The sequence below is a fragment of the Pithys albifrons genome, chromosome 4 (assembly GCF_047495875.1).
Source record: "Pithys albifrons albifrons isolate INPA30051 chromosome 4, PitAlb_v1, whole genome shotgun sequence".
Classification (NCBI taxonomy): Eukaryota; Metazoa; Chordata; class Aves; order Passeriformes; family Thamnophilidae; genus Pithys; species Pithys albifrons.
In genome coordinates, this window is record NC_092461.1 from 52668033 (window position 1) to 52812211 (window position 144179).

General features: G+C 40.2%; 3 protein-coding genes across 9 annotated transcripts; 1 reads left to right on the forward strand and 2 right to left on the reverse strand.

Moving 5' to 3' along the window:
* Positions 1-15469: 15469 nt before the first annotated feature.
* Positions 15470-47387, reverse strand: TMEM67 (transmembrane protein 67). 2 transcript variants are annotated; one of them, XM_071554177.1, is made up of 28 exons: positions 47185-47387; positions 44352-44440; positions 42875-42968; positions 41338-41437; positions 40825-40894; positions 40655-40729; positions 39495-39557; positions 38477-38631; positions 38251-38359; positions 36601-36687; positions 34567-34632; positions 31555-31711; positions 31048-31171; positions 29729-29834; positions 27794-27850; positions 27603-27701; positions 27015-27113; positions 26578-26664; positions 25780-25879; positions 25545-25684; positions 23888-24028; positions 23367-23447; positions 22098-22214; positions 20807-20923; positions 20620-20724; positions 20270-20372; positions 19115-19257; positions 15470-18695 (listed from the first exon to the last, which is right to left on the reverse strand). In XM_071554177.1, the coding sequence occupies exons 1-28, from the start codon at positions 47378-47380 to the stop codon at positions 18615-18617; spliced, it is 2961 nt and encodes a 986-aa protein (XP_071410278.1). In that variant the 5' UTR covers positions 47381-47387; the 3' UTR covers positions 15470-18614. The 2 variants fall into 2 exon arrangements, with proteins under 2 accessions (XP_071410278.1, XP_071410279.1); XM_071554178.1 differs by lacking the exon at positions 23367-23447.
* A 1963-nt stretch (positions 47388-49350) lies between these two features.
* RBM12B (RNA binding motif protein 12B) lies at positions 49351-55759 on the forward strand. 3 transcript variants are annotated; one of them, XM_071554180.1, is made up of 3 exons: positions 49351-49467; positions 52325-52370; positions 53069-55759. In XM_071554180.1, the coding sequence occupies exon 3, from the start codon at positions 53097-53099 to the stop codon at positions 55194-55196; it is 2100 nt and encodes a 699-aa protein (XP_071410281.1). In that variant the 5' UTR covers positions 49351-49467; positions 52325-52370; positions 53069-53096; the 3' UTR covers positions 55197-55759. The 3 variants fall into 3 exon arrangements, with proteins under 3 accessions (XP_071410281.1, XP_071410280.1, XP_071410282.1); XM_071554179.1 differs by having other exon boundaries at positions 49351-49463; XM_071554181.1 differs by lacking the exon at positions 49351-49467 and adding an exon at positions 49658-50723.
* Positions 55189-80084, reverse strand: CIBAR1 (CBY1 interacting BAR domain containing 1). 4 transcript variants are annotated; one of them, XM_071554184.1, is made up of 9 exons: positions 80000-80084; positions 77766-78000; positions 75934-76002; positions 70686-70787; positions 66988-67092; positions 65626-65739; positions 64127-64246; positions 59496-59594; positions 55191-55937 (listed from the first exon to the last, which is right to left on the reverse strand). In XM_071554184.1, exons 1-9 carry the CDS (start codon positions 80029-80031, stop codon positions 55926-55928), a joined length of 888 nt encoding a protein of 295 aa, XP_071410285.1. In that variant the 5' UTR covers positions 80032-80084; the 3' UTR covers positions 55191-55925. The 4 variants fall into 4 exon arrangements, with proteins under 4 accessions (XP_071410286.1, XP_071410285.1, XP_071410287.1 ...); XM_071554186.1 differs by lacking the exons at positions 55191-55937; positions 80000-80084 and adding exons at positions 58386-58922; positions 78333-78425; XM_071554183.1 differs by lacking the exon at positions 55191-55937 and adding an exon at positions 58399-58922.
* Positions 80085-144179: the final 64095 nt, after the last annotated feature.

A 144179-nucleotide genomic window follows, 5' to 3' on the forward strand; every position in this document is an offset into this window, starting at 1 on the left:
GACCTGCATTTATTTTGACAAAAACCCAAAGGTCCCAGTGTGACTGGAGCTGGCAGGTCTTAATGCTGACTTGTGTGTGGTTTAGACAAGGTCTCAGGGTGGTGGCTGGTAAGCAAGAATCATCAAGGACTTCATGTAATATCTACTGAAAAGCAAATGCCTTCTCCTCTAGCACAGCAACAACAAGGTATCTGTCTTCCTGTCAGAACAACTTGTCTCCATGAGCTGCTTGTTAACACATCAAAAATGACACATGAATAATTGGCAATGATTCAAGAGTTTTGTCAGGCTTCTGATTCATTCCAAAGCAGACTGGGATCTGGGTCATACTGCCCTGCAGGTGAGAACTTGGCACACCTGGTTCTGCCCTGTGCTCACCACTGAGAGCAATGCTTGCTCCAGGCATCCACTGCTCGTGGGTCTGGGCAGGGAACTGGGCAGAAGCTCAGAGATATAACTGGTAATCCCTCCTCGCCAAGCTCCTGTTTTCTGCTACCTGTTTTTCTCACCTGCAGCCCAGCCCCCTCCTTGTGCCAGCTGTCATCCTCCACAGACCCTTTGCCAGGACAACTCCCAAACTGGAAATAGATAACCATTCATTTTTCTCTGAGTTGGATACTGCTGGTTCAGTGAGTTGAATCTGCTCAGAGAGGAGGCAGAGGGCTGCTGGGCTGGGCTGAGGGACTCCTGGGGAGCAACCCAGGCAGGTCTGCCTCTCCTCTTGGCTCTGCTCTATCATCAAGCTGTGTCTTTTGAGTTTAAAGATGTGTGTTTCCATAGGATTTGTTAAACAATCAGCATCTGTTCCTTAACACAGTAGTGTATTATGGAATTACAGGAGTATGCCACCTGTGTACCTTACAGAAGGGATTTCCTGGCCATTTGGGATGAACCACCATAAACTGACATGAACAGGCCTTTGTTTTGAATGAGATGTTTGATGCAATACTGGTAGAGTTTTAAGTAAAACTAGCGTTCACCATGCTTTAATATAAAATTCAAGCTCTCTGTGCTTATATGCACAGCATATCTGCATAGTGGACATAGTGAAATAGGCATTTCATACCCATAATGAAATAAATCTTCCATTTGCTTGCAGCCTCTGACTGTGATGCCATATGCTTGGCTGAGCATTGCTCCTGATGGATCATTGTGCAAGGATGCCTTACGCTGGGGGCTGAGCTGCTTGGTGAGTCACTGCAGTAGAATGCACGGTGGAAAAGCTCATTTCCCCAGTTACTCAGAGGTAAAATATTCCTGGATCCGTGCCTGGTTTGTGCTAGGAATATTAAGGATGTTTTTGTTTTTCTGATAAAGTTCCGTTAAGAGAGACAGCGATCATGGCTGCAATTAGCTCTGAATTCTAGCAGACTACACCTGAGTTTTCCTTTCCAAATCAGTTCATGTGGCTTTGTCTAAAACATAGCTTAAAATAGTATGGTTGGCTTCTGTATCGAACACACAGAACTGCATTTACTCTTTCATCTTTGCTTTCATCCCCAAGAGCAAACTGGCAGTGAGCTCTCATCTGAAACATGGACTGTAGCAAATATGTAATTTTTCAAGCCTTGATGCAGCAATTAGAAGACAAAAAATCATATAATTTTTTTTAAAGCTCTGGTAAAGCTACCCAAGTTCTTAAAAATAATGAGTGGAATTAAATCCACATTTTTAATCAAAGCCAAAGCAGTGGAAGGAGTGTCCCAAATTTCCTGTGATGAAAAACTGATGAGGCTGAGTGAAGTAGTGCTGGGAGTGGAGGTCAGTCGGTAAAGTGGAGCATGTTCTGCACTCGGGTGTCTGTGAACAGTGCTGATCAGCTCTCATGACATCTGGATGTGAGTGACTGAGTACAGAACTTGCTCTGGCAGCAGCAAACACAGCAAAAGCAGACAACCAAAGAGAAAGTGTTGAAGGACTGAGCAGTTTTGTGTCTCGGAGTTCAATAAACCTATGCCCATAAGGGTTGCAAAAGCACAGGCCTTTCCCCAAATCAGAGCATTTGTCTCTGCATTTCTTGAATCCAAATCTCTTCTAAACTTCTTACTTTTCCCATCTGTTCTGTTTCTGAGGGTGTGGCCACCTGCTTACAGAGGGCAGCAATGTCATCTGAGCTACCTAAGGTTCTAATGTTTTTTTTAACCACAGAAGGCACCATGCTGAGCATGGTGAGGATTTCTGCATGTTTCTGCTGGAGACACAATGCTGTAACCTTGTTGGCAGGTGGTCTTAATGCACTAAAGCAACAAGGTGGTCTGGTAATCAAGTAATTGTAAGGAAAATAGTGTGATACATCAAGCCATGATTTATTTGACATCAGAAGTCATCTTATAACCCCTGCTGTAGGCACCAAGACTCAGTGGTGACAACGGGAAACCTTTTCTCCCCCCATCACCTTTTCTCATGTTTTTTTCTTTGTTGTTCCCTATATCAGTCATTCCTTTTACTTTCTGCAGGCAAAAGAAAGGTGATGTATTTAATGCCTTTGGAGCTATGGGACACCTCCTCTGTTCTCAGCCTTGGGCCTGGCACCCTTTGAGCTGGAGCTCCTTTGCTCACACCAGCACCATGTGATGCTGAACCAGAGCTCTGGAGGAATGTGTGAATATCTGTTTTGCCAGCGAACAAGCATCAGCACAAAATACACAGACACCAACTTTAAAGAATAAGTGTATAAATTTACTATAGTGCAAAGAAGCAAAGAATTACAAAAGAAGCAAATAATTATGAAAGGATAAGCTTAGCAATGCACCTAATCATTACTACAAAGAGTGTCCATAGTGAGTAAGAAACATAAATCACCTGTTATCCTGTTAATACATTCCCATCATCCAGACCTGCACATCAGCTGGGGAGCCCTGATCCCAGCAAAGGGTCAGAGAACCACTCCCAGGAGCTGGGAAATCCTATGCAGTGTGTCCAGGTGAGGTCTCTGTCTCTGCTGTGAAAGGGTGCAGCTTTTATATTGTTAATCAAACAAGCTTACCTAAAGTAAGAAATGTCGGTTTTTGAGCTCCCCAGGTTCCAGCGCAAGAATCAAAGACGTAACCTCCATAGGAGTATGATCAGTGTTCTGATTTATTGTTTACATTACACACACACATATCGAATATTCTCTCAGTCTACGAATAGTACAGGAATATCATTGGTCTATGGCTAGGGCGTGCTACCAGCTGGATTGGTGCTTTTCTCAAAACTATGCCTTTCTGTATCAATGTGTTTACCTGCTTCCCCTGGCAGCTGCCGCATTCTTTCTATTGTTTACTGCTCTTCTTGAAGCAGGCTCAAGGATACAGAGGCCCCATTTCCCTCTCCATGGCCTGGGCTGTGCACAAAAACTTCTAAGTTCAAATTTCTTCCAACACTTACCTCACTTATTTAGTGTGGAAAATATCTGGCTTTCTTCTCTCCTTGATTTTCACCCAAAGCCTGGCCAGAGCTCAGAGGAAAATCAGGGAGTCAATTTGGACCAACTTATGTTGAAAGATAGATACATTCATATCTAATAAGGCTATCTGTCTTCTTCCATGGCCTTGACTAGTCTCTAAATACAGAGATATAGATACATTCATAACAAATACAAATCTTTACTAATTAAGCAGAATTTTGGCTAAATATAACATTAGGTTGGAAGGTTCATCTAGAGTCACTTCTGGCTCAGGGCCTCAGCACTTCAATAACTGATATGGTTATTAATGAGGAATTCAAGCTGGTGTTTGCAACTAAGCAGATGCTTACCCACAGGTAATCAACAAGCAACAGCAATGGAAGCACTTCAGGTTATAAGGGAGGTTGTAAGTGTGTGCCTAGGTGGTCCCGTGGTGTAAAGGAGAGCACTCTGGACTCCAAATCCCAAGGTCATGAGTTCGAGTCTCAGTGGGAACCATCTCCTGGCAGTTCAATGTCTCCCATCCCATCAGATCTCAGATGCTCAGCAGGGTCAGCCCTGGTTAGTACCGGGTGCTATAGATAGTCCCAAGGACTTCTGTGTCACTGTCCAAACTTGCTCGGCCATCGTGGCAGATGGACCTTAGGACTTAAATGGGTGGGGCCAGTTCTGTGCATGCTGTGCCTCACCTAAAAAATCCACTGCACAGGCTCGAAAGGATCACCCACATGGGGAGAGCCCTTCCCAAATCTTTGTTTGCGAAGTCTGGCCATACATACATACAAGTGTGTGCCTTTTCCCTTTGGGGTCTGGAAAGTGTGTGTATCAGAGCCAGGCACCTGCAGGTCTGTAAAATGTCCCTGAATGTCACCTTTGGCATGAGCTCTGGAGACCGTGTTTCTCTGAGCAGTGAGTGCTCAGTGTTGGTAAGGCATCCAAACGGCTAGGCATGGGTAAGGCAATGAGGTCTGTGGGCTGGTTACCTCACACGAAAAGCTCTTGGACGGTGCAGAGTAACCATTGCTCCCTCTAACAGCATTAAATGACCCACTCAACTGGGCATACAGTCTTGTCCTGCTGGTAGAAAGAAAGGTCTATCCAGAAGAGACCATCATAGCCAGAGCAGTATGTCTCTTATTTCCATATCTCTGGTTCTCATACAGGCAGTTTCGCTCTGGAATACATAAAGGAAGCAACCTTCATTATTAAAACACATTGGAAATCATTGGCAAATAGCTCTTACAAACATCAAACACAGCAGAGATAAACACCTGGATAAAAGGACAATTTGTGTGCCCTCAATACCATGAAGGCAGCACTTACTTCCCAGAAGAAATCTACAGGAATAACTGCAGCTCCTGGAAGAAGTGAGAGAAGAGGAACGGAGAGTTAGAAAGCCTGAATACTCTCCTTCCCCAAGGATGGGAGGGTAGGTGATGGGTTGGTTCCTCACAGACCACAAAGCAGATGTTCAGTTTCAAAATGAAGTTTCGACAGTATGGGACCTGAATGGATATCCTGGGGTTTAAGTTGGTTGTTTAGGGTTTGGTGTTCCTATAAACCTCCTTTATTCCAGGAATTTCATTTTGTGTTATCCAAGTCCTCTTCAATGTGTCCAAGCAAATTGTTCCCTGGGCATGGGAACCTCTAAGTCTTTGGTATGAGATGATATCCTCCAGGATGCCAGGCTCTGTCCTGTGCTGCAGGGAGCTGTTAGCTCCATTCCTGCTAGAAAATTCCAGGCTTCTCAGCCCTGGAATAAAAGAAGTCTGAAATATTAGGAGCCCTGCAGAGCTGTGGATGTGGGAGTTGTGGGCAACTGTGCAACTCAACAAACCAGGAAGGAATGAGGCAGACCCTGAAAAAAAATATCTGTTGTTTTGTTTTTTTCTCAGAAGTTCATTGGAAACTGCTCTGCTGGTACAAAGCCTGCTGATTTTGATGAACTGGTGTTTTCTGATGAAAACCTGTTATTTTGATAAAAAACTCCTGCCAGATGAGGGATATACATCACTGCCTGGGTGAGCTGCAGTGACCAGTGTCAGCCAGGCCAGCAAGCTTTGAGCCACTATGCTCAGGGAGCATAGCCCTGCTGGGTCTGTGTCCAGCCAGGGTCCATGAGCTGCCTTCAAACCAGGCCAGGGCCAGAGAGGAGCAGCATTACAGGCAGGCAGGTCCTTCTCCATATCTCCTGCAGCCACTGCTGGAAGGGCCTAGCCCTCGCCTTCTTTGCCTGTTAATGCAATGGAGCTACCAGAGCTCCTGTGTCTCCGGAGCGGTTTCTTATTTGTTTGTTGACATTGACAAAAGCCCATTTTTACTTCTGTCAGCAGAGGTGATGTGGCTGTACACAAGGAGGCTGCTCTGCCTCCTGCATTATCAGCAAAATTGCCAGCTAAGCACAGACTCCTGGACCCTCTGTGGCTGATATATAGAGCAGAGCAGCAAAACAAGTGACCTATTTACATTTCACTGTGCTGGGGGTGAGAAAAATGTGATTTTAACCCCTGAATTGCCTGAGTTCATCAACAGGAAATGTATGTGTACGCAGGTGCGTATATGGACCCATGACTTCATGGAAGTGTATTTCTGATCATAATTGATCTAAAATAACTGGGGGTTCAGTAATGTTTAGCTATTTTGCCTCAATTCATGCTTTCTGAGTAAAACTCATAGATGGGAGTGATAAGCTGATGGCCCTGAAGTGTTTTACATGTTTTTCTATACAACAATATATAGAACATATACATATAAAAGCATTAATTCAGATTATTGTAGGCATGACATTACAAAACCGGCATTAACTTGAGATAATTAGATGGAGAATGACTTTAATTAAGACCATGGTTTCACATTTCTCTCTCTCCCTCTATGAGATTCTATTCCATGCATGTTGTTTTGAAGTCCTTTTAATATATATTTTATGCTTTTGTAAGGCACTTAACAACTTGACTGGAGTTCAACACAGAGATTGTCACAAGTAGAGTGGAAGACTATTCCTTTAGCTTCTGCCCCTTGGCAGCCAGCAGAAGCAGAGTGTGATACACAGCCAGTGGATGGGGAGTCAGAGGAGGTTGCAGTTTTGTTTACTTTGAAGCCTCAACATTGAAACACAGCTGGCAGCACTGGGATTGCCTCTAGAAAGACAGTGGGCTAGAGCTTGTCCTTGTGCAAGAGCAGGCTGCAGAGAACGGGCTTGGAGCAGGGGGATCCAGGTGCTCAGCAGAGATTCGGTGGCAAAAGGTGATGTAACATTTTGCAAAGTATTTGGGAATATTCTGGAGTGCTTACCCACCATTCTTAATAGGTATCCCCAGCTCTCTGTGCTGCAGTGGCATAATGGGTTAAATTGTCATACAAAGGCTTTCAGTCTTCAGTCCAGGTATTTTTGGAAAACAACAAATTTCATCAAGAGGCATTTCTCCTATGTTCCCAGATGTTTTAACCATCTTCCTCCCAGTCCTCTCTATCCCAGGAAACAAAATAAAATTCTGTACTGGTCCTGGATGCAAAATTTCCCCAGGCCAAGCGTGGTCCTGCAGTTGCTTTCTGTCCAAGAAAAAGCCTGGCTTTGTCTGGCCCAACTTTTGTCAGCAACTGATCGTAAGTAACCGGACAGGATGGTAGTAGCCAGAGCTGCCTGGCAGTACGCATTCCCTGTGGGGAGACTAGGAGGCTAACATCTATCCTGCTGTGGGACACATGGACAGGAAGACACTTGGAGTCTTGCAGTATGGTGGCAGTCAGGCATATATTGTTTGGGATAGGCAGTTAAATGCATCCCTGACATCCAATTCCATCAGATCTTGGAAGCTAAGCAGGGTCAGCCCCGGTTAGTACTTGGATGGGAGACCTCCTGGGAATACCAGGTGCTGTAGGTTCTAGTCCTGAGAACTCCACTGTCACCATCCAAGATCTCTTGGCCATGGCAGATGAACCTTAGGAGTTAAAGGGTGGGGCCAGTTCTGCGCATGCTGTGCCTTACCTAAAAAATCCACTGCGCAGTCTCAGAGGACACACCCACATGGGTAGAGGCCTTCCCAAATCTTTGGTCATAAAGCCTAGCCATACACACTGTTTGGGATAGGCAGGTGCACGAGGTGAGGAAGTGTACTTAGAGACAATGGAAGAGTGGACTGGTGGGTTTAGCAGGGAAGAGGAGTTTGGGGTGACAGCTAAGCAACTTCCAACAACATGTCCAAGACCAGTGTGGCAACTGCTCCTTGTCGCTTGGCTGACAGGCTGACAGCACAGAGCCTCTGTAGCTCCTTGTTCTGCAGCTGTGAGGAGTTTCCTGCTGAGCACAACTTGGACTGACAGCAGAGCTGCTGCTGCAGGTTGATCCTAACATGACACCTTAATGTCAAAAGGGCTGTTTCAGAGGTGGGTGGGCAGTGCAGGGATGTGGGAGTGCTGCTGAGGCTGTGCTGGGAGCAGCAGCTGGAGAGAGGAAGGGATGCCAGAAAATACCCTTCCTCCCTCAGCCTCCACAGCTTACACAAGTGTGTCTTTAGTCCCACTTTTTTACATGCTTCCAAAGATGCCAGCTGCAGTGAAATTGCTTCTGCCAGATCTCTGCTGTGTTTTGGGAGTACAGCCCCCGGAGACAGGAGCCAGCCCAACATCTGCAGGGCTCCAGCACTGCATAGCCTTCCAAAATCATTTCCCTGAAGCTGTATCTCAGTTAAACCTGTATGCTTAGGTGTAGACAAAAGGGGCATTACCAGCTGCTTCACCCTGTTCTTTTTCAGAGCCGTCCTGTTTTGCCTATGACAGGCCAGTGCAGTGTTCCAGCAGAATTAAGGGGCACAGCTGGAGGGGGCCTATGATGAGCCAGTGCCAACTTCTATCACTGCCAGGAAGGACTATCACTGAGACACCCCCTTTTCTCTCCAGGTTATGAAAGAAATTTAAACTCTTCTAACAGGTCACCATCAAGACAATATTCTTAAATCAATACTGCTTGGGGACTGAGCAAACAAAGGAAGGTTGTTTGAAATGTTTTTGTTCCAGGTTTGGCTCAAGCACAGCCTTTGTTAGGTGTGTGTAAACCCAGATGAAAATTGCTTTTGATTAACAGCACAGTTCCTTGGGAGCATGAGTACCTTCCCTGCTCAGAAATTAACGTTGAAAATAAACACTTTGGTAGCAAACTGTGCAAGAGCTTGTGCTATGACGCAGGAAGAGAGATCAGACCACCAGTGGGGTTTCAGCATCTGCTTGGTGCATTTTTTTGAGAAAAGCATTTACAAGCTGCAGCATCACCAGCCAAAGCAAACAGGGTGATTTCTTCTTTCCTTTAGCTAAATCAGTCCTTGGCAACAAAGGAGACAGACAGCTGCACCATACCCAGAACTTTGGACAGGGATGTGAGCTTTGGGGCATTTTATCAATGCTTACAGCCTGCCTTTCAACTCTTAAGCAATGCCTTGGGGCCAGGAAGGTTGGGATAATGGTTACAGACTAGGAGGGCCAAGGGTTTGGGGAACTATCTTTTACCTTCCAGCGTGGCCACCCCGCTGGGAACCATCAGGTTTGTTTGCAGAGGTGATCTGGGGAAGGAAAGTGCACTTTGGGGTTACCCAGAACTGCTGTAATGAGCAGGAAGTTGCACTCTACTCCTTACCCTGCTGATGGCTCCAGTTCTCCTGCAGAATTTAATTTGTGTGTCCCAGCAACTCCCTTACTGGTACTGGCAGCAGAACAGGCAGGGAAGCAGGGGAGGGGTGACTCCCAGAGAGTCTCTCTGAGCTATTCTCTCACGGCATGCAGTTTATCTCAAGGGTTCAGGCTTTGTCCTTGCCCATCCCCAATGCCTCTGCATCTCTCCTGCAAAAATAACCCAAAAGCCAGGAATGCAGAGCGAGGACCAGGCTTGACCTGAGGCTATGAGGGCACATGTCTCTCATCTGAGCTGGCCTGAGCTGAAACCATGAACCTGGGGTTAAAGAGACAAGTCCTTTGCACATCTCAGGGGTGGGGTTTAGGCTCATCAGTGACAAACCCACCCAGCAGACTGGGCAGCACTGGACTATTTCAATTCACATACCCTCACTGGCTTCTGTTCTTAAATTATAATAATGCCTTCTCTCAATAAATACATGTTTCCTTAATCTCTGCTTTAGAGTGTTTGAAACTAAGGAGATTTCGCCTGTTAAGGTGTCCCATGGAGAGGCAGACAAGTTTTCATGTTTATCAGGAGGCACCACAGATACATGTTCTCCCCAACAAGCCAACATCCACACACAGTTTCTGTTCCTGTTTTCCACATCATGGGAGCCTTTTCACTTAGTCATAGTTTCATGCAGCCATCATTGGACATGTTCACAGGCAAGTTGGATGGGTAAAGTAAACAAACTTTCGCGGAGAGAAAGGACTTCACCAACAAGCTTATGAAGTTTATAGTGAAGACATTTTATTTCACACAGCACACGGTTTATATAGGGTTAGAGGTACATCTTATTGGCTAAAAAGGTCTCACCCCAACACCCTAGAACTTCTAATTGGTTAAAAGCCTATCTCTCACAAGTCCGGTGTATGTATTATCTCATCCTGATGTTTTGAGGTCCATGTCCGGAGATCAGGAAGGCAGTTGAGACGTTCTCATGAAAACACTTGCAAGGAGTGACTGTCGCCTACCGGACAAACAGCAGGTGTGTGTCCTTGCAGGCTGAAGTAGCAGCATGATTCTCACAGAGCTGAAGCAGTTTGGATTGCTCAGAAATTAACTTTTTGCAAGCAATCTCACAACAGATGGGGCTTTGAGCAACCTGATCGAGTTGAAGGCCTGTGGCAGAGGGGTTGGACATAATAATTGTGAAGATTCCCTTCCAACCCAAACCATTCTATGATTCTGTGATGGCTTAGAGAATGGGGGAGGGTAGGTGGTTCAGAGGCTCCTCATTCATTCTGGAGGTGACTGCAGAGACTCGAGGGCTCCTTGGGGAAGCTCATCAGGCTACTGCTGGGCAGACACAGGTAGCCAGCCACATGGCCACATACCCAGGAGGGAGTTCAGGGATCAAACAGGAGTATCAAGGTGTCTAGTCTCCAGAAACCACACCTGCAGGTCCCAGTCACGCATGTACCATGGGTCTCCTGAGCCTTTGTCACATGGAAGATGGCAACATCTAAGGCTGTGGGCACCTTTCTCAAGAAATGCCTTTCTCAGGTATTTTCTGGCACAAGGGAATTTAATAATTCTTGGGTAAGGTCTGAATACAAAACCATGAGAGAAGGTGTCAACACTGGGTGAGTGTTCCTGCTGCACTGGCTTGTGTTCCTCACTCTGGTCCCAGCTCAGCATACACTTGGGCGGGCAGGGTGCCAGCAGCCAGGGATGGCAGCAGTACCATGTGTTCAGCATTCACTTCTTCTGCACTCTCTTCTTATGGCAAAGGGGCCTCAGAGAAGGAGCACATGAGAATGGTCTGCCTTCTGTTTCCCAGGTGATGCCAAAAGACAGCCAAAAAAGCTGGTCACACTGAGCTGATGCTGTGCTTTGCTCCAGTGCCTGTGGGCAAGGCTGAGCCCCACTGCCCCAGCTGCCTCTTCCTAGGCCTGGCTCCTCTGTTTGTTCCTCTCCTTACCTGGTGCCACCAGCATCATCCTGACCCTGCAGAACGTGCCAGGGTTAATTGCTCATCAACAGCCCTCTGAGCTGCTTGCCCAGATAGATCCATTTCATTGCTGCTGCACAGTGTCAGGAGCTGAGGCTTGTGAATGCAGCTGTGAGCCAGGTTCTGGGTTGTTTATTTCCAAGCACATCTATCCACAGAGCTGGCTTGTGCTCCTTGCAGACTCCTATTATGCCATTCTTGAGCTGAGAAACTGACAAGGGGCATGAAGAGCAGCCAGGATTTTACACTCCAGGATACACACAGGCACAGAATGTGAAAACATCCACCTCCTCTAATTATACACCGTGGTTTCCAGTACAGTTTTTAGAACTACCGGTCACATGGCAATGACTGGGGGGAGGTTAAGCTTCCCAAATTCTCTGCTTTACCTGCTGCACCCCTTTCAAGCTCTCCCTCAAGGCTGCAGTTAAAGAAGGTGCAACCCAACAGCTCTGGAAAGGGGAAGCTCAGAAAGCTAAAAGCCTAGGGAAACAAAAACCATCCCCCAGAGGGGATTAACTCCTTTCTATTGATCCATCTAGATACAATTAAATGTGTCTGCTACTTAATTGCATCTTAAAGGATCCCAGCCCTTCCCTGGGAAGTTGCTGAGAAGGCAGCACTTGATGACAAAGATGGGGAATCAGTGTGACTGGGTCAGAGTAGCCAAGAGGTCTGAGCGGCTGCCAAGAGCTCTGAGCGGCCACCAAGAGAGGCTCCATTACCTCATGAGCTCTTCTGGCTTGACATCAGGTGAGCATGGGCAATGAGTATTTTCATTTCCAAGGAGCATGTCATCACTCTGTGTTTATCTGGACTGTCAGCAGGAAGCCACTGGAGAGCAGTGCTAGCTCTAAACAGCAAACAAGGTTGAGGAAATTGTGGTTTGCTCACAGTTGCTCACAGCAACTGACCCTCCCCTACACCAACCTGTGTAACAGGGGTGTCTCAGCTGCACATCTGTGGCTGCAAACCAAACAGCATTGCTATAGGGTCCTGCTTTTCCTGTTGACAGACCAGATGGTCCTGATCCACAGGTCTCAGATCCAGTGCTTTCCCATCACCATGCTCACAAATCCTGGGACAAATCACAGCATCTGCAGGCTTCAAAGGAACTCAGTGTTTTGCCTTCCAAATAGCATAGTGCTGGGCTTTCTGCAAATGCAAAGGCAGGCTGTCACCTAAGAGAAATAAGATGCAGTAAGATTGTTGTTAGTCAGCAGTGAGATCTGGAGCTGCCTGGGTTGCACAGAACGTGATGAGACTCTGGGTTTTTTTTTGTTTTATAACTGTAAGCATGTCTACACAGGGGAATTTGTCAGGATTTGCTCCTGTGCCTGTGGGGAGGTATGTTGCCCTGACCCTGCAGGTTTAGGATGCTGTGGGGAGAACCCAGAGTCTCATCACGTTCTGCACTGAACTTTGGGTGCCCCACACTGCAGATGCCTCTGCACTGCAATCTCCACTGAAAACAGTCTGCATGTCCTGTCATGTGCCTGACCACGTGGTAATATTTTATAGTGTTTGTAAACAGAACTACTTGTACTACAAGGTACAGTAGAGCAACTTTGGTCTTTTCAACAGTGAAGCTCAGATCTTAATTTACACATACACAGAAAAGAAAGAAAATGCTGGAAATGCGAAATGCAGCCTTTTCCTTCCCAGTAAAAAGTGCACTCTTGTCTCAAACTGTCTAACAAACAGAAACTGGTTTCTGACTGTATGCTTTTAGGAGAAATAAACACCTGAGAAGTCCCTCTCTAGGCATCATTGCTGCCCTGACCTTCCAGGATAATGCAATAAATACTGAGCTTTCAGCTATTATTAAACATAAAGAGTTCAGCATAACTCCTGCATCCCCTTGCCAAGGTTTCTGGGATTTGGGTCTCTCTAGGCCCAGATGAACCTGGGAAGGAAGAAGTGAGAGGAAGGGTTGGTGCAGGGGACGCAGCAGCCTGGGAATGCACCCCAAAGCCAGTGCCCAAATCCATCTTCAAAGAGCCCCCACACGGAGGATGTTGCCACTGCGCCCGAACAGCTCCATGGAGCATGGAAAGGATTCAGGGAAACTGCAGCACATGAAGGTGCAAAATCCGTTCATCCCAGCTTGGAGGCGCAGGGCATGGAGGGGAACGGGGATCAGGCCAGGCTCTGGGAGATACTGAGCTCTTTGCACAGCAGGTCAGTTGGTGCCACCCTTCTTGTCCCAGGGATCAGGCAAAGCCAAGAGCAAGTATCTCCGTTCAGCATTTGCAGAAAAAACTGGAGATTTATTTTTTTGTATGATTTGAAGGTGATTATTTTCCTGCAGTTGTATACCAGGATGAGAAGGTTGCAGAGACTGTGGAGGTACAGGTCTTTTGTCTTTTTTAAAATTCTCATTACTATCATACTGCACAAGCCTTTCTGCCACTCTGATGCAGAGAGCTATAAAATGGAAATGTGATAATTCCGTAACAGCATGCATTTATGTAAAAAAAACCCAAACCCAACCACAGAAATAAACCACCTAGGTCTATCTCTTAAGTGCCTTAGTGCCAGGGCAAGTACATTTCCTTCTCTCCACTCCGATATAGCCTCTGTGTTTAATTCCATGAACGCCACAGGTTGTGAGGAGTTTGTCAGGTGGGGGCTCAGCTTTCGCAGATTAACAAAAGAACAATTCTGAGCATTCATAGGGAAGTTCTCAATGTCAGCTAATGCAGTGCTGCCTCCTGATCTCTGCAGAGCTATTCCACAGGTGAGCTTTGAACATCAAATATTTCCCTGTTAACCCCAAAGACTGCCTCACCTCTCCCCAGCTGCCAGGCTTAGAGTTACTCCTGCTGAGGAAAGTTACATGCGAAAACCAAGGGAGTGACAAGTCTTGAGTAGGACTAGTGGGCTGGTAAAGCATTCTGGATCAGAGAGGGATAGAGCTGGTCAGGGCTCTGGATCATCAAAGCTTACTGAAGTTCTACTAGGCCAAGACGCAAACACTCAACTTACAGAGGCAAATGCATCTTCTATGGAGTTCCCTGGGGATTGTCCCTCAGGCTCCAGAATCCCCAGCCCAAGCTGTGGATTCGGGTCCTCCCTGTGGGCGCTGGAGCACAGAACTGCCCATGCACTCCTGCCCCCAGAAGCTGGCAGCAGCTTGGCCACTCTGCCTGCAGGGTGCCATCCACAGCCCCACTCCCTTCAGCAGCCTGTACTGGCAGGCCAGCAAGGATGGTGGCCTTTCCAAGCCATCTGTGACACATGTCGTCCCTCTGCTGTGGCGTGGTAGGAGTCACACAAGGAAGCTGGGTGTGCTGGGGTGGAGATCATATATATGCAATAGAGGAGACAAAGCTGGAGGAAGCCAGTGTTCAAAGAGGTTTTTTGGAGGTGTCTTGTTTTCATTCTTTCTTCTTTTTAAGTTGGGACTTCATGCTTTTAAACTGATTTCTAATGGCTACATTTGGATTTTCACTCTTCTTACCAAAGAACCTGTGCTGCTACCCCGAGGCACACCCGGACATGCAGTGCTCAGCAGCAGCATTGTCCTGCCGAGGCCACCTCCCTCCTCATTTGCACAGGGAAGCGGGAACAAGCAGCAACTGCTCCAGCAGGGAGCCCTGCTGCCAGACCCGTGGAAAAGGAGGGGCAGGATCTGTGCCTCAGCTGACAGTGGTGGGGTGAATTAGCAGGCTGTGTCAGGCACTTCCTGGAGGCCCTGGTTTGGGGTACAGGAGAGTCGGACAGAGTATTAGTGCTTTAAACTGGTGCAAAGGTACAGGAGAAAAGGGCGTGGTACTGGGTAGAGGGGAAAAGCAGGTGGTGTTGAGGAAGACCAGTTTTGAGAGGTTTGGTAGTTGCCTCCTTTCACCATTCCAGTGTACTTGTGATTTTCACAGGACTGTGTCACAACGTCACCCTCCCACTGCTCAGACACTTCCACACAGACTGAAACCAAACCCAAACCCCTCGAGCTCAAGCGCCAGCTCGGCTTGGTGCTGCCAACGCTGCAGAAAGCTGACAGGCAGGGTGTAATCTGAGATCCTGCGAGCTGCACTTCTCACCTCTGGTACGGTTTACCTCAGCCACACCCACCCCCCCTACCATTCAAATAAATGCTGTAGTAAAATGGCAAGTCCTCACTAGTAAATGAAACCTGTACATTTTAAGCATATTCTTGGACTTGCTGTCTGCACATACGAGTTATAATTATTAAGGGAAGTAATTTGGTTGGTATCTAACCTCTAAGATGCTTGTCAAGAAACAACAATCTCATTCCATTAGTTGTGGCTATCCAAAACCAATACCCTCCTTTGTCACACTGCCTGCAAAATCCTTCTCTTACACCTGTCCTGACGGAGCTTCTTTGGACTGCAGAGCCAGCAGCAGCCTCTGGCCCTACTCTCGTGTTCATGGAAAAAAAAAAGTGTTGTAGGCTTGGATCAACTTGTTTAGCAAGTGCAAAAAAGATCTCCAATCTTTGAAAACTTTTTTATTGCTCAGAGAAATAGAAAGCATAAGTTTGAAATGCTATGTGGTCAAATAAAACACTTAGAAACCTGAAAGACACTTATCACATGAACAACACAGTGTAGATGCATATTAATTTTAAAGAAAAAAACCCCATTAACTTGGAAATACAATCACAAGAGATATTTCTTGAACAAACATCAAGCTTGCTATTTCTTGAACAAATATCAAGCAATAGGGGAACAAAGCTCAGTCAACCTGTTCCAAGTATTCACTGGGCAAAAAGAATGAAGAAAAGCTTCTATGAATTTCTGGAACTTTTGACTCCTCTAATTATTTCCTAAATCATGTAGAGTGTCTATGTTAGCTATATTAACATTTTAGACAAATGACCTGGAAAAATAAAACAAAACAGAGTAGTGTGTACACCAAGAGAAACAGGGGGCCAAGCAACTGAACTTTTTTCACAAGACATTTAGATTTATAATTTATCTGTAAGAAGAGTTGCTTTTACCAGTAGTTCTTGCAAAATGCAAGGTCATTAAAGCTCTCATGTGCCCTTCTGAGCAGCAGATAATTAAAGGCATATCTAAAGCAAACTCAAAGCAAGTGTTTTTTATGGAAAGTTGTACCTAGTTAGCACAAGCACTGAGAACAAGGTACAGAATAAGAGCCCACATGCTGAAACATCTCCATTTCTACTGGCACTGTACTAATTAAAACCACACATCTGTGTCTACGGATGGCATGGCTACATCTTCATTTTACTTGCAGTCATTCCCTGGTTTACCTGGGTCCAATTACTTTGTTTTTGTTATTCTGACTGCAGTCCTTCACAAATGTGACAGTTCTGGAGGAGGTGTGTTCCAGGTGTGGTTCTGTTCCCTGGAATAACTTCCCGCCCATGAACACATCATCAGAATTCACAGAGGAAAAGCCTCTGCCTGTGACCACTGACAGTGACACACAGTTCCTCTTGCTGGAAAGTGTGGTAAGTAAAGACCAACATTAGGGCAATTCATCAGAGTCACCCTTGCTCAATTATGGACTGCAGCAAATTTCTACACCCCTTTAGTCACACCCATCAGCTTCAATCAATGTGGTCACATGACAAAGTTTCTATTTCCTCTAGTAAACTGACTTTGCATTAGAACTTGTAAGGACTGAAGTTTAGTTAAGCTATGCAAAGGTATCGAGCAAAGAAATCCATGGACACCACATGACCCTAACTTTGCCTTGTGAATGTCTTACTGCAGACTCTTTTTCAAATGGCCCCTTAGCTTATTTTGCAGTTTTGGCACTCGGTAGATCACTGACAAAAAACTTCACAACTAATGAGGTCAGACAGTCATGGTACCCAGTGGAAATATGATTTTTTGCCTGTTTAAACAGATCCAGAACCTAAAGGACACTTCAATTACTACATTCACCATAAAAGCAACAACATTAATTTTATTTATAGTGGACATTTCACTCTGTTAAAGTTTTGTATTCACACCTTTTCTGAGGCATCGTGTGCACCAACAAACTAAGAATGGTGTGCATAAGCAGAAAAAAGCAAGGAAAGCATGACATGGGAATGCCTGTTCTAAACTGCACATTAATAAATGGATGAATGGATGTCCTGCTGCAAATCAACACTTCAGTTGTCTGCCTGGTCACAGCCTTACTTGCAGACACATTCTATCAGTCAATAGCAACTGTATTGGACTAGCAGGTTACACAGGCTGTGCCACGGCAGAAGCAAATGCTTTGGAGCAATAGTGACCCTGAGATTTATGTCCATGTCACTCTTAAGTTTAATATGAGAGAGAACATGTTCCTCTTTGTGAAGTCAAAAACCATCTGAAATGCAATGCTGCTTCAACTCAGATAAGCATGTCTGCACTGGAAATCTGCTAACTAATCATTTCCTCAGTTTCTGTTTTAGAGTAAGCATGAGATGATGTTGACTTATGTTTTTATGGTATTTTTGCTGGTGCAAGTCCCTTGTTGAATCATCTAAAGACAAGTAACAGCTATAACACCAGTAAACACTATTCATGTTTAACCATTTCCTGAAAAAAACATTAAGTATAAAAAGGTAGGGAGACTTTTTAGTGATAAAAATGGAAGGCAGACACCTCACCTTTAAGGTGATTTGAAGGCCATTCATAATCTCCCTTAACACTGAATAAGTGGCACTTGAACAACTATTAGCTTGGCTAAATTAAAAAAATATGATGACAGTAAAATGATTATGGTCTCTGTGTTATATCTACAGATTATAAAGTCAGAGAACTACGAGAGACACAGGTACATGAGCACCTGTGCAAACACTTCTAAAAAGATAAGAACAATTGCTTCCATTTCACTTGTGTAGAAAAACTGAACAGAGTAATTACTGTTGTTTCCCTGGGCATCTTGCATTAGAGGACAGAAGATGAGGAACAAACCCCAAATGCCAATAACCATCTCCTCTGCTCTATCACAAGTGGTCTGTTTTTCTGCATCACTGTAACACCACTGTACCTCAAACATATGGGATGTCATGTGTAGGCCACACACAAGAGAAAAACACAAGTGATAAACTCCAAGAGAAGAGACAGAAGCACACAATACCGTGACACAATAACGAAAAGTTAAAATTTCAAGTTGGAGTCATCTGAAATAAGTGATCTTTAAAAAGTCCTCCTGAAATTTTAACTTAATTCAGAACAAATCCTGTGCTGTGCAAAACTGGAAATATGTTTGCTAAACATTACACCTCAAAATAAATAAAAGTAAAAAGATTTGGGGTATTTTCAGAAAACTTCAGAGTTGACAACTTCTTCTGTCAACCAGATGCTCAAATTATTGCCTCAATGTGAGTAGTCCATATCTTATCAAAAGTCATTAAATAATTTTTATCTTATTGTAATAATAACTACAGTAAATTTACTTTCGTCTTATTTGCATGTACCTTTCCTTTTAAAGGCCTATGTCTTAATGTTTATAAAAAAAGTCTGTAAATACAGAAAAATAAAGCTTAATATCACACAGTATAAAAAATTACAAATTTCAGATCCATTCCATTATTATTATTGAAAAGTACACTACAATTAAACTGCAGGTTAGAGATGCTTCGATCGCGGACATAATTTCCACAATTAATTCAACAAAGTCTTTCATCTTCTTAATTAAATGAGAAATCTTTCATCCACCAAGGTTTTGGATGCCAAATTCTTCTGCCCAAGTGTATTACGAATAAACCTAAATATCTAAGAACATTTTAGAAAATATGTATTAATGAGAAAGTACTTGGAACAGCATGTTTCAGTATCTAATATAAAATAATAGTATTATTTTAAAATTGTAAGTAAGATGAGTGAATTAGGTGCTTAACTTCAGCATTTTTGAAACATTTTCTACTACCTTTCCACCCTAAATCATGATAGAATTGTGTTTTCAACTGAAAATTATTAGTAAACTCTTTATTCACAAAAGCCATGTAAACAAAATTGACTTCTTACAAGCCTATTTGACAAAAAAAATCAAGAAATTATTTTATAAGTTCTCAGTATAATCTTCTGTCACTGCAAACTGCTAACTTACTGCTTTAATTATCTAGTTAACTATATAAACTGCCATGGTGACTCCTATTTAAAAAATATTACTTTGTTCTTAAGTTGAAATTTACCTCTTGTTGCAAATATGTCAGAATAGCTGCTAAAACGAAACTTTGGGATGCCAGATCCACAATGGAGAAAAACAGGATATCGAAGATGAGCAGTGTTGTTTCATTGCCACAATAGAGAACCTCACTGAAAGAGTGTCCTTCATCTACAAAAAGAAAATAGTTTTTGAAAAATGACTATTTCTGTGAGTTGCAAGTTTATGGAGTTCATCAGTCCATGCTGAGACAGCTGGTAAGAAAAAGGAAAGTCAGAACCAGAGCTAGTTAATGGCATTCTGTGTTGTATCCACCTATTGAAGAATAATGCAAACCTTTTCACTTATAAAATGGTGTGATACTGATGGAACACAATAGGAAAACCTGCATGCCACTCACAACTCTATTCAATCCTGAAATCTCAACCAGATTGTTTAAAAAAGTAGTTTTGAATGAGAAGATTTAAATTTCTTGTCACTGAAATTTTAAGCAACTGCCAGCTCTGGCCCCAACTCAATGAAACAATAAAAACATGTGCTTAAAGGTTTACTTAGGTGTAGGTTCAGAGCTTAGCATTGCCTTTATCTATTGGGTAACAGTGCCCCAGAAAATGGGTCTTTTAAGCTTAAAATACCTTTTTCATAGCCAAAGTACTCCAGACTATTTATCCACTTCTTATCAAAAAGCACCAATTTTAAAAGAGAAAAGGACACTTAAGCTATTATAGACAACATATTCTTTTTCCTCTTTCTACTTTTTCAGAAAAATGTACAATACCAGCTTGATTGGAAACAATGTACTTTCATTACAAATTGTGAATGTCCTACTGCCATGAAGTCCTGGTTTATATCTAAACTTGTGGGAATCACAACAGTCTTAACAAACAACACAGCAAACAATATATTTCTATCAATGCTTATGATTAGGAACTTCATAAAAACATGCACATCTGTACACTGTACCCTTTCAGTTGCCTAAAAGAAAAAGACATCACAGCTAAACAATGAACTATAAATAGGATTTCTGTAATCTGAAGAAGTTCTCTAAAATACTTCCCTCCCAAGTGGTCATTTAGTGACCCCCTCCTGCTGTAAAGTCCAGTTTTGATTGTAAATCCTGAGAATAAAATCTATACAAAAACCTAAATACTTAAAATAGTACGAATACCACAAGTCTTTTTACCATTATAGAAAATACTTTTCTCTATTGGTTCCATGAACTCCATGCCAAGAATCCGTTCAAGCAGCAATTTATCTTTAACAATATAATCCATTTCTCTATGAACCTATAAGAAAAAGAAAAACAATACTTCTTGTTTCATGACTGCAAAGTGTTAGAAAGTGAAATTTGGCTACTTAGACCTTTATGAATGAAAAAACACCCACTGGTCTCTTCCAAGACAAAAATAAGTATATAATAAAAAAGGATTTGTTGTTTTTAAGAGCAGTCTTACTGTCTTTCAGATTTACAATTTTTAATCTTTACTTAGTATAATTATATTTTCCTTAATATAGTAACATCAGTATACATACATGATCAATAAAAGAACTGAGAAATTTGTTCATCGTGTTGTATGCCCTCGTGCTTTGTTCAAAGGTATTTGCAGATGAGTCCAAAAGCCTGGCAGGGCCACGTTTCTGGAATATAACATGACCATGACTTCAGCAGAAAAATCACATATTTTAAATAATATTTAAAGAATACCAATATCTTGCTTACTCTTGTTAGAGTTTCATGAATCCAGTCATAGTGCAGTCGCATTTTTCTTGAAATGGAAATCTGAAATGTCTGTCCATCTGTGTTTGGTAACAAACCTCTCTGACTACACAGATTTTCCTATACAATTAAAGCAATAGTAAATTAACATTAATGTCATTCATAGACCCAAAACAAGTCAAAACCTTTTCATTTCCTCTCTTTCATTTATACATAGCACTTAATATCTCTAAATATTTGAATCCATTGCACTCTTGGTTCTATTACAGCAAGACTTTCTTAAGACATGAAATCCTGACCTCTGCTGTCACAAAGTCAGATTCTTCTTTGCACCTGAGTTCAGTTCATTACCTTCTAATACATCCGATACTCACTCAGAAGACCTTTGGTTTAGGTTTATCCTTTTTTCTATACTTGTCCTGCTTTTTTTGTTTGTTTGTTTTGGATTCCTGACTTTCCCCCTAGGTTTTTCAGGTCACATTGAAAAAATCTCAGAAACTCCAAGAAAGTGAAAAATTCAACATCTCCATAGGGAAAAAACTCTGCTTTTTCCAAATTTATAATCAAATAAGCAACTAGGAAAAAAATATAGGAACACACAAATCAAAAACATTATTAAAAGGTTATTCTATATTTCAGTGTTTGAGATTTGATTTTCACATGGTTAAAATTCTGTCCACTTATCATTGAAATAACAATATCCTTTGTCAAAAGTACTTTCTTCTTAGTTGACTCTAAAAAGATGCAAGATGTCATGATATTTTTAGTGCAAAGTCTCTGATCATGTAGTAGACATTTTACAGTTGCCTGATCTTTCAGCAAAGACACAACAAACGAGAAGTCACTTACACGAATTAATTTCTGTAAAGAACAGGTTATGTCCCCACAGTAGAAGAGATGGAATAAATGGATTTATTGGAAGAGTACATGTTTCTTTATTAGGAGTTTTTCAAATTTGTCTCTTCATGAAAGGTTTTCAGTATGCAACTTTTTGAATGTGGCCATGATCTTATGAAACGCTTAAATATTGAAAAGAATGTTGTTAAATGCATGAAAAAAAACTTTAGAGAAACAGGAATTTCCTACCTTTGAAATCTGAAGAAGTGACAAGCAGAGACAGTGAAAGCTTGTTAAAAGAACTACTGATCCATGTATTTAAATACCAGCACCTGGCAGCTTGTAAGTAACATAATTTGGTGTAATGCACAATTGCAGATCCATAATGCAAAGGTCTGAGGGTTTTAATGTAAGATAAATAACTAGAGCAGGTGTAAACTTTAATACTTTTACTTACTGCTTCTCTCTTTAGGTTCATATTCATTTCTTCCATGTTGGTATCTGCATGTCCATGCACTGAGCGACCATGGATATAATAACCAAAGCAGTTGTGTGACAAGAGAAACACTGAAATCTAAAAGATGGGGGAACAGAAGAATACTTTAATTAACAATTACAATTTCATTTTTGAATTTCTGAATTCACAGTGAAGATCAGTCAGACCAGCCAGCCCTTCTACAAATATAACGTAGGTACCAAAATAACTACAGGCCAAAAGTACTTAGGAACTCTTTTACTCATTAGTTTTATCTGTATTAACAAAAACACACACTAGCTTCAAGTTTAGTTTATCAACAGCAAGGATCAGTACTTAATCTCACTGAGTCATGAAGTTAAACTCAAATTATTAGTTTTTATTTTGATTCAGAAGTTATTTCTGTGATACATAATACACATGCATGATTCCAGCTCAGCTCCCAGGAGACTGTATTTAACAGAATTTCAGTCAGTATGATCCAGTGCTTACATATCACATATGTATAACCCCTACATTAACTCTCTCTACAAACCAGGTATTACATGGGTGTTTCATGGAAGATGAATAATCAAGGCTGGAAAGGCTGATTAAAGGGGTTAATCGCTGTCTTTCTAAAAAGTTCTGGACAAATAAGGTAATTTAATCTGTTCTGACTGCACTTTTCTTTGGGAAAAAAAGGAATTCCTGCAGTACAAAGCCTCAAGATCCACTTTTAAACAACAGAAAGGGAAGTAGTTCAGATGTGAGCAAGTGAAAATACACAAAAAAGATGGTAACTGTTCAAGAGGGATAACCATGAAGTTCAGTAGTTGAGGGACAACCTCACAGAGAAAAGAACAGAAACTGAACATAAACATATTAAATAAAACCAAGACAACTGTGTCTGAAATACGAGAGCATTAAAATACAAGCAGACAGAATGGCAGCAAATAGTTCTACACTTAATTTCTGAATTTTGTATGACCATATGTAACTAATTCAAATGAAAAAAAAACCAACAAAAAACCCTAAAAATCACAGGTCTAAAAGAACATATTGGTATCTATGGTTCCAGAATCTTTTTCAAATTAAAGTTTAACTGAAATCTTGCAGAGTTCATCAATAAAGTGAGCTGGAAGGACCATCGACTGTGGCTCTTAACTAATAATCTCTGATTAAATTAGATAAATAAATATTAATATTCTTAAAGCTATCTTATGTACAATTCAATTTAAAATGCCACTGTACAACCAACAGAGAAATACTTACATTGCTCACACAACACAAATCGACAAATTGGCTTATCTTATCTTCAACAAACCTTTCATAAAAGACAGATGAAAATACAACCTGAAATAAATCAACCAAATTTTCTCATATTAGTTCCCCAGATTTCACTTTATTAAGCAATTAATTTCACAGTTTAACACACACAAATAAAAGACTTCTGTAGTGGATTGAGCTTTAGGAAGTGGGATTCACATACTTCCTCTAAGAAATAAAGTTGTAGCAATAACCGGCTTTTCATTTAGAACTTGTGAGATCCTTCAAAGCTGTTCAAAACAAAACAAGTTGTCACATCTTTGAGAGGATTAAAATTCTGACTACAAAGTAAGATGTCTCATAGCTCAGAAGATACATTTTGAGTCCAGAAGTTGTGCTATGCTAAAACAACTAAACAAAACAGTTAAGAACATACCCAATGCTATGACAAGCAGTATGGATGTATTCTGCCTTTCAAGAACCAGCCTGAAAATGATAGTTCAGCGCATATCACGTGTTTCACACACCTGTAAGATGGCAATGGCTATCCAGAGTGCAGCAGACACACCAAATCTTAAAATGCGGCTCCAAGGAGCTACGTAGCTCTCACTGCTTCTTGTAAGACTGGAGGAAGCATCCATTAAAGCCAGGTTTGAAAATCCCACCACCTGAAGAGGTAAGAAGGTCAATATAACAACAAGAGGCAATGAATAGTATTAATTAGGATCCTGTTGTTTCCATCTTAGCAGGAAGTAAGAAAGGTCAGGAAAAATGGACCTGGGAATAGTAGCATTTTCACTATGATACAGCTCAGCTGTGTAATCCAGTGTCATTACTGAGAAACATAATTAAAAACAAACTGTACATGTATGTGTTGATACATAAATTAAAAACATATGCAGCTAAATCTCACAAAAAGTCAACATTGACTTTTACTGAAAAACTCCAAAAGATTCTACTGTTAGACTGCATAGGGATATTTTTTTTACCAAATTTCAGCTCTTTGGTCCTATATATTCCAGTGTTAAAACAAAGTTTTAATGTGTTTTGCAACTGTAAGAAACTGATTTTTTTTGTTTGTTTTTATTAAATAGAAATATATTTCCCTCCACAATCTGTATGGCTGAACCTATTTTAAACAAAAAAATCTAGAAAAAGTCTCCAATAAAAAGAGAGGAATACTATGTCCTGAAACACTTAAGTGGTGAAAAATAAGGGAAAATCATTCAGAACTAAAGCTGCAGCAGAAACATACTTGTGGTGGGTTGACCATTTCCTCTTGTCCTATTGCTTATTACTTGGGAGAAGAGACCAACACCCACCTCACTACAACCTCCTTTCAGGCAGTTGTAGAGCATGGTAAGAATTTGCTCTCTTTCCTCCCATCCTTTTCTTGTAACATGGCACCTCATTTGGCCCTGGCCTGTATGTACCAAATGCTCATGTAGTGAATGAGGAAAGTTTGGGGTTTCTTACTATATTTAATTTAAAAGAAAAATTTAACTATAAAGTTGAATAAAAGGGTTAAAAACCTGTAGAAGAACCTCACATAAACAATTATATGCTACATGCTTTAAGACTACTTCCCAAGAATAGAAGCACTAAATTACAGAATAAAAAAATCAAAATGTCTTTTAAAAGTTAAGGCACAATTTCTCACGTATCCTGAAGCTTTAACTGAAGGCACACTGCCATCAGGAACAGAACTGCCACATTTAATTTCCTGCATTATAAAAGGGCACTATAGCAAATGAGCAGGAAGGAAACCAGAAATAAAGCTGTAAACTGTGACATGAGGGTGCTAGTAGGCAAATAAAGAATTGAGTGCGTACACAGATTTATCAGTTTCTTAAGCTATTTATGGTAACTCATTATCTTAAAAGAACCTCAAACAAGCAAAACTAACAAAGGTCTCTGGGGTATTTAAAGGTTGAGGGTTTCTTAGGTCTTTCTTGGTGAAATAGTCCAATGACCTATACATACATATAAATTAGAAAATGCATTAAAATAATTATTTCACTAAGTTACATCTTTTCAAGTGAACTTAAAGGTGAACCACTATTACCACAGGGAATATAAGAATTAAAAACCAGACCCTTAGGTTACACTCTGGTTGTTAATCATAAAAATAAATGACAACAACAGCAACAACAACAACAATAATCATAATAGTAGTAATAATACCTCCAGAAAAAAAAGAACTGCAAGCACTTGAAAGAGGGGATTTATCTTCCTCACTGTCTGAATTTCATTCCATTCATTTGCTATAAAATACGTCCTCCATATGCTCACAGGTGCAGCAGCACTTTTAATAACACCTTCACCTAAAAAAGAGTATATACAATAAGGCTGTGAAATTTAATTAACATTTGAGAGTTTAACCAAAGCTGTTTATACAAACAAGCATAGTTTGAGTTACCTTCAACTGCTTTAAGGACTTTGCCTTTAGGTCTTTCCCAGTCAATGAAGAAAATATCTATAGTAAGTTGTGAAACCAGCAACTGTAAGAATTGCAGAGCCTCGGAGAGCAAAAGGAGAAACATAACAAGTAAGGACAGCAACAGCATGAAAGGTGAAGAAACTGTCATTCCATCCCTTAAACCTAACAAGTAATGTCTTGACTATACTTAAAACTGCAACTTTATTACCAACTTTTGATACTTTTTCTTTAAATTTTAAAAGCTTGGAATAATGATAAGTCGTGTGATGATGTCCAAAATTAAGAACAAATACAGCAAAGTAACAAATTCCAAAAACTGTTTCCCTGTAACACAGTAACCTGTATTACGATTCCAATGTAATTCCATATAATACCCATATCTCATACAATACTTGTATGTCCCAGGAAGACAGAACAATGATCTCTGAATTCCAAATGTTTGAATATAATTATTTCAATCCATCTTCTTTTTAATCAGGAACTGACAGTACTTATATTCTGCTTTACAAGAAAGCACTTGCTTTCTTGGTATGTTATTTTGGGTTTCTTTAGACCTTTGTCCTTGAAAAAATGATTTTTCATAGATAATCTTCTTTAGACATTTGTTTGCCTATTACAACTCCACAAAATAAATTTCTATACAACAATGATTTGTTATAAGAACATAATTGTTTATACACTAATAAAATGAACTGTACAAGATGTTTAAAAACAAGCCTACTTAAAATATACAGAAGTATGTTAACATGTATTTAATCATAGAGAAAAAATATTTACCTTCAAACTAAATGCACATGCTACGTATGTAACAAAATCTTCTTCTTGAAAGGGAAGTGGCAAAAGGACAGAGACAAACTGCTGAGCCTGTAATTGAGAAGTTGCATTGAAACACTACACATGACATATGTAACAACACAAGTGCTTAAAAGCGAGTAAGCTTTTACAGAGAAAAATCAGTATTTATCGTGCAATAATTTTGAACGTGTAAAGTATTTTAAGTGACTATTAAGCAGACTGCAGGTACAATGAATCCTAAGGAAAAGAAACAAGTAAACACAAAAGATAAGCACACAAACAGAATATGATATAGAACTTGCCTCAATAGTCTGACCAGAATGGGAAATAAAAACAGAAAAACGAAAATTAATCTCTGTGTAAAAATACATGTAATATTCATAGGTTTTCATAGCACTCAAATCTGGAAACACACTTACTTTGAAGAATACAAGCCAATAAATTCCTGTTCCCACTGTGACGATAAAGAAAACGTTGGCAAGATCTCCAGCATAAAACAGTAAGAACTTCAAAACTGTCTGCAATTATAAAAACACACTGTAGAGATCTGTAAAGCTAATAAAGTAATGCATATATGCATTCATATGAAATGTTACGCAGCTCACATAGGAAACTCTAGTACTGAAAAGTAGTCTTGAACAAAACTTTCCTACTGTGGCAATATATTTATGGTGTATTCAGTGTCTGAGACTCCTAAATGCTAGTCTGTCTTTGTTCAAAGAAGAGTTAATCTGAAAACTAAGTCCACTCAACTGATCAGAATAACTCTGTAAATACCTTTATTTTTAACAACAGTATTTCCTGAATGACAGTATCAGAATAAAAAAAAAATGCAAAAACCTACTTCCTCAAGTGAGCCTAACTTCAGGGCACAGCTCTACACAGCTATGCTAGAAATTATTTCAGTTACCTTAAGAAACAAGAGTAGTTATAATCAGGGAATGATAGCAAAGGTCTCCTTACAGAGGGGAAGAAATGCCCCCTTTGAGGCTACCAGCTGTTTATACCTGCAAGTCAATGATAGAGCTCCCTGTACGTCTCTTCCAGCCTGCGGTCTTGAGGAGGGACCACAACACTGCGAGCCCACCCAACACACCCAGTGCGATCTGAAAACAATGAAAAATTACATGCAGATACTTTAAACCCCCCCTCAAAATAGAACTTAATCATTATATGGACAAAGGGAATTACAACTTACATCAGTCTGAATCTGAGCCTCTGACTGATTCATCTCATAACTGACTGAGAAGGAAACCTAAAGATACAAAAAGTAAATATGCACAGAAATTCTGAAATGCTACAACCATTATAAACAGAGGTAGTTTTTGCACTTTTAGTCAGTGGAAATTCCCATCTAGGGCTACTATAGACGTACAACATGTAAGTTCTTTTATTGTATGCATATATACAGTAAAAAACCCAAAGCTTTGGTGCCAGGCTTAGTTCTAGCATGTGCTCTGCTACACTTAGGGCAGATTTTACCAACAGTAATGCTGGGGATGGGTGCCTGCTGTCTGCAAGTTACTAGCTATACCTTATTGTAATTCTTTCAAATGTGTGTGATTTTTTTTCCTCCTGGAAGGAGACACCAAAGGTTTGACACTTTCCCTTTTATCAGTAAAAGTAACCTTAGTATAATTACATCAGTATGCAAAATCACACAGTAAGCTTTTATAGCTCAGACATCAATTTTGTTTTTAGCCTGAATGAAATAAAAATTGTCATGTGGCATCAAAATTGCTCCCTGTAATTTAAACATCTAAGCTAAGACCTCTTTTGACATTGGTCTTAAATACGTGGAAGAGAAAATGTTCAGCTTGGTTTTATAATATTCTGGCCTGAGACTTTGTCACTGCAAGGCATAGTTTAACACAAATATGATAATAAATAATATTTTTACTTAAATTTAAAATAAAGGACAACTGTCCTCCAAACAAATTCCTCCTCCCCTACGCCTTGTCTTCTCAAAACAGACCTGTCAGACCTCATTCTATCACCACACTTGGATTTAAGTCTAAATATCCTCAGTTACTTGAAGTTCAGTGTTTACAGAAACTTGTACTGAAATTCAATATATATTTTTACATGCATAAAATCTGTTAAATGCAACAAGAAATCCAAAACTGACATTACCCTAGTACATCACATGGAATGTAAGGATGAAATAGCATGACAGAAAATAGAGGAACTGAAAACAATTGTTCCTGCCATTGCCATTTGAATGAATTATTTTCTAAATACAGTGCTGTTTATGTGGTTTAATAAAACCATCATTTAGGCAGGAAAGAACTGTCTGACTAATTTTTCTATCTTTCTAATTCTGTCTCTTATTTGCTTTCCTGAAATTAATATGGAATGCAAGGAATGGTTCTAGCACCAGAACTCTCTAGCTGGATGTCTGTCTGTACTGTATGTCTGAGCTGCTGAAGGTTGACAAGCAGAAAATGCTAATACTATTTTTTTAACAGCAGAATGATTATTTTATTATATTAAGCTCATCATTTTCACATTTTATAGCAGTGTGATCAAACAAGCAAGGAATGCAGAGGCATAGGACATCTGAGCTGCTGCCCATCAAGGCAGGTAAAAGGGCAGGTAGGAAACGCCCCCTCTGCATCTGCTGCAGCAGAATTGGGTTGTTTTCACTACAGAAAGGCAAAACACCAAAGGATGTTTTAGGTACAGTACCAAATATTTTAACTTAAACTACAGGTGACCTGAAATGTTTGTGTCATAACAACTTCCTTTTAATGCATTGCTTTAAATGAAAACAATAATTTCCTTGATTAAATTGTTGCTTTCAGTGTGCTGCATAAAGAGTACTTTTCCTGTTATTTTCTGTGCATACGATTTTATTTGAACTGCTGCCTAATTTAGTATTATACAGCCAACTTCAAATTCTAAATATTTTACGTTAAAAAGACTCAATATAAATTAAAAAGAGAATACTTTTAACTACTTTGTTCTAAAAGGTTTAAGTTTTAGTGAAAACTTAAGAGCAGAAATAGAAACTGCTTTTCAGATTTTTATAACGCCCCGTCAAAATGTTCACTAAAGTGGAGAACTGGAATTCCAACAGACTTGAAAGTCTGATTACCAAATCAGTCTGATTAAGATAACATAAAGATCTCACCATCACACTCTGGGTTTCAGGGTTTTCAACAAGCACATCCATGTAAGCAACAGTAATTAGAGGAGGGTAGATAGTTCCTCTCTGCGTATGGGATACCAGACGAATGCTGCAGAAATAGAGTATGATTTTTAACACAGAAAATGGATGACTGCTTGGAAAACATTCATTGAAACTAATACTAATAAGAAAATACTAAGTGAACAGAACAATCTGATCAATGGAATGTGAGTTTCAAAACCAATGACATGGCACTTCACATTTTAAAAGCAACTGGAGTGTACAAAGGCATGGACACAAATACATAAAAAGCAAAAGCTGAGAAGGATTGTTTATTTGTAAGACAATACCTGAATCAATCTTTACCTGCCTGCAGATGTTAGGATAGCCAATTCCAAAAAGTAAAACATTAAAGATGGACTTTTTATGTGTAATTTGAATTTCTGGCATTATCCTTTTCTTGAAGGGGATGGGAGGGTGTTCTAAGATACATGAGGTAATCCTTATCTTTTGAAATAATGTAATATATAATTATCAGTAAATGGAGTCAATACATTAAATTAATATCTTAGGGATGGTCCTGTGCAGGTCCAGGAGTTGGACTTGATGATCCTTGTGGGTCCCTTCCAGCTTGGCATTTTCTGTGATTCTTTGAAGATTATTACTAGTAGGGATCAGTACCAAGTGCTACTCAGTATTCTTTTACCTGGTAAGTTAAAGCAGAGCTGAAGGAAAAGGGTGATACTAATTTTTTGGCAGTAATCTCAGAGGAAGATATTACATCACATAAAGAAGGAGAAAGAAGTTTCTTTCAAAATATATTCATCTGAGATTAACCATCAGTAATGACCCCAACAGGTACTCTCACAATTTCAGTTAAATGACTACAAGCCTATTCTGGAGTGTATAACAGAATAAGCAACAGGTTGTAAAAATACTGCAAAAAAGAATAAGGAGTATGAAATAAGATCCTTGTATAGTCAGCAAAACATACATTGACCCAGAATTAACAGAGGAGTTTTTAGGACTTTCCAGATGATATCTGCTTCTAAGAGGTAACTGAATGCCTGCTAATGTGTTCTGATTCCCTGAACCTGGAAGGTAATCATGGTAGATTTAACTCCCACAAGTCAATGTTTTCTCACTCACTCATCTGAACAACCTATGGAAATTCATGCCATTTTCAAGTGTGCAATGGAAAAAGAAGCATATTTTACATATTAGACATATTAGAAACAGCATAATAAAACAACTTAGTAAAATGCAGAGTGCACAATATTTGCTTTATTTTCTATGTACTCTATATTATATGAATTAGTCACCTTATGGTTATTTCGCTAGCAATCCGAATTACCCTTGGTGGTTTTCCCAAGTCAGCCTCTTTTCCACTAAGTGTATCCACCAAAAAAAATCGACGGGTCAAGAGCCAGTTGTTCATGTTACTGCCTTTGAAAAAACGTGACAGTTTCACACACATAATTCAACACACAAAAAAAATGAAATCTACTAGAAGTGAGACATATAATTGTATAACATACAGAACACTAATGTGGATATAAAATTGTTTACTTTTAGCTTAAACAAATACATAATTAAATGAGATTGCTTTATTTGTGCATATTGTTGATGGGAACACTGCACGCAACCAAAGCTTGCACTTAAACTATCAGAACTTGTCCAGAACATATTAAAATCTTTCAATGGAAACAAGTTGTGGTGTGCTGTGGCATCTTTAAAACAACTTGGCAATAGTAATTAATATAAATTATTTCTATTTAAAGTTATTCAGATCACTTAAATTCACAGAATTGTTACTGTGACAGCCTTACCTTGATTAACAAACTTTTCATTGTACTGAAGATTCAAATTCAAAACTGGCACGGCCCAAAGATGTTGTTGTCCATTGTCACCATTATATTCAAGGAACAGGTCATAAAAGATTGGATTAGCAAAATCCACTAAAATCTTAGAAACTGAAATTTTGCACTACAAGAAAAAATGTTAAAATAAAAAGATTACATAAGTCATTTAATTATTTTATCAAGTTGTGGCTTCTTTCCCTACAAAATTATTGCCACAGAAGACAGAATCACAGAGTGATCACAGAGGGCTCAAGGTCCCCCCTGAGCCTTCTTTACTCCAGGCTAAACAGTTCCCTGAACTTTCCTCCTAAGACTTGTGCTCCAGACCCTTCACCATCTCCACTGTCCTTTTATGGACAAGCTCCAGCATCTCAGTGTTCTTTTTGAAGTGAGGGGTCCTAAACTAAACCCAGGACTTGAGGTGTGGCCTCACCAGTGCAGAGTACAGGGGAACAGTTGCTTCCCTGGTCCTGCTGACTGCACTATTCCTCAGACAGGCCACGATGCCATTGGCCTTCTTGGCCCCCTGGGCACACTGCAGGCTTGTGTTCAGCAGCTGTCAAACAGGTTCTTTTCTGACAGGCAGCTTTCCAGCCACTCTTCGCCAAGTCTGAGCACTGCACAGAGTTGTTGTGACCCAAGTGCAGGACCCTGCACTTGGCCTTGTTGAGCCTCATACAACTGTCCTCAGCCTGTCCAGATGCCTCTGCGGAGCCTCCCAACCCTCCAGCAGATCAACAGCCCATTCACCTTGGTGTCATCTGTGAACCTGCTGCAGGTGTCCTCGATCCCCTCGCCCAGATGACCAATAAATGCTGAGCCCCGGGGAACACCACTAGTGACCAGCCACCAACTGGATTTAGTTCCACTCACTACCACTCTCTGGGCCTGGCCATCCAGACAGTTTTTCATGCAGCAGAGTACACCTGTCCAAGCCATGAACAGCCAGATACTCTATGAAAATGCTGTGGGAAACAGTGTCAAACACTTTACTGAAGTCCTGATAGGCAAGTCATTCCAGCTATTGGCAAGAAATCACAAAGTACTAAAGATTTTATACAAACTTCTTCAAAATTATTGCAATTCACTAAAATGACTAATGTGGACAATGAAGGTTTTAACATTTTTCAACAGATTAGGAAAAAATATCATAGCAAACTTCACAGGCATAAAATTTTAAACAGTATAAACACTAAGTCAAGAAACATAAAAACTGAAGTCATGGAGTACTGAATCTGGTTCTGGGCTCACCAGTATAAGAGAGAAAGGAGCTACTTGATATAGCCCAGTGCAGGTATCTCTGCTATGAGGAAAAGCTGAGGCTGTTTTGCCTGGAGATAAGAAGGCTCCAAGGGGATCTTATTGATGTGTACTAAAACCTGAAGGGAGGATGTGTAAGGCAGAGCCAGGCTCTTTTCAGAAATTCCCAGTGACAAGACCAGAGGCAATGGGCACAAACTGAAACAGGAGGTTCCCTCTGAGCATCAGAGAACACTTTTCCACTGTGAGGGTGACCAAGCACTGACACAGGTGAGGCTGTGGGGTCTCAATCCTTGGAAATACTCAAAAGCCACCTGGACATGGTACTGGGCAACCTGCTTTATGTGGCCCTGCCTGAGCAGAGGAGTGGATAAGATGACCTCCCGAGGTTCCTGCCTACTCCAACCACTCTGTGATTGTATGAAGAAATGAAATGTGAAAGTAGGTGCATATGTGAGCAATCATGTAGTCTTTAAATACTCATATAACATGTCACCCACGTTTTCTCCAGAGCTGTAGGAAAGAAAAAAAAGTATTGCAATCCATGAAAATAGTTACATTAAAAATATTCAGTAAGTTATTATTTATTGGTGTATCTATTCAAATCCAGTAATATCAACTGTTACTAACAATGAACAGGTTCTACAGACTCATTATAGAAGATTTTAAAGACCACAAAAAACCCCAACATACTTGACTAGTTCAAGATCCTAAACAGAAAATGTTTCCATTCTCTCTGAAATACTGAAATATGGATTAAACAGCATTAAATAATATGGAAGAGTAAAAATATTTAACATTTGTCAATATCATTTGGTAAACATTTTAGATTTCACAGACTAAAGCTTTGACAGCTACTATGCAATAACACTTTCACACTACCCAAGTAGGAGCCAGAGTTTATGTATTTTAATACTGCAACACATAATATAGGGAATGGTTTTGAATGTAGATGAGTTAATAAACAGTACTAATATATAGGTATGAAATGCTGTGCACACATATGGAGTTTTATAAAAATAAAGATGCTTCTTTCACCACCCCTTGCCAAAGAGACTGTCACCTCCCCACTTAACATGTTAAGTGACAAAAATTAAATGATGCTTTATCGTTGGCAGAACCATGTCTGTGGCTGACTGAATCTAGCACATACACAAACTCAAGTGCTCTATCCCCTCTTCCTTTCCTGCTGTTTAGGAAGGTGTGAAAACCCCAACAGTTTTTTTGATAGTGAAGACAGCTAAAGAATCTCTTCCCTCTGATTAAGTCATTTATTTGGCCTTCAATCTCTGCACTGAATTCACTAAATCAGGACACACATTAAAGAGTTAACGAGGACAATAGAGAGGCATGGCATGACTGGATTTTCTTTTTTTTCATATGAAACCTAGCCAAAGGTGGCAACAGGAAAATTAGGAGATGTGATGCATATGACTGTCAGAATTCAGGCATTGTGTTCTTCCACTGTCAAGTCAGCAACCTCAGTAATACAAATGCCAGTTTAATTTATTTTGATAATAAATGTATAAACAATTAAACTCCCCCCATATTTATTTCACTCAATAATAAAAGAATTAATTAAGCACTAGTTTCACAAGAAAGAACTCCATGTTGCTGCTTATGGCTAAATCCAGACATCCTTCAATATGCACTGAATTTCTAATGACTTATAAAGCAACTTGATTCAAAATTCAGAATAGCATTTTATATCTTACTTACACTTTGTTGGTAAGTTGTTCCAAATGTATAGGCTGCATTCAATTTAGTTTCTGTATCAGGACAAAGCTGAACAAAACATAATTTTAATTAATTCAAAAGTATTGTTTTCTCACATGAAAAATATTTATAGGTACCTCAAGCAGTTTATGTATTCACTGTTCTCACAAAAGATATTTTGCTCTATTTTTTTAATAGAAGGATTTATTTTGAAGTGTTAACATGACTATTTACTGCACTAATATTTGTGTTCTTAAAATGCTGCTTTACTTATTGATACTTGCCTAGCATTGTTCAGTTCCACTGAAATCTGTGGACAGCAGCATCCAAACAGACAAGAATAATCTTTTAATCTTTTTTGGGACTGAATGTTCAATGCACTCTGCTGCCTCAAGCTTTGTTAGTGTCTTCTGCTAAATTCAAGAATCCCATAAGAAAAGGAGTTCACATTCATATTACACCCTTTCTCTTAAGCTGGCATTATCACAGGATTAAAGTTATAGCAAGTAACAGATTTTTTTCCTTTTTTTACTATAACACATATTTTATGCAAAGAACATCAGATTCAGCTGAATTTAGAAAAAATGGGCCAAATTCTAACCAAATGAGCATTTAGTGGGAGGCATAGCCATTTTCCCAAAATGAAAAGGAAGTCTAAATTTACATAAACCACTATTCTGTTAGCGTGAAACTGAAAATCTTGGGATTGCTACAATTATGCATTGAGAGTGCTTGGGCACTGGGATGTGTTACCATCACACACACTCTATTACATTAAAAGAGGCTTTGCATGGAAAAGATGTTCCTTTCCCATTTGTTCTTGATAGCTATTAAATGCTTTGCCTTAGAAAATTAACCTGCCTTAATTAACCTTAAAATCTACCTCAGAAAATGTAATTTTTTATGCATAGTTATTGTCTTAGCAACTTGTTCTTGCAGGCACTAATTTTGGAGAGACAGATGCAAGATGTTCATCCTGAGACAATAACAAAAGAAATAGCAGTCACTATTTAAATCCTGAACGTCAGCTGCTCTTCTGTAGACACTACAGCACTTGAATGACATGCTCTAAGAGTGACATGAAGAGCCAAGGAAAAGGGACAATCGCCAGTTGTTCTTGCCAGTGTTTCTGTTGTTGCCTGCCTAGAGAAATACTGAGAGTGCCTAAATCACCACTAGACTGCTAAACAAACTCTGTAACGTGTGTTGCAGTTGCCTAATTCTCTTGCTGACAAGCTAATTACTATTGCACTTCCTACTTGCTACTTACTGCATTTTTCACACCCCATCTATACAGCGTGGTACTGCTGAAGAAAGATGTGTGTGTGACAATGAAATCTGGGGGCTGAGTGTCCAAGGGTACTGTCAATCTTCTAGCCACTGTTCCTCATTTCTGTGTAAAGTCTCTCGGCAAGTATTTATTATTTTCTGTTACCAAAAAAACCACAGGCAGATGTTGGCTGAAGTGTATATTGTGTTTCAAAGCAAAAGAAATAAGCAAACAAAAAATCCAAAGAGAAGAGAAAGAAAATGGAGTAGTAGATCAGGTTTTCTACCTTTCTTTGACAGTAACATAACCACTGATTTGCTTCTCAGCCCTATAACATGTGCAAGCAGGTGACAGCATCCAATAGGGACACACTCACATAACATTTATAAAATATGTGGACTGAGAGCTAAAGAATACACTTTTCTCAACAAGCAAAAGAGGTCTAATAAGAAACTACACACACAGCTAACTATGCTGAAACGAAGAAGGAGATGGTTGGTTCTAAATGACTAATGCCATTTTTCAAAGCTTTCCAATATTTCTGAATTTATATTGGTCCAATGGATGAAGGCAATGTTGATGAATTTATACTTTTGACTTTGTAGAGATCATTGTGAGCAAGAATCAAGGGCTATTTTCCCAAATGTCACTCTATAGTTATGAACTGACATCAGAGTAGTAATCAAACTCTTGCCTTTTGTATTAATTTAACTAAAGGCAATCAGAATGTTATAGTATCAAGAAAAGATAACTAAACTCAGACATACCTGTAAGATGCCTCCTTCCAAACTTTGCCATTTAAGAAAGTTTCCTGCTGCATCAAACGAGGCTGCAATAAATTGTAGTTTTACATCCTGATGATGAAAAGATAAAGAAACAGTGAATATGTGGACATACACATTTTAGACACTGCTCTCTCATTGTTTCCTGCTTCCTAAAACTTTCAGCATAATCCTTCATTTTTCTCCCTTTAAATTTTAATCTTGATTTTGGTAGTTAACTTTTTCAAAAAAAATACTTTACTATACTTCTACAGTTCCAAAAGAACTCCTACACAGGCAGACATGCCCTAAACTATTAAGAAATCTAAGCAGATTTCTAAAGTATACTACACTGGAATCTTGAGGGCTTCCAGGACCTTCAGTGTTAGAAAAAATAACAAGTATTTGGGTTGTTAAAACAACTGCTGTGTTGCAACATGGTTTAATTTAAAACACAGCCTTTTAGAATATGACTGAAAAAGACTTTTTATTTTCAATTCAGTAAGAAAACTCTTGATAAATCTGTCAGTATAACTGACAAAAAAGTTATCATTAGCACTACTTACATTCTGTCATCAGCTTAACTTGAATAAACTATCCCGGTTATTCTATTTTTACAATGAATCTGTAAAATAAATCACTTTACGGTTTGATTTACTCCTTGATTCCTCCATAAAACTGTGTCAGTTAACAAGTTACTTTTAGCAGTCCACCCCTGTAGGGATGGATATCTCACTTTGTTAACACTGAGATATTTGGTTTTCTCACCTCTTTTGGGTTTTTCCCCTAATTCACTGTAGGAAGAGGAAGAGGCTGGAGTAATATCCTGAATCCACCTCTGATACAACTCAGCTTGTAGAGATTTGTTACAGAAATGTTATAGTGCGTATAAATGAAGTAGGGAGAGCAATATGTGTGTAAGCAACAGAAGGAACAGAAAGAAAGGGTTAAACACCACATAACAATGATGAAGAACACTGTTCCCAGCAACAGAGCTCAGAAATGGGTTGTGATAAAATCGTGGCACAGACAACTTCTCAGCAAAAGACCCTGCACTTCGGCACACCTGGCGGGTGGCAGCAAAGTTACAGCACCCACACACAGCCCTCTGCTTCCAGTTATCTCACCAGGAAAACTGACAAAGAGATCAACGTATTTCAAACAAAGGAAAAAGACCAACTTTGCTTCAGATTTATGAAGACTTAAGTAACCAAGACTAAAGCAAAGGACAGTGCCAACACAACTAACTCCTAAGGAGTATAAAAGATTTGTCTAGTTACTGGTTCATCACTGCCAATCCAGGACCTTGGGGACACAATGAACACTTAACAGCTGACATCCTCTGTTCCTTTTCACACAACTGATCCTGGTCAGACCACTCAGGTAAGCACACCTGGCCTGATGAGGATGTGGGTATCAGAGCATAAGCAAAGCAAACGTGTGAGTGAGAGGGTGTCAGTAAAATCATCTTACTAGACATTATTTTACATAAATATTGCCTTCTTCTCCCATAAGATCTCACACTGAGTTTTGTTACACTAACTGTCTAAAATTTACTTTTAGTAGAGTCACACCTATAATACATGTAAAGCCACTCTAGGTGATCATGTCCTCTTTCTCATGTCTGCTTCTCCATGTCTAATACTCAAAACCTACCTTACTTCTTCCTTTAAAACTGAAGGTTGTTGGGAAATTATTTTTCTCAAGCACTTGGGATGCTAATCCTGGTTGATCACCGTAATACAGCCATGGAAGATTATGCCTCCTGAAAAGAATGACAGTGTTTTCTCTAAAGAAACATAGTATTTTTCATCAAAGAACATTTACAATAATTTCTATAGAACGCTATTAAAGACCAAAGGTTATGGATAAGGCAACTTACCAGTAGGCTATTGAATGAACGATGCCTAGCCTTGCTGTACCAATAAAAATATATTGAAATAAACCACAAGCATCTGTACTTGAAGAACTCAATGAATTCATATTCATCACACACATATTTCCAAGAGCCTGGCATGCTGTTAAATTCGAGTACAACTGCAGTGGAGAAACATAAGAACACATAAAAATATTTAATTACCCCTGCTTTTGGTGAGGCAATCATACAATTGATGATATTTTTAAGAGGCCACTCCTAAACCCTTGTTTTCACTTAAAAGTAATTTTCTTTTGTAAACACCTAGTATTTTCTCACAGGTATTCAGGTACTATTTTTATAGTCCACAGATGGCAGCATGAAATCAATACTCTTACTTTTTCAGTTTGTTTTCATTGCATCAGCTACGAAGCAGGGCTTGAGAAGTTAAAATCTGATTTTGAGGAGAGGAATACAGAAGGAAAAGGAGCATGTGTGATAACAGAGTTGATAAAAAAGAGGCAGAGGCATATCCCCTTCCCAAGTGTGTGTGATTCTCTTGCTGCACCAACTCATCCACCCATGTTTACTGTCACCCAGTGCAACATAATGGCAAATAACACTTGAATACATAAAGCAAAGAAACACCAAACTAAAAAAGATGGTTCTATGGTGATCCTTCTCCATCACAAAACAAAATGAATAACTGAAAGTCAAATATGAATGAGGTAAACTCCAGGTGCCAATCAATACTGAATATGTAAGAAGTTTGTTTTCTGAGTGATCCCTTACTGACTATTGCAGGATTTTTATTTTAACGCCATTCATCTTACGAAAATTCCAGCCCTCTAGACTTGCATTAACATTGATTGCCCTCAGTATTTCTAAACATTCTGTACATATAATTCTTTCTGGTCTACTGCCATCTCAAAATAAAATTATTTCAAAATAAGCAAGGTAACTTCCATAAATTAAAGTGCTGTGATTTCACAGAGAGTACCACTTCTGTATAAAAAAGCAAACTGCAAACATTAATGAAACTCACCCAACAGGCAAAGGCTGAGGACTGCAGGTTTTTCAGAAACCACACTGATGTCAGTGTTATCCCCTGTAAATAAGGAATTTTTTCACTGTCTTTGTTCACAACAATTTATCCATAATGTAACAGTCTGGAAAACTATTTCAGCTAAAAGATGCTACTTATTTTTTACTAAGAGCTTTCTGTCCTTTGTAAATACCTCAATCAAATTATATCAGGCAAAATATACAGAACAAGAGCTGAAATATTTAAGTTTTCAATATGGATTCTGTGACAAGTTTTCTTTACTACACAAGGGAAATACTAGGAATTTCAAGGGTAAGATGTTGAGTTGGTGAATTTAACTCAGGAAGAACCAAATTTGCCAAATTAATTATTTCACAACCTGCTTTTTATAACTACTCACATTTGAACTAAACACCATAAACTGTAAGCCACTGAAAAGACATACAATCAATCAAATATTACTTAGAAGATGCCATTTTCAGGCCACAAGACTACTATTTCATACTAGGCTGAATACCATTTTTTACTTTCTCTCAAACAGTAGCCTTTAACATTAAATAATTTAAGAACAAAAATATATTTCTTGACCACATAGCACTGCCTGAATTCAGAACTACTTGGAAAATGGTCCTAACTTTGAACAGATTTCAAAATAAAAGTTCATTAGCTAAAATACCTTCATTCTTATCAATAGAACACATTTTCATTCATTAGCCAAGTCAAGAGTTCAGCATCTTCACACAGCATCTCAAACTTTAGAAGTGTCCATTTCCTTCTATGAACTCTAAGCTGAAGATGTAAGATCAATCCTTGTATGTTCTTTCAAATGTTTTACCTAAATACCAATTTTGCACAATAAAAAACGTCACCAGCCTGGTTTTGTGAGACAAGAGTGTGCTTTACAGGTACACAATACAAATGACCATGTGCTACTTGTTTTAATACTAAAGGCATGTAAATTACTTCCCTTTTGTTTCCAAGAGGGCATGAATTTTTAAAAACTTACTCCACTAGAACAAGGCTTGCTTGGTCTCCATGACACTCTGTCTTGATGGAAATAAGACAACAAATTCCCACCTTTGTTTTTCAGGATCGGAATTTGAAATATTTACTAAAAGTAAACAACAAAGCTTAGAAATGCTTAGAATAAACACACTTACTAACTGTGCAAAACGAACAGTTGCAACTCCCTTTGGGGGTAAACTTCCCTGAGCAAAGAAACACAATCCTCCAGTCTGAAAAAAATAAAAGAATAAGAAAATATAAACTTATACACTTGTCAAAAGAACTTTTCTTCTCTGAACTTCAATATAATAACCATTCTACTTACTAGAATGTTTGGGCTGCTGCAGTCACAGGACTTGCTTACATGAATGAATGTTTTTTCACATCTTACACACCTATGGATCACAAGCATGAAGAATGAATTTAAAATGCATTTCAGCATGAGATTTGGTACTTAGTGCAAGTTGATTATACAGCATACCTGATAAAGGTGTCAGCAGCTTGCCCAGTTCTGAAGTTCCAAAGTTATTACTGATCTGTTTCTACTATCAGTGAAGTAGAAAATAAACCAAATAGCTAATTATCAAAATAAAAATTCTATTTCTGCTTCCAATCCAAAGCCTGCAGTCACACTAAAGCCAGACAAAGCAACCAAGCTGCTGGTCATGTAAGGACTACAGTGAGCACAAAACAGAGTTTGATTATGGAGTTGAGGATTTCCCACTCACTGCCTTCAGAACTGTCATCCCAAAGATACAGACTATTCCTCACGAATATTCCATTTAATCATACCATGAGAGGTTCTAATTTATCATCACAAAAGGCAGAGAATACCCACCTACTTCCTGATGCATCTGAAGCAGAGAAGGACTGCTCACTGCCATTACAATGTATGCACAATGCTTCACTGAGCAAAGTGCCATCGATGTCTCTTTCCACTTAAGTAGAAAAGAAAAACAACTGTAATAAAATTGCATGATATCACACAGGTTAAGAAAATGGTGAACAAATAAAGTGTCTGGGCAGATCTAAAATAAATTCAAAGAGTTTATTTTGAAAAAATCAAGAGCACAATTTGCACATGACATCCACTGTGTGTGTATGTGTGCATTGCATATAGCTATGCACATGAAGTTTAGTTTTAGTGAGAAATGCAACATTTCATGTCCAGTTTTTCTGTTCCTTTGTTATTTATTCTGAACCAAATTTCAAACCAAGGCTTCACTGCAAAGCAAAAATTCAACATGTCAAGCTTACAAGTTACTGGGAAAAAAATAATTAAGCTTCATCTGAATGACTCATGAGAAGGTCATAAGTCCCAAGTTTCAAAACTGCATCTTCCAGAAACTAAATCATCTGGTAAGAGAGTTCAAGTTAATTCTTAAATAAAACCCCAAACCAAATAGAATTTTAAAAAGATACAATACTAATGTTCTTCCTGCATGTTAAATTACAGAATCAGCTTTACTCTCAGTATTCTACCATAAAGGCTGAGAATGTATTTTGCAACTCTCATAAAGTTTAAGGGAGAAGACTGGTATTCATTATTTTCCACATTCCTAGGAAACTTAAAATTAATGATCTGGAAAACACTAATTCTCCAACATACTCTGTTAGAAATGTAACTAAAGTGGACATTTACAAGACTTATTCAAAGAATTACATCCGTTCTAAGTCTGAAAAGAAATAAAACTAGAGGTCCCCAGAGCTTTTATATTTCACACCCCTGATGAAAACTGTACTTTGCTTTTAGGTTTTAACTATACAAAAGTAACAAAAATATAAACAGCAATTAATGTTTTAATTTCAACATTCAAATTATTTTTCTGTCTACTGAGATTCATCTGCAACTAGGAGAGCATCAAGTAAGAAGCACAGTTACAGGGAAGCACATCAGAGAAAGCCACAGGTACAGGTGGGTGTCTCAGGGAAGTAGGAAATCCACTGATACAAACACACAGCACTTTGCTTGGCTTGCTCAGGCTGTTCTTTTCCACCTACTCTTTTGTATAATTTGTTTACTGTTTCATATACTTGAAAACATTGTAATGTTTTTTTAGTCCATATTGACATTGCTTTTATTCCAATTTTAAGACCGCCATCCAGGGCCAATGGGATTGAAGGGAGTGATACACCATTTTCAGTATTCATTTTTGGAATGTTTACATAATAGTTTTTAGTGCAATGAGCAATGGCACAGACTTATCTGTTGTCTTTCAGGAATGACAACTAGGATCAAGTGGAATGTTGAATTTTACAATATATATGTAAGCATATGTTTAATTTCCTTTCTTATTTAATAGAAGAGCATGTCTTAATACACTCAAATATCTAAAATAAGTACTATCATCTCATAACTTGCATATATTTTTTACCTAATATTTCGTTATTGGGGCATTTACACTTTCCTTCCAAAGTCAGGCCTTTAGGGCAAGTAATACAATTCCACCCATCCTGAGTAACTCCGCTCTAAAACAAAATGTAAAACTATTAGAATTTTCAAAAACATAGACATCCCCCAATGTCTGTGAAGAACTGGCCCTAACCAGCCATCAGTTACTAGAAAATGTGTTCAGATAAAACATTGGTAACATTCATGAATCTTTTAGAGATAAACAAAGGCTAAACAATCTCACAAAAGTAATTCCTATGGAGATAGAGACTGAAAAAAAGTTAAGCTCTTCTGAACCTGCCACCTCACACCCTTTAGTGAAGGCAAGAGTTAAATAAAAGTAGGTGGTTTAAAAAAGAGACATAGAGGTCTTACAGCAGCAAAATAAAAATAAATAAACAAATGAATGGAGGAGTTCTAAGTGAAGCAGCTTGAAATTTTGTACATACCCAACAGTTCACATCCACACTTACTTTATACTATGTAGTAAACAGATAAAAACCAAAATGAAGTGATACTGATGTTCCTTCTCCACTATCATCATTTTATCTTTGCAAAAGCCTTGCCAGTAGATCAAAGCCAATGCCCCCATTGCAGAAAAGAGAAAGAAACTGCAAATGCTCAAATCACCAAAGGATATTTGTCAATGTCTAACTTAGTAAGGAGATGGAAAGAAGACAGAAATCACCTACATTGCCCATTACTCATTAAAAAAACAACTCAGGCAAATAAGTTGGTCCCATGATCAAGAGTTCTTCTACAGTTATTGAAGAAAAAGAAGTATTTGGGAAGGCTTCACCCTGAAAAGCTGATTTACTAGGAGAAGAAATTCTCTATTTACTATGCCAGGAAAGAGCTGGCTAAGCCTGGTGCCCCTGGCTCAGTGCTCAGAATTACAGCTCAATTTATCAAGAATGGTAGAAAGAACTGGCCAAATTACAAAGATATGTATAACTAAAGAAATAAAACAGCAGCATCTCATTTTGGAGTGAAAAGAAGTACCAGGGGCTGCAGCTGCAGCTTAAATATTACAATAACAGGATTTAGATAAATAATCAGATAAGATACCTATGAAGTGAAAAGTGTCCCTGACATTCTACAGTCATGGTCTCTGGGCAAGGAGAACATAACACAAAGCAGAAGGGGAAAAGCAGTGGAAGGAAATTAACATTTAAAATATTCTTATTTTGCCTGCAGGGTCAAATTTGTAAGAAAAAAAATGCCCGTAAAATAATAGTAATTAACACTTATAAATTGAAAAGAAATAGTACATATTAAATATATGAAATACTATAAATACTTCTAAATTGAAAAAAATACCTATAAACATGAAAATTCCCAAGCAGAGAGCATTGTGCAGAAGTATTTTAAATTAATGAAAAATAACTTGCACTTGGGAAGAAATTGAAAATTAATAAAGCATTATTATTATGGCAAAGCATGAAAAGTTCAATACCTACCATATATTCTGGGCACTTTTCACAAGTAAAAGAGAACCCATCGTTACCAGAAACCATTCTATATCCTGGCTCACATACACAGGAACTACCTGAAAAAAACAAAACAAATGTTTTTTTAATCTATATAAAACTGTTTTTTACAGAATACTAAGAACTGCTGTTCTCAAGAGACCAGTATGGATTATTAGACAGACACATAAAATACCTGAGTGAGATGGGACTGAAAACCATTTTGCTTTTTAAAAAATGACCCCATTACAGTTGGCACACAGATGTTTTAGGAGTGTTACAAGGCTGACTGAGCCATCAGGGTGCAACAGGAACCCAGAGCTTGTGTTTTTTGTGGTTTTTTTTCTAAACCAAACTGTATCAGTTCATATAATAACAGATATAATCTCTTCATCTCAGTCTTGCCACAGTGACTTTCTCAGCCCATTCTCTCTACATCAGCATTATATATTTGTATACAGTTGTTATTCTTTCAATAGGAAGTCAGTCCTAAAACCAAAACATGTTTACATGCAAAGGTTTTTAAAAATTTAACTGTCTTATGTAAAGCTGTTTTAAACTTGCAAAGCTTTTAAAATTGCACATGGGGATCAAATTCTACACGGAACGGTTTTCAGTGACTGTGTTGGGTTGAGCTGGCAAAATCCTCCCTGCCCAACACTGAACAAAACCTACTGAACTTGTAGCATGAAATTAAACACTCTCATGGCACATCACAATGCACATCTGCTAGTGCTCAAAAACTTTTTTTAGAAACTTTTCCAGTCTCACTATCATGGACTTCTCCCTATTTTTAAACACACAACCAATTGCTTATATGTACTAATAAACCTTTATTATTATTATTTAGGCTTATGGAATTGTGCATGTAAAATTAATGTAAACTTCTGTGAAATATTTAATAACCTTAAAGTATGACTTCAAGAGACCATTTCACAGAATCACAGAATCGATTGGTTGGAAAAGACCTCCGAGATCACTGAGTCCAACCCTTGGTCCAACTCCAGTCCATTTACCAGATCATGGCACTCAGTGCCACGTCCAGTCTCAGTTTAAAAACCACCAGGGATGGGGAATCCACCACCTCTCTGGGCAGCCCATTCCAATGCCTGATTACTCTCTCTGGAAAGAATTTTTTCTGATATCCAACTTAAATTTCCCCCTTGTCCTGTTGCTGAGTGCCTGGGAGAAGAGACCAACCCCCACCTGGCTAGAACTTCCCTTCAGGTAGTTCTAGTCAGTGATGAGGTCACCTCTGAGCCTCCTCTTCTCCAGGCTAAACAACCCCAGCTCCCTCAGCCTCTCCCCACAGGACTTGTGCTCATTTGTCAGTGATCAACCATTCATAATTATAAAGAAGAAAAAGATTAACAGGGTTATACCAGTGAAGAGGCCTGAGTTGTGACACTGTGGTGATACCTGAATATGTGGGCATGTTGCTTGCAAGCGGAATCCACAGTGAGGAGCTCTCCAGCCAGTGGATGGGCAGACTTGGGCAATCACAAGTGGAATTCAGCCAAGATGCAAATACCAGACTGAATGGCACTTACCTACACTGCTCCAGTCAGGCTCTGGAGAAAAAAATAAACCTCTGACCTTCCCCTGGAACTTCTCTCTCCTTGAAGCCCTTGATTTAGAGAACAATTCAGCCTAAAAGGGAGTTACATATCTAGACACTCACATTATCCAGAGATGTGAAAATGATTACAAGGGGTTTTTTTTCTGTAAATGAGCTCTGGGATTGCTCTTTAGGGTACCCTGTTGTTGCTGGTGACCACCTCTTACACAGCAGCTGTGAACACAGCCATCCACACTGCTGCTTCTGAGGCACCAGCTCTGAAGGGAAGTGCTGTTGGGTCTTAAATCTCAAATTTGTGTCTGCACACACAACAGTGAACTCCCACTCTTGTCATACCATCTTATCCCCTGAGAAAGCGACTGAACACCTGGATTTTCCATTTAGTACTGTCAAGGTGTGTTGTGTCTCCTCCGAGTTACTGTGTGGGTCTCAGACGAGCATGGGCACAGTCTGAGGATCCTGGACACCCGATATCTCACCCTTTCAGGCTCTGACAAGGAGTTTCAAGTCACCAAAGCATTAAAAAACATAATTTCAAGGACCGATGAAAACGCAAATACCCATAACCATACAAATGCCTGAGAAAAGTTATTTTAAAAGGTTTTATTTAAAAAGGCTTTAGGGCAGTCCCGTGGTGTCAAGGAGAGCACTCTGGACTCTGAATCCCAAGGACCTGAGTTCGAGTCTCAGTGGGGACCGTCCGCTGGCAGTTCAAGGCCTCCCTGCCATCCCATCCCGTCAGATCTCGGATGCTGAGCAGGGTCAGCCCCAGTTAGTACCGGGTGCTGTGACAGTCCCGAGGACTTCACTGTCACTGTCCAAGCTCGCTCGGCCGTGGCAAATGGACCTCAGGACTGAAACGGTGGGGTCAGTTCTGCGCACGCTGTGCCTGACCTAAAACATCCACTGTGCAGGCTGGAAGGGCACACCCACGTGGGGAGAACCCTTCCCAAATCTTCGCTCGCGAAGTCTGGCCATATATATACAAATGAATTCAAAAAGCTTTATTTTAAAAGCCGTTTCTGAGGGCTGTATTTCAGACACATCAAAGCTGCGCTGCGACCACTTAGGTCTTAGAGGTATATCCTGGCGCTTTTCACTGCCTTCAGACCCGCCCCTCACGGCTGCTGTTTTACCGCCACAGCTTGAGCCCCGATTTTGCGCCTCCCGCTGCCGGGGGCGGATTCAGCGCGGAGCCGCCCGAGCGGCCCCGGGCCCGGGCAGCGCCGCCTCCCCCTCGCTCACCGCCGGCGCTCTGCTGCTGGTGGGATCCGCAGGGCGCGCAGGCCAGGCGGGAGCTGTCGAAGTAGCGTCCGGTGCCGCAGCTGTCGGGGCGCTGGAGCGGCACGGAGAAGGCGCGGGCGAGCGGCAGCGCGGCCCATACGGCCCACCCGGCCCAGAGCAGCGCGGCAATGGCGGCACCGCCGCCCCGCGTCGCCATGGCCACTCGCGCGCACCGCCCGCGACCACGGATTGGCCGGAGGCTGCGCGGTACGGCGAGCGCCGAGGGCCAGTCCCCGCAGTACGCGAAGCGTCCGGGAGCGGGACAGAGGGGTTGGTTTATACTTTGTGAGACCGACGGGAGAAACGAGAGAACGAGCCCCGGGGGCGCCTCCTCTCTAGAACAGCGTCTCATACTAATGTAACATGTGTTTGTACGGCAGTTAAATGTCACCCTGACAGCCGATCCCGTCAGATCTCGGAAACTAAGCAGGGTCAGCCCCGGTTAGTACTTGGATGGGAGACCTCCTGGGAATACCGGGGGCTGTAGGTTCTAATTTCGAGGACTTCACTGTCACTGTCCAAGCTCGCTCGGTCGTTGCAGATGAACTTTAGGAGTTAAAAGGTGGGGCCAGTTCTGCACACGCTGTGCCTCACCTAAAAAATCCACTGCTCAAGCTGGAAGGGCACACCCACGTGGGGAAAGCCCTTCCCAAATCTTCATTCTCGAGCTGAGCCACACATATACATACAACACGTGTTTGTAACTTGCCCCTTTGAAACTGGTAACAGGGTGAAAACTGAAAATGGCTGCAGTAATGGATGCCCAGCCAAAATTACTCCCCTCTACCATTTCCCCTTTTGCCAGTGTGGCCTTGTTCACATTCCACGGAATCACAGAATGGGTAAGGCTGAAGGACCACAGTGGGCCACCTGGTCCAAACTCCCTGCTCAAGCAGGGACTTCCCTGAGCACGTGGCACGGGATAGTGTCCAGGTGGTTCTTGAATTCCAGGGATGGAGACTCCACAAACTCTCTGGGTAATCTGTTCCAGTGCACCTGCACAGTAAAGAAATTCTTCCTCATGTTCAGGTGGAACTTCCTGAGCATCAGTTTCTGCTCATCACCTCTTGCCCCATTACATCAAATGTTACCAAAACTTTGCAGGGTACTTCATGTCCTGGATATTAATTATTCCTCGCTGCCTGTTTCCTATGTACTAATTGCCTAACTAATACGATTCTCGGCATTGCTTGGAAGCCTTTATGCTTATTGCACCAAATGCTTTATTTCTCATTGAATTTCTTGTGTTGGCTCAACAAGTTTTTAAAGCTTCAGTTACTGATGTCTTCAAGTTTAATTATCTGTCCCCAGGCTGAAGTTCATGTAAATTTTACTACCCAAAAGATGTAACTTTTTACCCCTTTGTGTGCTGGATTTGTGGAAACCTCCACCGTCCATCATGAGCAGAATAAATAATGACTCCTTTCTAAACTAGATCATGTCTATGTTTAGACAGCTCCTAAAATCAGCAACATTACTAGGTGAATCTACCAAAACCAGTACAGACTTTTTCTGTCTATGTAAAATGCAGCAGACAAGTGCTGAATGAGCCCAGAAATACGGGGAGAACACACAAAGGCAGGGAAAGGCAAGTGGGATAAACATGAGGATGAAATAACCACCTCACTTGCACAACCAAGTTCTACCTCTGCCCTTCTCTTTACACAGCCTCACACCTTCCCTCCTCCTCTGCCCTCCACCCCTGCCTGCCTGTTCCCAAATCCCAGACTCCAGACAGCCCCGAGCTGGGTTGGGAATGCCGAGTGCGAACCTGCCCTGGAGTCCCTGCGGCGGCGGCACTGACGGGAACGAGCACAGAGCAGGGCAGGGCAGCGGTGACCGAGCGGTGACCTGATGCTACACCGCTCTGACATTACACAGGTACCACTACACACATTATTATCACACACATTATCACACAGATATTACACGGGGACCGTACGGCCGCCCCCGGGCAGTATAGCGCATGCGCACGACCTGCGGCGCGGGTCCCGCGCGGGGATCGGGGGCGCGCGAGGCCGCGCACGCGCGGCTGTGGCGGTGGGGCCCGGGGCGGGGCAGCGGCGGTTCCCGCCCCGCCCTCCCGGAGGGTGCGCGCGCAGCCCGCGCTCGCGGCGGGGCTCGCGGCCCGGAAGCGCTCGCGCGACGCAGCCTCCCCTCGGCGTCGGGGGCAGCGGCGGCGGCGCCATCTTGGCGGAGCCGTGCCGGGAGCTGCGGGGCCCGTCCGAGCGGCGAGTCCGGTGGGTGCGTGGATGGATGGCGTGAGGGACAGCGCCCGCCTCCCCGGGGTGCGGCGTGTGGTCGAGGGCGGCGCGGGGTTTGCGGCGGGGGCCGGTTCTCGGCAGCGCGACCCTCGAGGAACGGCTGCGCGGCCGCTCCCCGGGCCGCGGCCTTCTCGTGCCGCCGGGTTTTCCAGGCCCCTTCCCTGCTCCCGGTGCCTACCTCAGCCCTGTCCGGGTGCTGGGAGGCGGCTGGGCTTCTCTGTGAGGGCGGAGCACAAGCGGCTCTCTTGGGAGTCTTGCCCCGCCCCGCCCCCCTCGCCCGTTCCCCGTCCTGCCGCCCGAGCTCCGGCCCGGCCAGGCCCTGCAGCGCCGCTGGTGCCGCCGGGGCGACTCACGGGGGAACTGACTGGGGGAGCGGCACTGCAGCCGCCCCGTAGCGGGCCCAGCACTCACTGGCGTCTTCCTCCAGCAACGTGCAAAACTGCCATTAGCAGCAGCCTGCTTCCACTGTTTAGGCTTTTCAAAAATAGAATAAGAAAGCTTCCTCTGATCCACCTGTTGTACTGGTCTAGTTTTATAGTCGAAGTGTTTGTGTGTGCTGCTTAGCTTGCATACAGACTGTGTAATCTCTCAACATTGTCGTAAAAATACTAGTCTAGTGCAGGCTTAGTTTCCCACAGTATTTACAAATTGTGGGTTTATTTTAAAGGGCTTTAATGGTATTTGGAATTTCTCGAGGCTGTGGAAGAGCAGGTACAGTACTATTTTCTAGTTAGCTTTGTTTAAATGTAAAATTTCATAAAACTGTGTACACTTCTGTGCTTTTAAATTGGTAGGAGGAAGCTGTCAATCTGTTCACCAAATCCTTGCTCTCTGAAGTCCTTGCTCAGTTAATGGGTTTTACTTTGCATGACAGGTCACTCTTTTTGGTCACTTTAAATTGTTGGATGGCTTGTCTGTACTTTCTATCCACACTTGATTGTTTAATATGAAGTCAGAGCTTAATATTCGAACTTGCATTTCTGTTTGTAGACTTCTTAGAGATCACTTTATGATCTGGAATCACTGTGTCTGGTTTTCACCACTGAAGGTTGTGTGTTGTATCCCTGGTGCACCGTGGAGAACTTGCTGTTTATCACCGAAGAAATACAAGGAGAGCTGTTGTGAATAATGGTTAAAAATTGGGATAAGAATATGGAGTTGTGAAATCCAGGAGTACTACAGATTTATACATCATGAAGTAGCAGGGCAGCGGATTTGGTTTCTCAAGACATGAAGGTGCTGTGTGAAAATTCTGCCCTTGAATTCTCCACGCTTTTTGGCACTGCTGTCGCATCTGTTGAGAAGAGACTTAAAGTGTCCTGGGTCTGGCTGGGACAGAGTTAATGTTTATCCCAGGAGCCCATACAGTTCAGTGTTTTGGATTTGTGGCTAAAAGAATGTTGACAACACATCAGTGTTTTGGCTGTGGCTGAACAGCTTGCACAGTGTCAAGGCTTTACCTCTTTTCACTGCTCTGCCTCTCCAGTGAGTGTGCTTGAGAGTAGGTGAGAAGCTGGGAGGGGACATGGCTGGGACAGCTGTTCCAGACTCATCAAAGGGATATTCTGTGCCATGTAATGTCATACTCAGCAACAAAAACTGAGGTAGAGGAAGAAATATGTTGTTTGATGGTTTTGGTTGCTTAGGGGAGACTTTCTTGGCTCCCAAGGCAGTTATTTGGAGGTAGGATGGACGTCAGTCAGCCTGTAGGTGGTGGTGAATGATTTCCTTTGTTCGGTGGTTTTCGCTCCACTGATGAAAAAACTGTCTTGATCCATAAGTTTTCTTGACTTTGTTCTTCCTGTTTTCTTTCCCATCCTGCTGATGGGGACGAGGAGTGAACAACTGGCTGTGTGGGTGCTTGACTGCTGGCTGAAGTTGACTCGCCACAAAAGTGCAGAGAAACAGACGGTCTTCAGTGAAGTTACTGACTGGGCAGTTGTTTTCTGTTGTGCTTACAAAGTGCTGACATGAAATCATTAGAGAATTTGGGCTTTGCTCCTTTTGCTTAGTTCAGTTGGAGTGATAGTTATGGTTGATGGATAACTTGTCATCAGGATCTAGTGCTGTACTTTACTGAGCAGGGGTTTGTATAAGGAATGTTCTCTTGGATTCTGGCGCTGTTTTAAAGGGATGCAGTACTTTGGTACAGAAGCTTCTGTTTGTTCTGAGAGTGGTGTGCTGTTTATTGTGTGATTTTAGATAATGCTGAAAATCAGGATATGTTTAAGTTAGTGTAGTAAGGCATTTATTGTTCTTGTGTTTAAAAGGCAGCATAGTAAAGATAGAGGTAAAACACTGAAGTTCACTTTGTAAATTCAGGTACTTTCTGAAGTTTCTCCTGTTGCATTATTTTTGCTCTTTCATTTGATGGTCTTCACTGTGTACAGTAAGTGCAGTGCTGTGCTGGTGAGTAGCACATTCTCGTTGCAAACCTTGAAACCAGGTGGATCTCAGAAGAATGGACATGTCCTGTAATCCTGAGATGGACTTAAGCACCTTTCAAGGACTCAGTTGAGAGTTGTTCCCTCGATACACTGTCAGTCTGTTTCACTGCAACAGTTCAGTGTGGCACAATTGATGACCAAGTAATCTCATCGTGTTTTCATCGTTTCCAGAAGTCAACTTAAATTTTGAATTTCTTTTGCTTCTTAAATGGAAACCCAGAGATGCCGTGCGTAGCATCTTGGAACGTGGAAGGAGTTCTTCACATGGGTTCATAACATGCTTGGCTTTAGTGTTAGCCACTGCTATGGATGAGCTGCAGCAGTGTAGCACAGTGTATAAAGCAAACTGCAGGGATCAGCCATTAATTATGTTTCGTTTTCTTTCCACAGTTAAGTTGATTTTACAGAATTTATCAGGTCTCCAAAACAGAAACAGGTAAGCTGCCAAAAGCTTAACACTTCTCACTGAATATTGTGACAAGATCATACACAGCCTGTTTTCCTCACAGACTTGTGGCTGGGATATGCTCTCCTGAGTGCTCATGGCTGCTGCAGTTAATATTTTGACTACCTCAAAGAGACAACTTCTTTGAATGCTGAGAAAACACACAATACTGAACAGAACTGATCACTGGGTAGAGCAACTTGTTAAAGCAGTAAAGGCATCACTGTTTGTCAATTACTTCATTTTCCAATGGCATAGTTATTGGTTTTCCTTTCTTCTTTTATCAACCAGTGTCCTGTTTGAAAGAAAACAGGAATTATTTTTTGTTCCTTAGGACTGGGCAGTGATCTCTGGCATACAGTAACTATGCCGCGGAAGACTTGAGGTGTTCTTTAGGGTATTGTGGATGGTGAGGAGTGACTTAGGTGGATTTTGTTGCCCTTAGCATAGGGAATATTGATAGATTTGTGCACGTCTACCGGTGGAGTAGCTTATTGTTTTGACTAATCAACATTCAGTGAATTAATTGTGTTTTAATCTTGTTCTTGTGAACCTGTGGGTTTTTCGATACCCTCTCTCTTGATTGAGTCAGGGGCATTCACTAAAAAGGCTCTAGCTTCTTAAGTGATAAGATACTGTAATAGCTGAGTACTAAAGACGTGCTATCATGTGTACCTTTTTGTCTGCAGGTGATTTTTGCTGTGGGTTGAGCTCAGCATGGCTGTAGTCATCCGTTTACAGGGGCTTCCTGTTGTTGCGGGTCCTCCAGATATTCGTCGTTTCTTCTTGGGATTGAATATTCCTGATGGAGGTGTGCATATTATTGGAGGAGAGCTTGGGGAGGCTTTTATTATATTTGCAACAGATGAAGATGCACGGCGTGCCATGAGCTGTTCAGGAGGGTTTATCAAGGACTCACGTGTAGAGCTCTTTCTCAGCAGCAAGGCAGAGATGCAGAATACCATAGAAATGAGCCGGAAACGATTTGACCGTGGGGGCCGAGAAAGTATGTCTGGCTCTAGAAGAACAGGTGCTAACGGTTCTGGTGCATCCAGTGTTGGAGACATGCCACATTTAGTCACAGTTTCCCCAAAAGGATTAAGAAAACCTAGTTATGGGCCACCAAATCGCATGGAGGCTGGTTTCCATACCAATGGCACAAGACATGGTGATATGGGTATGCCCAAGTCAAACTATCAGTTAAGAAAGGATTCTCACCCATTTAACCCAGACGACCGTTACTTATTTCTCCGTGGCATACCTTATTCAGCAACAGAAGTTGAAGTCCGTGCTTTCCTTTCTGGGATAGATGTGGATGGAGTGATTCTCATAAAGCACCGCAATGGTTTAAACAATGGTGATTGCTTGGTAAAATGTGCTACGCCTGGTGATGCCTTAGAAGGACTTAAACGTCACAGACAGTACATGGGGCAGAGGTTTATAGAAATTAGTCCAACTACAGAGGAACGGTGGATTGAATGTGGTGGGAGCATAGACATGCCAGATGAAATCGATCCCTTTTTCTGCGAAGATCTTTCTCCAAAAAGTTCAGGGTACCTGCATTCAAGGAAGCATTCTCGCTCAAGGTCACCAAGGAGACAAAGAACACATTCTCGTTCCTCTCCCAGCCAGGACTACTACATACACCTAAGAAACCTATCTTTTAATGTGGAAAAGAGAGATTTGAGAGATTTTTTCCCTGATCTGGATATATCCAGCAAACAGATCAAGATTCTAATGGATAAGCATCAGAAAAGGACAAGAGATGCCTTTGTGTTGTTAAGGAATGAGAGAGAATACCAGGCTGCTTTGAAATGTCATAGAAAGGTTCTTCTCAATCGTCCTGTTTACATTTTTCCAATTTCAAGAAAGTCAATGTTGAAAATAATCGATTCTTGTGAGAGGAAAAGATCCCTAGACAGAGATTATCCTGGACAGGCCATATCAGAAAGAAGTTATAGGGACGGTCATTCGAGCCCTAAGATGTGTGTTTATGTCAGGAATTTCCCATTTGATGTGTCAAAAATTGAAGTGCAAAAGTTCTTTTCAAGATTTGATATTGATGAAGATGATATTTACTTGCTCTATGATGACAAAGGACTTGCCCTGGGAGAAGCACTAGTGAAGTTTAAATCGGAAGAAGAAGCCATGAAAGCAGAAAATTTAAATCGTCAAACATTTTTGGGAACAGAAATATTAATAAGACTTATATCTGAAGAGCAGATGCAGAAGTTTGGTGTAACTGTACCATTATCTGCACCAAATGAAGTGCACAGCCATTCACATCCGTATGACAGAGGGGAGCTTTCCCGTCCAGTGGGCTCACCGTCTGGGCCACCACAGGGGCCACCCATGCATTCCTTTGGTCCCCCTGGGAACTTTAGGCATCATTCTGAATTTAGACACCCCCCTGAGGACTTCATGTGCCCTCCTAAGGATTTTAGAGGTCCACCACCTCTCATGGATTTTGGTGGTGACAGCGAACCTTTTGGCAGAATGGAGTTTGGAAATAATAAAATGGGAAATTTTCCTGAAGGAAGATTTATGCCGGATCCGAGTTTCAGTGGTGGTTCTGAACGTGTTGTTCCTATTCTATTGAAAAATTTACCTTTTAAAGCTACTCCTAATGAGATTCTGGATTTTTTCTATGGCTACAGAGTGATCCCAGAGTCAGTTTCCGTGCAGTACAATGAACAAGGATTGCCCTCTGGTGATGCCATTGTTGCTATGACAAACTATGAGGAAGCCATGGCTGCTATTAATGAACTGAACGATAGGCCGATTGGGCCACGGAAGGTTAAGCTGAGCTTGTTGTAAAGGAGGAAAAGATACTCTATAGTAAAGCATTCTAGGTTTGACAGTATTGACAGTTATTTTAACTTTTTTAATTACTGGAATATGCACAAGCAACAGTTTTCATCAACGGTTGTAAATAATACCCAGTTCAGTTGTTGAGCTCTTGGTTGAAATGTCTATAGGACACTGAATGTCATGTATCAAGGTCTAAAGGGATGAGTTGTAATGCTTTAGGGTTTTTCTTAGTTTGCTTTAATTCCATGTCCTATGTCTTTGCATCAAATAAAAATGTAAATGCCGGTTGACTACCACACAAACGGTTCAAAAAGAAGATTTTCAGTGCTACCTGCATTAGTAAATAACACTTCTTACTGAGGTTAGCTTAAAATTTAAAAGATGACTGATTTTTATATTTTGGGTTTTCTTTTGTTTTTGTGTAAACTTCTTCAGGTTTTATTCGGTTCCACGTGCTTGCAGGCATTCCTGTTAGAAGAAAAGAACTTCCTGTTCACAATAGCTGGCTTTGCAATTTTTTTTTTAAATAAAAAGGAAATTGCCATTTAAATGTGTGTCTTCTATTTAAAACTTGTGTAGTTAATGATGTCAGTATGCTCAGCAGATGTAGGTCTTGGTGAGAATGACGCTGCTTCCTCTGGAAAGAGTCAACTGCTACAGTTTGTCAACACAGTGAAGAAAAGGTAGTTCCCAGAGATGTCAGAGTCTCTATTACTGGACAGGTTTTATTCTCACTCACTGTAGCACCTTGAGGCAGAAAATGAATGTTGGAATTAGATAAAGAATTCTGACTTCAGTGGTCTTTGTTTTATCTCCACATGCTGCACACTATGAATACGAACTTGCTAATGATGTCTGGATATGTTCCAGGTCAATCTCTGATTAGTTTCAACTAACATCTGTCACTGGTAAGCAAGCTGACAACCAGCTACGTTATTTTCTTATGCAATAAAATAAATGCTTATGTCAGTATTTAGAACAGGTTGGTTTAGAACCATAGAATCGATTGGGTTGGAAAAGACCTCCAAGATCATCGAGTCCAACCCTTGGTCCAACTCTAGTGCATTTACTAGATCATGGTACTCAGCGCCACATCCAATCTGCGTTTAAAAATCTCTAGGGATGGTGAATCCACCACCTCTCTGGGCAGCCCATTCCAATGCCTGATTACTCTCTCTGGAAAGAATTTTTTTCTGATCTCCAACTTAAATTTCCCCTGGAAGAGCTTGAGCCCGTGCCCCCTTGTCCTGTTGCTGAGTGCTTGGGAGAAGAGACCAGCCCCCACCTGGCTAGAACTTCCCTTCAGGTAGTTCTAGACAGTGCTGAGGTCACCTCTGAGCCTCCTCTTCTCCAGGCTAAACCACCCCAGCTCCCTCAGCCTCTCCCCATAGGGCTTGTACTCCAGTCCCTTCACCAGCCTTGTTGCTCTTCTCTGGACTCACTCCAGCACCTCAATATCCTTTCTGAACTGAGGGGCCCAGAACTGAACACAGTACTCAAGGTGTGGCCTCACCAACGCAGAGTACAGGGGAAGGATCACTTCCCTGGTCCTGCTGGTCACGCTATTTTTGATACAGGACAGGATCCCATTGGCCTTCTTGGCCACCTGGGCACCCTGTTGGCTCATGTTGAGCTTCCTGTCAATTAGTACTCCAAGGTCCCTTTCTGCCTGGCTGCTTTCCAGCCACTCTGTGCCCAGCCTGTAGCGCTGCAGGGGGTTGTTGTGGCCAAAGTGCAGGACCCGGCACTTGGCCTTACTGAACTTCATCCCATTGGAATCAGCCCATCTCTCAAGTCTATCCAGATCCCTCTGCAGAGCCCTCCTGCCTTCCAGCAGGTCGACACTCCCTCCCAACTTGGTGTCATCAGCAAATTTGCTGATGATGGACTGAATCCCCTCATCTAAATCATCAATAAAGATGTTAAACAGGACTGGACCCAATACAGACCCCTGGGGAACACCACTAGTGACCGGCCGCCAGCTGGATGCAGCTCCATTCACCAGCACTCTCTGGGCCCGACCCTCCAGCCAGCTCTTAATCCAGGAGAAGGTACACTTGTCCAGGCCATGGGCTACCAGCTTTTCCAGGAGTATATTATGAGAGACAGTGTCAAAGGCCTTGCTGAAGTGCAGATAGACCACATCCACAGCCTTCCCCTCATCCACCAGGTGGGTCACCTGATCGTAAAAAGAGACCAGGTTGGTCAGACAGGACCTGCCCCTCCTAAACCCATGCTGGCTGGGTCTAATCCCTTGTCCACCCTGAAGGTGCTGTGTGATTGCACTCAGGATGAACTGCTCCATAACCCTGCCAGGCACGGAGGTCAGGCTGACACGCCTGTAGTTGCCAGGGTCCTGCTTGAATTTAAAGGCTGGAAAGACACGGGAGTTTAGTAGGTTTTTTTTGTCAGGAAAGCATGAGAATATATTCTAACAAAAACATCTCAAAAAAGTTAAGAGTAACTGCTGATAAAATACCATTAATGTTTGGGATGGTAAACTTCCCCCATCCCTGCTCACTGAACATAAAGAATCATAAAGGTTATAATGGCAGGTCATAATTGAGGCAGTTTAAATTTTTTTTTTGTTTGTTTGACCTATAGCTAATTGATATTTATTTAAAGGCAGATTAGAGATTATGACTACCTTAGATTAATCTGAAATGTTTGATTGACAGGCCAAAAAACCCCAAATTTTTCTCAAGGTCTGTAAATACCAAAGCTGAACTTCAAAGTATGCACAGATGAACTTGACGCACAGTGAATGTGGGAAGGGAATGCCAGTACATCAGTTAAATAATAAGGTTAATGGGACAGCTGATTCTTGAGTTTATAGCTCTTATCTGGTTGGTGTTTTGTGTCCATGTGTGTCCATCAAGTCCATTTCCTCCCTCCCCTGCCATCCCTGCTCCAAACTGGGATGTCCATATTCAGGCATTATATTCTGTTTCTGCCTGAACAGGTAGTGCAGGTGCACGGTGTGGGGACAGCATTTCCTTGGAACACGGTTACATAACTAGATGCTTAAGGGCTTGAAAACACTGTGCTTTCAGTGCAAAGGACAAATCAGAAGGTACCTGTAACTACATGGCTTTAAATACAGTTCTTTAAGTACCATCCCATATAGTAAAAGAAAAACAAATTAAATGGTCCAGTGTGATGTTGATATAAAACAGCAAGTTTTCTTAGTTTCGCCTTCTCTGAAGTTGCCACCATTGTCCAAAAACCGATGTAAAGGAGAACAATCTCTGTTGTCAAAAACTAGAAACAGTGATGACCTACCCAAGCAGCTTTGGGACATTCAAGGAAGCTGTAACAGGACAGTCTGATTAACACAAGAAGATAACCCTTAATCCTAAAACGAATGTGCCAGCATTTGCAAGTGGCAGAATGGTCTTAGCAAGAATGGATATGAGCCTGAACCAGCATCATCGAGGTGTCAGTAGTGAAAAATATGTAAGTGAGTAAAGTCTTGCAAGCAGCTTTGCCATGAGAAAAATCTTTGCAGAAGTATCTTTAGGTAGTTAAACATGTGAAATTGGAACAATGTGTAGCATGTCAACTAATATGATAAACATCAACTACATAAAACAGCCATTAATTTTATTATGAAGGCACTTTTATTTAAAAGCAAAGCAGCATTAAACGTAGATACTGGAGCTCAATCCTTATTTGTGAGCATCCATTCTGTATGTGTAAAGGAATCAAAAGTCATCTTAGCCTGAGAAAAGCCTGAGGAAAATGAAAACAAGAAAACAATACACCTGTCATCCTGCCTTCTGCCTTCCAAGGTGGGTAACAACGTGAAATTTTAACAGGTTGTTACTGCAAACAGTTTCTTGATTACTACAGTTACTGTAGGATGTATAAACCCAGTTATGACAGGTACAGCCAGAGGACTTGGTAAACTGAAGAGGTGTTTAGATAGAGAACAAAGTAATATGTAATATAAGGGCAAACAAACCCTTATGTTCATAACTGCTTGTCAGCTTAGTGCAGTTTTTACACACTGTTAATCATGTAAGTTTCAGCAAATGTGACTGCAATACAACGTTTATGCAAATATAATACAGGATTCTATTTAAATATTTCATTTTCTAGCTACTGAAATTGTCCACTTTCAGCAGATTTTGTTCCATTCTTTGAAACCAGTCATTTGTTGTTTGGCACTCGAATTAGTGCTCATGCTTGTTCCTGTTCCAATTTTAAATATACACCCTCAGTCAAATTTTTGATCAACCTTTTAGGTAAAGGGATTTTTTCCCCGTAATAAAAAAAAGTCTCAGAATAGTTTTGTTATCTCACTTCCTTAGTAGCATCAAATTCCTCCTCCTCATCGTCCTCTTCCTCATCCTCCTCCTCATCCTCCTCTTCTTCATCTTTTCTTAGCATACCGCGGGAAATCTGTTAAAAACCCAACAGAAGTAAATCCACTGTTTTTTCTCCTCAAAGAAGAAAAATTCTCTGTTGGCATTTCCAGTCTAAATACTTACAGGTTATTTATTTGGGTGTGTATGTAAGTTATTTGTCCCTTAACCCTTCATAGCATGCCAAAGCAAAACATATGGCACAGAATAAAAATACTGTAATGATTTTTAAAAGCTAAAAAATTCCCATAGTCATGACAACTGTTACAGGATGGGGAAAACTATACTTTGATCCAACTAATGCTAAAAATCAACACGGTACGCCGGTCAGTTTTTGTTCCTGGGTTGGCCACTGAGACAGCAGGCTGAAGGTGAGTATTGGGGCCTAATCTTGTCTTGAAGACATCAGACCTCTTCAGTTAAAAGTTCAAAACTGTGCTGCTCAAGGTTTTTGGGTTTTTTTGAGAGTGAATGCGACAAACTTTCCTAAGAGTCTTCATTCACAGATGAGCTCTCCTCGCCCATCAGTGCTTGCACTTCAGAATGACACTGTCGCCTCCTTTTTTAGGTTCATCAGACAAAGTGCCAGCTGCCAAGCTTTCATCTCATCTGACACATTCTGGAATCTTACTTTTTTCTAATGAGGGTTCATTCTAATTCCTATTGAAGAAAGATTCTTCACAGATGATGCAACATTTACAATTTAAAGTAGGATATATGGGGTTCTTTGTCTTTCCTCATGAGAAGGAGAACATTAAAGTTACCCAAGGCATCTGGAATGCCTTTGAGTAATGATTTCAGGTTCAGCAGTTCTCTTAAGAGCATCTGCAACAATAATTTTGGTTATATTTTCTCTGTTTTCTCACTAGAGTGATAAAATTTCTGTGTTGAAGACAAAACTTGCCTTTTTTTCAAACAGCCTCCTATTTTAAAAGTCCTTACATGCTCATTATTAAATTGATTTCTGAGATGTTATAATTCCTACAGCCGTGTATGTAAGACAAGTTTTTTTGTGTATGCATAAAGCAAACTGCAGTCATTGAACTAATGAAAGCAGAAAAGTCCTTAGTCTTGTTGATGCTCAAAAAGTACATAATTCAGCTTGAAGCAAATACTTGCTTACAAATTCCTGAACATAACAGAAAATGGAGTTAATCACTGGATGAAGCTGAGTTAACTTAAGTTGAAATGCCTAAAACAGCAATCTCTCATTTTGTAAAAAAGACAATGGCACTAATTTGTAATTGGAGATTAAGGAATGCTGCTGATTGACCTTCTTAAGGTAGTGTCATTTCAATAGGATAGACTAATTTTCTAGGGTTTTTTCTAGTTAAGAACATCTGAAATTCTTAAATGGAACTTGCATCATATTTCTGAGAAAAACTTCCCCTTTCCTGAAATAAGAGGTGTTGGTTTTGGCTTTATGGCCTTTTTGTGCTCACTACTAAATACCTCTGACCATGCTGTAATTAACTAAATAGTACATTAAATATTATCACTGGTGGCAGTGAGATGGCTGTCCTAAGAATCAAAGTGGATCAGAGGTAAGGGAAGTGAGAAAGGAAATTAGGCTGTTTAAATCCACATTATTGTACCATAGAGCTAGAACATACCAGTACTTGAAAATTATTTTTGATTACTTCATGCTGGAAAAAAAAATAGTAAAAAAAAGGATCTGATAGTTTGTTGCTGATAAATAATTTGATGTGAAAATTAATTGTATGAGCCTGCACGTAGGTGTGATGAGTGTTCTTGAGCTGCTCAGCTCCATGTCTCACTGTAGGTGTTACTACAGAAAGCACAGGAATCCTCTCCTCCTGTCTCAGGTGCTGGGCAGTGTTGGAGCATTCACATGCAGACATTTTCAATAATTGTTAAAATGATACTCTGCTGTCCTAGAGGGTCAGTGCAAACCAGCTTGTTATATTAAGTGCATGTAAATAAAACTTGTGTAGTTAAGTTTGATTTAAAATATGTAGAAAAGGTAATTTTTCTTCTGCTGTATTTTTGAAATATAGCATCTGTATTTCTTGAGCCTGAGATCAGCTCAGTTGGTTAAAACTTGGTTGTAATAATGTCAAGGTCATGGGTTCAATCCCCTGTGTTGGCCATTGACTTAAGAGTTGGACTCGATGATCCTTGTGGGTCCCTTCCAACTCAGAATAGTCTGTGATTCTGTAAATACAGCATACACCAACCTGAGTCAGTAAAATGAGATGCTGAGGATAAATTGCCAGGTAAAGTGCAAAGTGAAGGAGGAAGCTCTTTGTGAAAACAAGAATCAAGCTCAAGGAGTACTTTATATTTTTAACATACAAATAATACAGAAAGTTCATCCATAGAAACAGAAATAAATTCAAGGATGGTATGTGTTGAATCCTCCGAAAGACCTGAACTGTGTTACTGGCAGTTTATCCCTGCTAGTATTCAGTGACTTCCCACACCATCCCACACCTCCAGGTGAGCTGTTTGCACGTGTGTGTGTGTCCGCCCTCCCAGCCCCATGGCCTCAGGCTGAGTGATTCTGTGAATCGCTTACCATGTTGTTTATGCTGCTTTACACTGCAAGTTGCCAAGTGCTTCCTTACAGTTAGTAAGGGATTACTGTGTAGCAGGAAACTAGACTTGAGAAAAACCTGGCAGTGAAGGATCACCAGAATTGAGAAAGCAAGTCATCTGAAAGTTTTTCTGAATTTTTCCTCATGAGATGTTTGGTGGGTTCCAGAGATCAGAGCTCTCTGTAATTCAACACCACAGAATCGAAAGGGCAGCACGGGCAGTGTGTGGAACAGGCTTCCTGCCACTTCACTGCCCTGTGGTTGATGCGTGAGATTTTAATGTATTTGTAGATTTTAATGAAGCTGTATAGTTTTTTACACTTGAGGTAGCTGCTAACAGTTTCTAAACCTCTTTCTCATGGTTTGTGCTGCATTCTTGAAATTCTGTTAAAGGATCTTTTCAAGGGAAGGATATTTCAGCAAGGACATCTTGTTTGGGACACATGTACCTGGACCGGAATAATAAAATACATGTAGTCAAAACAAGATAGAAGGCCCAGAACCCTTGGAGGGGCTCCAAGGGGGCAGTGCTGAGGGTGGTGCCAAGGGCAAAATGATTTTTGGGTTGGATATAGTCATTAGATATAATAATTAAGTAGTCGTATAAATTTGTAAGAACCCTCCTGTACTGGGTGTGCACCTGTATACTTCATGCACCTGCAAGCTCTTGTTAAAGAACTAGTCTCTACTTTATCTACACTAATGCTGTCTGGAAAGGTTTTATTTCTTGATTTTAGGCAACATAGTAACTGCATTAGTAGGGTGTCTCCACAGCTTTTTTTCTGACATAGGATCCACTGCAGATACACTGCACAGCCAAGTAAAATGACATTACTGCCTCTAGGTCTAGAGGACTTTCTGTAATTTTCAGATATTCCAGTGAGACGTTATGAGAACATAAATACCTGAAGTTATAACTGAGAGAGAGGTCTAGGAGAAAAGAAAGGTAAACTTGCAAGTTAGACAAAATGGAGTTCCACTACGTCTCTGGGAGAAATCACAGTGTACATACAGTCAGTTCTCTATTGCTTTGGTTTTTTTCTCTCTCACATTTTTTAAGTAGCTTGAATGTGAAATTTGGTTCTTTGATAAGAGAGGACTGGCAGGTTACTCAAGAGTCAAGGTTGTCCTTCATGCACTGAATCACTGGGTTCTTTTATCTTTTCATATGACACAGCTCATACTTTCAACAGAATAGCTCAACTGTAATAATTGATCCTTTCTGTGTTGTGAAGGTGTAAAGCCTGTATGAAGTCAAGAAAACTTCCTTATTACAATTTCAATGCATAATTCTATTCAAAGAAGAAAAGTTAGATATGTACTTTTTCAATTTGGCTTTGTCTAAACTGAAACACTGGTAAGAATCATCATAGTTACAGGATTATGGCTGCAATAAAATAAAAATATTTTAGCCATTTTGCAATGTCTGCAAGTTTATTGCTACAAACAAGTGCCAAAGATTGCAAGGGAGCTGGTCCAAAACCAGTGGCCATGTTTCTATCTGTTTCACTTATTTTTATCATCCTTCTTTTCCTCAACTGCTCTGAATTTTCAGGAGTATAAAAGGAAAGGTCTGTGGGTCATGGGTTTGGTCTGATGCTGCAAGATATCACTGGTCTGAGTTAGGATCTGGTAGAGAATTCACACTCCAGAATCTGGATACTGAGACCAAGAATATGCAAGTGTTATTTAAAGAATGTCACTTCTCTTTCAAATAAGCTCCTAGCTCTTTTCTCTCCAAGATGCCAGAGTTTATTGATGGAAGAAATAGTATTGCTGGAAATGGCATTTTTCAAAAGTAAGCAACACAGCTTTAAAAGCTGATTTTTTTTCCTCAAATGATAAAGCTGTATTAAGAGCTTAGTATGATATTTATGCCCTTAGAATGTTCTTTACCTTTCTAACTGTCCTGAATTGAGTAGAGAGACAGTGGATCCATAGACATTAGCTAAAATACTGTCTTAAGTATGTCTTTAATATGGTGATTTAATGTGTCATTTTTCTTTCTTACCTGTACTGTCCTCAGTGAAGATTTTGAGGATGCAGTTCTTTGCAGGGGGGACTTGGAATTTGCACGAACTATGTCTAAGCGAGACTGATAGTCTGGTGGATAAAGTGAGCTCCGAAAAACCTGTTGAAATGGAGAGAGCTGTGACTTGGGTGCCATGATACAGCTGACAAGCTCAGAATTGCCAGGACTGAAATGAGCAGAAATGCAGCACTGGACAATGAAACCTGATCTAGAGAGATGCATCAACTGTAGTTTGGATTGATCACCTTTAGACAAAACAATATCCTCGCTCCACTTGAGAGACAGTAACATACTTAAGTGGTCAAAGTAAACATTACTCAGAAATTTGAGGGCATTTACATGTGGAAAACTGCAATTGTTTCTCACCAAGATATGTAGCTGAGTTTCAGGCTAACCAGAGGTATGAACCCCAGCAACTGCCTTTGGGTTCTCTGTTTCTTAGAAAGGTGAACTCTCAGCCCCTCCACAAGCAAATCCTTGCTGTCAGTCACAGCTGCATCAGAAGAAATTTACTTGAAATGTTCAGGAGATGTACAGCTCAAGAAATATCTTAGAATACAGGAGAGACTGTAACATCCATTGTACTGGCATGTTACTTCCAATAACCAATAACTTATGATCAGTATTTTTATGGAAAGTAAATAATGGTCCAATTAACAGGAAATTTAAAATGAGATTAGAAATTTGGTTGTGAAAGACAAAGTAATGACTTAAAGGATATTTCTGGAATTGGTGCCACATGACATTTTAATTGTGAAACTAGAATAGTACAAAATTGCCCTGGCATAGTTTAAATGAAGTAGAATTACCAAGTAATCTCAAATGTGACTGTCATTGAAGATTTTTTGTGTCTTGCACTAACTGAATACTTGATCCTGAGCTTTGTCAGTAGGACTGGTATGATTTACAAAAAAAGAATGAAAATACCCAACTTTCTTGACAAGCTGAACATAAAAATACAACATATATTTCAGTGATAATAAGTGTGAAGGCCCAGAAGAACTGCAAGAGTGAATAAAGGACTGAAAAGCATGTCTTGGGAAAGAGACTGTAACTCAAATAGAAAAGAAAGGGTGACTTGAAGCTGTAAATGCCCCAAGACAATAAAAAAATAGATCTTTAATGTAGTAATTAGTTTTTAGATCATCTTATTAGAGCAGTGTGAGATTTTTTCTAAGCACATCTTTACAGCCAGATTCACTGCAAAGGTGTTAAACTTTAAGAATCATAATTAGCTGAGCTTGGAGTCACAGGTAATCTCAGGAGAGTCTCTTTCCTGTGTTCTCTGTGTTCTCTGAGATTATAAACCTGCACGCTCTTCCTGGAGAAGTGCAAAAAAAGGCTTGGTGTACATAAGAAGTTTGTTCTGGGAATCTGAAACATATGTGTGTTTTTCTGCCTGGGACACATGTAGCCAGAGTGTGAAAACTATTTTTATGTAGGAAGTAAACTGAAAAGCAAATTTTAATCACTCTTACCTCCAAATCTTCATTTTCATCAATATTTTGGATATTTTGGTAGGCAGCAGTATATATCTCTAAAGCTTTCCCATGGAACAACATTTCAATAGTTATGAATTCAGAAAATATGTTCTAAAAGCAAATGAAAACAAAGGTTTTTTTAGTGCTGTACAATGTAAAGTACATTTACACTTCAAAAAATTACTTAGGTCTGTACTTGGTATTTATATGATACAAATAACTGCAGTACTTGTAAGTAGTCAGACCTGAATTTTAGAAAGTACACATTAATGCTGGCTGGGCTATGACTTAGGCAGTTGTTATTATTTCCTAATAAATTCTAAGTTAATGCTTGAAAAGGGAAGAAGAGACTCATTAGGAAAAACGTGTCGTGCTGAAAAGTCACTTGATAATCCTACTTGGTGATATTTATTCACAAGATGTAATCAGTGGATTTTTGCTTTATTGAAGACAATCTTTTATATCAGATTGGGGACAAATTATCTGTAAATTCAATACCTATTTATAATTTACAGATAATTATACATTGTACATAATAAAGAATTCTTTATATATTGAAAAAACTCACAATCATGACATCTTGAGACCTTCCAATGTTTTTCATATTACTCCAGTATCAAGTGCTGGTTGGTTTGTTTGGGTTTTTCAATCATCTCTCATTCTTTCCTGTCTCGTCTGTCTGTCTGTCACTCCCCCAACCCTCTCCCCCTAAAAAAATCACTAAAGCAATTTTATAATTAAATGAGATCACATAAAGCGGGTGTTTTTCAGTCACTGTGGTCTGTGGGACGTACGCCACTTCGTTTGAAATTGAGGTAAATGAGAGCTTTGATTGCTTGCAGCACTGAACATTTTGTGCTTTCTGCATCAGTAGAACTGTTAATACCATACACATTTCAGCAGGGATAAATACATTATTTGCACATCACTATTTCTGTTAATTTTGCTGATGTGAATCCACATGTCTAATTCCAATAACAAATGCAGCTACCAGTGAACTAGAAACAGCAGCTCTTGGAAGGTGCAGACATTGAACAGCTGGATACAGGAAAACTCTGAATTGCACAAACTTTAAGAACAATGAACTGATTTTTTGAATTGGAAATTTCCTGATATTTGGATTATGGACACATAACCTGCTCTAGGTGACCCTGTCTTGGCAGCAGGTTTGAACTAGGTGATCTCCAGAGGTCTCTTTTTACCCTAACAATTCTGTGATCATGAAACATTCATGAATACCACAAGATTTGCATTTAAGTGAATATTAAATGTTGCTAATTTTGCCCAAGACTTAGCTATAGCAATTTTATTATGCCAGATGAAATGTGATGTCATATACTGAAATGTAAGCACACATACTTTGATGTCCTTTATCTTCTGCTTCTCGAAATTATCAATGGTTTCCTCTAATTGCCGAGTTGTTCGAGTAGCATCCAGTGTTGCTCTCTGCAGTTCACTTTCAGCCTGGTAAAGTAACACAAAGGTGAAATTAGTCTTCTATTTGATACAAAGCTATTTGCTCTAGTTGCCATGAAAACACTGAAGTCTGAGTTTTCAAAACACTACATATCTGTGTCACAGTATTTGTTTATCAGTAGCTTAATAAACATGTAAAGATGCCTCCTACAATGTTGTGACTTTGATGTGAAACATGAGACATGACCAGCTGCAGTCAGGGAGGTCCCTCCACCCTGATCCATTTTCTGTAATAATCATCTGATAATTTTACTGAGTCAGCCCTGACACCCCATTGACAACACAGGGACTGGGTTCAGGTACTTAACCCAGCACAAGTGTTTACCCTTTAAAAAGTTCTGTTTAGTTGGGGTTTCTTGTTTTTCTTAAGCTTGTGCAAAGGAGAGGGCAGGACTGCACATGCCAGTGTGGTGGATGAGCAAAGAGATCACCCCTTGTTTTCAGGTGCAGATCAGCCTGCTGGATCCTTCAAGAATCTTTTCTAGTGTCATGTGCTGAACCTCACAGACAATTGGAGCAGCAGCCAGAACTTACACTGTGAATATCTCAATCTGCATGTTAGAGCTGTTATAATTTTTAGATCCAAAAGCATTTCAGGTATATTTTTAGTATTTTTGTATTATTAAAATATTTTACGGAAAACATCTCTAACAGGGCATTGGGAAGAGAACACATCAACCAATACCTAACACATGAATACACAGATGTTCTTATTTTGTTACTACAAAAAGTATTTTAGATAGTTATTTTGATTAGATATTGTTGTGAACTTCATAAAAATGCACACTACCATTTAAGTAAAGATATTGAAACTGTTCTGTATAATTCAAGTTTGAGAATTGTGTACTATTACAAAATAATGATGTACAGATGCAAGAACTTGCACTTGAAGACTACAAAATGTGGGTCTAAACTTGTGTTATTTTCCACAGATTACTGGTCAAACACCATAATACCAACAATACTTACAGGCTCAGTCAGTGAGTATCATTACAAATCTATTTTGTCCTGAAATTTGAAAATAGTATACGGATCAAGTATTGTATCCTACAATAGGATACAGCTGTAGGATTGTAGGAGTCTTCCCATTTCTACACAACTGCAACTTAAGAGAGGATATTTTTTTTTAAAATGGAAACAGACACTACAGGTCCAGTTCTCATGATCTGATTTTTGGTGTTCTATATATGGAAACCTAAGGCATGAGGTATGCCCTGTTCACTTCTTTGGTAACAATTTGGCAACCTTGTGTTATAGGATTATAAAATTGAAAAAATCTCCTTTCAAAAACAGTTTAAAGTCACAGCCCTTAGTGGGTAAACAAAACTGGTAATAATCTTTAGCAGAAAACATGTTCATCTCTCTTTCTTGATTTTGCCCAAAACACAGAGGGAAACAGACTAAGAAAAAACATTTAGTTTATTCTCAGTTAGTTCAGTGACTCCCAGTAAGTGAAGGCAGCATAGGAATAAGCTGCATAAGCAGCCACTACACATCCAAATACAGTATGTTATTTCTATGATAATCAAATACATCTTCTCAACACATCTTAAATAGACTGGCCAGATTTTGTGCGCAGATGCTTTAGGAAAGGGATTCTCTTTGTTGCAGAGTGAAATGTCTAAAGTCACTGAGCCTCCATAATTTGCACAACAGCAGTTTGGTATTTTTTCTTCTAAACACTCACCTGTGTCTGGAAATACAAGTGAAGGAAAAAATGGCAATGTAACAATCAATATTTATTAAAGTGTGCATTTTCACTTCTACTTTTAATACACTGTGAACTATTTACCTTAGTTAAAACTTCTGTATACTTAGTGCTACTGTTACGTTCTCTGAAGCGTCCTGGCTCTAAGACATTACAGTTTGTTAAACTTTTGCTAGAATTAAAGTATCCAGACCAAAACATTTCAGAATATCTGCCTTGGACTGAGGATTTGGTTATTTATTTTTTAAAAAATTAGACATCATATATAGACTACTTCAGGGAAAACCCCCAATATTTTATATATTTTTGTATTTTTAAAAATGTGGTAATGTCTTCTTTTCAAAGCTGTAATATCCCCCCATTTTGCAAGATGGGAGTGAGTGCAGATCCTTTGCTATCTGTGGCCAAAGTTGTTCCCTGATGCAATATCACAGTTCCTTGATGACAAGAGATGCACTGCAGGAGCCCAACTGCTGTGCTAACATGGTTAAGGCTCTCTCAGACCTGAAAGCTGACCTGCATACATCCTCAAAAGCAAATGAACAGGGCCCTGCTCATATAATACCTTTTTATATGTTCTGTGTCAATCACTTTAAAATGCAAATATGCAGCATTTGATGCTTTTGGCCATATGCAAAACCAGACTGTACTGAGATTTTATAAATCTTCAGGCAAAGCCTTAACTACAGAAAGCTCAGGTGAATCTAAGCCACAGAAGTGTATTTGTGAGAGCTTAGCAAAGAGACAAGAAGAAACAAACAAGGTGCTAGTGACATGCCCATGAAATGAAATGGGAATTGAAATGGGAATTTACCTCAAGAGGTAGAAAAATGGGACCAGTCTCCCTTTGGGTAGAACAAGTTCCTGTTACAGTTTTTTACTCCCTTAATTCTAACAAAAGAGAACTTTGCATTGCTGCTCAAGTTCTGCAACTCTGTGGGTGATATGCATCTGTCTTTATTACACAAGGCATTCTCATTAGTCATCACTTGATCTTACTGATCTGATTAATATTAAATGTGAATTCTTTGGCAGAGAAAATTAAAATTTAATTCTCCTGTGTGGCATTTGACCATCACAATAATTTTTGTTTGTATAGTCCCATGCCCCAGTCACTAGAAAGATCCTGATTTCTGAAATAAAATTGATAAAATCCAACTAAGAATAGGACTGCTTAGCTCCTGAGTCTAGCAGTGGAGTGTAATAACAGGTAAACAGCATATATCATCATGAACTTAAATGCTTTATCATAATATGTAGGCATAAAGGGACTGAAGTAGGATTGTCTTGATCTCCTTTTCCTAGACTCTGATTGCTTCACAATTTGAAACTTCAATGAGATTTTAATGCAAATTCTGTGGGGGCTTAATTTTTCCCTCTGCGATATAGAGTAGTATAGTGGGGAAGGTGACTGGTCTTTGGAAAGGAAAAGGAGTCTACTTGAGTATTCTACAAACAGAATAACAACTTTTCCTTTCACACTTCATCATGCAGCTGGAGGAAACTCATACCCCATCTAGGTACAAGGAAGCACAACAACTACCAAAATGACAGGAAGAAAAAGAATAAAACAATAAATCCACAGAAAATAAAAAAAGAAGTTGTCTGATTACACTTATTTTCAAAAACTTCCAAATTCCTAGATGCAAACCATGTCTACCTTTCTGGCATAAACATATCAAATAATTCATGGTTTCTGTTCAATTCCAGGAAGTGATAAAGCAGCCATTATAAGCTGTAACTCATCATAAAGTTTAAGAAAAGATTCAAAGCCTTGTTGTTACTACTACATTCTGCTACTTTCTATACACAAAAGTTTAATTCCCAAGAAATTTTAAAAATATTTCTCATAGTGACTAGAAATACAGGATACAATAATGTGTAGATCTGATGGATTCCGCTGACGTGTCTTTTCCAGTTGAGATAATTGCTTGGCTTCTCGGTTCTTTGCTGTTAAAGTTGCTTTAAGATCATCCTGGAAATAAAAATGTTTTAGACATGTTTGAAATAGATCTGGGTTAATACAAAATGCACTTTTCTTCATACATGCATTGCCTAGAATACATGGACAAAACTGCTTTAAACAAAACCAAATTTTACAAATCTTATCCTGTAACTGATCCTCTGAAAGAGAAGTCAGTGGGGACCAAGAGAGTTTAGCACCTTGCACAGCTTCCTATAGCACACACTATCAGTGAAAGTGTGGGGAAGAAGAGAAAAATATATTCACAGCCTTTCATTGCCAGTATGGCAGGTAGTCAAAAGCTAAGATCCCCAAGGCAGAGGAAGGCAGGCCCACTCCTGACTTAGCAACAGGATAAAGGTGGTATTTAGAAAAATAAAGTGGCATCAAATAAATCAGTAAGAAAAAAAAAGAAAGCATGCAGCAATCAGTACCTATTAGAATTTATGAAGAAAGCATAACTGCTGTCCCCTGTTCAGAGAAGGGCAGCAGAGCTGGTGAAGGGTCTGGAGCCCAAGTCTTATGAAGAGCAGCTGAGGGGGTTGGGGTTGTTTAGACTGGAGAAGAGGAGGCCCAGGGGGGACCTTATCACACTCTATAAGTACCTGACAGGAGGGGTAGCCAGGTGGGGGTCGGTCTCTTCCCCCAGGCAACAAATGACAGGGATGAGAGGACAGAGTCTTAAGCTGCACCAGGGAGGTTTAGATTAAATATTAGGAAAATTTTTTTTCACTGATCAGGCACTGGAATAGGCTCCCCAGGGAAGTGGTCAAATCACCATTCCTGAAGTGATCTAAAAAGGTGTAGATACAGCACTTGGGGATGTGGTTCAGTGGTGAACATGGTGGTGCTGGGCTAACGGATGATCTGAGAGGTCTTTTTCAACCTTAATGACTCTCTAATTCTATGCTACGCAGATTTTAAGGTACAATAGAAAATCTGTGGCTGAAAGGGTTAAACTGCATATTTATATTATGCAGTGACTAAGGTGTTTAAAACCATTTGAAACAAAATAAATTCTAATAACCATGTAGTTGGAGAAGATAAAACTTACTGATCTAGAAAAGGCAGTAACTGTTGATCAATGTTTTTGCTCCTCATTTCCAAAGGAGAAGTAGGATATACTTCTAGGAAGACCTGTCACAATTTAAGTATGTTTACCTACCAGTCTTGAATTTTTGTTCATGCTGTAAAAGCGTATTTTGCGAAGTGTCTCACATTGATGGAATCTAAATCAGTCAGATATTTATGACTCCACTGACCCTAGTATGGGAAATTACATTCATTTTGATGGCTCCAATTTGTAACAAGCAGAAATACAGCCCAAAGTCTTAACAAAATCTGAGCCAGGAGTCGAGCATGCATTTCAAACCATCTTTTTCTCTAAAATTAGTAGTTGCCATTTATCTACTACTCCAGAATGGAGGGAATTTGAGCTATTAGAAACTATTGTGTTGGAAAGTTGCCTGTGCTCCTTCTTGGATTTCAAAATTTTAATATGCTTGTATGTCTCCTTTATGCAGAAGGATGTGCAACTAAGGATGTGTCTTTCAGCAAGTTTTCTGCCCCTCTGACCAGATGACTGGTCAGCGGCAAGTACAAGTGTGCCAAGTTTCACAATGCTGTGTTGCTTCAAGAACGAGTCTGTACAGGAGTGAAAACATGCAGTTTCTTCCTTGTCTGTCTGTCCTTTGTATGACTGTCATTTTGCTTCTTCTTTAGGGCGACAAAGCTGGTTATTAAAGCTGATAATAAAAGAAAACTACTGCATCCTTAGCCCATCAAAACTAATTTTTGCTGCTATTCTTTCAGAAGGAAATTTATACCATCTCAAAGGTCATCTGAAACATTGCTGGAAAGGGCTTTTTCCTTTATGAAAAACATGCAGCTGCAAGAAAAGCAGTCATACATTTTTTTATTATTGTTTTGATTTTTAAATTTTAGAGGTAGAGAAAGTGAAGAAAGTATTTATTTTTGAAACAGAACAAAGCAGATTTGTATCTAACAGTCACAGCTGCTTGTTTAGTGTTACTTAATAACTGAGTCCTGTTAACAGCAATGACTTCTAAGCCCATTTGAAACAGGCAATCAGATTCAGTGCTGTGGCTGGAGGGGTTCTGACTTTCATGAAAAGTCTACTTGAGGATGCAAAGTTCCAGAGTTACAGTTATAAAATTCAGTATTTTCTTTCTAGCATGTAATGATGTTGGAAATACTTACAGGGACTGAACTGCTCCTTCATCTATCTGTTTTCTTTAGTATCAGCTGCCATGAAACAAAACTTCCCTACTAGCCAATGCCAGATGAAGAATTAGTGCTCCTGTGGCTATAGTGGTGAAGTTACACACATTTTGATGTACAAATGCAGGACACAGTCACATACATATTTTGTCTAAGATGTTGAAAAACTGAAAAGGGTGCAGAAAAAATCCCTATAAAAAGTATTAAAAAGCTGAGGAAAATGTGATTATGATGAAAGAGTCAAGGTGTACATTATTGCCTAACAAAAAAAAGAAATTGATTTAACTAGCATCTAAATACCTTCACTCAAAAAAAAGAGAGCATTACAGAGCTTTTTCATCTCAGTAAAACATATAACAAGAACTAAAAATTAGAAGGAGTCTTTAATTTAGAAAAAAACACCACAAACATCAGCTCGTCACCAACTACCACAAACAGTCCTACATTCCCCTCCAGTGTCTTCAGACCAAGCTTTGATATGTTTTTGAAAAATATGGTTTAATGACACTCAAGGAGAAATGGAATGGAATAGGAAATGAGATAAAGGACAGGTACAGAGAACAGAAAATTAGTCATAGTCCCTCTGGCTTTTAACTATAAATTCAAGTCACACATAAGAATTCTGATCACCCATCTAATTTCAAGCGATACAGAAGTACAGCTACACTCTGCTCACCAGACAATGAGCTGGCAGAGCCTCATCACTGCACTGTTACCTGCTTCAGTCACTGCAGTTATTAAAGCAAACCAATCCTTTCTTCCGCATGTGGATCACCTTGGTTTTATGATGTCCTGTTTTATATGAAGAAAAGGAGCCAGGAACAGAGTTGCCAAAAAGCAGAAAAGTGAAGATTGATACACAGAACAATGAAACAGGAAAAAATCCTAAAATCCTACATTTAAGCTGCATTACAGAAAAAGAATACTGTATTAGCTTCCATCAAAGCTATTTGACATTGTAAACTGGAACAAGTGAATGAAACCATTTTATTGCATTAGCAGTTACGGGACAACACTGCTCTGATTGACCTGAGCCTCTTTAAAGCATTTGGTAGTACAGGACATTGATGTCTTACGCCACAAAAATCGCAACAGTGCTTTTCAGATAAAATACAGAAATACTCTTGTGTACATCCTGGAACAGTTCCAGTAAGCAGCAGTGAGAACATCCCCTTTATATAAAGTGCTCTAATGACATGTTCTAACAGGTTTTACTTAGCTAATGTCGTTACAGGCAAAGCAGTCCTATACCCAGCACCTTGTGCTAGATTTTCTAGTGACAAAACTTCCTTTTTCACTAAAGATATCTGAGTGTTTAGAGATAGTAACTGAAGACCAGACAGTTGAAATTTTAACCACGGTTTATGCTTAACGTGCAGTGGGAAAAGAATAACCATTTAGCACTCTATTTCTCTTAGTTCAAAGGTATGTTGATAAAATAATTAATCCTACCTACAGTTTAAGAATGCTCTTGTACTCCTCATTGTAGCTAAAATAACATTATGCAATGTTTTCTGGCATTTTAAAAGGCAAAGACAACAGGAAATGCCATTCACAGTTGCAAAAGATGACTTGGATTCAGTTGCTTCTGTCCTCAGCATTACTGGCTGTCAGTGGCAAGGCACCTCAAGATAGTCCCTTTCATGCTTTGTAAGCCACAGGCACTGCTGTGGTGCTCTGTCTCCTCAGCAACCACACTGCACAAACACACGAAGCTTGTCTTCCACTCTCTGCATTTATGTCCTACGGAATACTCAGTCAGTTCTAGAGCTCACAAACTGTGTTTCATAATGACTATTCAGACACCAGATTTGAGGCTCTGTAGTCTACCACTCTGCTAAGGACTAACACCTGTAATCCCATTCAATGCAGAATGCATTTCATTCACAATCATTTCTGCAGCCACAAAGTGAGGTAACTATGCAGTAAGTTCCAAACACTGTACTTGGTTCTTCGCCATATGGAAAAGATACAGAATAAAAACATATGAAAAATGCTAGTCTGAGATGCAATGCCACAACATAGTAAGATTAACCATTATTAACACACTGTAAGATTTTGGTATGTAAAATACCATCAAAGAATAGTAATTTAATATTTTGATGTACATGGATATGATACAGATAAATACATAAATTACATATTTGCATTTACAGGATTAAGGTATTCTCTGTGTAATATACAAATATTACAAAGATCTACTTTCATACTATAAATTAGCATCTGCTTATTAAAAGTTACTTGCTCAAGCTTATCCCTCTGGGAGAAAAGAAACTCAGAGATATTTTAAGGAAGTATTTCAAACCCCTGTAAACACTGTTTCTAAAATACAGCGAATGAAGAGACCTCATATTTTTTGTGTATCTTCAGGTCATCATGATGACTTAACCGACAGAGAGGGATTTAGGCCACTACCTGTGTATCAGTCTCAAATGTGTCTTCTACATCATAAACTTCAGAAGAATGCAATTCTGAGTTAGAAAGGCTGTTAAAGACAGCATGTTGATGACTAAGAGCCAAAAGCATTACATGTAATTCACCTTTTGGAAATCTGAATAATAGTGGTAATCATAATCATCATCATAATGATAATTATAAACAATAATAACAATAATACATTACATTATTTATGAATAAAAATGTTCTGAATTTACACTATCCAAGAAGTTTCACACTATCCTCAACGCCTTTATTTAGCATTTACTTGTGCTCAAAGAGCCTGAACATCCTTGTGTTCACATCAAAGCTTTTTCTTCAGCATATATATAGCTTCAATTTAGATGTATTACTACATAATTAAGTTAGACTGATTATTGTGATATGAAAAATCAGAACCATTCTCCCCATTAAACAGAAGTTTTCAACTGAGTGGCCAGAACACTGAAATGTACCTTGTGAGAAAATTGATGTTACCTACCCTTTTAAGTTTCACTATGGTCCCATAACATTTCAGAGGTTCAACAACCTTGGCTTCAAGCCTGTCAACCTACAAAAGAAATCACAAGGTCACTAAAATCATGTCTGTCTATGGTGCGCAGAAACAGGAAACAATTCATTTAACAGTGACTCATTTTATTAGGAATTAGTCCATGTATGCTGAAAAAATAGTGGGATAGTTTTAAAAATACTGTAAGAACTATAGTGAAGTACATTAGCCAATAAGCAATTTGTATTTTCGGGAGATCAAGCTGATTTCTAGTGGAATTCCTTTTTTATTAATTAGAAATACATCAGGATGAATGCATCTGAATTTTGGTTTCAGTTCTCCTACTTAAAAAAACAGCTACATATGGTCAGACAGGCAATAGGATAAGACCTGCTTGTTAAACCTGACAACACTGTCTGAGTGGCCCCAGCACAAGCTGCCAGTGACTTACAGACCAGTGAGTCATCTGGGCCAAGGCTGGGCCACATTAGGACGTATCTCTACTAGAAAGGTACACAACCAGTACTCACCAGTCAGCTAAAAATTATGCCAACTGAGCAAACATTTCTCCTTTATATACTCTATCACTGCACTGTCAAACTATTTCCCTTGAACTGCCCATAAAATAGAAAGGAATAGGGCAGTAAGGCTGCAAACGAAGCACATGGTATAGACATACCAAATAACCTGCCACATGTGGATGTACCTCACACTCTCACTATGTACATATCTAGCACTGCAGCTGAAGACATGAAAAGGATAACCCTTACAAGCTAATTTTTCTCTTGCCCACATTGTCAATATATAGGAAAACTGTTAAGTAACCTGATGCCCAAAAGAAACAAAGCTGAGAATATTTATTTGGCTTTCATGTGCAAAGGAGAACTTGTTTTTCAAACTCTCAACTTCACATATCTTCACATATTAACTACTTTAAATAGGTTTTTTTCTTCTACTTAGTTCATATGGAGAGATGACCTGCAATGCTCTCTAAAAACAAAAGAGGTCCTGTCTGAAAACAGAAAGAATGTCAACTACTTCAGTCTCTTTTTTTGAATTATAGTGGGTCTGAGCTGTTCAAAACTACAAACGGGAATTTTTTATGCTCTACTGAAAGCATAGATACATACTCCAAAAACTAGTTTGAGTACATGGGAATGGATTTATTTTTTCTTAAATCTCAGTATTTGGAACTCTGCATCACACGTTACACTTTGACTGGCCCTGCACATGGATGTGTAAGTAGCATAAACACCTGTCTTTGCACTCTCACTCCTCTAGCAGAAATGTGACTGTATAGTCACACATGGTCCAAATCCAGTTTGCACTTTTAGTGTCCAACTACAAACTTAAGAAATCTACAGTGGTCCCTGACAGCACCTCAGTGGGGCTGTCTGTGCCCAGGGAAGGATTCCAGTTAGTGTTCTCTTCCATACCATTTCCATACTCACAAAAGGAAAATAACCGTTTTTACTTCAGCTGCTGCCAGACAACTCAAGTCACACAACTAAAAAGAATATTAACCATAAATCATAATCCAAAGTCTAAGACCAATAAAAAACGCTCTGTTTCAAATACTTTGACTGCTCATAGGGATAGTTTTGCTGACTTTAACAGGACTAACTGTTGGCACTTTTAATTAGTTTTTAGGGTAAATAATGCATACTTTGGCAGCCTACCCTGCTCAGACACTAATATATTTAGCAGTGTTTTCTCTTATGTTTCTCCTGTGATTGCAGAGTATGTATTTCCCTTTTTAACCGCAGATAAGTAACTGAAAAGTTCAGATGGCAAACACAACATGTACAGCTTTAATTTTGTACCTCTGCCTGGCGATAATCCTGAAGTCTGGAAAATTCATCTGCAAAGTTTTTCAGTCCAACTTTTAAGTTTGGTGTCTCTGTGGCTGCATATGCATATATTTCATTTACTAGAAGATCTGCTTTGTCTCGTAGTCTGGCAGTTTTACGTACATATCCAGCAAATATTTGGCACAATTCGCCAAAATGTTTTTCCACATTTGAAACAGCGTCTTGAATTTGTCTAGTCTGATTGTCCCTGGATACCAAAAAAAAAGTAAGTGAAAAATAAGAAGGGCACAAATGTTTGCAACACATACAGAAGAAAAACTGTATAACTACACTATGCATAATTTATACACAATTTAAACATCTCAGTGCAAAACAGAAATTTATTCTTAAAAAGAGAATGTTGTAATAGTCTGATGTAATATGTTCTTATTTATGAATGAGTAACAAACAAACAACAAAAAAATAAGGATTTACACTTAGAGATCCAACAGGAAAACTGAAATTACAGAACTCTGCTTGGAAGTTTTCCTCTTGTGTTTAAGCAAAAGCTCACTATTATTATTGGTATTAATTACTAACATAGTGGTAACACCTGCAGTCTCAAACAAGACTTCCCCAAGACCACTGCTTCCTGCACGAGTCTGCAATCTAAACTGGCAAGTCCGTGGCTGGAGAAATTAGGCAGTAGAGGGCAAATCTGTAAAGGTATTAAATATTCTTTAAATCACAAACAGGTATCAATCTGCTCCTGGTCAGCACTACAAAGGATAAATATTGCTGAGAATTAAAGAATTAAACAAGAAAAGCAAATGGACATAAGTACAGAGGTGAATACTAAAAAGACTGAAAGGTCATTTATCATACTAATAAATTATTCTCTTCCAAATTCTATAAATCTAATTAATTTATTTGATCCAAATGTCTGTGTTTCATTATTAATGATCTAGATAAGTAATTCCAATAGCTCATGTATTTCACTTTTGTATTTTGTTTCCATATTCTTATATAATTTGATGGTCATATGAATTCATGCCAGTTGTTGCTGACTGACTGAATCAGCTACACAACAATTGAGCCAACAGGATCTCCCACATACGGGGACGTACCAAGTCTCCAAGGTCTAACATGAGGTTTTTCATGTGAACTGCTGGAATTCTCTGCAAGAGAATTCAGTCGTAGCACTAACTTGGTGAGGGACAGAAACAAAAACTTCCTTCATATCCTTGAGCTGTCCCGGTATTGTTGAGCAATATTTAAATAGACTTAATATCAGAACACGTAAAGAACAGAAAAATTGGAAGAAATTTAGTACTTTGAGACTGAACAACAGTGTAGTCTATTCAAGTGAGAAACACCTTTGCTTCAGGAAAAGTATTGAAGGCCAAAGTCCTGCTATGGGCAAAAATTCTTTAGTATTGCTTCATGGCAAGCAGTCAAGACTGTTCAAGAGATTTCATAAAAGGAAAAAAAAATCCAACTAAGCTATACAGTCCTCCAGTACATGCTGCAGCACAAAACCATTTGAATGGAGAAGGTTTCACCCAGTGAGTGGGAAACTAAGGTTTTCAAAATTAACACTATCTGATGAGATCTTCAGTAAAAGGTACATCTTTGCTATTTTCTTGGAAGGTCTCCACGTCAGCAAGCTCTCCTCCCAGGGGGAAGCCTTAACCACGTGTCCTCGCCCTCTTTACAATTCAGATCTCACGGTGCTCCCATGCAACTAGCATTTAACTTGGAGACATGAAACAATTTCCTTACATGGCAGCCTGAAAGTTTTTATTCCCTCCTAATTATTTATGACCGCTTACAGTTGGCCACAAAATAATCCGCCACAGGCCCAAATAAATATCGGCACATCTTCACTTCATCTCTACATACCACACTAAACCCAGAAAAGTTTTGCGGCCTTCACCGGAAGAAAGCAGGGGTGGCCCCACGGCCCGGGCAGGGCAGATGCGCTAAGGGGGCCGCTCCCGCCCCTGCCCCTGGCCCTGTCCCTGCCCCGGCCCCGGCCCCGCGCCGTGCCCGGTGCCAGCCCCCGGCCGGGCCCCCCTGCCCTTGCCCCAACCCCGTGGGCTCCCTCCCGGCGCTCCCGCCCCGGTACCCGGTACCAGCCCCCGGCCGGCCCCCCAGCCCCAGCCCCGCGTGCCCCCAGCGCTCCCGCCCCGGTACCTGGTGCCAGCTCCCGGCTAGGCCCTCTGCCCCAGCCCCGCGGGATCCCTCCCTGCGCCCCCGGCCCGTACCTGGCGTCCAGCCCGCGGCCCAGCAGCATCATGATGGCGGCCCCGGCCCCGCGCGGCGGAGGGAAGCGAAGGGGGCGGTGCTCGGCGTGCGCTCGGTTTCCATGGACACCGCCCGCGGGGTGGGACGCGGCAGCACCGCCCCCGGGAGGCTCCGAGGGGGGAGGCACGGAATGACAGGGCCGGGTAGTCTGGAAAAGACCTCTGAGATCATCGAGTCCAAGTTGTGACCGAACACCGTCATGTTAGCCAGACCACGGCACCAAGTGCCGCGTCCAGCCCTTCCTTGGATACCTCCAGGTACAGCGACTTAACCACTTCCCTGAGCAGCCCATTCCAATGTCTAATCATCGTTTCAGTGAAGAAATTCTTCCCAATGTCCAGCCCGAACCTCCCCTGGCACAGACTGTGTCCTCTCCTCCTGTTACTTGTTTCCTGGGAGAAGAGACCGCCCCCCGCCTGGTTACGGCCTCAGGGAATTGTGCACAGCATCAGGCCTGGCAGAGGCCAAGAGCCGTGTGGGTGATGCTGACGGGCACCTGGTGGGACTCGGGGATTCACAGATTCACAGACTACTCTGAATTGGAAGGGACCCACAAGGATCATCAAGTCTGAATGGAAGCTCTAGTCAGGTGGGGGTTGGTCTCTTCTCCCAGGCACTCAGCAATAGGACAAGGGGGCACGGGCTCAAGCTCTGCCAGGGGAAATTTAAGTTGAAGATCAGAAAAAAAATTGTTACAGAGAGAGTAATCTGGCATTGGAATGGCCTGCCCAGAGGTGGTGGATTCATCATCCCTGGAGGTTTTTAAACTGAGATTGGACGTGGCACTGAATGCCATGATCTAGTAAAGTGACTGGAGCTGGACCAAGGGTTGGACTTTATCTTGGAGGTCTTTTCCAACCCAGTCAACTCTTGTGATTCTGTGAAGTCCAACTCTTAAGTCAATGGCCCACACAGGGGATTGAACCCATGACCTTGGCATTATTACAACCACGTTTTAACCAACTGGTCCTGTGCAGGGAGAAGGGTTGGACTCCATGATCCTTGTGGGGCTCTTCCAACTCAGGATCCACCGACCCCTGGGGAACACCACTCGTGACTGGAGTTGTGCAGGTGCTCCTGGTGGCCCTTGGGCTGGGCACAGCCCCAACTTGAGCCTGGCCCAAGGGCAGCGCCTGAGTCTGTGCCAGGACAAGCACAGCTCCAAGGCCCAGACTGGAGCTGGAGCAGAAAGCCAGAAGGCTTGAGCAAAGAAATCCAGCCTTGGCAAGTGACAAGCAGTACCAGGGGAAGTGGCCTACAGGTCTCCCACCAGAGGGAGAGCTGCCAAGGTCAGGCAGCCATGGGAAAAATCTCATGGAGCACTAGGAAAGGTCTTAAAAAAAGAAAGGAAAAAAGCAAAATTCATAACCTTAAAAAGAAACCCAAACTGCCTCTCAGTAGAGGTAATGTGTTGGGAATGTGACTTTGGGACTATCTGGGCATGATGCCATGTCAGCGTCCCTGCAGATGCTGTGTGAGACTAATGCAAAAGCAGCTCTTGTGCTGTGTCCAACACAAACCCACCCCAAATTATGGCCATCCATGAGAGCTAGGACTTGGACAACTGTTAGCATGCTGTCATGGAAATACACAAAAACAACTTCATGCAGATAACAACGTCCAACTTCAATTCACGACTAAATACAATGGCCAAAACTAGTGAACAAGGTGGATAATGATGAGGCACCCATGGCATCTAACAGGTTACAGGTTTGGTGTACCTATCAGGATTATCTTACTACACAATGTGTGCACACACACGTACAACACACATGCACAGTAGGGCTCTCAGAGGGTACCCAGAAGATCCAAGGGTGAAGGATCACTCAGGGATAACCAGCAGGAAAATAGTCACTTACCTTGGAGGGAGGGATAAGGACACTCAGCCCTGGGAAGTCTTCCTGGGTGTCTGGCATCCCAGCCCCAAGAGGAAGGCTTCCTCTCACAGACCTGCTGTTCTGAGGAAAATCACACCCAGGTGGTGTTTGGCATGAATAGCCTGCTCAGGTCAGGGCCCCTGGTCATTCCTGGTCATGGACTGGAAACGCCCCCACTGGCTGAGGATCCTGTTGGTTGACCAAGGGATTCTCTTCTCATTCCCACCATGGAGGGGTCTGTGAAAATGAGGGCACAAAAGGCTGCTCATCTCTGTGTCACCTGTGGGGAAGGTGCTACTACCACACATGCATGAAGAAATCTTACAGGCTTGCCCAAGCATGAGAATAGAAACTGATTTTGTTAAGATTTCATTTTTATCTTTTCATCAGATTTTTCAACTGTGATGCAGGAAGGATTTTTGATTAATTTTCACATTTTGTAGATTTTAGGAACACAGTAGCTGTAGCAAAGTAGATTTTAGTGGATTAATATTTTAGCAGCCTGTGTTTAATGTCTTTCTATCTCTCCCCCTGCTCCAGAATGGGCAGCTAAGGTTCTCTAGCTGTTTAGTCTCTTTTTCAAGGTACAAGATTGGAGGGTATCACAAGAAGACCTAAACACGGAGCAGAGTGACCCAGAACACTGGAAAGTGTCCAAAAGCCCTTTGTGTGCTGAGGAAGAGGAGAATGATGAAGAGGAGGGTCTCACCGACCCTCAGACCCAATTCCTGGGGGTGGAACAGGGATGGGACTGGGGCTGGACCAAGTGATGTGTAAAGTAATGGTTGAGTGAGCCATATTATAAAAACCATAGAAACCAGTGTTCAGGAGTGCATGTGCATGTCATCATATATTCCTGTGGGCCTTCAGCCTGATATTAAAGGACTTTACTTTTTATCTTATCCTACACTAACTTGGCTCAAAGTCCTGTTTTGTTGGGGTCTCTCTCTCATGGCATCAACTGAAAGTAGATTATTTGCAACACTTAAACCAAAACTTTAACTCCCACAAAGCAAACTATTCTTCAAAGAATAATGAGCTATTTAGGGGACAGCACCAACTTAAGGTGCTGGAAAAGCTGGTAGCCCATGACTTGGACAAGTGTACCCTCTCCTGGATTAGGAGCTGGCTGGAGGGTCAGGCCCAGAGAGTGCTGGTGAATGGAGCTGCATCCCACTGGTGGCCGGTCACCAGTGGTGTTCCCCAGGAGTCTGTGTTGGGTCCAGTCCTGTTTAACATCTTTATTGATGATTTAGATGAGGGGATTGAGTCCATCATCAGCAAATTTGCTGATGACACCAAGTTGGGAGGGAGTGTCGACCTGCTGGAAGGCAGGAGGGCTTTGCAGAGGGATCTGGATAGACTTGAGAGATGGGCTGATTCCAGTGGGATGAAGTTCAGTAAGGCCAAGTGCCGGGTCCTGCCCTTCGGCCACAACAACCCCCTGCAGCGCTACAGGCTGGGCACAGAGTGGCTGGAGAGCAGCCAGGCAGAAAGGGACCTGGGAGTACTAATTGACAGGAAGCTCAACATGAGCCAACAGGGTGCCCAGGTGGACAAGAAGGCCAATGGGATCCTGTCCTGTATCAAAAATAGCGTGACCAGCAGGACCAGGGAAGTGATCCTTCCCCTGTACTCTGCGTTGGTGAGGCCACACCTTGAGTACTGTGTTCAGTTCTGGGCCCCTCAGTTCAGAAAGGATATTGAGGTGCTGGAGCGGGTCCAGAGAAGAGCAACAAGGCTGGTGAAGGGACTGGAGCACAAGCCCTATGGGGAGAGGCTGAGGGAGCTGGGGTTGTTTAGCCTGGAGAAGAGGAGGCTCAGAGGTGACCTCATCACTGTCTATAACTACCTGAAGGGAAGTTCTAGCCAGGTGGGGGCTGGTCTCCTCTCCCAGGCACTCAGCAACAGGACAAGGGGGCATGGGCTTAAGCTCTGCCAGGGGAAATTTAAGTTGAAGATCAGAAAAAAATTCTTTCCAGAGAGAGTGTTCAGGCATTGGAATGGGCTGCCCGGAGAGGTGGTGGATTCACCATCCCTAGAGATTTTTAAATGCAAATTGGACGTGGCGCTGAGTACCATGATCTAGTAAATGGACTAGTTGGACCAAGGGTTGGACTCGATGATCTCGGAGGTCTTTTCCAACTCAATCGATTCTATGATTCTAAGGTAAAACAAACTGTTTCCATTTTTCCCTGAGGCATGTTTGGTGAAATCAGTGATAGAACTCGCCCCAAAGGTATGCAGCCCTTATGGACTTCTGCAGAATAATAAGTCTAATTCCAAAAGATCTTTCAGAGAATGAAAGGGTGAGAGATAAAGCCACATGAAGGTCTTAATTTCTCTCAACCACAGGCTTGAAATGAGAGGCTACAATGTTTATTGTTAAGTGAACTATCTATTAATAATCTAATAAATCAGTTACATGACCTAGCAAATAACATTATTACTGTAAATCCTGTAATTCCCCACACTGTAGTAAGATCCAAGTTTATCACTTTTAGGTCTCATTCATTACACACAACTACTACTGAATTACAACTCTATCACCTGTCTCACTGCCATGTCACACTGCTTGTTGTCAGGGGGCAATACAATCTGTCTCTGCATGGACTTTTTGGAGGCAATTTTTTTCCACCAATAATATCTCCCAAATTCCCCTTCAGTTATGTAGCTCCTGCTGTCTGCATAATGTTTATCCTTCACACTTTCTGAGACATGCCATTCAATTTTAGTATTTTCTTTACTTAGTTCCACTTAAATTTAAGCGCTTTATTCAATATGCAAACAGTTGACATATCAGAGCAAGCCTTACCCTCTTAAATGTTTTTTTCCTCCCACTGTTTTTGTACTCACATTGCATCCTGCTCTTAAGTGCTTAATTACAAACCATTTCCCTTGACATGTTTTTTGGGCAATCCTCTGGTCTCCTGAGGTGGTCTTGTCTGGTCTTGTCTCTTCACAGTGCCCTGTACTCCAGCAGGACCTCTCACTCACAAATTGTAAGAGCTCTGAAAGTTGAAAGTATCTCTTTTGCCACTTAGAGCATGTTTAGACATGGTAACCCAGCAAAGCAAGTTCCAGAATACCCAGAAATTCTTAATAAATAGCAGAATGATGTTGTATTAGGTGCTATATATACTTTGTAAGAAGTACAGTGTTATTTGCTTCAAATTATGGGCCTATGAGAAACAGAGACTGGTGTTTCATGAGAGGCTGAAAGACTGAAAATAAGGAAAAGTTATTGGTCATTAAAATCAAATAAGTAGTTGTTATTGAAATAAGACACAAAAGAGGAATGACAGCTCATCTTCAGTTATTGCAAACTAAATTTGCTTCAGTCTGGAAGTACAGGATGTGGCATAGACATTGAAAAAGTTATTTTGTGTATCCTGATTTCATATATGGTTTGACTTAATAGTTTTTAATATGATACTGTAGATAGTCCTGGAAAATATCGCCCACCAGGTCCAGCTGCACATAGAAAGTTGAAAATAATGTCATGAGGTCGTGCTGAAAATTTGAGTCATCAGAGAGTGTACAAGAGCATAAGATGCTTAAATCATGGAGTGGAAAAATATTTTTGTACCCTGATTTAGAATTAATTATTGAGAATTTTGTCAAAAGTAGTGCCAGATTTCCTGCTCATTACCTCTAAGTAAGTTTCCAGAATAATGTACTAAAGATGATGGCATCTTACAACAAATTCTGAAGATACAAAAGCTCTGAAATATCCAATTGACAGTGTTCTCCAATATCCATTCAGAGGATAAGCAACAGAGTCCTCCTGACTTAAATGAACTTGAGTAAATTCTTTGGACTGTTATATTGAACAACAGTATATAACTCCAGCATCTTTCAGCAGCGGGGGACAATTGCCTGTCATTACTGAGTAGAAAAAACAGGGTGTGCATGAGTCTGTGGAAAATTACCACTAATTGGGATAGAATTTCTTCTGTAAGGTAAAGCCATTTTTCTGGGTTAGAATTCTACATTTCATCAATGAGTGTCTAGATATATATAAAATATCAACAGAATATTCGGTCAACTTTTGTTTAACTGATGATCCATACAGGTACAGAGGTTCATCTGTGGACTGCAGTTTACGTGATTAAATCTCTGTATGTAGTTGATAAGCTGCCTATATATTTACGTGACTACTTCTTTTCTCTTGGTGTGTTTTGTAACTTTGGAATAGTTTTTGCAATCTTTAAACTTTATTTATAACTTTCCATTTTCATGTCCACATATGATATTAAATCTTACTATTTGTATCAAAAGGCAATCACTGTAGACTCTGGATGTCAAACAACATTAATTTTAATAATTTTAATACAAGTTTATCTCATAATTGATGGGGATTGTTCTTTGAGATTTAATAATTTCAAGAGTTTTCTTCTTCTGAAACAGTTTCCCTCTTCCTGCTAGTTCACTTTTTCAGATTTGCTGTTCCCTTACTTGAAGTAGGAACTAGACCACTTCTTATTCCTAGCTTTGTGTTTTCTCATGAACAAGAGACAGCTTGTGGGAACCATCCTGCCCTGATGCACAAGTCTTCAGCAAATTTCGGATACCTTAATTAAAAATCAATTAGTTAGAGAAAAAAAAAGACAACATAATTAGAAAAACTGTAAAACACTGTTACCTCAGGCTAATACCCACAAGCCAGTATAACCTTCTGTCATCCATTTTGTCAGTATTGATGGGAGCATAGAAACCTCTTGATGATTTATGCATTTGCCTGTTGTGTTCTGAGTTCTTTAAAAGAGCTTTAGCCAGTGTCAGAGCAGGATGCTGGGCTAGCGGGGTCTTTGATCTTGTTCAGTACATGCAGCCATGCTTTTATGGTGTTACATTTTTCATAAACTAAGTGGAGTTCTTTTGTTTGGTCCCTCACTTACATCTGTGTAAGTATATCTGCTCCTGTGCTTTTCTTTATGCAAATGAGTGTAAAGCTGAAATGCAAAGTGTGTTTGGAACATCCTGCTGTACAAGTTCAGCCTTGCTTACTGCCACTCTTTTCCACCATGTAAACTTTCAGACTTGTTCCTCACAGGTTCTCACTTGTGTAAAATGACCCCATGACTTGACTTGTTTCCTCAGCCTGACTAATCCACATTGTTTCTGGTTTTTCAGAGATCTACTGCTCAAATATGGACAGATGAAGATGTTCTATGTTGACATTGTTTTATGATGTTTGATACTCTATTTAAGGTAATCATATTTGTTGTGATGCAGACCAGGATTTCAGTTATGTGTAGTGAGTAGTGATTCATTTGCCAGGGAAGGTGTTGGAAAACATCTGTTTCTTGTATCTGCAGTCTAGATGATTCTGAGTGATTTAATTCATTAGTGTCAACAAATGGTGCTCCAGTTTTTGTTGGTAGCACTGTAGAAATTCTGGATTAGGCTGTCAGAGTGCTTTACTGAGGCCTGCTCAAGGTTCCTGTGCTGTGTAGGCACATTGTGAACGTTGCTGAAGATAAACTGACCTGTGCCAATCTGCTTGTGTTGCTGGTAAGACAGGACAGAGGGGAGTCTTGGAAGGAAATTATTACTACATGTCACCGTGGATATCTTTAGTAAAAAGCAAGGGATTTATTTGAACTTAGTGTACAGATGGTGAGAAAAAGAAGTTTTGGAGAATAGGTCTGCTACTCATTCTGCAGCATCGTCCCTTGTTCCTTCAGTGGCAGTTGCTCTGCCACAGTTTGCTCAGCTTTCAGGGCTCTGATTGATGAAGGTAGGCAGTTGAGCCAGGCTGTTTTGCCATTCCCCTCAGGCTAGTGCCAGAAGCAATCTAATCTGCCTTTTGTTTTCAGATAACTGTGATAATAAACACATTAATTAAGAAGACACTTGTATTATTAACATAGTACATAATTTTAATTAGTAAATAGTTATTTTCCAGACATACTTTATTACTGAAACAAGTATGAGTCAACAAGAATGAACGAGACAGAATTATTATTTTTCAATTTCATATTTATTAAAATACAAAAGTGGTGGCAAGTCACTTTGCTGCCTGAGAAGTAGAGTGGAGAGTATAGAGTTCTTTTTTTGCCCCATTCAACAGGTAGGGATTTTCTCCTAGGTCCGTCACAACTGAAGTGGGTGACGTTGGAAGAATGGTGAGATCCATGTATTTGGACCACGTATCTGCAACCCGTAGAAGGTGCAACATCTTTGAACAAAGTTTCTTCATGTCTTCTATGCCAGCTTTATACTGGTAGTTGTGGCAGAATTCCTGATGGATGTCTACTGCTCTGCAAGAATGAGATTGTACACAAGGTGTGATTCTAAATTGCTTCTCACATAAACAACTGCTTCCCAGAGGTCCCAACAACAAGTGGCAGGGGTTGTGTTATGCCCTTACTGTAATTACTGTCTCAGGAGTGGTAGCAGAGAAGGCTGCCTGCCTCTGTGCTCTGTGTCTGGATGCCTCCTGTGGGTCTCTTGCGGCACCACTGTGGCTGAAATAATGCAAAGGCATGAAATAGCCCTCTTGAGTGCTCTCAAAGCATGGAACTGAGGCTATATATGTCCTGTGGTGTGGTTTATGAGATATTTGAGAGGCAAAACTTGCTGCAATAATGTTGAAGGATGGTAGAGAATGGAGGGAGTCAATTGCAGAGTGAATGGGCATGGCAAAACTGCTGCAATTTTAGCCAACTGACTTTTGTGATTATTCCCTGGAGTATATTGTTTCCATCACTGTGCCTGTACTTAGAGAACAGTTTGGAAGTTCCAATGGTAGGATGCTGATTAAATAATTTAGCAATACTTGGGTTTGTCTCATGGCCCTGTAACATTGAGCAGTGTAAATATACCCAAAAACGAGGTATACAGAGAGAATCTCTTCCAAGGGCATCTGGTGGCTCTCTTGCAGGTTTGCTGTAAACCTGAAATGCAGATTTGGTGTTTTTAGCAACTTTGCATTTGCTCTCAGAAGATTATAACTATTTTACAAGGCTTTGAAAGGAAGCTGATATTGGTTTCATTTAAGTCTGTGATAGTTTCTGTCATTAGCAGTAGGAATCAAATTTTATTCTTAGCAAATTCTTTTCTTCTTTTTACAGTGGTAGTATTGCATTCTCAACAAATGGCTGTACCTGGAATATTTTCTGCAGCTCAAGTGGTAGCCTAGAGTAAGGTCATGCTGAAGATACTGGTATGTGATAATAGCCACCACTTGGTGGCATCCATGCCATGCTTTATTTAGCTGAAAACTCCACAGCCAGCAAGCTGGGAAAACTTTGGGAGTACTTGGCTTGACATTCATTCTTTAAGGGTACTTGGAATAGTTAATCTTGAGTTGGTCTAGATTGGTGTACTCAGGGCTTGACATGTGCATGACCCACCTTCTGTATGTAGTTCAGTGCGGGAGTATATATGTTTACTGACCTTGCAGTTGGCTCAAGTATTTGAAGTAAAGTGATTAAATTCTACCTGCTGCTGTTCTTTGGAAGACTGTTCAATACTTTTTATGCACAGAAAACCTATTTAAGCTCTTGGACCCTTGGTCTTGACCTTACCACTTACCTGAGTTTATAACAAGTTTTGATTTTAGATAATTCAATTAGAAATAAAAATAGCATAGATCTGCTTAGGAGGAGAGTGTATTTGAAAGGAGTTCTTGAGTCTTTGATTGGCATTTTTCAGACCATTCTGGAAAATGTGATACATTGGCATTACTAACTAAGGTTTATTAGGAGATGTAAAGAGCTACAGATTCACTCTACCTAACTTTTGACATTTAAATGAGTCTTCAGAAATATATTTCAACAATCAAAATCTTAATTTGGAGGTCTCTAGCTCTCTCTAAAATGACATATAGCACAACAATCATATTCAATTTGATTCTTATGAATACCTAACTTCAGATTTAAAGTTGAAAACTTGTCCTGCTTGTATTTGTTAGCAAACTACTGAGAAAAGAAGCAAATGCTGGATTAATGGTTAGACTCGATGATCTGGATGATCTTTTCCAACGTAAATTATGATTCTCAGACCAAAATTTTTTAAGTGGCTAGTAAATATAAATACATTGGATTTTTGGTAGTTTGGTGCAGATATCCTCAAGTGGGCATTTTTTTTATAGAATTAGTCTGATGAAAGGAGAACCAAAAACTTTTCAGTTCAAGATGATCTGCAAGTCTTTCATCACTTCAGGGAACATAATAGAGCAATAAGCATGAAATAAACATGAGTGAGATCTAAATAAATGGCATTTGGCCACTTGTGGACTGGTACTAGAACAGTATTTCTACTTTTGAATGCTTCACCCATAAGATCCACTTGTGATGATAATAAAATGAAAAAATCCTAAACTTAACAAAACTGTATGCTTGTAATGGAATTGCATTGTGCAATAGTGATTGAATGGTAGCTGACACTTGAGTGTTATTCATTGCTTTCACACCTAGATTCTTCAACTCTTGGAGCTGAGGGTAGAAGGTTTGAGGGTTGTCTTATTGGTTTTTCTTAAATTTAAAAGAAATGTCACTCCTAGGTCACTGGAGAGTTTGTGGAAACCAGATATTTCCCAGCATTTTTGAGACTTTTTTTTCCCTACTAAAAAACCAAAGTACAATGGAACAAAATTTTCTAAACACTTGATAAGCAAGTAATAATTATTAATGAACAAGATTGCTACTACTTTTGAAGGCAATAACATATTTAACTATCAAAACACTACACATAACTGAAACTTCTTGACTTATTTTGTGATTTTTTTCATTATAACTGAATGAGTCTCCCATTGCTCTCAGTGGCCTGCATCAGTGTGGTGAGGTTTGGGCTTTAAACAAAGACTCTACTTTGCTAATTCTCAGTTTTAATAAGCAGGCTAAAGGGTTAATTTGAGTTAATTTCTTCTTGAGCGTTAACTGTTTGGTAATTCCAAGAGCAATAAATGACACTATTCCACATTTCAAACAGAATAATCAATGATGTTATCAAATGACTGTGAACTCAGTCAAAATTCTTGGTACCTTGTAGTTTTTCACATCTCTCTAGTCCTTCAACATTGCTCTGCATTGTTGTTATATACATATTTAAAATTACAGTAAGAAGGCCTGTGTTGAAGAAAACTGAATATGAGTCAGCAGTGCCCTGGCAGCCAGGAGGGACAACCATGTCCTGAGGGGCACCAGGCACAGCATCACCAGCCAGCTGAGGGAGGGGATTGTCCCACTCTGCTCTGCACTGGGGCAGCCTCTCCTTGAACATTGAGTGCAGCTTTGGGCACCACAATATAACAAAGATATAGAGCTATTATTAGAGAGTGTCCAAAGGAGAGCTATGAAGATGGTAAAGGGCCTTGAGGGGAAGGTGTATGAGGAGTGGCTGAGGCCACTTGGTCTGTTCAAACTAGAGAAGAGAAGACTGAGAGGAGACCTCGTTGCAGGGGAGACCTCATCAGCTGAGGGGAGACCTCATCTACAACTTCCTTATGGCAGGAAGAGAAGGGGCAGGTACTGATCTCTTCTCTATGGTGATCAGTGACAGGTCCCAAGGAAATAGCCTGAAGCTGCATCAGGGGAGGTTTAGGCTGGATATTAGGAAAAGGTTCTTCACCCAGAGGGTGGTTGGGCACTGGAAGAATCTCCTGAATGAACGGGTCACAGCACCAAGCCTGACAGAGGTGTTTGGATGATAATCTCAGGTACATGATGTGACTCTTAGGTCTTGTGCAGGGCCAGGAGTTGGACTCGATGATCCTTGTGGGTCGCTTCCAACTCAATGTATTCTGTGGTACTCTGATTCTGTGACTCTGGAAAGTATATGCATCAGTCTGCTTCTAGAGGGCAGCAAATGACTGTGTTTTAGCCACAAGAGAAACGACAACACTCACGTACTGTGTTCTGCCAGCAAACCAAAGGCACAATCCAGCATCCTGTAGTTAATGGCAAACTTCCCAATTTTCTGTGAAGGGTTCAGGATCAGGCCCCTGTTGCTTTTCTTGCTTTCTTCCCACCCCCACTTTTTAAGTGGATAAATAGTGTGCATAAGAGTCACTGGACTCCTGGTATCTGTTGTTATTTTTCTAAGCAGAGTGAACTACGGATGCAAGTGTTACGGTTTTTATTAACATTCTAAGGCTAAAATCCATGGGATATAAAAAGTACATAATAAGCATAATAGTATTTATCAAAATATGAGCTCATTGGGGGGTTTTATCTGTTTTGTTTTATGGTATTTAAAGGAATGCAAATGTTTTTTTCCTCTGTCCACACTTGGTAGAGAATATTGGGGTGTAACCCTTCTTTTGGAAAAAAAATCCTGCTGATAAATTCACAAGTGTTGCTTAATGCAATCTAAAAAAAAAGAACGATTGTAAATACAGGTTTTATTTTAAATGTAATAAGCTTTTATTTACATGTGGATTTTTCTATTGTTGTCTTTATTGTAACCCTTGTATATTTATATGTAAACTTATACTGGTAGTGTAATCTAAATAGTGATAAATTGCCTAAACATCTCATAACCACTATATTTTTCTTGGTCAGTGATCTATCTCTATAGAAGCTATTCTAACTTTGTAGTCCTGTGATCTGTTTCTCCTCCTTTTCTTCCATAAAAAAATACACGTTTCTTTTGAAAATTTCATTAGCTGAATTTGTGCATCCCTAGAGGAAAGGGAACTGTCAGACAGCAACTTCTTCAGAAAGTGTGTTTCGACTCCTTAACTCTTTGGCCCTTTGCTTTAAAAGAGCTGAAGTTTCATGCTCCATGTACCTAGGGAACAATTTGGCTGCAGATACAAGCTGATGAAATTGTAGAGCTTCTCAAATGTATGATTTATTCCTCATGGCTATCTATGAATGTAGAAAACTGAAAATAGCCACTGTTCAGTACATTCTGCTAATGCATTTTTGGCTGGGATCGTGGTTTGTGTATCCTCTGGCCTAGAGGGCATTTTTACCAAGTATCAGAGTATCAGAAATAGCAGTGTAAGAGTTAGGCTCCCACCGTCATAATTTCAATGCTATGCAGGTTAAGAAATTGGATTGTTCCAATACAGATTGAAAAACTCTCTTTTAGATGAGAAACATCCCAGAGCATCAGATCGAATGCCTCTGGTTGAGGGAGAGCCACCATGAATCATGTTTGCAGCACCCTTGCCAGTGGTGACCTTTCGTGGGGTAGTTGGTTCCTTTGAAGGTGCTTGGAGTCCAAAGCTGCTGGAAGGAGTATGCTGTAAACCATGTCTCTTCAGGAGTCTAATGAAGCCTGCAGCTGTGGTTTTTTTGTCTCAGGGAGCCCTTACTTCTTTCACTAGTGAACAATTCTGGTGACAAATCAGATTCTATTTCAGTCATATTTTAAAAGTTGTACTGGAACAGCCTTTTCCAGGTTTGCATTAGTTTTTGCTCTGTTTTCAGAGCTGGTCCTGGGTATCTGTTTCTGAAACATTTACAATTCTGATTCAATTTTCTAATAGAAAAGTCTAAAGAGTGTCTCACACCAGAGTTTCAATTTTTCTTTTCAATGGTTATGAATAAAACATAAAGGAAAAAAAAGCTTTTGTTGTCTACTTCTGAAGGGTACAAAGGAAATATAGAATATTCTGTGTAACTTAGTGCCTGAAAAAATCACAGCAAGGCTTCTAGAAAAGTCAAAAGGTGAAATATTTTAGCTAGATATGATATCTTTAAGATGCCTCAAACAGGGCAATGTAGAATTTTGCACCCATAAAAAGAGAGGTGTTGTTCTTCAAGGTTTAGGTTCAATTTTTGGCAATGTACAAATGGTGATGTTTGCAGTGGCATAGATGTTTTTGGAATAATTATTCATTACTCATTTATTTCTGAAATATTTGCACAGATACTGGCCCACACCCATGCTGTAGTTTAGGCTACTTAAGTGCATTGCTTCTTGGCTGCTGACTTCGCCAGCATATGGTACTTTATTGTGTTGGCCACAGAAATGTTCTATAGTCTTGCAGTAGCTTTGAGTGTGGTTCTGTGGCTTTCAACTTTAATTATGCTTAAAAACATATTATATACACAGCAAACAACATTTCCCATATTTAAAGTGTGTTTCTACTCTGAAATGCGATGATTTTAAGATAGTTCAACAAACAAGTTCCTGGTGCTAGTCCAATCCTAACTGAGTAGTACCAATAAATTTCCCTATCTACCTTTTCCTTAGCAGGGCAGAACCAGCAGAGTCAATACCTGTGCAGGACTCTTCTTTTCAGCCTTCATGCAGAAATGCATGTGGGGGGTTCAAGGGTGAATATACTGCTCTGTGGCAGCTCTGTGAAATCTTCCCTTATTAGAAAGCTACCTTTTAGGATGTCTGTTTCCAGCCAGCTGCATTTTTAATACAGTTATTATTGGTCAAGCTATCTGTAAAGTTTTGACTAGATCTCAGTAAATAACTCAATGTTTTATTCACATTTCAGGAATTACATCAGAATCAATCAATAAAGATAATTTAAAAATCTGGATATTGCTCTCACTTTTTTCTTTCTCATGCTATAGAGAGATAATTATACTGAGACAGGGTTTTTGTTTTGCTTCCTTTCATTTAGTTTACAGGATTATGTTATTAACTCTTTTACTCTAGCCATGCTTTCAGTTTTATACAGAAGACAAGTAAGCCAGCTTGACAGGCACAATCTCAAACACAAAGTGATCAGGAATAACCAAGGAAAGTTCGAGACTTGATTTAGAGCTACCAGTACCTACCTACTAAATAGTTTACCTTGTATCAAGGTGTAAGTATTCTGTGGACACAAGAGACAGCTGTGCTGGGTGCTGCCTTTGGAGCTGGAGGAGCAGGAAGGGGTGCAGAGGATGGCATTGGCATTGAGAGCCAGCCAGGCAGAGTGGGTGCTGGCTGTGGTGGCTGATGGATGTAAGCTGGTGTCTCTGCACAGCAGTGTGCTGTGCACAGGGCAGCTCACTGGAAGGTCCCTGCAACAAGCTCATTTCTTTGGACAGGAGATAGCTTCAGTTTCCTATGGAGAAATGGTCATGATCTGTTCCTAGTTTATTGCACAAAATTGAAAACAAGCAGGAAGTCAGTCTTTCTACTTTAATAAAACTGGCCATCTTTACAAGTCAATAAAAAAACCGAAACCACTTCAGATTGACAGGAGCGAAGCAAGTGAAATTAGCCTTTGTTGCTGCTTTGAATTTCCTAAAAATTCCATTCAATATCTCGCTCGAGCACATGTGGAGGCAGTCTTGCTGTACTGTTAATGAACTGTGATAAACTCATCCCAGTTTGTCTGTGATGTATAAAGTATCCATGTGTATATGCTGGAGTTTCATGCATACACACACATGTATAAAATAAAAATAACCTTCCAACTTAAGGAGAAACTAATTAAAAATAGAGATTTTTTCTTAGCAAATAATTTTGTTTTAAATGGTCTGCAAGTTTTCATTTCAAATTCTCCTAGAGACACTGATACTGGATGAAGAATTCATGCTACACTATCTTTCTCTACAGCTTCCTAACTCCAACAGTCTCTGATTTGTTATACGAGTAAGATAAAAGCTGACTCAGTCAAACGAACTTTTGAAAAGCATCACTAAACAGGGGAACTGTTGCTTAAACCTTGTTTTCAGTGATCAAGACAGACCAATAAAACTAAATCTTTGGACAAAATCTAAATTCAAAGCTAAGAAGAAAATGTAATCCCTAAAAATAATTTCATAAATATTTTCCTTGTATCTCTAGCTACGGTTGCAATAAAGTTCACACAGAAAAAGACAAATGGTTGTTTGCTTTTGCCTTTGCCTTTCAAAAGATTGCATTAACCCTGGCCTCTCTGCTTTTTAAAAGTTTGACTGGACACTGATGCTCAAGAAGAATACCTCTGGAAAGGGGTAGTGAGTGGGGCTTTGTGAGTAGGGATGTTCACTGCAGAGACTCAGCCAGTGCTTGCTACAAGGCTTGGAAATGTAGTGACAAGGGTTGTTTCAGCTGGGTCTGGCCACCTCAAGGTCATGCTCTTCCCTTAGCGTTTGTCATCCTGGCTGCATAGCTGCCAGCTAGAGAGCACCTGGATATGTGATAAAAAATGCTCAACTCTTAATGCTTTCTAGGTGGAAAGGAGCAATGAGCTGCTTGGTTTGGTGAAGACAGTGCAGGAATGTGTCACTTCAGGATAGTTGTAACTTATGCAGAAGCTTTGCAGTCAATCACAGTGGATTGCCAGATACAAGGCAAAAGGAGGTCTTAAAAGTTTAACTTCAAATAAAACATACAGAACTTTTTCTTAAGGGCAATAAAAATAAAAATGTTTAAGAGTCAACAAAAAATGCGCAATAGTACTTATTGTCACCTACAGAGCTTGTGTGGTGATGATGATGATGATGGTGATGGTGATAATGATGATGATGATGATGATAGTAGTGCTGTTTTCCAAGATTCTTACTCCTAAAAGCTTAGATCCCGATACAGCAGATACTCTGTGTGTCAAAAATATATTAGGTCCTTTTTTCAGTTGAGAAAATGAAGACTTATGAAATGTGCACAGTTTTTATTTTAGAGTCAAGTAATGGAAATATTAAAATGTTTCCTGTAATTGTTTTTAGCAACAGAGTTTAAAGCAGAGTTGTCCACCACAGGCATGATAATTTTCAAGACACTAGTAATACCCCATTATTAGTGTCTCCAGCTCTACGAGATATACTCCAGCTTTGAACTTTGATAATGCATCATCATGATAGTGTATGATTGCTAATAGATAATGCTGAAGTAAAGGGTATGCAAATTCATGGAAAAATGAAAAGTTATTTGTTTCAACTAATTGTTTAGGTAGTGTACTACATAATCCATGAACTAACAGTAATACATGTAATAGCTACATTATTATTTGTTCTCGAGGTTGTGTAAGTTAAGGTTTTGTATATTGCACTGTATCTGTCAAAGAGCTTAAAAATTACAAGGGAAATTTAATGTTGTCAGCCTTGAAGATGAGAAAATAATGAAGCATGTCCCCACAAGGTGGTTACTTCTATATTGTGCAGTTGAAAGAAACCTAAAGTGTTCTTTATCTCATATGAATTGCTGTTAGGTATGGACTGTACAACTGCAATTTTACATTCTTCCAGATAAATTAAAATAAGGGAAGCACAGTGATATTTCCAGTGACAGTTTACTACTTATATGTATTTCAAAACATACTAAAAGATTTCTATGGATACACTTTTAAAATTAAAGCAGCTTGTTTTTGCGTGAGCTGAAGCTTAAGACATAATTTGTTAATTGAATGGTGAATTACTACAAAAAGCTTGTGACAATTTTTGGCTATAGGCACTCATACACAAAGCATGCTTCATGGAAAAACAGAAGAAAAATGGAAAAGGATAGTGAAAAAAAGTTGGAATTTTAGTAAATTATAAATGGAAAACAAACTAGTGGGTTCTGACATATTTAGTTGAACGTTTGGTCTTGTTTTGGAAGTCAGAAAGTCCCTTCTTATCTCTCCTATGGCAGCAGGAGGATACATTCCTAGTGCAAACATACTTGGACAGTTTGCAGAAATCTGCTAAAGGCTGATTGTGCTAAAGCTGTGCTTCAAGTAAATTAATTTTGGTTGTATATGTAAGGAGTTCAAAGAATTGATTAGAAAACCAAAAGAGAGTGAACTATATCACAACTGTTAAGTATAATTTAAATAATAAGTTCACGTTTGTGTTAATTTAACCTTATATTTCATAGTAATAGGAATGCATATTTAACTAGATAAAAGTAAACATAGTTTTGTAGTATGTTATTTAAAATAAAAAAATTATTCCTTATTTTTTAAAAGAGCTAATACTGGTTTTCCTTTTTTTTTTACCATCTCGGTTCACAAGTTCTAGATTTTTCTTTTTTTAAAAGTTCAATAACTTTTATTGGAGTAACACCAAATAAAAGTAGAGAGAACACATGCCTGAATAATTAAATTATAGTAAATTGCACTTGTTGCACTGGTTCTAATTTCTGCGAAAGAAAATGCAAATGGAACTAAACAGGATTTTCTCTTCATTTAACCTTGTACTCTGAGTAGAAGCTTGATATTTTTACTCAAGTTTGAATTAAACTAACTGTCTGTTTCATCATCACTCTTACTTTGTTGGGAGTAGCTTATTTTATTTTGAAATTGCAGCCATGTGACCACTTACTGCTGTTTGTGTATGGAAAGCAACTTCAATAAAAATATGCAATGAAGTACTGTTGAGTTTTGCTGTAAAGGCACAAGAGGCTTGTATGGGAAGAGAGGTTAAAAAGACTTGGTTGGATGTAGAGGTCTGGAGGCACTGGAGAGCAGTTTGTTCCTTGGCGAGCCCATGTACTGCGCAAGTCTCAGAAATTTCTAAAGGGATCCCACCGGTTGCCTTTCTGCCAGGAATGCACCTGATACTCCTTTTAATTCTGCTCCATACTGTCAGATTTCTCAGAAGGTTCATTAAGAAGCCTCCTGTGCATGGGCTTTGCATTTCAAGGCTGATAGGCACAAGGCTGCAGCCCAAGCTGGCTGGTGAATGAAGCAGGAAAGCTGTTTCCAGTGGGGCCTCTTCTTGGTTCCATCAGGCTCTCTGGTTAGTGAGGGCGTTACACCTGCTGAGCATTGGCTTGGTGCATGCATGTCTTTCAGAGGAGAGGCATGCCTGTGAATATTGTCCTCATTGGTTATAAATTGTCTGGGCTGGCACAAATTGAAGCCAAGACCTCATGGGCAGCCACTGGCTTGGCATCAGCTGAGCAAAGCATGTGGTGGGCACACTGGGTAGCATGAGAAGGCTGATGGTTGAAATTACTGCTGAGAGCAGTCAGGGAATTCTACTGGGAATTCCTTTGAAGGCAATAGGGAGAAGGATATCTTTGAAACTGAAAGCTGAGATTTTGCTTTCCTTTGAGTTTCTGGTGTATGACTTGTGTTGGTCAAGGTTTTGCAAGCAGTAGGAAGGTATGAACTGAACTTGACTCACTGAGAGACTGGGCATCCTACTGAGGCATGCAGGTCCTGTAAGATGCAGTCTCTGTAGCAGACCTTTACATTTGCAGGAAACCTCACTGGCTTTTATGTGGTGTAGGTAGAGCATCAAGCTTGGTTGTTACTAGTGATAGTACTAGGCCTTTGTGTGGTTAACAATATGCTCTGTGCAGCTTTAGTAATTGAGAGAAATTTTGTCTTCTTCTGAAAAATCAAACTGATCATTAACTTACACTGAGCTGACATCAAAAATGAGTCAGAAAGAGTCTTGGTCTGAAAGCTTCTCTGTAGGGCATGTACATGTGTCCTCAAGCTTTTCTCTTCTTTCCCAGGGAGGGTTTGCCTTAATCCAGTTCATAATTCTTTGCCTTCCTGCCTGATATTGGTAACTTTTGAGAAGTTGCCAAGAAGCAGAATTATCTGATTCATGGGAATCTCTGCATGTTCTCCAAATCCCCTGTTTTCTTTCTTGATAAGAAAGATTTTGTGAACTCTCCATAGAGTGACCATCATTTCCTGCTCAGACCATCAGGAAAGAGGCAATTTAAGCACTTAGCTGATGTATGATCATGATTTGTCATATCTTCTGGAATCTTTTATTGAAGTGGATAAGCAGAGCAATACTGAAAAAACAAAAATTTGAAGATGAGGCTTTCCAAATCGTATTGATCTGTTTATGTTCTCACTTCATAGGCTTTAACTGATATACCAGGCCAATATTTTCCTCTCCACATTTCCTTAGGACTGCTATATGTAGTAAAAACCCAGACAGAGGTCCTAAAACATTGTGAAGCAATTTTGCAGTGGAAATAATTTTGCTGCAATTATTACTAACAAGAGAGTGAGCAAAATGAATCAAAAAACCTGCTGGTTTCTCTCAGAACCTCCTGAGTGTTACTTCTTTTAACATCACTGGGAGCTGTAGGTAATAAAATTTACATTTGAAGGCCCTCTTTGGCTTCCAGAGTAGGTACTGTGACTTGAGGAGAGGGATGGTACAACCTTTATGCTACTCTCCATACTTACCTGTGAAACATTTGAGTGAAATGCAGACAATATGAAAATAAATAAAGAGAAAGAAGGGCTTCACCTTTTATTTTAGTTTGATAACTGCTAGAACCAGATCCTTGATTCTTCCTCTGTAAATGGCCTCTCGTCTTCCTGAGATGCCACATTCTACAGTTCACTATCTCATTTCCTTGGAAGGAAGAACTTAAGTCGTATCACTGCATGAGAGCATGAGAGCTTCTCTCTTCCTGACATCCTGGTTGTCAGTATGTGTGAGCAGATATCAGATGCTCTCTCCAGAGTGGACAGGGTCCTGTCCTTTCATGTGAGGATACTTTCAAAAACTATTTTTCTCCATGTTTGTGCACAGGCTTTCCCTCTGAACTCTCTCAACAGCAATTAAAAAGCAGTTAAACAAAGTTCTGTAGTTGACACTAAGCAGCTCTGTTGCTGAACAGAATTCCTCTACCACACCATTGCTTTTAGAGGGAGAAAGAGGGGAGCAAGTTCAGAGCAGATACAGACAACAGCAACCTGGCAGCCTGAAAAAAATCTGTAGTCCTTAAGCTAAAGGTATCCATCTTGTTTTGAATCTTTTTTACTTTCATGCAATTTTTCATGGGAGGATTTTTTTCCTCACTGTTTAGTTTCTGGAATTTTAGAGGTTTCTTATTTGCTAAGGCCTCTTTACGAGATCTGTACCACAGTAGAAACTTCTGTTTGGCTTTGAAACTTGTTATGACAGAGTGAAGGGTCAAGGTGCTAGGCTGTCCCCACCTGGAAAGGTCATTGCTCTTAGGAACCGTTTAAGTAAATTGGCGTGATCTGGGAGAGTAAGGGCAAATTTTAATAACTGCTGCACGTTAAAACCTTCTGTATGCCTTGTCTACTGGTTTAGGTCTTTAGTTTCTGATGTAAATTTATTCATGGCCATTTGTGTTGTTTTGCTTTGAATTATATAGCTCGTTCCAGCCCTGATGTTTGCTCTTTTTATTTCCTAGAGAAGAATTGTATCTCATCTGAGACTTTGTTTTGCTGGGTTAATAACCTGAACTCTTTGACTCTTTTGTTCTTTTAGACCGTACCAGCATTTTTCCCAACTTTTTTGTAAAAATGGGTACCAAGCTCATGCATAGCATTCCAAATCAGAATTTATCATTGACATTAGTGCCAATGGCAGTAATGCCAATCCTCTTTTTGCATTATCCAATTAATCCTAAATTGCATGATTTGTCATACTAAAATCATTTGCAGTGTTGCCACCTTTGATTAGGGTCAGTCATGTAATCAGTTAAAAAGCCTCATCTCCTTCTGGTATTAGTAAACCAACTGGTTAACAAAAGCTCTTATTAGCCCAAAAGGGCAGCAATGCGCTCTTAATACTATACCTGCTATTCTCATTTCTTCTTATCAAGCCTGAAGAATGCTTAAGGTTATCATGGGCAACTCACAATAAAAGAGGACATGCTCATTGTCATGAGAAACTCGTAAAATTATTCAAAACATGACATTATTTGATGGTATCAAAATTGAAAAAGGATAGTCATAGGTTAGGTATTAGGAGGAAATTCTCTAATGTGAGGGTGATGAGGCACTGGAACAGGTTGCCCAGAGAAGCTGTGGATGCCCTTTCCCTGTAAGTGTTCGAAGCCAGTTTGGATGAGGCTTTGAGCAGCCTGGTCTAGTGGAAGGTGTCCCTGCCCATGACAGAGGCACTGGAGTGAGTTGTTCTTTAAGGTCCCTTCCAACCCAAACAATTTTATGACTTTGTGACTGAGGCTGAGGTAAATAAATAAGCATGCAGTATAGATCAGAAAGACTAATACATAGCATGATGGAAGTAATATTTTTTAAAAATTTCATTACTAAACAAACTTTTTTTCATAATTGATATGTGGCAGCAAAAATAGCTGACAGATGTTGGAAATTATCAGAAAAGGTATTGAGAATAAGTCAGAGGATGTTGTTTTACCACTATATAATAGGTTGCAGCATCCACATTTTGGATTCTGAATGCCATTCTGGTCTGTGCATATCAAGGACAGCATGGAGAAGGTACTAAAAAGACAGCTAAGATGATCAAGAGGAGAAACTATAAAGGCTGAAACTCTTCAAAGAGGAGACAAAAAGGCTGGGACAGGAATGCAGAACAGCTTTTTAGAAAATTCCTCAGTATTAGAAATGTAGGGAGCTTGGTGAAGCCAGTGGGGGCGTTGTTTAAAACAGATGAAACAATAAGAATTTTTGTTTCAAAGACAGAGAATTGCTGTATTTATGTACAACATATGTCTGTGTACACGGTAGCAGCAGGTACTAAATAAATTAGATAAATTTGCAGACATCATTGTGTCTAAAATTGTGGACAAAATTGTGTCCAATTAGATCAAATTACTCAAAGCCATATGCAGTCAAATTTTTAACAACTCCAAATATGGAGGATCCATAGCTTCTCAGGGCTGCCTGGTCCAGTATTTGATTACTCTTGAATTGAAAGAAGTTTTTCTATTCTTTAATGGAAATTTTGCAAGTTTCAGCTTATGTCTATTGTCTCTAATTGCATCTCTGTTCATCTCTGAGGAGCGAGTGACTCCATCTTCTCAGTACTCTTCCATCAGGTAGCTGAAGATGCCCCACTGAGCCTTCATTCTACAGGTAGAACAAATCCAGGTTTCTCATCCTTTCTTTATAGTTCTCGTGCTCCAGCTCCCAGCCATACTGATGGCCTTCACTGGCCTTGCTACAGTATGTCCATATTTTTCCATTGTTAATTTTAAAGAAACATGTTAATTTGAAGTCATAGTGTTTTGAACTGGTGTTTTCCTTTTTATTTAATTTATAAAATTCATCTCAATGAGTTTTTAAATCTGTAGAGACAATAATATGCTGGTCATCCCCAGCACTGAAGTATATGAATATCTGGTCACTGATATTACTGATTCTACAATTTGAGTTTTCAACTTGAGAGCACTATAACTCTCCAAATATTCAAAGTGATATTTGCAAAAATATTCTTCTTCCACCTTCTAGAAATAATATCATAAACATTGTCAAAATTCATTAGGATTAAAGGGCAGGAAGATCTAATCTCTGCATAAGGGACAGGATGAAGCCACATGCTCCAGAATTGTAATGAGAATTCCACAGTTGACTTAAACTGGTAGTTCCAACAATGGAAAAGTTAGAGTATTATCTGTATCTCCTGTAAAGACAGGCAGAAATCCATTGTGTAGCTTGAACAATGAAGCTGCTGATACTTCTGGGATTAAGGCTGCAATAATGACAGTACAGTCAGTCCACTGAAGTCAGCAGTGAAAATGCATTTAATTTTTGCATGAAATCCAAAAGCCAAGTGTGATTCCTAAGGTGCACATCTGAATAGTACATACCTAAAAGAATGTGGAAACTTGCAGGTTTGCCTCCCTCTAAACCAGCAAATAAAGTCAGATATCTGCTATGTATTGATGCACTCCACTGCCCCTGGACTGAATTGGGTAATAGCTTGCCATTAGCTCACATTTCATCATCTTGTGGCATCTAATCAATAGATCAAGTGGTAGCTGGAGTTAATCTTATTTCTATATATCAGTGTACAGATCAGCACTGACTTTTGGTTCTTTCTCTTCATCCTATTCAAGACTGATTCAACAATCCCCATTCTTGTTGGCAGGGTGGATCCAAAAATCTGCTTCATTCCATCCTTCCCCTTCTGTGGTTTCCCCATAACCAGACTTGAGCAATTCACATTGCTATCAAAAATCAGATTTAATCTTAATCCATACTCAATCTTCTCTTTCTTCCAACCCTTCCTTCTTCTTTTGTTTCAGACAGACCATCAGTTCTTTCTGTACCTGATTGGCACATTAGGGAATTTCTGCCTCTGCTTCTCATTAGATGCCACTTGGTTTCCTCTGCCCAGCTCTTTTGTGGAGTCTCCTTTACAGTCCTCCCTCTGATGGTTTCCCACCAACCTCTACTTGAGCAGTTTTTTATCCTTCCTTTCACAAAAGCAGTAGGTTTTCTCTTAAAAGCATTTTGTTCTGAACTGCTCTTTGATGTTTCTGACTTTCTCATTTTGCTGCCTGTACAAAACTTTATCCATAGAATCATGTAATCCTCGAATGATCTGAGTTGTTACATACCTGGAAGACCATCTAGTTGCAGCCCCACTGACATTGCCAGGGACAATTTCTACTAGGCTGGGTTACTCAGAGCCCCATCAAACCTGGTCTTTGACACTTCCCAGGGTGGGGCATCCACAGCTTCTCTGGACAACCTGTTCCAGTGCCTCACCACCCTCACAGTAAAGAATTTTCATGTAGCAGATCCTCCTAGAAGCTATGCTAAGGCACATGGAAAACAGGAAGTGATTTGAAACATCCAGCATGGCTTCACCAAGGGTAAATTCTGCCTAACCATAGAAGGGGCCTTCTATGTTGGAGTAACTACAGTTTCTACAATGGACAAGGGAAGAGCTACACATGTCATTTATCCAGTCTTCTGTAAAACCTTTGACATGGTTCCCCACAACATCCTTCTCTCTAAATTGGTGAGAGATGGATTGGAGGGGTGGACTGTTAGGTGGATAAGGGAATGGCTGGACAATTGCATCCAGAGGGTAGTGGTCAGTGGCTCATAGTCCCAGTGGACATCAGTGATAAGTGGTGTCCCTCAAGGATCCATATTGCGACCAGTGTTATTAAACATCTTCATTAATGACACAGACGAAGGGGTCAAGAGCAGCCTCAGTAAGTTTGCAGATGATACCTAGCTGAGTGGTGTGTTTTACATATGTGAAGGATGGGATGGCATCCAAAGGGACTTGGAAAAGCTTGAGAAGTGGATCATTTGAAATCTCAAGATCAAATGCAAGGTGCTGCACTTGGGTTAGGGCAACCCCCAGTATCAATATAGGCTGGGAGTTGAAGAGATGGATAGCAGTTGAGAAGGACTTGGAGATGCTGTGGGTGGGAGGCTGGACATGAACAGGCTATGTGCTCTTGCAGCCCAGAAAGCCAAATTTGTCCAGGGCTGCATCAAAAGAGGTGTGGGCAGCAGGTCAAGGGAGGTGATTCTGCCCCTCTACTCTGCTCTGGTGAGACTCCACCCTGAGTGCTACATCCAGCTTTGGGGTCTTCAGCACAGGAAAGACCTGGACCTATTGGAGCAAGTCCAGAGGAGGGCCACCAAGCTGATTAGAGGGATGGAGCACCTGTCCTATGAGGAAAGGCTGAGAGAATTGGGATTGTTCAGCCTGGAGAAAAGAAGTCTTCAGGATGACCAAATTAGGGCCTTCTGGTACCTGAAGGGAGCCTACGACAAAGATGGATAGGGACTTTTTACAAGAACACAAAGTGATAGGGCAATGGAGATTATCTCATATGGTTCAATAATTTTGTTTATTTTTCTAATGCTGTGTGAAAATTAATTGCTGTATGTGGTACAGCAGTACCCCTGCAGTCACAGTTCCCTGAAGGTTCAGGTCATGGGTTGATCTGAGTCATGTATTCTGGCTTTCACTCCAGGAGAAACAGGGGGTGTTGGGGTGAAGGAGCTGCTGTGTGTGCCTGCCCTTTGGCTAAGTCCAGTATTACAGCCCAGGGAGATTGGAAGTACTCCAAGGTGCCCCAGTTTGGACACAACCTAAAAGACCGGAACACCCAGGGATTTTGTTATTTTGTTTTCATTACTTATCTGTATTTGGACCCAATTCAGACAAAATAGAAAGAAAACACAAGGTTGCATTTGTGTTACCTGCTTTGTGAATCACTGCTTTTGGTGGTGATACATTCAGATATATTACACAAAGCAAAGAAATAATGTTCCTAAAAATAATTGCAAGGCCTCTCATTGAGAATATTAATATAAATAGAAACAAATAAAAATTAGAAGACATATCTGATCTAAATTTCACATTTACAAATCATCAACTTCAGATTTATATTTGACAGGTCTGTATAGATACAACAGAAAAAAAATGTCTTTGACTGTGGAGGAATTGATGTTAAAAAGTATTATAAGAAAACATGTGAATCATATAAAATAGCATTTGGACCTCCAAATGTGTAGTGTGGGCAAAGTAACTGAGGACACGTGGCACAAGTTTTGAAATGACAGTAACAAATGAAAAAATGAGATGAGAGGGATGCAATGAAAATAAGGAACTGAACAGCAATTTTTGTTCTGGCTTTGGAATGGGCTGCCAGCTATTGAGAAAAATAATGGATACAGCTCAATAAATTATTGAGTTTCAGATGAATTTTGTAGCTGGGGTGGTGACATAAACCACTTGTCACCAGGACTCTTTCCCTTGATTTACTACCTGATCACCCATCCATCTCCAAACATCACTCTATAGCATATACTTCTGAAATTGTGCCCCTCAAAACTGGGGAAGTCGTTGGAACAATAAGGAAAAATATAGAGTTCTTTCAAGAACTAATAGTTTTATTATCTTGTATGAGTCAGCTTGTGTGGGAGTTGAAGATCTTTGTAGCACATTTGTTAACTCTGTGCAGCTAGTGAAGGTTAGTGTTTAAATGAATGCCTGTGAAAGTTGTCTCATCCAACTAAATCAATTTATTTTAAGTCTTTGCAGCAAATCTGTTCTTACAATCTCTTTGGTACTGGGTTAAATTCCTCTGTGTAAAATGAATTGCTTATCAGATTTTTTACATTATGAAAGCTGTATCCACAATGTTTCCAGGCTTGAGAATATTAATTGGTGGAATTTAAAGATGAATCCAGATGGTAAGCCTATTAATAAATGATGGGTAGGGAAGTACACACCAATTCTTAGAAAAATATTATATGTGGAATGTACAGTGTAGTTTAAGATAAGCACAATTTTCATCTCCAAGGAATTTTTATGTATACTTGCAAATTAGAACTAATAAATGTATGTAATAGAAAAGGACAACTTTGCAGCAGGATGGAATTGCTCACTTTTAGTGAAAAATAGAAATAGTCTGCTTAAGACAGAATATTAAAGGCAGAGTGAACCTCTCTTGGTTGAGGACAAGGAAAAAAAAAGATTAAATCAAATAAAGTGTTTCTCTCTCCAGTGTAGCACTGTGAGGAGGCAGTCCTGTGACATCCATGCATGTACTTTCAGTGGCTGGTACAGATGTGCACGTGCTTTTCGGGGATTTGTGGGCTGTGACAGAGAATATCACAAGTGCCAGGATCACCGACTGACCTCACAATAATGCCACAGTCCTACCTGGCTGTGGCCTAGGCCCCAGGTGGGGTGCATGGGAGTAAGTGGGGCTGTCAGAAGCTGACAGCAAAATGGCACTTAAAGAAGTCTACTTTGGAGTAGGATGTGGATGTGTAGTCCAGGGAAAATAAAAAGCCCCTGTGTTACTGAGGTGGGGCAAATAGTCTTCTGGCTCCTGGCATCTACACCACAGCTTCAAGAGAAGAGTACCTTGTTGGTAACCTGGGGTAGGATCTAACCCATGTTGCTCTCCATACACTACTGGGTACTCTTAAGAGTTACACAGTGATTTGAATTCTGTGATGAAGACAACAATAAGGACTTGAGTTTACCTGCCTTTCCGTACTGACATGTCCTACAGAAGTTAATTTGGGAGATGAAATGAATAAATTCAAACTAGTCAAATAGTTCTATAAAAATTTATTCCAAACCCCACAGGGCAGTGATATTACCAGTGAAAAAATCTCCGATTGCCTAAACTGTCTATAAACCATAATCTGTTTAATTGCATGACTGTTACTCCAGTAAGAAAAAACTCCAGGTTTAAATAAATACCAACATGTTACGAATAACAAGTGGTTGTATCCTAGCTTTTCCCAAGTGTCTTTGTAGTATTTTTTTGCCTGAGAAATGGTATCTGCTCCTTTAATTGCAGTCTCTTTTCTGGAACTGCTGTTGTCTGAACTGACTTCTGCAGTCTTTATCTTAGCCTGATGATCAAAGACGTTTTCAGCTGAGCTCTGACTGAAGTTAAGATTCTGTAAACAGCTTAACTAAAGACTGTACTTATTTTCACCAAACTCCCTGCTAACTTTCCACGCTTGCACCATTGCCCATAAGTGATAACGATTTAAGATAAAAGTGTTCAGGCATGGCTGTACAATATTATCATTCACATTTTTATAAGCATTTAGAATATGGCAAGCACCATACAAAATAAGAATGTGTCCTTGTTCTAAGAGCTGCATTCATGCTGACACAGATGCCCATCATATGCTAGAAAGTTAGATAACAGGAAATGCATGAAAAGGGAAGAATAATAACACAGAAACATGGGTATGTACTGAGGTACAAATACAGCAGTGCAGCTTCTTTTTCATTACCTCTCTTGCCCTAGATTTCTCAAAGGAAAACAAATGGAATTCTACAATGAAACAAGTACCTGGACCGATGAGGGGAGAGCAGTGGATGTTGTCTACCTCAGCTTCAGCAAGGCTTTTGGCAATGTCTCTCACAACATCCTCACAGGCAAAATCAGGAAGTGTGGAATGGGTGAGTGGACAGTGAGGTGGACTGAGAACTGGCTGAATGGCAGATTCCAGACGGTCATGAGTGGCACAAGATCTAGTTGGAGTCCTGTCACTAGTGGTGTCCCCCAAGGTTGAGTACTGGGCCCAGTATTGTTTAATTTATTAATCAGTTACTTGGATGAAGGGGCAGATGCTTCCTCAGCAAAGTCACTGATGACACAAAACTAGGAGGAGTGGCCGATACCCCAAAGGGAATAAACCCATGGACCTGACCTATTGGGAAGCAGCTCTTCAGAGAAGGACTTGGAAGTCCTGGTGGATAACAAGCTGTCCATGAGCCAGCAGTGCCCTTCTTGCCAAGAAGGCCAAAGGTATCCTGGGGTGCATTAGGAAGAGCACTGGCAGAAGGTTGAGGGAGGTGATCCAATCCCTCTACTCAGCCCTAGTGAGGCTGCATCTGGAGTGATGTGTCCCGTTCTGGGCTCCTTGGTACAAGAGAGACATGAAAGTCCATGAGCAGGTCCAGTGGAGGGCAACAACGATAATTAAAGGACTAAAGCATCTCTCTCATGAGGAAAGGCTGAGAGAGTTGGACATCTTCAGCCTTGAGAAGGGCCAGCTGAGAGGGCACCTTATAAATGTCTGTAAGTATCTAAAGGGAGGTGGAGGGGGTGCCAAGAGAAGGGAATCAGGCTCTTCTCAGTGGTACCAAGCAATAGGACAAGAGGCCATGGGCAGAAACTGATGCACAGGAGGTTTTACCTGAACATGAGGAAGAACTTTACTGTGTGGGTGACGATTCATGGGAATAGATTGCCAGAGAGGTTGTGAAGTCTCCCTCACTGGAGATATTCAATAACTGCCTTAATGCAATCCTGTGCAATGTGCTCTGGGATGACCCAGTTGAGCAGACAGTTTGGACCAGATGGCTCACTGTGGTCCCTTCCAACCTTATCCATTCTGTGATTTTGTGAACTTTTGGTATTGACTTGAAGGGGAGGAAGCTAATGGATAGAGGGAAGGTTGTAGGGAAAACACCCTTCATGCTATGAAATTACAGAGAAATGATAAATGTAAGTTAAATTGTATATATATTTAAATTTTATATATATTTCTTTCATCCTGAATGCCAATGTACAAATTTCCCTGTATATTATAAATGTAGAACAAAGTTCTTACAACACTTCAGTTACCAAGCTCCCACTGGGCATAACTGTGTCCTAAATTTTACTCATTTTCTTCTCTGTTTTAAAATCTCTTGATCAAATCTAAATCACCTTTTTAAGATTCTAGGATAATCCTTCAGGAATACTCTCAGTAGTTCAGGGCTTTGGTTTGTGCTGCTTTATGACCAGTCGTTTGTATTTCCTGTATGTAATTATACATTTTAATGAAGCTTGCCTCTATAACTTTCATCTCCCAAAGAGATGATAATTTTCACTTAGAATAATTTTAGAATTCTTACTGATGATTAGTATTCTTTAGAATATATGAATTTTTTACTCTAGCAGTTGGAAAGATCATACCACCAATTTATACCTGTTCTAGCTTCAAAACGTACCTGAGTTTAATGAAGCCAATTTTAAGTCACGCTGTTAGAAAATATGCAGAAATCTACTGATGAATGTCCTTTCACATTGACTAAATTTTGGGTTGGATTGGTAGATATTGTTACAAACAAGATGCAAGCCAGCTTTAAGTGGATCTGGCAGCATCTGCAATACACATTTACAGAGATTCCCCTACATCAGCTTTTACATCAGTTTAAGTTTTACTGCTGAAGCGTGCTTCAAGACCTTCAGCTTTTTCCACACAGAAGATAACCTTTCACCCCCGTGCCTGCAGCGGGTCTGGTTAATTTAGATGTCAACACTCACAGTCTCCATTGACTAAGGAAGATGGTCGCAAGGTACCAGCAGCAAAAGTTTGGGGCAGCAAGCAGGTGGTGAGGAAGATGTGGTGGTGGCTGGGTGTGATGGGCTGCTTGTTTAACAATTACTGTCTGAAACCACAGCCCAGCAAGTTTAAAGAGCCTCCCATAAAGTTTGGACTTAGAGCTGTCAGTGTTTCCATTTTTTTTTTAATGGTTGCCTCAGGGGCACAGCTAGAAGTACAAGTTTGATGGCAGACACAGGTGGTGCCATGGCCTATCTCATATTGTCCTAGGTCATGTGATCAGAGGAGGATATTACTGTCTGGAGTCCTCTCCAACTACTGGAAGAAGGGGTGCTGGAAGTGGGACTAAATGTAAGGAATACTGAGTAATTGAGAGCAATTACTGTGTGCGTTTGTTGGGGAGGGCTGGAACAGCTGTAAGTGCTGACACAAACCCTTTGTAGTCCTGCTGAGATCATCATCCCTTAAATGGATTTTCATAATTGGAAGAGTATGAATGACATATATAAAAGGTGGTGATTTGCCTTTCTTTTCTACTTGTTTTTTACTGGAGTTTTATGTTATACTTGTGTTACATCTCTCTTAGAAGTTGGTTGGTGGTCTGCTCATATGAATTACTAAAAACTATTCCTAAATTATTGTTGTGTTGAAAAAAACTTTGTAATGGAAGCACTGAGGATGAGTGTTATTAACTGGACTTTTTTGTGTGTTTCTGTGAAGATATCTTTCTTTTCCATCCTTAAGGAAATGAGACTTAATATGGTAACAGGTATATACATCTATGTGTATGATGTTTGTGAAGGTATATGAATACAGGTATTTTAGTGCCTTAATACTTGTCGGACCAATTTCTACCAAATTTAATGAAGGGACAGAAGTCTTACAGTCACTGTGTACTCATACATTCTGTGAAAAAAAAGAAATCCTTCTAGAGAAAGAAGCCCTTTTAAGAACCTTGCCAAAGGGAAGTCTGCTGCATTTAAAACACATCAAAGAATCCTAGTGAAAGATTTCCCCCTTGAGATGTAAATCCGTAGGGGGTCGTTTTCTCCACTGCAAAGAAAGCTTGTTTACTGTGTTTAGATAACTTCTGTCCCTTCTTCAAGCCAGGAGACAATTTATTTGCTAATTGTAATGCTAACTTTAAAGGGGCCATTGAGGAAGTGGAGAACTATTTTTTTTATTTGCTTTGGATAGTGTATAAGTCTGAGTATAAATGGCAAATTTACTTCTTTCCCTTCAAAAGCATATCTGAATTAACAGTTTAGTTAATATAATTTATATTTTAATATAATTTATACTGGAGAAAAAAACCTCAGCCCAACTTCTGTAAATAACAGGAGCTACATGGTGTCTCTGTCTCCTCTCAAAAGTGACCATAAAAGCAGAGGGAGAGTGGATGGAACACAAGATTCAATGTTCTCAATTACTAGAGTGGAAATTTAGAGTAACTCAGCAATCATGCTGGGCTGCTTGAGAGGAAAATTTCAAAAGACAGGGGGAAATCTGTGTGAGATCTGACCTGTGGGAATGAGAACTTCTCAAACTATATCATTGCCCCCCTACCCTTCTGCTACTGATCACTGGTGATAGGAGAGGATGGAGGGTAAGCCTGAATATCAGCTAGGAAATGATTGCTTTGGAGAAGACATACCTGAAGTTTAGGTACCATATATATAGGTGCTATATATAACAAACAGCTGCTGAAAAGCATCCATCTTCCGACTCAGAGAAATCATCTAGTTCACAGAAGCTATTGAATTATATTAGTGGGATGCACCGTCTCAGTCCTTGAAGGAGGGCCAGTTAGATCAACTTGTTCAGCGATGTCCAGTTAAGTTTTGAACAGCTCCAAAGATCAAGGATCCATAAAGCTGTAGGGCAACCTGGTCCAGTGTTTCCCATGTACTGGAAGAGGTTATGCTAATATTTAATGGAAATTTTGCAAGTTCCAACTTGTGCCTGCTGCCTTTTGTCCCCTCTCCATTCACCTCTGAGAAGAGAGTTACTGGATCTTCTCTGTACCCTCCCATCAGGTAGCTGAAGGTAGCAGTAATATACCCCACTGAGCCTTCACTGTCCAGGCAAATTAAAGTCAGGTTTCTCATCCTGTTCTTGTGTGTCTTGTGCTCCAGCTCTAACCATATTGATAGGCCTTTACTGGCCTAGCTGCACTATAACCATGTTTTTTTTTGGACTGGCAACCCCTACTGAACACAGTCTTCCAGATATGATCTTATTAGTGCCAAACAGAGGAAGGATCTTTAGACTGAACCTGCTGGCTACACTTCTGCTAGAACAGGCTAACATGTTGGTAGCGTACACTAGGGTCCTTTTTGACAAAGCTTGTACTGTTGAATAGTATTATTACATTGGAAGTTTTGCATTTGGCTTCTTTGAACTCTATAAGATTCCTGCCAGCCCTTTTCTCAAACCTGCTGAAGGTTCTACATAGCAGCTCTACCTGCAGCATTTCAACTATTCCACTCAGTTTGATCTCATCTGTGCATTTACTGACTGTGTCTTCTAGGTCTTTCACAAACAGTATTGGCCCTAGTATCAGTTTCTGAGGGATGCCACTAGTAATGAGCTGCTGGTTGGGCTTTCTGCCACTGATCACAACCCTTTTAGCCTGGTATTTCAGACTATCCTCTCTTCATCCTCCATTTATCTAGCCAAGGTCTCACCGATTTGGCCACAGATGACCATAAGAAAGGCCTTGCTAAAGTCAACATATAAATTATCCAACTGCTTTCTTCATGCCCACTGTGACAATTATTTCATCATACAAAGCTATCGTGTTAGTCAGGCAGAATTTGCCTATGGTAAATCCATGCTGTCTGTTCGTGGTCATGGGTTTTTCTCCCCATGTTTTTGAACATATGTTTACGTATTTGAACTGTTTACTTGTGTTGTCTGGAGTACATACTAATTAAAGACTTGTTTTTTTCCCTAATTAAATGGGGTAGAGTGAATCACTCCGCAGAGGCACTAGCACAAACAACAAGAAACCTTCAAGTATATTAGGCACAGGAAACCTATGAAGGAGTCATGCTTTTTGCCAGCTTTTGAAGAATTAAACAAATGGTTATGACAGATTCACAAGCTGCCAAAAACGTGAATAATTTCTTGGTATAGTCTTCACTTCAGAAGGTGTCAGGAAGTTCACTACATTGATCTTACCTGTGTCAGATAAGGATGAAATTATGTCAAGAAACAATTTTTCAAAGAAATAGGTAAAATACCTCCAGGACTCAGTGAGAGAACATCCAGGAAATGCAAAGATACCCAGTAAAGAGGATATTGGTTAAAGCTTTCAGCAGTGCCAGGACTTGGATTGAAACTGCCAATGGTTAAAACAACCACACAAAGGAACAACAGAGAGCAAATTTGGAGATGATCCTAGAAAAGTCAATAAAACATATTAATTGAACTGGATGAAATGCCAGCTAGAAATAGTATAAAACATCCAGATGACATAATATGACAGAGCATGAACGATGGTTATATAAAGGAAAATCTTGCATCTGTAGAGCAAAAACCTTCTAAGTACTTCAACAGAAAAACAGATATACAGAATTCATAGCCACAATTTGCCCGGATTTTAAAAGTCATTGTTATCTATTGAAGTATTGAAGAAGTAAAGAGTAGCCAGTGCAAGAAACAGCTAACATAATTAATTTATTGTTGAACCTTGGTCTCTCTCTCCTGAGGAAGAAGAGTAGCTGTTGCCATTGCATTATCTTAGGCTCCATAAGCAAAACAGGAGATAAGAAAAGTCAAAAAACCCCTGTTAGATAAAGAAAGGAATGCAATAGCTGAGGGAAGAAAGTGACTGCTGAGGTAAGCAGAAGCATTACCAGCTTTAAACAAAGATCAGGAAAAAAATTGTAAAAGGTGACCAGAGCAGAGAACTTGTGAATGCTTTGAACTTGTGAATGCTTTGAACTTAAAGGAGTGAATCTGCATGATCTCTGCTGTAGTCCATATCCAGATTCTCAAGACTCCCAGGACATCTGTCCAACATACTGGTAAGAGTTTATTAACAGACGCTACGTATCACCACTTAGCTCTGCATAGTTGTGTATGTTCCAGTAATGCTTGTCTGTTATGGGATGGACTTTTTAATTTCAGCAGTTGACTGCCCACTACCCACATTTATCACTTTGGCATCAGATTTGGCATTTCTGGGTGGGCTTGAAGGTTAAATGAAGTGAGATATATAAGCTTCCATGCAGGGCTGGAGGTTTGAAGGATCACAGTTTCTTTCTCTGAATGTAAGGAAGGCACAAGTGCCAAGATAACTTTGTTTTGAAATAGGAACTGTTATCCCCTCATCCATTATTACAAAACAGGTTGGAAATAACTGAAAGTTAGCAATTCATGTTTTAAATGTATATCCCTCCCTCAGGAGACATACTTGTGACATGCCTGGTGATGCATCTGGTGTCAGGAAAGTCTGATAAGAGTCATGCATCAAACCCTGGACTAACCAAGTGGCCACTGCCTCAGCTTAAGAAAGGGGTCACAGGAAGAGGTCAGGATCTGTCTCCATCTCTGTCTCTGTCTTTTATTTTGTAAGAGATGAAGGAAAAGCAATGGAAGGTCATGAGGGCTTTCTGCCCTAACCAAACCCACAGAAACTACTCTTTTTGAATGGCACTGTTAAAGTGACAGAGCTAAAAAACTAGAGTGTGTGTTGGTTGGTTTGTACGTGGGCCACATTACAGTGGAGGGGGAATAGTGATGAGGAGTGTAACTACCAGCAAAATGATCCAGGGAAAGTTGCTACCACTTTATGCTCAGGTTGACAGATGGCAGCATTAAAACACACCTTGGTGGATCAGCCAATTCTAGGATCCTGTTTCAGATTGTGTAGTGAGGAACTGGCTCTTAATCTGGAGGAAAAGAACATGCAGTCAGCAGTATACCTCCTTTAGCTTCAGCATTCAAGGCTTTAAGTCTTTAAAAGATGACCTGCTCCATCATGTCGGGTAAGGATAGAGTGTTTAGACAAGATAGTATTGATGTACCAGATCTAATCCTCTCTGATTTAGTGGAAGAACTGAAAAATCTGAAATGGAAAGTGGTATGGTGTCACAAGTCTATAGACTTAGATAAAAACTCAACAGGGCCCTGAACATACACAAATCAGATTGATAGCATCAGCCTTATCCTCAGGGAAATTTAGAAATAAAAAAGCCTTGATAAGATTACAGAGAGGTGCATGGTGGTCTGAGATAAGAGAAGATGTAAAGATGTGTGTTAGGAACATAATTTATATGAGTATCCATCACATACAAAAGTCATAAACTCACAAGAGGATGTCTAGACTATGGAACAGGTTATAAAATGGATCCTTCTTATCCCAAACTTATAATAGTTTCACCAATTGACTGAAGTATTTCCAACTTACAGGAAGAGAGCCAGCACAGCTGCTCAGACACTGATAGGACAGATGTTTCTCTGACAGAATCTGGCTATGACTTGGGCCTGTATGTCATAGAAAAAAATATAAATGATTGTGTCTGGCATTAGGGTTTGTGTAAAGGCTTTGCATTGCTGGACATCCCCAGGGAGAACTGCTGAGTGCTGAAGATGGCTCTGAAAGAGGCTGTAAAGTAGCAAGGGAAAGCCTGAGAAATGAATCTCCCAATAATCCTAATACTAGAATGAGAAACTACTGCATCTCCTGGAATAGAAGAGACTTGAGAATGCTCCATTTGTGATTAGGAGTGTGTCTGCCAAACAAATTAACAACCATATGGTCCAACAGACAGATGGATTCAAGTCATGTTAAAGACAGTGTCTGCTACACACCACCAGGTAGCCAGGCATACATTAGAAGCAAATGTTCAAAAGATGGATAAGGTAGCATGCATGTTGCACCTGGTAAAATGAAATACTGGAGACCGAGTAACAAGGAGCTGAGACTTCAGGAGATGAGACTTCGTAGAAATGTCAAGTAAGCCAGCCCCACCAGCTAAATCTAAAAAAAGGGAGGAAGAAAGACCAGGAAAAATGTTCTATTTTTCAAATTCAAATGCATGGAAAAGATCATGAAGCTGAGGATTTGACTTTCTTTTGCAAAATAATTAAAATGTAGCCTGACGGGGACAGAGAAAATGATAAACCGCACAGCATCTCTGGCCTTGTTTGAGCACAAGTACTTTCAAATTTGTGGTTTGAGGATTTCCTTTGGTTGCTCATATTTAAATAAAAGACAGATAAAGGGTGGCACAGGTAAGTGAAGGAATGAAAGCTACATGAAAAGGTATTGGAAATATGAAAATAAAATCAAAGAGGGTGCTTAAATTTACTCAATATTTACCATTCAGGCTACATGACACATCTTTTCTATCTATCCTAGATGCAGGATAGTTGACTTGGCTTCACAGCTGCCCCAGATATGAAGTCTGGCTGATCCTACTTGTTGGCCATGGCACTGAGAGGAGCAGGAAACAGAGAACTCAGGCAAGTCAGTAGCTTGAATGCCAGAGACCCTACAGTGTTGTACAAGATCTCTTAAGTCCTCCTAACTGTACTGGAACAGTGACTCACATGCAAATTTTCAATAATTGATAGGAATGCTATGAAAGCAGCCAGAATGGCCTTGATAGGTGTGTATCACAGTGGCAGATACTGGAATGAATTGGAAGAAGGAAGAATATCAGTGGTGTGGGATTTCTTTGGCTGGTCACCCACAGCAGCTGGAATCTTAAATGCCTCTGTCTTGGCCACCAAGAAATGTTGGGTCCATTACTGGGCACCACCCAGTAAGCCTTAAATGCCACAGACACATGCTATGCCAGTCCTTGATGCTGATAACGATATCATTTATTACAGGAGGGCCTTCAAAGAAGGTGGGACAAACAGGTGGTAGTTGACATGGATTGCAGTTAGCAAAGTAACTTTATTCTTGAACACGTTTCTCTAGCAAAGTCAAGCATAAATCCTGGCATATGCTGCTATGTGACACAGAGAACAGAACAGAAAATCTGGGGAAAATGTCCTCAGAAAGATAGAGAAAGTAATGTAACAGCTGAGAGAGGAAAAGCAACACTAAAGCAAGCCTCAAAAAAAGAAATGGGAAAAAAGTTAAAAGATCCAGAAGAAAGAAACAGTGAACACTTTGAACTTAAAGGAGCTTAATCCATGTGGGTCCCTGTAGATGACCACTGCCAGGCCCTCAAGCTTCCCAGGATGTTTGAGTAAGAGATTGGTGAGAACTGCTACAAAACAATGCTTGGCTTTGTATAGTTGTGGATGTATCTTGTGAAATTAATCTGCTTGTATCTCAGATATGAGTGCCCACTATGCAGATTTACCATTTTAGCCACAAGGGCTGCTTCTGCTCTCTTAGCCACTTGAGTCTCTGGAATAATGCAAAGACAAAAGAGAGTGTTTTCAGCACAGAATGCATTCATTTCAATTGACAGTTTATACCAATAATGTGCTCGTTAACTTACTAGATGCACAAATTAATTATTGCATTCTCTTGTAGTCAATCCATGTGTGTCTGCTATGAGTTTCACAGTCTCTGAATGACTCTTGGGGTTATGTCCCTTCTCAAATACATTTGATGTTACATCCATATGTATTTTTCTCTTTGTTTAACTCATTAACTTCCTAGTTTGCCATTTAGACCAATTTCTTTCTAAGATTGTTCCACCATGGGTTTTCTGCAAGTTTTGTATTTGAAAGGTAATTTAGAGCTTTCATAGTGTAAATACAATCTCATTGCTTAAAAAAGTTTTTTTATATAAGAAAAAAAAAGTGGCTGATATGCTCACCCTTTTTTTCCCCCACATTGGTTATTAAACTAGTCTTCTGGGGGTTATATAAGTTCAGAGATTCTTGAACTTCTGCCAGAACCATAGTACACTTCCAATGGGTATATATAACTCTTTAATGCCTAAAATGCAGCTGGATATGCTGCGTTTACACATACCCAGAGCCTAATGCACATTGTCTGCTCCAAAACCTATTTGTTCTTTTGCTGTAACTCTTACTAGATTGTTATACGATAAAGAGCCAGGTGCCAACAATCTTAGCAATGATGCCCCAGCTAAATCTGCTTTAGATGAAAGTGCACCTGCTCGAAATACTTCCCAGGACATGCAATCATTTAGTCTACAAATTCAAATAATGCTTATTCTCTTGGTTAAATTACACCTAGCAGTTAAGACAGATGCATAAAAAAAGTTGGTATATATGCCAAAAAATGAATAATTTTAAGTGTCTGATCACTGAGACAGATTTTACAGCCCTGGAGCACCATGAATTTCAGTGGAGTTACTTCAAATTTATACCATTTAAGCATGAAAAGGTTGGAATCAATTGTAAGGATTTTCTATTATTATTTGGAAAAATATTTACAAAGGTGTGTTCTCCTGCTGTTTTATTGAATCATGTGCAGAAGTAATGGGTAATGGGCTTCTGTGCCTGCCCTGAACCCTAGTTTTCAGGTTTTGGGGCTGGATAACTTTCTAACCATGAACTGCTTCAGAACTAACTGAGTGAAAGGCTGTCTCTGCTGGGGAGAAACTTTATTGCCTTTAATGGATGCAGAATTTCCCCACTGACTTTGCTGAGCAATAACACACGGCAACAAGTCACCTTTTGTAAGAGCTTTAGTTGAATAGTTGTAAGTTAGGCTTGAAGTATAGCATTTAAAGTCTAAAGGCTTCTTCCTGTGACCAGGTGTAAATCAGATGTTATTCCTCAGAAATCATGCTCTTGAGGAGCCTGTTTCCTTCCACAGAATATGATAGGTGCTAAACTGAGTTTAGGTCATGCAAGTATACACCATGTTAAAAAAGGCTGGGAGTGTAGGTGCTTTAGAGAATTTAAGGAGTACAGAGGACTTTGTTTGCAGATCTGTTCAAATCTATGTTCTGGATAACTGAAAGTTGTTATTGTCACATAGCCATGAAAGATTACATCACCTTCTGTGATTTTCTGCACAGTCTTTCGCTAACCAGAGTTGTCTAACTAGGAATTCTGCTGGGATGTCTGGTAGGAAGGAATGGCTGGATGGCAAACAGGCAGGTTTAACAACTCAAATCTTATTGCCATCCTGATGTCTATGATTAAAATTATATTTATAGAGTGCTGTGGGGAACCTTTCTCTGCCTTTGCTCACACTGTAGAGGAAGGCTGTTTCCCTCTCACAGGGCAATCCTTTTCTATCTGAATTTGGTGGGTTTACTTTTCAGCTGAAATCCAGTTTTATGCTGTATATACAGTAGGTAACAACATGTCTTCTTGAATGGTCCTAAATTATCTAATGGCATAATTAGGAATTTTAATTCCAAAGATTATCCCAATTTCACTTCATATAATTTTGAAGTTCCATTTTCCAAACCATTACATAGTCTTCAAAGATCTCTGCTTGCTTTATTGCATTATGAGTAAAATTGCTGGGTGAGGATGATATAACAGCATGTTTTCAGAAGTTGTGAACCTAGTTTTTGAATACAAGAGACTATAATAGTACTTTTGGGATGATAATGAATTAAATTACTAAGTGGTTTTGCCCACATAATTTTAAGGAAGTGTAGCATGGGTTGCTGTGGTAGTCAGCAGAGGCTGTGCTCTGGAGACATGCAGCCTTTTCTGCGGCAGAGTTGGACCAGTCTGGCTTCTAATTAGTCTTACCCCATGTTCTTCTTTGTTTCCAGTGTCTTCTTAAGTAAAACACAACTATTGATTTTCATCTTCAAGCAAATGTGTTAAAAAGTGATTAGCGCAATGGTTTGACTGCATGGCTCGGGTACTGCAGAGTTTTTTATCTCTGATACACAGAACTGAGTTGAATAGTGAAAAGTAGGTTGTCTGAAAAGCTTTGAGGGCTGGCAGTGCTCTGTAGAGCCCAAGATTGGTGAGTTATTTAGCCTTTCAGCTATTCTTCATCACTCATCTCATGGATTACCTCTACCTGGTTCCTTCACCAGGATCTGAGGACCTTCCTGTGCCCCAGCAGCACAGAAAGTGGCGCTCACCTGAGACAATGTTAGTATCAGAAATGTAGGATCAGGAGACTCAATTTCAGGCCAGTCTCACTCCTTTCCCAGCAACAGGATTATGGGGGTTTATGAATAAAGAGACTCGGCCATGCTGGGGCTACCCTTAATTAGCAGATGTTTCCTTAGATCTGTGGCCAGCAAATATAAAACCTGAGTGACCCAAAGTGTCTTTAACAGTACTGGAACTAAAAGCAGAGAAGAAGTAGATCCAGAATGAGAGAATCAGAACTGATTTTTGTGCAGCAGCTTTTCCTTAGCCGTTCCCAGCACACCCTGGGCAGAGCTAAAAAAAAAAAAAAGGCAATAAACATACTGGTAATATTGCCTGTTCTTTTGGTACTTAGCTTTCCTCTTGGAGAAATGCTAGCTCATCTTCTGGGGTTTTTTGTGTGTTATAGATTTTCCTGAGATGCTCCATACTCAGCTCAGGCTTTGCGATTTGTATTAAAGTGCTGTAACTGAGAGTAAATCTATTAATTTATTTCAATGTAGAAAGTAAGAACCTGAATGCTTACTGCTATTGCTGAATCAGTAAACAGAGGTTCAAAAATGGTGCCTCTCTGCAGATTTTTTTCTGCAGACAGCACTTGGGAAGGTCTTACAGGTACTTGCATGACATTAAGTCTGAGTGAATTCAATGTAATTTTAAACTTGCAGACTTTCAGGAAACAGTGTGGAAGAAAACAAACATTACAGGGGGTTTTATTGTATTTCTGAAGCTGGGGACTTGAAACCATTTTTGAGTGACTAAGTTTTGCTGTGAAAATGAACAATTTTCAATCACAAATTAGGATGATTCTGGGAAACAAGCTTAGCTACTGCACAAGGGTTATATCTGTAAGAGTTATTAAAAATGCATCATGTATAGGAGACCAGAAGGGAAGAATTACGAAGGTGAGAAAGAAAGCAAGTCAGGAATATGAGTACAATCTATTTGGTTGCTCACATAGTCTGAATCTTGTTGTCTGATTTGACTTAGAGAGCAGAAAAGGAAGCAGAAATTAAACAGGAATAGGAAAAAACAAAAGGGAAGGAGCATGAACAATTAGAGATGTGAGTCTAGCATTTTTACTGCAAATTGAAGCAAATGAAATGCCAGTCTGGATAGTTGAAGGTCTTCAGAGAGTTCCCAAAGTTCCAGAAAGGCACGCTTTTGATTAAGGTAATGGAATTCATTATAAGGTGATTGTTGGGAAGCATTGCTGAGTTTGCTTTAGTGCAGAATAGATAGATAGGATGTGTATAAGAGCTTTAAGTAAGCAATATTCAAGCAGTGACATAGGAGGGGTGTATGGCAATCAAAATTTGTTAGGATTGTCCAGCTTTTCCAAATGCTGCCTGTAACTAAAGGGAAAACAAGAAGGAAAAATATTTTACAATCAGTTTTATACGGATGCCATTTGTATGATCTTACTAGTAAAATTACTGAAACTAGAAGCATCTGCTTGGATTGGGAAATACACTTGGAATGACAGAATTGTGTTTTATTAACACATCAGCTAGAAGGTGGAGTTATCAAGGCTGAGGGTTACGAAGAGGAAAGAAAAGCAAAGGACAAAAAGGACTGCTATTCTACATGATTAGTGTTGAGTGAAATTGCAGCAGGGTGTTATTTAGGTCAAATAAAAACCAACCCACATTCTAATCTTGGCTTATTTCAGAATTCTTTTACCAAAACCAGAATTTAATCTCTTTGAGCTATTGTTTTTCATTCCAGTTCATAAGCAAGCAAACAAAAGAATTTGTGTTAGCTACTCATTTGTCCAAAGTAGAATGTGACTGCAACATCTAACTTAAATGCAGCCAAAACAGGAACTTTATTGTGCAGGAGCATTATTTATTTTTATTCCTTTGCTAAAAATACCTTAAATATATGAAGAAGTGTCAATATCAAAAACCACTAAGGGAATTAGGAGGTTATGGATCTGTTCCTGCACACAGATCTGTCTCTTTTGTTGTCACCATGCTTTAAAATTGTCTAGACACCACAGAAATCTCTCAAACATTACTTGACCCAGCAGGAAACATGGACACAGAAGAGGGAAACTCTTGCTGTTTGAAGGGTGTTTGCTGGTTAAACCTCCATTTCTGTCTTGTCTAGGAAAAATAGGTTGGATGTGTTGTCTTAAGAGACTGCAGAAAACAACTTAGTATATGAGGTAAGATAAAAAGGGTAGGTCCCTTAATTTTCAGGCATAGGGCCTACAGAAATATGTGATGATGTGCGTACCCGAACACTGGCTTCATGGTTTTTATGATAATGTTCATCCAATCCCCCATTCACCCTTCCCTCAGTCCTGCCTCATCCTGCCCAGTGGCACACCCCATCAGGAATTGAGTCTGGGAGAGTCTGGAACCCTCTCTTCATCATCCTTCATCTTCCTTGCAGCACACAGGAATCCTTGGAGGCTTTCTGGTGTTCTGGGCTTGGAGGTCACTCGACCTATGTTTATGTCTCGTGGTGTAGGCCTTGAGATGTTTTTCAGCCTTCTACCTTGAAAACAAGACTAAACAGCTGATGGAATCTTGTAGGGTTGGCATGTGCAAACACTGAACTTAAGCTACTGGAACTACTGGTACACTAAAATCTACATTCACTACAAAATCTAAAATCTATAAAAATTAAAAGTCAAAAATGAAAAAAACCCTGAGGCATCAGGTGGAAAACACCAATGGGCTGTGGCGCAGCCTGAGCCACAGGCTGATAGTTGAATTTTGGGTGCTGGATATTGAGAATGACAAGTGATGTAAAGTGAAGAATATAGATAATTTCAAGGGAGTGCTTGATGGAACAGAGGAAAGTTAAAATCTCATGTTGAAGGTGTAATGATGTCGAACAAATATGAGTGTGAGGTATTGTGGAGATTCCTGGTGTTCTTGTGCTTAGAAAGGCAACATCTCCTAAAGTGTTCTTACTAGGATCAGCTATTTAGTAAGTGTGGTGTGTGCAGTTTGAGAAATAAATTGTGAGATTTACTTTTATACTTCATAAGCTCATTCCCTTCTTGTTCTCTAACCTGTTGTCATCACTACAAGCTCTGGCCTATACCTCTTGATCATAGTTGGAGAGGTTTAAGCCAGGTTTTTAGTTCCCAGCAATCTTCTTTTGTTCTTAAATATTTTTGTTAGTTTTATGGGGAAAAGCAAGATTATCTCTCTGCTCCTCTATCCTTGACCTAAATTTGTTACGTTTGGTAGAGTGCAGATACCCTCTCTGGTAATAAGCAAAGAAAGTTACCTGAATTTGTTTTGCAAACAAAAATAAAACAAAATGCATGTTTGCAAAACAGACCAGTACAAAAATGCTAAAAATTCTCAGTGATGAGACAGGGTAACATGCAGAACTAGGTACATTCTGCTTCCAGCTGCATTGAAAATCCTGAATGATGAAACTAATTTTAGGTCATTCTAAATTTTCACTAGTGCAAGGAAGAACAAATTTCATCACATTTGTTAAATCACTTGCTTTCCTTATGATATCAAAATTTGAAGAGAAAAATGGTGTATTTTCAGGTCTTAGATAGTCCTGATTGTGCACAATGCTGCATACAGAGCTGGAGCATAAAGCACGACAGATGTAGATTTATGCATCTAATAGTATTGGGATCTTAGACCTAATGTAGTAGTTTTGACTTTAGTTTTAGCTGGGCCTTTTTGCTGTTGATTGAACTAAATACTATTAAAATATTGTATCATCATGCATAACGATGCTTCTTTAAATTATTTTGTACTGCTACCTAGCATTTCAAAGCAGAAGTATGATTGTCTGATCCTGTTTAAATAAAACTGGGATATAAACAGAAAATAAAATAAACTGTGTATTTTTCTTGAGTGATCTGCATTTTTTTAAGCTCAGACCTGAAAAACATTTCCAAAGCCAATGGTAAATTGAGGATATTCAGTGTTATAAGAGGTCAACTCTTTTGGTTGCATGGCTGTTCCTCAAAAAACCTTTTTCTAAGTTTTACAAAAAACTCCATCAGGAGGCTTTTCTATTAAAATCTAATTTATTATGTCAGATCTTTTGCCCAAAGACTGAGAACTGGGCTAACCATAGCTGGAGGCATGGCAGCAGAAGACATGTACAGTGACTGTAAGTGGAAGTGAATGACTGGTGACTGCCTAGGCTCAGGATGGGCAGGAGGACTCAGCTCAGGCTGAGGCACGCTAGTAGGGTTGTCTTGTTCCCTGAAGATGTCCTTTCCTCTCCCATTTCCTGGGGTGAGAGGGCCCCAGCAGGCAGGATCAAGGGCAGGGGGAGAAGGCAGAACCAGAGGCAGGGACTTAAACAGGGCTGTCTGCACTTTCCCAGGAGGAATTGGAGACAGAGCAAAAGCCTTATCTTGCATCTGCTCTTGAAAGGGGACTGTTGTCGGGTGCACCTCTGTGCATGCTGAGGAGGATTGAAAAGCTCTCATGTGCAGATGAAGATGCCAGAGAGCACTTCTGTCACAGTCCCTGGATCCTCTGGTAGTCAGCACAAAACCCAGCAATTTGTCTGCTCTCCAGACATTTGAGTGGAGAGGAGGACTGAGCACTCACAGGACTGCAAAGCAAAGAAATTACCAGGATGCTTAGAGAAATAATAATGTAATGTGGAACTATTCCTTATTTGAAAAATGCCTCAATTAATTTAACAGACATCAAACTGTCCAGTGCCTCTCTGGGCTCAGTGACAGTAGTTGACCATCCAGTTTTGGGTGCACAGACATCATTCCTGTTATGATCATTCACCCAATTAGTGCAAACTGGAACTCATGTTGTCCCTCTTAAGAATCAGAGAAATAGTGACATACCACCAAAGAACTTTCTATCCAGGCATTATCTCATTAGTTGAGTTATTATATTTGAGGCCCATCTGAAAATCCTGGAAGATGTCTATATTATAATGCTATACATTTGTTCCAAAAAGTAGAAAAAGGGACTTGCAGATGGACATCATGTGTACATGTTAGTGAGAGATGGCTGGTTCATCACACAGGTGTCTGTGCAATACAGCAAACCTCTCAAGCTGGTCAAATTAAATGACATCCAGCATTGTGCAGTGAGCTTTCTTAGCAAATGAGGGGCGATGTATTTAAGTGAAACTTTTTTTGGAAGTCAAACCAACAGGCTGTGTGAGTGGAGGCTGAACAGGGGATGGAAGCACAGGCGGCAGCTGCAGCCGTACTGTTGTTGCACAGCCTTTCACCTTGCACGTGCTTGTATTGTAAAGGTAATTGTAAAATAGTAACAATTTCTTCCATCTCTCTTCTGCTGTAAAATACTAGTGACAAAGTAGTATCTGAAGAACAGGCATTTTTGGGGTTGAGGAGAAGAAAGGAAGTTAAGAGAGGGGAAAACGCTGATGAAGGGTTATTATCCTTATTTCACTTCGGTGTTAACAAAAGCCTTAACAAGCCTGGAGACTTTGTGCAAAAAATGTGCTGGTAGGTGTCTGACCGTCCCATGCACATCTGCTGCTGCAGCTGGGCGGGAAGGCAGAAGCTGCTGGAGGTACCAGTGTATTCCCTGTATCGGTTTCCATTGCTGGGGCTCTTGTGCTCAGCAGCAGCAGAGCATGTCTGGAGGAGAAAGGAGGGTACCAGAAAGGAGCAAAGTCCTGAGATGGTGGTGTGGATTAACACCAGTAGACAGCAAGGGAACACACAGCCACTTGCTCACTCCCCACCCAGATGGATCTGGGGGAGAATCAGAAGGGTAAAAAGTGAGAAACTTGTGGACTAAGACAAAGGCAGTTTCATAATAATAGAAAAGACGAAAACAAAGAAAACAAAGGAAGGAACAAAACAGCAAAGAGAGAGGGACACCAACCACACCCCCTGCCCAGAAATACAAGTGATGCAAAAGCAAACAATTGCTCATCAGAAACTGATAGGTGCCCAGAGCAACAGGAGTCTCCACCAACCTCCACCCTTGCCCAGTTTTATTGCTGAGCATGATACCATATGGTCTGGAACATCCTTTTGGTCAGTTTGGGTCAGCTGTCCTGGCTGTGTCCCCTTCCAGCCCCTTGTGTACCCACAGCCTCCTTGACAGTAAGCTCGGGTGAGAAGCAGAAAAGGCTGTATAAGGTCTGCTCAGCAATAGCTAAAACATCCCTGTGTTATCAACACTGTTTTCATCACATATCCAAGACACAGCCCCGTACCATCTACTATTAAGAAAATTAACTCTATCCCAGGCAAAACCAGTACAAATGGTTAGGGATGTTGAACCACTTCATTGGGTCCAATCAGTGGTCCTGTGTTCAAGGAATAGGCTTGCATGTCTGGTGCTCCTGTTATGTAGGAGAAAGAATGAATCAGTGCTTGCTCCAACTCTGATCCTGATGCTTCAGCCAGGGCTTGCACAAATCTCTCCCACAAGCTGGTGACATTTTTTGATATATGCGGGCAGGGGGAGGAGAGCCAGTGTAATTAGTAGAAAAAGAAAGCTGAAAGAGAACTAATTACTGCAGTCTTTTTTTTTTCTGACTTTGTTAATGAGGAAATGGAATTGGGAAACAGAGATACTGTAAATGAAACATTTTGACAGTTTAAAAACTGTTAGTCACATCTAGTGAGACTGCTTAATTTTTAGTACTAATAGCAAAGCCATTCCCAGAACAACAGTTCTCTGAGCTGCAGTGGTACTCTGGGGATGCTGCTGCTATTTGTAACAATATTACTCCTCTTTGTCTTTTTTTTTTCTTGGGGGGGGAGGTGTTTCTGTTTTTTGTTTTTGACCTCATCACTCCCCATTTATTGTGGTGCTTGCGGTGTGTGATGAGGACAAGGGAGGTTTGCACATTTGGAATGGCTCCTGCACGTCTTGACACATCCTACCCAGCTCTCCCGAGGATCAATGGAACAGGCAGCTGCCTTCTTCATCCCCTTTCATGCCAGTACTTCAGCAGTCACCAACTTTCATCCAGAGTCACAGACAGGTGAGGGGCAGATCGCTGATGGCTCTTCATGCAGTGACAAACACTTAACAAAGAATGTGTATAAATGACCACCCTTTCCCTGTATTTTACTCAACATTCAGTACAACGGTCAATAACACGTGAAAGCACATAGTTTTGAGCTTTTTCACTGTAATACAGGTTTTTGTAGCAACTTGATTGAAGAAAACCGTATATCTGCTTCTTACTCTGAAACAAACAGAAATTAACAGACAGAACAGTTGGTACATTGTTTTTCTTTTATCTTTATATTTTATTATCAAAATGTTATAATAGAGTAGCCACTCACATTTTTTAGTGTAGGCATCTTAGCATGGATTCATTTGTAAAATTTGATTGTACATGTCAAGCTCACATTGAAAGCAATAGGGTTTGAGATGTATAGAATCAAGCCCACCCAGCTCTTGTCTAGATTTGCTGATTTACATGGAAACTTATATTTACTTGTGTGTTCAACCTCTCCCTTTTTCATACAAAAATGGATTGTTACTAAAGCATGTATTTTATGTTTTCCCATAAATCTATAGCTGCATAATGTACCTTAATGTCCTCACTACCGCAATGTTTCCTCTGGACTAATGTGCATGTAAGTGTCCACAGAAGAAGAAACCCCAGAATTATCTGTTCTCTCACATTTACTTTCTACATTTGACCATTTACCCCAAAGGGTGCTCTACTGGACAAATTCCATTACAAATGTGAACATTTGAATTTGTTCCACAATGGGCCAAATTCAGAACTGGTATGTTGTAGTTTTGGATGTTAAAGAAATTCTCTCTCCCTGCCACCACAGAAGTTGGGAGCTAATGCCCGACCCTCATGCCACTAGATAACAAAAGGAGTAGCTAACTGCTTTGAATTCCAACTTGATTGCTTGAGAGAGGGAGGAAGAGGTTTCTCGGAGAGCAGGGGGCATAACTTTTTTTCTTAGCCATCTGCAGTGAGTGGAAACCCCACCATTCACTGGAGTCATGAAGGTGTTTGGAGGGAGCTGAGTTGCCCTGGTTTTGGCCACCCACGACCCCAGCTCAGCTCTGGTGCTCTGTGCTGCTCATTGGAGGGAAAAAGAGAGAGGAAAGCCGTGGCTACGGTCCTGGATCCTTGCTACAGGTCCCTCTTCCTGAGCCAGCTTTCTGTCTGCAGAGGAGTGAGCACGACCACTGCCAGCCCTTTTCCCTGGCCTCTCATCCCTGACCAGAGGACAAAAGAGAAGACTCTGCATTGCCCGCCAGAGGGTTGCACCCCATGCTCTTCTTCAGGCTCCATCTCTCCACGTGAGTCACTCAGAGGAGTCAGCGATTCACATGGACTGCCTCTTGTCTTTGTCTTACCAGAGAAACCGTGTCACTTCGCTGCCAGCCGAGGCGCGGCAGCGACCCCCGCTGTCCGTAAATATAATTGCACCAAAAGGGGCAGAGACAAAAAATTCAGTTTCATTGAAAGGGGTTTGATCTTTTTAATTTTTCCTTTGAGGGTACAGGGTTGTTGTTTGTTTTGTCCTAGTTTTGATTTTATATATATATGTATTTGTAATTAAGAACTGTTATCCTTCATTCACATATATTTTTCTGATTAAAACTCCTAAATTTCAAAGCTGTGGTGATTTTTTTGGAGAAGCCCTTCTTTTCTGGTCCATATAAATGTCTTAGTTATCTTCTAAACTAAGACATGGTATTAACTCCAGTTTGTCTGTGAGGTTTGGGAAGAAGATGGTTTCTTCCTTTTCTAGAGAGAAGTGGATTTGCTTTTGATGTAAGAATATGCAGTGGCACAAGTATCTCTTAAGCTGTGGTTTCTGCAACAGGTCTGAGTTTGGCCTAGTGTGCAAACACAATTTTCACAAATTTGGACGGAAAGGGAAATTCTTGATTACTTTGTACAGTCCCTTGCTCTCAAATGAAAACACGTTATAGAGTTTATTTATCAATTTTCAATTTACCCCAATTATGTATTTCCCCCCCCCCCTTAGTATTTATAGAGGGCTGTTCAGGAACCCACTCTTCCGATGGCTCAAAATGGTCTTCTAAATCCAGTCTTACATATTCAGGAATAATTTATACCCATTTTTTCTCATGCCACCATTTTCCTTTAGCTTAAATAGCTCTGTGTTTTTACCTCCCTACAATGTGTTTATAGGCAGCAATCATAACCTTCATTGTTTACCACATCTCTGTAAATACTACTTTAATTGGAAATAGTAGCCCTGATTTCTTTCTTTTCCTTTTCTTTAGAAAATAAAAGATTGATTATCAGATATTTCATACCACCAATTTTCTTTCTTTAATTTTTTTTTGCGTTAATTTTAAATGGCCTCAATTTATTTAACTTGCTGCTCATATGGAAAAAGAATTTTATGGCTAATTGGCTGCATTTTCATAGCTACACAAAGGGGACATTGCATAAAGGCAAAGCAATTGGATTCCCTGTCAAAACAAATTAGAAAGTATATTTTTGGTTCTTGTTAGGTAACAAAAATACTTGATTCCTCCACAAGCTGTATAATCATTTGACCTATTTATGACCTCAGGTGCACTTGATTCACCTCCAAAGACCAAATGAAGTGATAACTGTAGCCAGTCAATAACCCAGGACTTAGCTGGCCCAGGAGACATTAGTATTAGTGTCCTATGGGTGATGTCTAAATTAGATGGCAGTCAGGTACACTAGAGTGGTCATTAGAGTGGGCAGATGTGCACAGCTAATGGCTTACAGTGGGGATTGCTGCAGGGGGAATTCCTTGAGAAAAAAGTACGTTAATATGAGACAATAGACTACACAAAAGGGTGCTTTTCTGTGAACTTTGATAAATATTTTCAACATTTGGACTTGTTATGATTCATTGATGAACAAAATATGTGAATTGTTAATTTAACATAAAAGGTGAAACTAATCTGGGTGCATAAACAATGGCCAGCAATACCACACAAAGTGAGCTTTTAATTCTGAATCTGTAGAAACACAGCTTAACTAGGAATGCAGCATAGAACCCTATGCACAACAGAATAAAGCTTTACACATGTAAGCAAAAACTGCCTGTGATCTCATTGCAGCATTGAGAGCTAAGCAGCATTACTCCCAGATCACAGAGAAAAATAAATGCACAAATGACCTATGTACCAGCATCTATGCAAATCTCAGGCAGATGCAGAGATTTATACACACTTTACACACCCCTGAGGAAATGCCCATTTTATTTCACTGCTGGAGCAGATGTATTTTCCTCTGTGAACTGTGCATAGAATCTGATCAGAACAAAGTGTCTAATGTATTCAAAACATGCACCTCCATTCCTTAACTTTACCAGTAAACTGGAATAGAGAGCAATGTCATATCCAAAGTAATTAGAAGGTTTATTGTGTGCTATGACTATATATTTACATGAGTACTCCTCTAGAAGAATCCTGTGCTATTCCAACTGCACTGCATTCTTACCCAGGCAAAAATAACTTCTATACTGATCATAATTAGCATCGAGATGTAAAAGCTGTCAATGAGAGGTATTACAATACCTTGAAAATCTTGATGTGAGTTTCCACTATTTCCTCCTGTTCCCCTCCCCCTTCCCTCTTTTAACTTTGTGGATGTGGAAGATAGAAAAGTGAAAAAACCTCTGGGCAAAAGTCATTCCCAAGCAGAGCCTTGCAGAACAACCAGGCCAGTCCTCTGAACATTTTGCAACAGGAAAGTGAGTATTATGCTGCAAAATTTGAACTTGTACTTTTATTGTTTTGGTGTCATACCATCAGAATACAAGAACATAGTGCAGTTATTGTCTGTGTAATCCTAAACAGTATAAAATGAGATGTATATTTGAAACATCAAGGCATTTGAATGTGTCTTGTGCCATGGTCATGGACAATTATGTAAGGATGCATGAATAAAACATTTTTAGTACATAAACAGAGTAGAAACATAAGAAGAAAAGGAACAAAATGTGCAATAATGAATCAAGAAGGAAATTAATCCTTTAATCTTTTTCTGACTTTAGATCATAGCGCTCCAAGTAAAGCAGAATTACTCATAGTAATGTCCAGAGAAATACATAATTTACAACCTATCCACTGCAAAGATTTTAATCCTCAGGTTTTTTGTGAACCCTACAGATGGAGAAATTATTGTCAGCCTTTCTAAGCCTTTGATACTTCAGTGAGAAGATCCAAAAAGGGGTGCATTAGTATCCACAGATTTAAATGCAGGATTAGCAAGATGTTAGTGTTGAATTCAGGACAATGAAAGCCAGCCTCACAAAGCAATCACTCATCCTGCTTCTGCCATCAGCTGGCAATAATGTTGCAAGACGACCACTTGTTCAAAGAACCTTGTAGCTCACACAGTGACATAGGTATTTACCAGTCTAATGAAAGCCAAGGAGAAGGGAAGATATAATTTGGAAATTATTTAGGTAGCTGAGTTATTGAGAGGTTTAATATAACACAATTATTTCCACATGCCAAATGATGTGGCATCTGATTTTGAGATATGACATTTTAATTATAAATGAGTTCCTGCAATTATTCAGGATGTTATTGCTCAATGCTGGCAAGGCAGGTTTTGGTGCTTGTTAGCTGAAAACCCAAGATCTTTCAGAAGCAGGGTACTGAGAAAGTCATTTATACTGACTAATAAAAATGAAGTGTTCTGGTTCTAGAATTGATTCTTATTAATATAATTTTGCGACCAGTGAAGCAATATGGGGAACATCTAAAATTAAGACAATCATTAAAGATTGTTGCTTAGAACTCCCAGACACTTCTCAAAGTGCAGACCTCTCTGTAACAGAATTAAAAAATAAGCTTTATTTTGCTGTTTGGGCTTTATTTAGATAATCATCTGGAGATGCAGTAACTACAAACTGTGTTTTCCACTGACTCATGGGTTGACATTGATCCAGCAGGTTAGTGGATTTACAGGGAGCTCCACATCTGAGAATCCTCCTCCCAAGCTCTATCTGACTGAGTTTAAATAGTTTTGAAGTTTTAAGAGCTTATGATTCTCCAGACTTTTTTCATTAATTTAATGCAGCCTTGAGAAATGTAATTCCCTGAACGCAGACATGAGTTTAGTGCTGTAGAAACTGTGACTGATGGCAAAACAGGGAAGGGTTAATAAGTTGATCAGAATTGTTACAGGTATTTGCCATCTTTGAGAAATTCTGGGATCTGGAAAAATAACTAAGCTGGTTTGGGAAATACATAGAGGAAATCTGAGTGTTCCCCACTTCAGAGAAGTTATGAAGAGTTTTACTGAGAAAGAATAGAAATATTTTAATTAAAAAATTGGAAATCTTGTGATCATAGCTGGATACAAAGGCTAGATGTCTCCCTACAGGTAAGAAGGCAGTTTTGAATGACTCTTGAATTCTGTGCATTTACATGGGCTATTTTTCTACATTTTCTGATAGTGATGCTCACTATCTTAGAACTTCTGCCTGCTCTCAAAATGTACATAGCACTAAGGATAGTCAAATAAACCAGATTGATGACACAGTGTCCTCGAGTGCAGAGTCCCTGTGGTGAAGAGTTGTGACAGAAACTGACAATGGGTTGAAAGAAAGAAGAACTGGCACAGCTAAGATAAGCATTTTTAGAAATCAGAATTTCTGATAGAGGAGAAGATGTAGTTTAAAACCTTAAGCATGGACAGAGAAGCATTATTCATTTTCACCCTCTTCTCCATTTAAAATGACATTTTTTGGCAGTTAAATTTTGCCTATTTCCAAAAGTCCTTCAGCTCGTGTTTTACCTGGTCATTGTTTGACTGGAGAAACAGTGCTGACTGAACATTTGTCTACCTTAGCAATAAGAACAAGGTCAACCATATAGGCTACTACTTCTTTGGGAAATAGTTTTAATTTAGCACCAACCATTTCTAAGTTGTAGCAAAATTTTAACATCACTCTTCCTGAAAACCATTCAGATTCCTTGTACCTGTGCAACAAACACGAGAGAGAGAGTGCCTGAGAGAAAAACATGAACCATGGCTGAAGTGGAATAGCTGGGGCAGGGTGAATGAGGGCGCTGATCAGCTTTGGTTTGCTGGAGATGGAGAGAGCTGTGACAGAGGTACAGGATGTGAGTGGGCTCCTTTCTCCAGCAGGCTTGGCTGGGGGTAGACCAGGGGAAATGGTGATGCTCATCTTCCACTTTCCCTGCTATGGGTTGGAGCTGATGAAAACATCAAATGGCAAGAAGGAAAAGTACAGAAATGAAAAGAACATAGTGGAAGGAAAATGCAAGCATGCCAAGAGGCAGGATCCCCTGGTGGAGCAGGAGGTGAGAGGGGAAGCCCATGTCTGCAAGCACCTTGGTAGCCTTCCTTGGCCTGCAAGACCTCTGCAGATAAAAGAAGCTTGCTGTTCTGTTCTGTAAGCAACAAAAACTTTTCAAGGTTTCATTTTCTACTGGGAAAAGTGTGAGAGGTATATGTATGTGCCTGTGAAAGGTGTTTAGAGCACTCTGCCTGCTTGGGAGCTCACCTTCACCCATGTGCAGTGCCAGGCTAGTGGCTGAGAGCTTTGATAGTATAGCTGTGTCTCCTGTGCCAATTCAAGGAGTATTTCACACTTCTGAATATTCAGCTTTTGTTATAGAGATTGAAGCATCTTCAGAGAGGCAAGCAGAGGCTCTCAGTTCTCAGAGCTATTCCTGAAAAATTCAGCCCAAGGTTCTTTTAAGGGATTGTCTTTTTTCTGGGTCAAGCAGAGCAGGTCTGGAAGTTGGGGTTTTGCACAATTCCTGATGTCCCCCTTATAAACATAAAGCCAACATATTTTTTCCCATTTGACCAGTCTGACCTGCTGCTGAAAAATATTTGCTGGCAGAAGTTTGCTGAGACTCAGATGAAGTTCATGGAAAGTTTCTCTGTAGATGAAATGGTGTTTTCCAACTGATTTGCCAGAAAACTTCCAGTTAATTTTGAGAAATGCATCCTATACTGGGGACTTACAGGGAGATGTTTGCTGATTTGTACACATGAAGCCAAAGCAAAGACTGGCTTCAGAGCTATAAAACCAGTGAGGTCTTTCCTTTCAACCTGTCTTTCCCTCAGTGGGTCTTTCAGAACACTCATGCAACACCAGCTTGCTGGGAACCCAGAAATTGCAGTTGCTGTTTAAAATTTCCTTCCCACAACAGACAGTTTACTTGGAATGAGTCAAATAAATTAGCAGTCTATCTCGGCTAACTGCCTTTTAAACTTCTCAACTGTCTTTGCAGTCCTGAGGGCAGCTTCATAGATACTGATCACACAGGACAGGAGATAGCATTGGGGTGATGAGCAACTCATGGCAAAACAGAGCACCTAGCTCAACTTGTCAGCGGTTTCAGCCTTGAGGATGAATATTTTTGCTGCAAGTGCAGCAGCTCCCTGGGGAAGAATTTTATTCTCACTTTATCCACCGGAGGCTCTTTTAAAATTAAAATTAATTCCCCAGGGACACTATAACAGCCCATAAGGATGCTGGGGAGGAGAAAAACTATAATGAAGTGCAATTGGTCTGAGAGGAACTATTTTACTATTGCATATTCCTTTTTCTCTTCTGTGGCTTCAGCCTGAACTCACTGTGCCAGTGCCAGGGAACTGACCAAAGGGCTGCAGGGTCTGAGATGTTGCTTGACTGCACTGACCAAGTGGGGGCTCAGCTGGGACATTGGCAACCACCAGCTCTCTATAGCTGGCTTTCCATACTGTGGACACTTCAGCATGTAGCCTCTGAGAGCACTGTTGTGTGCTTTGACACCAAACGAGACACAAATAGTGTTTGGAGTACAAGCACAGCTTTACACTCTCCTTTGTCCCATCTTTGCATTAGGAATGGGAATGAAGGAATTGAGCTCTCTGACTTGGGCTTGAATTTCTGATCTAACATCAGTGTCCTCTCTGTTTCTCTTCTAATTAGTCTCACGGAGAGGTGCTGGGATTTTTCAGAGTATGCTGGAGGGGATAACGGTGTGCATATGCCTTTTGCAGAAAGCATAGGGAATAAAAGCCTCCTGTGTTGGCATTCCTGGAAACATTGTGTGAATAATTATTTTATTGGAGCTTGAACACAGATGATCTTTTGAAGCTTAGAATATACGAGGCTATTTCCACTTGTTTTCTTTGGGGTCTGTGGACAAAGAATGACAGAGTAACTGAAGAGAGGGCATTTGGAGCTGAATGCAGTCCAGGGACCTCTGGGAGTGTGTTGGTACTGGGATCTCTTCCCATGACAGTTATACAGCTTTTATCTGTTTTCAGCACAATTACAGTGAATCTACAGGAAGTATAAAAATCCACTTTTAGGCTTGATTTGGAAAGCCCTCTGATTACATAATTGGTTTCTGCCTTTCTAAAATTTCTAGCTGTTCATGCTATTAGTTGAATTCAGCAGAGGATGTGAAATGGGAAACTTCAGAAAACTGGGCAAGCAGTGGTATTTTTTCCTCTCTCTGATTGCTCATTTTGCACCCTCTGTGCAAACACAGCTTTTATGCTGGCCAGTAGCAATCTTAAATAATTTAGGTCACAGGCCTACAAAACATCTATATCTTTTCATATTCATATCTTTTGCCAAGTGAGTAGCCCTTGTGAACATCAGGAGATTTATTACCTTGCTGTTTTTGTGAATAAGAGATTTTCTATGTGTCTCAGCAGATATGAGTGATTAAATAAACTAATAAGAGAAGGGAAGACCAGTTTTTGAATGTTTTATGGGGTTTTTTTTCCAAGTGGATAAAAGATTATGAAATCATAGAGTAGTTCTGGTTGGAAGGGATGGTTAAAGGTCATCTAGTCCAACCTTTCAACAATGAACAAATACACCTTCAACTAGATGTTGCTCAGATACATCTATTGATTTGATTGCAATGTTTTAAATTTGTTAGGAACCAATATAAAATATTATCTATATTTATATGAAATATCTTTATTTTACACACTTTAAACATAAACCTAAAGGGAGTGTTTTGATCAATATTTCCATATGAATTTCATTAGTCTTGGAAACCAATTAGTTCCTAGCACTATCTGTAATACAGATGCTTTCCACTGGGAACTTTGATGAAATTTAGCTCATTTCTTAAAGGTCCCTTGACACTCATGTGAACAGAAATATCTTTCAGGACCACTACTGGCCCTGAGTGGCAAGGTCATGATGAAAGTTGCCACCTCCTGCTTTGTCTTGTCTTTGTCTCATGAAGAGGAGTGAAGGAATAAAGATGCAAATCTCTGGATTTTGCAGTCTCTGTAAGTGTCCCATTTTCCCATTATGACAGGCTGTAAATAGAACACAATTTATTAAGACAAAAGGATATTAGACATAAACACATTTGCAGGCACAGTTTCCTCAGAAACCTGATTTGTTGGAAATTGTGATTGACTGACGACCTTGCTTATTTTCTGCAGTGCTACTTGAGCTTCTTTTTTTTAGCAATTGTATGTTTTTATTTGATACACACATAATTTCTTTCCAATTATGCTGATGAAATGTGAAACTCATTCACAATTCCTCTTTCAGATTCCAGTTCAGTACACAATAATCTTCAAACTACCTATGGCTGGATTGTCAAGGTAGAAGTAGGTTATTTGCTGCTGACATGATTTGACCTACATTAGAAGGAGAAAAGGATAATCTCCCCGCCTTTGTTGGTTCTCTAATCAGTATTTACAAAAGTGTGTGAAGTCTGTCTTTAAGAAAAGAATTTTGTATCTCAAGCCAAATAGTATCATCATAACATCAGTTAACTGATTTCACGGCAGATGTAAGAAGAAATAATGTAGTCTAGTATTGTCAAAATCATGTTTTGATTTGAAATTTGTGTGTGCACATGTGTACTTCAGAGGAGCTGATTCAAAAGAAAAAGGTAAAGACTAGTTAGCAGCCTGAAGGATAGAGAATTCCCTTGGGCTGACAGCAGCCATGGCTTGAGCACTGCAGACTGGAAAAAGACTTAAAGCACAAGCCTCTTACTATTCATGCAAATGTTTTAACCATGCCTAAGGTGACTGGTGCTGGCACTCCTTACCACAGCATGTTTTTCAGTGGATGTGCCCAAGGCTGGTGCATTCAGAGAGGGACCCAGTGCTGCTGCTGCTGCTGCTGCTGTTGCTGCTGCTGCCGCTCCACTGTGTGTCAGGTGTGGTCTGTTAAACCAAGCGAGAGGAAGCCATGGTACCTCCTGTACCACCTCACTAAATTGTGGACAGGGCTAGAGACCAATGGAGTGTAAGATTTTTTAATCACCTTCCAAGACTAAGGGCTGCTTGGGTCCCAAGCTTAGCTGAAGAGTTTAATCTTTTTTATCTACACTCTACAACTGAGAGTTATTGCACTTGGCTTTGTGTGCTTGTATTACATTTACACTATGAACTGTCTGAGAATGACCCTCTGGTAAAAAGCTGTTCTCACTACCAGTAAAGTCACTCTGAGTGGATGTTCTTGTGACTGAGGTCAAAATTTGTCTTTGAGGATTTAGAAGCAGACTTGTTTTGCAGAGAAAGTCAGAGGCAGTTTGTACTCTGGAAGTTCAGAAGCTAATGTAGACTTTGTGCTATAGCAGTCAGGGTTTTCCTAACTGTTAACCACCCAGTTACTTAGCACTAATAAAGCCATGTGAAACACTTTTTATTGAAGTTCAGGTCACAATTGCTTTAATTGAAACAGTATTAAACTTCAAAGATGACCCCTCTACAACTGCAGACTGAGGTACTCCTCAGCATCAGTATGAGAAAATTGATCTCTATTATTACCCTGAGTGTGATTTGGAGAGAGGAATAATTAAAGAGGAAATGAAAATAATTAAATCTCCTAAAATTAAAGTTCCACTGTGTCGGTTGTATTGTGTCTTGTAGGATTTTTGTGGACTTTCACCTGACAAAAGAAGATACCTGGTCTGCTAACGGGTTAATCAGTTTGGTTTCTTAACAATTCTTAACCACAAGAAAACATTTTAGCACCTAAGAGGAGAGATTGTGGGTGAAAAATGGAAGATACATGATTTATCACTCCCCTCACAAATAAAATTTATTCATTGCATCCACCAGCCATCACACAGATGGTCAGAAAATTGGCTTTGTGTAGGGATGTGGATTCAGGCATGAATATTAATATGAGACAGATGTAAACGCATATTAATATGCACTTGCTTTGCATGGACTGACATTACAATATTTTCATTAAAGAAACCGCATTTGAAATGGAAAGTATAGGTCACCTTTTTAAAACCTAAAATAGTAGGGTACGATGTATTTACACCTTCCTGGGACAACAGAAACAATAGAATAAATATTTTTTATAAAAGAAAGAAGTCTGTGTGACTTTTCTTGTAGAAAAAATATGTTGGATGCAGCATAATAATAAATCAGGAAAACATCTCTCATTTTGTTGTTAAAACACATTTCCCCTTTTTGCCTGCCTTGTTACACCAGCAGTAATGCACATCATAACGTGGGAGTGATAGATACTGGACTTCAGAGCAGCATACGGTGAAGTTAAGCTAAGTTAGGTAGACTTACTAAACTCATTCTGTCTCAAAATTCACCATTCAATATGTTGTTTTTCCAATGGCAGCACTGCATAAAACCCGTAAGACTTATGAAGATACAGTGCTTCATGAGGATTTTTTTTGGTAAGTGACTGCATTGATGTTCACAGCAGTGTTCACATCTGTGCACTGTTAGTATTTCCTCATGGTAGCACCATGCCTTTGCCCAAGGAGAAACACAGTGTCATTATATACATGTCATATTATAAAAGACAATTTCACAGATATTTCCTAAGCATTGTTTGCAAAGGTTCTGCAACAGAAATGTAATTTCAAAAGGGAAATGGGATCAGTTTTGTTCTTATGTGAAACATTCAGGTGCTTTCTATCTGGTAGCTGTAACACTTGAGTGTTTGAGTAAAGAGTTTTACAGTTATAAAGGTAGAGGAAGTTAAGATGAAAGGTACGAGCATGCTGTCCAGTGTCTTGTCAGGTATCATGCACCCTCTGAATGCAGCTATGGGATTATAAATCTGTGGAAGTACCTGGACTGCCTTCTGCTTGCATTGTAAGGCAGGTAGGGAGCCCTCTGCATCCTGCATGTGCAGTTGTGGACTCTCTCCTGCAACTGTGTAATTCAAAGATGGCACAAGTGCTGGTGCAAGCAAGAGGGAGCTTTTTGTCCATGTTCAGTTTCTGTGACTAACAATGAAAACCCTGTGTACAAGGTGGAGATAATTACACTGCTCTAAGTTGCTTCATGTCATGAAATCCGCAGTATATTATCTGCCAAGCCCCACTGCTTGCTAAGTGCAGGATGTGGCACAGAAACTGTAGCCCTGTGGGCTCCTTGTGCTCTTTCCAACTGTGAGGCCACTCAGTGTGTGGGAGTGAAGCCCTGTGCACTGCTCGGGATGTGGCACCTGACCCTGTGTGAGGAAGGGCTTTGCAAAAGACCCTTCGTGCTGCCTGCAGATTGCCCTGTGTAGGAGGTATTTTTGGCTAGGTTTTTAGAACAATCAACCATCTTGGTCAGTATGATGAGAAGGTAGTATCTAGCACCCCAGAGTATTTTGGAAGCCTCTATGAAAATGGTAGCCTGATAACCCTTCATGCTGCCAGATGTCAATGGAGCTCTTTTGTATTTCTTGCAGCCGATGTTGAGTAAATAAATGTGGACTCTGTGACCTTTGCTCCAGCCCTCCCAGGTGCTTGAAAGAGTCCAAGGCTCCTCTGCATGTGTGTGCATGTCAGTTAAATGAGGGGAAGGGAGAAGAAAAACTTATATTTGTTTTACTAACCCCCCTTCTCCCTTTTCAACTTCCTAAGTTTCAGATAGATTCACACAGAAGACTGCTTTGTAGCTCCTGGGAGCATGATGCCCTTGTTTTCCCTGTGGCTGACTGGCTACAGCTCAGCTGTCAGTCAAACAGAGCATCTCCAGGAAGGCAATGCAGCAGGGACCTGGCTCCCAGCTCATTATACACTTCTGTCAATAGAAGAGAAGAGATCTCATTCACATAACGTATTTTGTATCACAGGTAACTTCCTCAAATTCCCAGTCATGAATCTTACTAATTCAATATTCTGTGGTATGATTCATCTGGCAAGCTAGCAGAGGTTTCAGCAATTCTGGCATCTCCCAACAATGCTTTTCTCTCATGACTTCCCTCTCCAGCCCCGTATTCAATGTGTCTTTTTTCTCTCTCCCTCTTCATTTTTTCCCCCCTCAGAAAATCCCAGAGAACTGGTATCTTATTCAGCAAGTTTCTTCAGAAATTATTTTCAGTGGAAAAGTAAAGATTAAAAAAAGTTGGTTTTTTAATGATTATTAAAATATTTTAGTTTGTTGAACAATCCTAGCTTATTTTCATCTCAAATCAGCTGAATGTTCAATTGAATCCCCCTGGCATGGCTGGGAAAGTTGCCATCAGGGAGCCTGATTCCATGTGTCTCACACATGGCAAAACTCTGGCCAGGTGGAATGTCACAATATAAGGACATTGCTTGCTTTTTGAAAGTGTTCTGTATTCACATTTCCCATCCAAATTCAGGCTAAAATGAACCATGGAAAATGCTACTTTTCATTTAAATGTAGCACTGGCCACTGGTTGGACAGTGGAAGTGGGAGATAGGCACAGGTGTGACAGGGTCCTGTTCCCAGAAAAGAGCTCACTGTCTTGTTTTTAGGTGACAGGAGGTTTTGGTAAGACGTGAGGCTGTGCTTGGCTCATGAATCCCTGCTGTATTTACTACATGTTAATAGGCTGGAAAGTTTAGTGTTGATGCCCTGTCATCTTGAGAGGTATACTTTGCACAGTTACATGTGTTCTGATGTTTTGAAAACCAATATTAAGTGTGTGGTACATCTAGGTTGTGGTGCCTGTGGTGCTTCTCCAGGAAGCTAGCTGAGGGCCAAAAATAAAGTGTTCTTGTAAATTAAGTATGGTTTTTGAATATTTTTCTCTAGTTTTTATTAGTAAGCAATCAATGAAGAAGAGAAGAGAGCTGGGATCCGAATTTGCATTTGATAACTTGTTTTGCTTTTTATGCTACATGAAGAGGTCCCATCAATTATTTTTAGGACAATGGTGCTGCAAGTTTCTTTGGCTGCATTGGATCAGACTGCAATTGTCCTCATCAAGAAATTTTCTTTCTGTCCAAGCAGCAGTTTAGAGAGGTAGGGACTGCAGCATTCCCTCCATCCAGAGTGGCTGTTCAGGCCCTCCTAGGCAGCTTTTTGGCTTTGCCCCTGACTGAGTAACCTTATCTTGCTCTATTCAATCCCTCTCGAATCTTTCAGCTTCTGTTCCTTATGCCAGTTTCTTCCTACTCATATGCTGTTCTTTGAAGTATTAAGAAGTCATATGCTGTTTTTCCCTTTGTGGAAAATACAGATTTTTACAAACTATCATTGTGAGCAATGCCTTGGGGAGCTTGTGGGTGTCGATGACTCCCTAGAACCCTAGTGAAGGCCAAAGATCCTGATGGGGTTGTCACTGGCCATCAGAGGACACAAACCTTGATGGCATGTTCTGTGGAACTCTGCATTGCTTGCCTCTGGATACTCTGTGCAGTGTGCTTGCAAGGTAGGACTCTTCCTCAGAGCTTTAGCCTTTTCTTGTATTTTATTTCCTTGAAATTACTCTCAAGTCAGTTAAGCATAAATAAAATATTAACAGCCCCCAAAACAGAGAGCATTCTTAGACGTGTTTATAAAACTTTGGTGTACAATTGAAAAATGTGGAACTATGATAAACTTACCTCTGTGAGGTCTAGGTGGAAAGAGTCTCCCTGCAAGTGAGTCCTGGTGTGGTGTCTGGCACCAGGGATCAACCCCAAGGTCTGCCTTTCAGCAGATGGGTGCTGCCCAAGCCTTGTTAGCCAGAGCTCCTGGGCCCCTCCCCTCCAGTCATTGCTCTTTAGTCCATTAGTAGGATCGGGATGATTAATTTCTCACCTAGACTCATTTCTTTCTGAGAAGACAGACAGACAATTTCTCCTTGTTAATGCAGCTGCTTTTTCCCTACCTGAGAGATGTCAAGGCATGGTCCCTGTTGCCTAACTGATCACAAGCACTCTCTGAGTCTGTGAGGGTAACACTTGCCTCTCTTGCTCCTCTGCACACCCTCCTGGGCAGTGAGAAATGGATTTTGATATAAAATATGACTTTTGTTCAACCTTACACTTTAACTCCATCTGTACTTCATCAGACACACTCTTACAAATGTCTAAATTGTTGTGTAGTCATTTTATGGTGAAATAGTCTTGGGATGGTTTGACCTCAACACTTTTTCTTCTCTTGACAGATACTGAAATAATAATGTATTTTTGGTTCAAGTCAGTCAGGATTGTTTTCTATCTGCATTGGATTTGTGAGGACAGATGGCTCCCAATGTCAAGAGCTCAATCCAAGTTAAAACTAGAGAGGGAAGCGGTTTGATTCTTTGCAAGAATTACTGTCTAAACAAAACCTGACTTCAACAGATTTCTATGCAAACCCCTTTGATTCCTATTTTCCATCTGTGAGAAATTTGAGTTGTTATTGTTGGATTTGTATCTTTCCTTTGATAAACATATGAAAACATAGTTCAAAATAGCTTTTTATTTTCTAAAAGATATACTGTGAATGAAATCCCCTCTGACTTCTATGGGTTTGGAAGAAGTATTCCTACTTTTATTACACTTGCACCAGGTTTTCATAATTCTTTGCTTCTGGCTTTGCTCACAATGCTAATTCAGAGTTTGTGTTTGGCTTAGGAAGCAGCTGTAAAAGGGACTTCAGTACCTGGATATACTAATATTTCCCTCACTTTGACACTTTCCCCATTTTTTGCCTTTAATTACTACCTCCACTAGAGTGAAACTTGGAGTCTTGGCAGTTGGTATTGGGAAGGATGCTGAATACCACAGTTCTGAGGTCAGGCTTGAGAGTGTTCTCATGATCCTTTTACTTTCTCAGTGTAGGACAACTCCCAGACAGTGAGAACTCAGTTTTCAGTCTTTACTGGGTTTGTATCTTCTCTTATCAAGCAACCCAGAGCTTCAAAAAGAGACATCACAGTTGTCAAGAACTTATGGTCCATATGGTGATGGTCAATCATAGTTACATTGTTCTTCCCAGAGTAGCTTGGATGACCTACCATGGTTACAGGAAAAGTAAGAAACACTTTGATTCACACTGGCTTGCGCTGTAGTCATCCGTTCCTAGTTATCTCCTTGTGAAAATATCCCACTTTTTAATCTCTTTTCTGCTATTATTACCAGAAGGCTTTGGGGGTGTTGGTCATTGAAGAAACTGGACATGACCTAGCACTGTGTGCTCACTGCTCATAGAGCCGAATGCATCCTGTGCTGCATCACAAGAAGTCTGGCCAGCAGGTTGAAAGAGGTTGTTCTCCTGCTCTACTCTGCCCTCATGACACCCCATCTGGAGTACTATGTCCTTCCCTGGGGACCCCAATGGAAGAGGGATGTGGACCTGTTGGAGCAGGTACAGAGGAAGGCCATCAAGATGATCGCAGTGCTCCAGCACCTCTCCTATGAAGACTGGCTGAGACAGCTGGATTTATTCAGCCTGGAGAAGAGAAGGCTCCAGGCAGACCTTACAGCAGCCTTTCTTTTCCTGAAGTGAGCCTACAAGAAGGCAAGAGAGGGACTTTTGACAAAGGCCTGTAGTGGTAGGACAAGGGTTAATGACTTTAAATTGGTAGAGGGTACATTTAGATTACATATTAGGAAGAAATTCTTCACTCTGAGTGTGGTGGCACACTGGAAGAGGTTGCCCAGAGAACTTGTGAATGCCCCCCCCCGAGAGTGTTCAAGACCAGGTTGGATGGGGCTTTGAGCAACCTGATCCAGTGGAAAGTGTCCTCGCCCATGTCAGAGGGGTTGGAACTAGAAGATCTTTGAGGTCCTTTCCAACGCAAACCATTCTGTGATCTTCATTAACAGTTAGCATTATTATTCATCCTCTGCCAACATCTAGTTCATGAGTCCAGCAGTCTTAGCT

What these genes read in the sequence shown, in the direction of transcription:
- CIBAR1 (XM_071554183.1), bottom strand. Translation starts at nt 80,031, where the DNA reads ATGATGCTGCTGGGCCGCGGGCTGGACGCCAG. An exon ending in CATCAGATCTACACATTATT is followed by an intron (nt 67,093 to 70,685) that starts GTATCCTGTATT and finishes TTACTTTACCAG; the next exon opens with GCTGAAAGTGAACTGCAGAG. An exon ending in CTTCACTGAGGACAGTACAG is followed by an intron (nt 59,595 to 64,126) that starts GTAAGAAAGAAA and finishes GGTTTTTAACAG; the next exon opens with ATTTCCCGCGGTATGCTAAG.
- TMEM67 (XM_071554177.1), bottom strand. Translation starts at nt 47,380, where the DNA reads ATGGCGACGCGGGGCGGCGGTGCCGCCATTGCCGCGCTGCTCTGGGCC. An exon ending in GAACAACTTACCAACAAAGT is followed by an intron (nt 31,712 to 34,566) that starts GTAAGTAAGATA and finishes TTTTTCTTGTAG; the next exon opens with TGCAAAATTTCAGTTTCTAA. An exon ending in TCAGTTCTTTTATTGATCAT is followed by an intron (nt 20,373 to 20,619) that starts GTATGTATACTG and finishes TTTTTCTTATAG; the next exon opens with GTTCATAGAGAAATGGATTA.
- RBM12B (XM_071554180.1), top strand. Translation starts at nt 53,097, where the DNA reads ATGGCTGTAGTCATCCGTTTACAGGGGCTTCCTGTTGTTGCGGGTCCT.